Source organism: Acomys minous, assembly GCF_964271855.1.
Source record: "Acomys minous genome assembly, chromosome: 3".
In the NCBI taxonomy this organism is placed as follows: Eukaryota; Metazoa; Chordata; class Mammalia; order Rodentia; family Muridae; genus Acomys; species Acomys minous.
This window is the reverse complement of record NC_140485.1, coordinates 26642376-26761845: the sequence shown is the minus strand read 5'-3', so window position 1 is coordinate 26761845 and position 119470 is coordinate 26642376. Positions and strand designations below refer to the sequence as shown.

At 45.4% G+C, this 119470-nt stretch overlaps 3 protein-coding genes and 1 pseudogene across 8 annotated transcripts; 2 read left to right on the top strand and 2 right to left on the bottom strand.

Moving 5' to 3' along the window:
* Positions 1-8141: 8141 nt before the first annotated feature.
* On the top strand, positions 8142-32366 carry EIF3J (eukaryotic translation initiation factor 3 subunit J). Its single transcript, XM_084774331.1, has 8 exons — positions 8142-8325; positions 8409-8512; positions 21642-21696; positions 22071-22162; positions 25715-25829; positions 28497-28658; positions 30167-30240; positions 30687-32366. The coding sequence occupies exons 1-8, from the start codon at positions 8283-8285 to the stop codon at positions 30816-30818; spliced, it is 777 nt and encodes a 258-aa protein (XP_084630457.1). The 5' UTR covers positions 8142-8282; the 3' UTR covers positions 30819-32366.
* Positions 32260-101386, bottom strand: SPG11 (SPG11 vesicle trafficking associated, spatacsin). Of its 2 annotated transcripts, none has more exons than XM_084774271.1 (40): positions 100924-101386; positions 95746-95927; positions 93622-93846; positions 90833-91025; positions 86091-86228; positions 85158-85606; positions 81783-81928; positions 79112-79244; positions 77368-77523; positions 76608-76783; positions 74318-74494; positions 73471-73542; positions 72040-72167; positions 71472-71647; positions 70420-70630; positions 68030-68233; positions 66659-66765; positions 64833-64978; positions 63470-63631; positions 61628-61694; positions 59940-60105; positions 55312-55517; positions 54151-54259; positions 52042-52201; positions 50265-50534; positions 48658-48858; positions 47404-47511; positions 45874-46039; positions 44090-44304; positions 42608-43355; positions 38544-38683; positions 37478-37676; positions 37072-37209; positions 36769-36902; positions 36084-36191; positions 34462-34630; positions 34071-34159; positions 33755-33910; positions 33075-33226; positions 32260-32788 (listed from the first exon to the last, which is right to left on the bottom strand). In XM_084774271.1, the coding sequence occupies exons 1-40, from the start codon at positions 101169-101171 to the stop codon at positions 32608-32610; spliced, it is 7311 nt and encodes a 2436-aa protein (XP_084630397.1). In that variant the 5' UTR covers positions 101172-101386; the 3' UTR covers positions 32260-32607. The 2 variants fall into 2 exon arrangements, with proteins under 2 accessions (XP_084630397.1, XP_084630398.1); XM_084774272.1 differs by having other exon boundaries at positions 76608-76777.
* LOC311593182 (histone H3.3A-like) lies at positions 50650-51977 on the top strand (annotated as a pseudogene). The gene has a single exon. The product of its transcript is annotated as a histone H3.3A-like (transcript).
* Positions 101387-102996: 1610 nt separating the features above from the next.
* Positions 102997-113071, bottom strand: PATL2 (PAT1 homolog 2; the record flags this gene model as incomplete). 4 transcript variants are annotated; one of them, XM_084777889.1, is made up of 15 exons in its annotated part: positions 112935-113071; positions 111956-112170; positions 110528-110608; positions 109715-109809; positions 109145-109219; positions 108780-108921; positions 108314-108434; positions 108118-108215; positions 107817-107870; positions 107596-107729; positions 107277-107472; positions 106485-106625; positions 104733-104827; positions 103945-104094; positions 102997-103239 (listed from the first exon to the last, which is right to left on the bottom strand). In XM_084777889.1, exons 1-15 carry the CDS (start codon positions 112948-112950, stop codon positions 103221-103223), a joined length of 1632 nt encoding a protein of 543 aa, XP_084634015.1. In that variant the 5' UTR covers positions 112951-113071. The 4 variants fall into 4 exon arrangements, with proteins under 4 accessions (XP_084634015.1, XP_084634017.1, XP_084634016.1 ...); XM_084777891.1 differs by having other exon boundaries at positions 107313-107472; XM_084777890.1 differs by lacking the exon at positions 102997-103239 and having other exon boundaries at positions 103941-104094.
* Between the last annotated feature and the right edge of the window lie 6399 nt (positions 113072-119470).

Below are 119470 nucleotides of genomic sequence, written 5' to 3'. Positions count from 1 at the left end.
AAGACAAGCAATAAGAAAAGAATGGGTGAGTCACAATAGGGCACCCATAGTTGTTGAGAACTTGCTGATAGGAGTGTGCTTAGGTAGAAAATGGGTGAAGAAACTGAAGGGTCTGGAGATAAACCATGAACTCTATACCTAGCATATGTGAGATCCTGGGTTTAGACTTAAGCATTGCAAAGGACTGAAGTACTGACTATTGACAAGTGTGAAAAGAGTAGACTATACACAGAACATGGCATACAGGAAGCCCTCTCCAAAAAAAAAAAAAGAAAAGAAAAGAAAGAAAGCCAGCCTGCAGAGCTTTCGGTGGTAACAATATAAACATTTAACAATATTTGTTCAATGTTACCCATCTTAAAGACAGACTACTTTAAAAACGCTATTGGGACTACATAACAAGTTTGAGGGCACTCTGAAATTCTGTCCCAAAATACTACTACTGCTGTAGGTGTAGGTTATCAGTCTGATGTAGAAGATCATAGGTCTATCCCTAGTACCTAAAACAAAAGTCCTTTCTTTAGTGTTGTTCGGCAACTACTAAACCAAAGATTTCTGTCTGCAAAATTGACAACTGCCAGCCGGGCATGGTGGCGCGTTCCTGTAATCCCAGCACGCAGGGAGGCAGAAGCAGGCCAATCTTTGTATGTTCGAAGCCAGCCTGGTCTTCAAAGTGAGTCCAAGACAGCCAAGGCTACACAGAGAAACCCTGTCTTGAAAAGCCAAAAGTTGACAGCCTCCTTAAACTCAGTATCTAGTACTGGAGATTACCATTAGAAGAGCTACAGAGTGCTAGTCAAGTCCCTGCAAACAGTTTTCCAAGGAAAGGGTTGGTTTGGGGGAAAGGGTTCAAGCAAAGGAAGAATATGATTGTCCTGTGTGATTGTTGCCTGCCAGGGAGCGAAGAGGCCAGGTAGGCATTCGGTGACCCCACACAACATTTGGCCTTCCGATGCTTGAGGACGTAGAAGCAGGAGGTTCAGGACCATTCAGAGCTGCACAGCACTGGCTACAAGAGACCTTGAGAGTATTCCTCTCCTTCACTGCTGAAAACACTGGCTGCTAGTATCATAACGGACAGTGCAGACTGGTCACATTTGGGCAAAATATCACTTACTACCGGGATCTAGGGCACTCGTTGAAGAAAAGGCTGTTTACTACTCCGGTTAGACAGAAATAGAAAGTAATTCTAGGGCTTTCTGGCAAACCCCTTCCCCCCCCCCCAAAAAAAAAAAAACAGCTTGAGGCAGATGCTTGCTCCCTAACACCTTTTTGGTATTGGGGATTGAGCCTTGAGTATGCTAGGCAAGTGCTCTGCTAAGCTTCAGCCCCAACTCCAAGACTAATGTCTATGTCATCATCCTTGAGTGGATTTGGTTTGGGGTTAAAGTATACAAAGTTAAGTTAGAAATAAGACAATTTTCAAATAACTCAGTAATTTTTTAGTTGTATAAGAGACAGTCTGCTACTCAGGTCAGCTCCAAACTCCTGGTGATCCTCCTGTCTCAGCTTCCAAGTAGCTGGCACTACAGGCACGCACCGCTACAGCAAACAATAACAACTCTGGAGGGAATTTTTTAAAGTTTGAATATGGCCGGGTGATGGTGGTGCATGCCTTTAACCCCAGCAATCAGGAGGCAGAGGCAGAGGCAGGCAGATCCCTGTGAGTTCAAGGCCAGTGTGGTCTACAGTCTAGGATAGCTAAGGATACACAGAGAAACCCTGTCTCGAAAAAAGAGTTTGAATCAGAGCTGGAAGCAGTGGTGCACACCTGGAATCCCAGTACTTTGGGAGGCAGGTGGATCTCTGAGTTCAAGGCCAGCCTGGTCTACAAAGTGAGTCCAGGATGGACAGGGCTACACAGAGAAACCCTGTCTCGGAAAAAAATAAAAATAAAAGGCACAGTGGCACATGTCTTTAATCACAGCACTTGGGAGGCAGATAGGCGAATCGTAAGTTTGAGGTCAGCCTGGTCTACAAAGAGTTACAGTACAGCCAGAACTAGTAAAGAGAGAAACCCTGTCTCAAAAAAAAAAAAAAAAAAAATTAGGTCTGGCTGTACTTGGGATTAAAATCTGTTCTTCAACCCTTTCCTCTTCTGTGTAAGATTGAGTCTGGTGCTTAAGACACCTCACTTAAAAAGCAGCCAGGAACAGCCTGGATTCATTTCTGATAACCATTTATTCTGCTGTAGCTTTAGTAACATAACTCGAGCTGGGAATGTTGACACATACTTGTAGTCCTAGCACTAGGGGTGGGATGGGGGAGGGGTCCTGTGGTAAAAAGCTTACCTTAAAACTCAAGAACAGATTGGGCTATATAGCCATAGCAAGACCTTATCACAAAACAACGAAGAAAAAAGGCCAAATGATGGTTTGGTTTGGGTTGTTTGTTTTTGTTTTCAAGGTAGGTTTCTATGTCTAACCTTGGTTGTCCTGGACTTGCTTTTGAACTCTCAGAGCTCTGTCTGCCTCTGCCTCCCTGAGTGCTGGGATTAGAGGTGTGCACCACCATGCCTGGCTGAGAGCAGATATCTTAACCCCCACAAAGGAAAGATGAAGTGAGGTGGCTTGAGAAATTGTCATGCATGTTTGTGACCCCATCTTCAGCCACCAACTCTCAGGTTGTAGGAACTCAAGTTTCAAATTCTAATGTTTTGGGGAAGACAATCTGAATTTCAGTTACCTATCACTTTACAATAGTTCTACAGAGATGTTTAAAATAACTTGATTCTCACAGATTTGAAGACTGAGGAGGTCAGCCGGGCCATTCTTAGGATCTTCCATTAAGTGTGTTCAAATAGTAAGTATGGATGAAATAATAAGGATCAGTTAGGGATATACAAGATGGATTCTTCACACCCATGTGTGGCAACTCAGCTGAAGAGTCATGGTCTGGCTAAGTTTTTCTCCGTGTACTTAGCTTGAACTTCCAAAGCATGTTGGTCTCAGGGTATTGATAATTCTTATGTGAGTTGGATATGGGGATGCATGCCTGCAATCCAAATACTTTGGCAAAGGAAGGACAGGCCTTCACCTATATTTCCTGAGTTTGGGTCCAACCTGGTCTACAAGAGACCCAGTTTCCAAAAAACAAAAACAACAGACTTCTCCCCCCGCCCCACACCTCGAGACAGGGTTTCTCTGTAGCCCTGGCTATCCTGGACTCACTTCGTAGACCAGGCTGGTCTCGAACTCACAGCAATCTGCCTGCCTCTGCCTCCTGAGTGCTAGGATTAAAGGTGTGCGCCACCACGCCCAGCAACAACAGACTTAAAGGGCCAACCTAGTCTACAAGAGACCCAGTCTCCAAAAAATAACAACAGACTTTTTCAATAGCAGTTGGCATCTACAAGAGCACTCCAGGAAATAACAGGTAGTTTCCAAGTCACCTTTTGGCTTAGGATTGGGGATGTCCGTATGATGCAATAGTTCAAAAAGAAAGCATAAGGGTCCAGAGTCAGGTGAAGACCATGGCATACAGGCTTGAATACTGTTCCTTGGGAGTCAAGACTGGAAGGAGTTACTATACATTTCATGTTGTGTAGAGGAATTTAAATTCAGAACGTGGCTGCTCTGGCCAGAGATCGTATCCAAAGACCTTCTGTATGATCTAGCTGGAATACAGACATGGCTTTAATCCTAGGAGACAGGGGCAAGCAGATCTCTGGGTTCAAGGCCAGCTTGGTAGAGAGCAAGTTTCAGGTAAAGAAAAGCTTAGGTCCAGGCATGGTGGCACATGCCTTTAATCCCAGCACTCGGGAGACAGAGGCATGCAGGTCCCTGAGTTCTAGTCAGTACTGTTCAGTTGGTTCGGTTTGTGGAATTTAGAGGCAGTTTTGCCACGACAATTTTTTACAGAGATAGGTTGTAGAGAGAAAAGAAGCTAAGACACAGGTGAAGACAGAACGACCCAGAGAATGAGGAGCCAGAAGATTAGAACAGATTGTTAGAGTTATTTAGGTTGAGGCATAGCAGGGCAATTCAGTGAGAAACTGAGAGAAGCCAGATTGAATCAGTCAGCTTGGAGAGGAGTTTGAGGTATACAGCTGAGTTAAGCCAGCCAGCTAGAATTCCAAAAGAGCTGGAAAGGCTGAGCTTATTCAGCAGTAAGTCTCAGAGGCTGAAAACATCCTAGGCCTAGGTTAGCAGATGGAGGCAAAGACAATTAAATCAGGCAAATAAAAGATACTTTAAGACCCCCATGTCTCCTTCCCACCCAGGCTCTGGCTCTTGGCTGGACTGGAGGGAGGGAATCTTAGCTCGGACTAGTCGGTGTAATCCGCATTCAAGGTTGTTGGTGAGTGTGAGAGAAACAGCCCTCTTGGGAGACAGCTTCAGAGAAGCAGCTTGTTTAATTGGGGGAAAACAGAGGCTATTTAAACCTTTGGGGAGTGGGTGTAGGTTTTGGGTTGAGTGTACAGCATTGCCTGGGCCAAGGTGCTGGGAATGCCTTATTTGCATGAAGAGGAATTCCAGGTGCTGCTGGACATGACCTTATAAGGAGAGAGGAAGTTTAATTTGTAACCTGGCGGCCAGGCTACATGACCACCTCAAGGAAAGCACAGGTAAGGGTTAGGTTACATATGCCCAGACACGCAGGCCCAGGGCGGGGAGGGAGCAGTACTACTTCTGTTGGTCTCAAGAGGAGATTTCTGGGGTTTGGACATGCTCAGCCTCACTCTCTCACTCTTGCTCTGGGCCAGCTGCCCTGGTTGCACTGCTCAATGGCGCCACACTTTTTGAGCATTTACTATGTGCCAGACACTGGGAATATAGCAGCGAAGAACATGGAGAGCTACATGTGGCACACATGCCTGCAACATCATCTAATTGGGAAGCAGAGGAATTATGTATCTGTCCCTCATCAGCTGGTTTTGTTATTATTTTTTTCTTTTTAAAAGATTTATTAATTTATTATGTACACAGTGCTCTGCCTGCATGTACACCTGCTGGCCAGAGAGGGCATCAGATCATATTATAGATGGTTGTGAGCCACCATGTGGTTGCTGGGAATTGAACTCAAGGACCTCTGGAAAGAGTGGCCAGTCAGGGACTTCTGCAAACCTACCATTTGGCTTTAATGTGAAGGAGGAGAAGCCAGCCATGCGAACTGTGGAAAGAGCACTCCAGGAAGAAGTAGTGGGGAAAAAAAGGTAGCCTCAGCAATGGAGGGAGTAAGGGAGCGAGGCGGGAGGAGAACAGAGAGAAGGAGACAGAACGGGAATGAAAAGGGGAAGAGGGAGAAAAAGACGAGCAAGCGAGGAGATCGGCATGTCTGAACGAGGTAGGACCGCCTGTGCCAGGGTTTATTGACTGAAAAAAAAGTTGAGCTTTTGTTTTGGGACAGGGTCACATGTAACCCAAGGCTGGCTCCAAACTTACTATGTAGTTAAGGATGACTTCGACCTTCTGATCCTTCTGCCTCCATCTCCTGAATGCTGGGATTACAGGTATATGCCACCATGGCATTTATGTGGTTTGGGAATTGAACTCAAAGCCTTGTGCATGCTGGGCAAGCACTCTGCCAACTAAGCCATATCCCCAGGCAAAGAAGCTGAGGTCTTTTTCTAAAAAAATAAGTTATTGAAGACAGTTCGCCTGGCTAGGTGTGGTGACACACACTTTTAATCCCAGCACTCGGGAGGGGAGGCAGAGGCAGACAGATTGCTATGAGTTCAAGGTCAGCCTGGTCTACAAAGCGAGTCCAGGACAGCCAAGGCTATACAGAGAAACCCTGTCTCGAAAAACAAAAACAAAAGAAAACAAAGAGAGTTCACCTGGAAGGAAGCAATGCTATTTGGTATTTATTTATTCAGACAGTTTCTTGATATGTAGCTCACGCTGGCTTCAAACTTGGGATCTTTTGGCTTGTGCATCAAGAGTGCTAAGATACAGGGCCTGGATCACCACACCCTGTATAAATCACATTTTAAAGCAAACTGTTGTGTGGGGGATGGATTATGGAGAAAGAAATGAAGATGGGACACCAGTTGGGAAGTCTCAAAACAGATTCAGGTAGTAGTAATAATTTCTCAATTTTAGCAAGGAGATCAGAGCTCCAAAGCCTTGGTGACAAATGGAATTCAGGGGGTCAGAGAGGGCGAGCAATGAAGGGTAGCCCCCAGGTTTTGGCTCCGGCATCTCAGGGAGTGTCACCATCTTTCAATCTCCTAAGGCATAACCTTCTCCTTGGACCTTCAATGAAACAGATCAGTGGGATGGATATATCAAACGAGCACTTAAGGAATTTAGATCACTCAACTATCCAGACCTTCAGGGAAGGCAAGCAGGGCAGAGAGCCAAGGGGCATCTGATGCTGTGGTCTGGAGACCTACGTCTGCCTTCCTGAGGCTGCTTCCACTATGTACCACACTGCTTTGTTTTCCTCAGCTAAACGTTTCCTCAACCTCTAAACGTTAACCACATCTAACACATCTGCCGCAACTAGACTGCACTTTGACTGAAAACTAGCTAGCATGGGTACCACAGTCTAGTCAAGCTGATACTTAAAATTAACCATTCCAGTCACTAAGTCCTGCGGCCTTTGCTCTTTAAATAGTTTTCAGACTGGTTCCTTCTTCACTGTCACTGGCTTAATTTAGGCATGCATTCTTCTCACTGAATTAATTCATTCAAGTTGGGGTTTGCATAGCTCAGTGGTACTGTAAGGCTTGCATAGGCTCTTGGTTTTATCCCTAGCACAGGCAATTAATTAGACTTACGCATTAGGCATGTTGCCAAATGTTGCAGATAAAAATTGTTAATTTTTATGTGCCCTCAGGGACATGTATTCCAGCTTGTTGGTGCTGTCTCTCTTGCTTACTTTCAGTCCACCTTTACCCATTGATGCTGTCTTTATAGATTGTGGCTTCTCACTTTAAAAATGCTGTATGAGCCGGGTGTGGTGGCGCAAGCGTGTAATCCCAGTACTTGGGAGGCAGAGGCAGGCGGATCGCTGTGAGTTCGAGGCCAGCCTGGTCTACAAAGTGAGTCCAGGACAGCCAAGGCTAACACAGAGAGGCCTTGTCTCGAAAAACAAAACAAAACAAAAACAAAACAAAAAAAGCTGTATAACATTTCTTGAAAGATCACCTTATGAAATGTTTATTTGTGGACCAAACGTACACAATAAATGGAAACTATTAAGAGAATGGCTGATCATTATCTTTTAAGACTTTATTATTAGTATATTGGACTATTAATTTAAGCAATAATATATCTAAACCAGCTAGCTTCTTTTTGTTTGGTTGTTTTTGTTGTTGTTTTGTTGTTGTTGTTTTTTTTTTGAGACACGGTTTCTCTGTGTAGCCTTGCCTGTCCTGGACTCGCTTTGTAGACTAGGCTGGCCTCGAACTCACAGCGATCCGCCTGCCTTTGCCTCCTGAGTGCTGGGATTAAAGGCGTGCGCTACCACACCAGCTAGTCTCTTAAAGTCCCCAGTAGCAAGGGAAATTTTTTTTTTTTTTTTTTTGCTCCTTTTAGGTTATCATCAGTTTACCAGTTCTATTGCACTCGGTCAGGTGAGGACCATAAGCCTTCTGTCTAGCCGAAATGCACTGGAGCATGTCACTGGCTTCTAAAACTTCATCAGTGCCTACAGCAGGCAAGAAAATTGCAACCTCCACCGTCGTTAATGCTGCCTTTTAACTTGTAACCTCATAATGCTTTTTCTGTTGCAGCCATCGCACTGTGTCGAAATCTGTTTACATAACTATTTTGCTACCGGTTTGAGACAAACTAGAGCATACGCCTGACACAGATCACGGAATTCCGAAATGTTTTCGCCAAAGAATCACCGTGCCTGCCTCCGGGGGCTGACGGGAAGAGAAAACCTTGGGAATTTGGTGTCGACTTCGATTTAGGGGCCGGAATACTAGGAGGATGCAGTAGGGCCGCCCTGACCGCTCCCTCCTCCCCGCGTGTCTGCTCGCCCGCGGGCTCCCAGCCTACTGATGGTAGGCGACGCCCGCAGCCAAGCGAGCACCGCCCGACACACGCGTGCGCACTTCCTTCTCCTACCCGGGAGCCGCGTCTCCTCGCTTAGTGTCGCCCCGCCCCGCCCCGCCTCGCCCTGCCCCGCCCCGCCCCGCCGCGCGCGTCGCCCGAGGAGGGGTGGAGCCTGGGCTGGGCGCCTAGTCAGCCACAGTCCCAGCCTGCCCCGCGCGGGCCAACGAGAGCCACCCCAGTGACTCACCTCTGCCGCGCTAACTCTTCGCAGGTCTTCCCTTCACACACACGCTCGCCACCCACCCCCCCACCCTCTCCCCCCCTCAGTTCGAGATGGCGGCGGCGGCAGCGGCGGCGGGGGACTCAGATTCCTGGGGTGAGCAGAAGTTCCGGCCCGAGTGCGGGCTGTGGCGGCCCGGCGCCCACGCGTGTACTAACGCGACTCGCTCTCTTCCGTAGACGCGGACACGTTCTCTGTGGAGGACCCGGTGCGGAAGGTCGCGGGCGGCGGCACGGCCGGCGGCGACCGCTGGGAAGGCGAGGACGAGGACGAGGACGTGAAGGTAGGTGCGGGCCGGGGCTCCGGGCTACGCGGGCGGGCGGGTGGGCGGACTCGGGGCTCCCCGGGGCGCCGCCCGGGCCTGCGGGCCGTGGGTCCCGTGTGAGCGTCGCGCCAGCGGGGCGCTGGTCCCGTCGGCCGGCCGGCCATGTGGGCAGCAGGCGGCGGCTCGGCCGGGCGGCAGGACTCGGCCGAGGGCGGGGTTAGCCCGGGCTCCGGCCCCATCCTGAGGGTCCCCTCTCAGGCCTGGAGCCTAACTGGCGGCGAGAAGTGACAGCAGCAGTCGGGGTCGGCCCACGTGCTGCCTTCGCCGCCCGGAGCCTCTCGCCGGAACGGGGCCGAGCGCATTGGGAGCTCGGTTTCAGTGGTTGCCCCATATGGAAAGCCGTGAGCCCCCGCCTCTGCCTTTTCTAGCTGAGGTCTCCCAGGGGTCAGGAACTGGCGCTTGATCCCGAAGGCCGGTAGCTCGTTCCAGCGGTGAAATGTAGGAAAAGCTTGGTTTTCTAAGCTAGAACGGGAACAGTGGAACAACTTTTAGCTCTTCCCTTCCCCCACCCTGTGGTAAGAAGGATGAGCCGAGCGCTGAGATACTCAGCGGGTTGGTGGACAGAAACCTGGGACAAAACTGTGAACTGGGGGGAAAAATGCAGAGTTAACACTTCTTCATCTACACAGGGACAGGCCTAGAAAAATACCAAAGATTTGGTGCTTGTGGTAGACCAAGGGCCAATGGTTTTTTTGTTTTGTTTTGTTTTACTTTGTCTTGTAAATTCGAGTCCCTATTCACGGGCTCCCACGGGCTCATGTCACAGGCTAGATGCCATTATCTTCTCTGATCATTAGAAAAACAAACAAACAAAAAAACCACACAAAAGTCTCAGCTCCATAATTGTAAGACTTACTAGGGAAGTCTTCAAAGTCTTGTTATATTTGTGCAGACAAAGTTTTGTGTGAAATGGAAAACCTTTTTCTTTCCTTTGATAAATCTGGTACCCTGTAAATTTTTCTACTGGTGCTCAAATTTTTGAGCTAGGTAATCATTGTGAACTTAATAGTACTGTTTGGATTTTTCATCTCTTCTCTGAAGTTTGTTGAAGTGTATGTCCACCTTACCAGACAGCCTGATTTTGAGAAATGAAGTGAGCTTTGCATATATTGAAGCTAATAATGACAAAAAAATTGACTGGCTACTTACATGCTCTGTTTACCTATTCTGTATACTTGGGAATGGTTTGTTACCAACCTTTTGTTGCTACATCATAGCAGATTGTCAGTTTTGGTTTCTCCCTTGTCCTAGGTAGTGGAAGTGAAGACATTTTATAAAGTTAACATGGTTAAAAATAAGGAATGGGAGTCAGTTCAAAACAAAAATAAGAGGTTGAGGGGATTAGATAAACTGGGAACAAGTTCCAGAAAGTTGTTTCAAATTGTCTGTATAATAAATATCTCCCTGCGGTTATGGAATCTAAATGGGGTTGATCCTGATGTTCGTAATTCTTATCACCCGCAGCGTTCTCACTTTCCTAATGCTGTGACCTTTTAACTTGTATTTAACATGTCATGGTGTTGTGGTGACCTCCCCACCATAAAATTATTTTTGTTGCTACTTTATAACTGTAATTTTGCTGTTAAATCAAAATGTAAATATCTGATATGCCAGATATCTGATTGGTGACCCACATGAAAGGCTTTTTTGAGACCCACTAGTTGAGAACCACTGTAAGTCTAAGTGGTAGAGCTAATTCTTTGACACTTAGAAGTAAGGTACTATAAAGACCACGCTGTCCAGTCACTCTTCCAGTGCACACTTAATTTGTGTACATAATCATATCCCATCCCCCCCCCCCCCCAGACAGAGTTTCTCTGTGTAGCCTTAGCTGTTCTGGACTCACTTTGTAGACCAGGCTGGCCTCGAACTCACAGCGATCCGCCTGCCTCTGCCTCCCCAGTGCTGGGATTAAAGGGATGAGCCACCACACCAGGCGCCATAATCATTTCTTTTATATAATATTTGAGTTGATGTTTCAGATTGGAGCTGATTTTGTCCTTCATGTTGTAGTGTTGAAATATGGTTTATCTCTGTCTTCATGGAACAGTGTATAAAAATAGTTTTTGACTTCTGGGTTTTAGAATCAGATAGATAATGTTATTTTGGCATTTTCTAGATTTGTGGTCAAAAGCAAGTTACACTTTCTTAATATGTAAATGGTCATAAGGAGACCTGCATTACATAGTTAACTTTGTTGTTTTTGCTTGTTTTGCTTTGAGACAGTCTCCTTGTGTAGCTCTGATGGTGTAGAGCTCACTCTACAGACCAGGCCAGCCTTGAACCTCACAGGAATCTGCCTAGCTTTGCTTCATGAATGCTGAGATCCAACATCAGAGTTACTTTGTATTTTAAATGAGCATTAAGTAACACTACAATAAATATGAACTTTCAGTGATGTTTTCCTTTTCTCATCCTAATGGAAATATTTACGCTGGTAAAATCTAGTATCTGTGGTTTGTATTAAGCCACATTTTATCATTTCTTTTTTTTTTTTTTTTTTTTTTTTTTTTTTTTTACCCCCAAGATAGTTTCTCTTTGTAGATTTGGGTGTCCTGAACTCCCTTTGTAGACCAGGTTGGTCTTGAACTCACAGAGATCTGCCTACCTCAGCCTCGTAGGGTGGTGGGGTTACAGGTGTGTGTGTCATTACACCCTGCTTAAGTATTTTTATAGTCTATATATGAATTTTGTGTGATCATGGTTATTGAATGAATTTTTGCCTGTTCAGAGGTTTCCTAGACTTAAAATTTGTCACCTTGCAAAGCATAAGTTATACTACCAAACTTCTGAATTCTGATGCTTTAGTGTTTAATCTCTTCGTGGTAGTATGCAAGCAAGGCTTTAGTTTTCATGAAGTCAACTAATCATAGTTCTTAAACAATTCAATGTGAAATTTTTAAAATATACTTTTGTTTGGAGGGGTGGCAAGTGCCTGTAGTAGCACCACTGTGTGTGCTCTATAGAGTAAAATTCTACACCTGGCTTGTAGACCACTTGATATTCATGGAGGAAAAGGATAGACTTTTTCCCAGTAAAGAGGTGAGACTGCCAGTTGTGATGGTGCACGCCTTTAATCCCAGCACTTAGGGAGGCAGAGGCAGGCAGATCGCTGTGAGTTTGAGGCCAGCCTAGTCTACAAAGAGAGTCCAGGACAGCCAGGGCTATTATACAGAGAAACCCTGTCTCAAAAAACCAAAACAAAACAAAACAAAAAAAACCCCAACAAACGAAAACAGGTGAGAACTAGTGGCTACAGAGATGGCTCTGTGATAAGAGCAGTAGTCTCTTCCTGAAGGCCATGGTCAAATTCCTAGCACTTTCTATCACCACTACCTGTAGCTTTAGCTCCAAGACGTCCAGCATCTGGCATCTCTGTCTTTGTATAAGATAGGTAGATACTTTTTTAAAGTGAGACCAAAGGAGCATGCGTACATGTCTGGTGTATTTAATTTAAGTAGACCTTTTTTTTACTATCCTGACATGCAGAGGTAGTGGGAAGAATGTTTTACTTTGTGTATATGACTACAGTGATGACAACACAACTTTAAAAGCATTTTATTGGATTCCCTACATTCCAATTGAACAGGTTACAACTTAGGTTTATTCAACAGGTGCACAGATTTTTAGAGGAAACTTCTGGCTTCATTCAGCTGTCTCGGGGCTTTCCGCTCCCCAGACCCCCTTTTTTCTTCTTTATGTTTTGCTTTGTTCTTGTCTGTTTTTTGTGTTTAGTTGTTTTAGGCAGGGTTTCATGTGACCCCAGGCTTGTTTCTACCTTTGTGTGTAGCCAATTGAATTCTGTGACCTTGAATTCTAATCCCCCTGCTTTTATGAATTTGAGTACTGGGGTTTCGGGCATGTACAACTACTCCCATGTTGTGCCAACTTGGGGATAGAACCCAGGGTGAGCTGCCACCTGAGGTACATCTTCAGCCCTCAGCCATGTGTTTTTCTAGCTGCACTGTAGAATTTGTTGCACAAGAACTCAGAGAACTGGCCCAGGTGAAAACTAAGCAGTAAGCATTTACTTACTCATTTACTTTAAGGATCTATCCAAATTAATAGTGTAAATCTGGAAGTAAGGACATTTTCAAGTATTTTAGCACTTCTGAAGAACAGGATCTATATTTTATTTTATTCTTTTTGTTGTTGTTTTTGTTTCTCTGTGTAGCCCTGGATGTCCAGGACTCGCTTTGTAGACTAGACAGGCCTCGAACACACAGAGACCCATCTGCTTCTGCTTCCCCCAGTGCTGGGATTACAGGTGTGCACCACTGCCCCTGGCTCTTTTGATTATTTCTTATATCTTATTTTTGGGCCAGGACCTCCAGTTTGGATCCTCCTGCTTAAGCACTCCAAATACTTTGATTATACATGCTTGCCACTTCAAGATCTATGTTTTAGGAAAAAAAAGTGTGATTACAGTAAGTGACCTCCTTGCCAGAAAATAGGTATCTTTTTGTTTGTTTTCTTTGAAACAGTTTATCTTGTAGCCCAGGATAGTGTCAAATGAACTGTGTGTGTGTGTGTGGAGGGGGGAGTTGGGGGGTGGAACAAAGCCCCTGGGCTGGGTGGTGCACACCTTTAATCCCAGCACTGGGGAGAGGCAGGTGGATGGCTGTGAGGACAGCCTGCTCTACAAAGCGTGTCTAGGACAGCCAAGGTCACACAGAGAAACCCTGGTTCAAGAAATAGATAGATAGATAGATAGATAGATAGATAGATAGATAGATAGATGTACCTAGGGATGGCCTGGAACTATGATCTTTTGGCTTGGACTTCCCGAGTGCTGGGATTACTGGTATGCACTACTGTAGAGGAATGTTAATTCAGAGCATGGCTGTTTTGGCAAAAGATCACATCCAAAGGTGATCTAGGTCTATGTGATCCTGCTGGAATATAATCCAGGAGACAAAGGCAAACATCTGAGTTCAAGGCCAGCCTGGTATAGAGCAAGTTTCAGGTAAAGAAAAGCTTTGGTCCAGTCATGATGGCCTTTAATTCCAAACAATGAAGGTAAGGTTAGTTTGTAGAAGGAAACACCCATGTTTGAAAATGATGTTAAATTGAGTGGCTGAAAAAGTGAAGAATCAGAGATGATATGCCCAACTCTCATAAGAAGAAAGAGAAAAGGTAAACTACTTGAGGCAGTTTTACTCTTAAAAAGAAAGAGGTTTGAGGCCAAGTAGAGCAATTCTAGGCCAATAGAGAAGCCAGATTAAATAAGTCAGCCAGGTGAGTAAAAGTTACTTTTACATACTACATGCCTGGTTTATGTAGTCCCAGTAATCACACTCAAGATGTCTTGACACTACCAACTGAACTATATCCCCAGCCCTGTTTTGTTTAGGAGGTGGGAAGGGCAGTCTGTTTGTATATAGTAGGCTGGATTTGAACTCTCAAGCTTCTGCCTCAGCCTTTTTTAAGCCTCAGCTGGAATTACAAGTGCGTTAGCACTATGCTTGTCTAAAAATTTATATCTTGATGAGAGGTTTTTTTTTTTTTCCCTTGAGACAAGGTTTCTCTGTGTAGCCTTGGCTGTCCTAGACTTGCTTTGTAGATACACCTGCCATTGCCTCCCAAGTGCTGGGATTAAAGGCATGCGCCACCATGCCTGGCTGAGTATATTTTTTTTAACTTACTGAAAATTACAAACATAAGTAGCTTAATAAGCTCTTCATGGAACACCTTCCTCTGCTCTACTGAATGACAGAGTTATCATCCTTTTTTTTTTTAAATTGAGATAGTCTTATAACTCATGGCAATCCTCTTGCCTTAGCCTCCCAAGTGCTAGGATTATAGGAGTGATGGAGCCATCTGGCCTTCAACCAAATTACTGTGAAGAAAATCCCAATTATTTCAGTACTGTAATGATTTTTTGTGAAATAAGTTTTGACTTAGAAAGCTTTGTTTTTGTGTGTGGGCACACATGCCACATTTTATGTATAGCAATCAGAAGATCACTTTGGAATCTGTTATCTCAAGAAGTATGTTTCTTATCGAAAAGTATTAAACAGTATTTATTTATTGTGTTTGTTGTACTGGGCTATTGCAAATAAGTTACTTGTTTAGTTTTGGTATTGGGGTTTTAAAGATTAATTTTATATGTATGTTTTGTCTGCATGTGTGTATGTGCACTGTGTGTGGTGCTCACAGGGGGCATCAGATGCTATGGAGCTGGAGTTAGAGTTGTGAGCCAGGCCCTCTATGAGATCGACACGTGCTCTAAACCATTGAGCCGTTGCTCTAGCTCCAGCCTCAGCTTATTTATTTATCTATTTAGTCTGAGACAGGGTTTCTCTGTATAAGCCCTGGCTGTTCTAGAACTGGATTTGTTGACCAGACTCGCCTCTGCCTTTCCAGCACTGGGATTAAAGGTGTGTGGCACCACTCCTAGCCAGCTTTTTATCTTGATCTTGCTTAACAGGGAATTTAAAGTAATTTAAAGTAGAGTTGATTGGTAATCACTCTGAATTTGAGACAGGTAGACATTGAGATGGAACAAAACTGGATTAAATGGAGTAGAATTTACTGAAACAATTAACTTTGGTTTAAGAAAGATGGGGGGTGGGGTGAAGGGAGGGTGGGACTGGGAGGTGAAGAGGGATGGGGCTGTGGTCAGTAAAGTAAGTAAATAAAAATTTTATAAAGGTAGAACCTTTAGCTTTCTTTTAAAAACTGAATTTTTATAAGAAGGCTAACCCTGTCAGTTCTGAGGCCGTGTAAGAGCAGAAATTACATAATTTAGAGACTACTAAAAAGTTGGTTTTCCAGAAAGAAATTATGTTGTATCTTGTGGGATTGGGGATATAGCTCAGTTGGTAGAATCTTTGTTTAGGATACAGGAAGCTCTGGGTTCCATTTCCAGCATTACATAAATCAGGTGTGGTAGTGGTGCCCTCTTATAATCTCAGCACACAGGAGGATAAGTTCAGGGTAATCTACTCAGAGTTTGAGGCTTCTCTGCCTTATATTCAGAAAGGTTTTTTGCTGCATCTAAACCAATTTAGGGAAAAAAGAAGTATATGTTAGCTTCTGGGCTTTTGGTATGGGGCAAAGCAGCTTTAACTGCTCTTTTGAAGCTTTCCCATTTCATAATCTATAAATATGCCTTGCTGCAGTTGAAAAACATTTCCGCCTTCAGTATGTTCTCCATTGCATGTGGCACCTTACATTTTAGTATTATAAAAATGGCAGAACCAGCCAACTGCCAGGTACAATATTAGAAAAATTTTGTTTTGTTTTATTTTGTTTTGTTTCTGTGTAATGGCTCTGGCTGTCCTGGAGCTCACTCTATAGACCAGGCTGGCCTCAAATTCACATAGATCACCTGGCTCTGCCTCACAAGTGCTGGAATTAAAGGCATGTGCCACCACTGCCCAGCTCAATATTAGAAATTAAAAAAAATATTTAAAAGTTTTGTTTTGCTTTAGTACTTGGTTGTGTTTGGTTAGGAAATAGGTTTTGAACTTGAAAGCAGACACCTCAGAAATGAATCAAATGATGTTGGGTGTACATTTGTAGGACATGAGTATTATGTACATGACTAAATTATAAACAGTCTCTCTTCTAAAGAAGCTGGCCATTCTAGAAAGGCAACCTGAATGTTTTTGTTGCAGTCTCATAGTTCAGGCTGGCCTAGGATGACCACGAACTCCTGATCCTCCTGTCTCTGCTCTCCAAGTGGTGGAGTTACAGGCGTAAACTACAAGGATACCTGAATCACATTCCTCAAGGGTTTCACGTTTGTTTCAGTAATGGACATTGAATCCAGGACCTCATGCATGCTGTGCAAGTGCTGTATCAGTTGAGCGATATCCCCAGCTTCTGGGAAACGTATTTTTAAAAGGATATTAATAGGTTGTATCTTGAACCAAATACCACTTAGGTCTTTTTTGAAGTGATGTCTTGGAACACTTTTGACATTTTATCTGAAAAACTTGCCAGCATTTACAAAGTCCTCATGTTTATAGAACAATCTGCCCAGTCTTGCTATAGCAGTTGTGGTAGACATTCTATACTCTACATTTACTTTTCAGGAACTGCTAATTTCATAACTAAGGAGCCAAAATTTTAAAAATTTCTGTGGAAAGCTACCAAGCCCTTTTCAATAATGCCAGCTATTTGTGTGTGCGCTTCCCCCTCCCCCCTCCTGAGTGCTGGAAATAAAGGCGAGCACCACCACGCCCAGCTTTGCTCTCTTAAGAGAATTGATATGAGCTGGGTGTGGTGGCGCACGCCTTTAATCCCAGCACTCGGGAGGTGGATCGCTGTGAGTTCGAGGCTAGCCTGGTCTACAAAGTGAGTCCAGGACAGCTAAGGCTACACAGAGAGACCCTGTCTCGAAAAATCCAAAAAAAAAAAAAAAATTGATATGAAAGGTTTTTAGCAATTTCAGGGCAGGTTTTTTGTGCATATTTGAGGGTAATGGTAAAAGACTTGCCTTGCTTTTCATGGTCTTTGTGCATTGAGGCAGGTGTCAGGACTATGCCTAGAATTTATTTACAGGAACAGCCTCTTCTGTTCCTAATATCTATTCTGGCCTCTTGTGATAGCACATGCCATAGATCCCTGCATTCTGGAGGTGGAAGTAAGAGGATCGTGACTTCAAGGCCCGCCTAAGCTACACAGCAAGGCCCCACTGCAAAACAAAGCCCCGCCCCCCCTTCCAAGCCAGAATCTGTGATGAGACAGAATTTTTAGGTAGCCTCCTGTTTGCATGGATAGGAGCTGGGTTTGTCTTGTGCTGTGGGAAACCAGAGAGTGATAGGGACAGGACACAGAGATGATGTGGATGAACTACTAAGGGGGTGCTTCTCTGTGTTGGTGGATTCATCAAGGTGGTGTTTTTTATGATACCAAACAGAAGCTTGAAGATCAGTATCTTTAAGTTTCTAAGCAAAATAAAATCTACTGTAGGCAACTAATATCTGGACATATTTTACATATTAGCATGTACCTTAACTGTTTTTTTTTATGAGATTCCCAACATTTAGGGAGCTTGCTCTAGTACTAATTGAAAGAGCAGATCTTAGAGGAGGGACTGGTTTTTCGTTACTTTATATTCCATGACTCAGGGAAGTTATGTTCTGTGTCACTGGTTCATTCAGAGCAAGTCCCTGTAGTGTTTCTTACTGAGATAACATGTTGGCTATATCTGGGCCAGTTTTCTTTTTCTGTAAAATGAGATGCTGCTGCCTACTTTTAGGAGTGTTACGAGGATTAACCTTAATGTTCCAACATGGAAAAACTCCTAGCATAACTGTGAGTGCAAAGTAAATGCTCAATATGTGCTATTCCTGCTGTTATCTCAGTTTTAAATCTGCACTTCCTAGAAATACATGGCCCTCCTATCTGAAGCACCATCTAAGCAGCAGCATGTTAAAGACTCCGGAGTAAGTGATAGTTAACTCTTTTTAGCTCTTTGTACTACAGTTTTGATGTAAGAAATAAGGTACAATAATAAGGTAATACAAACATTTGATTTGTAATTTTTTGTTGTTGCTGTTTTGTTTGTTTTTCTTTTGCTTTTTATGTTTTGTTTTTTGTTTTTCGAGACAGGGTTTCTCTGTGTAACCCTGGCTGTCCTAGACTCGCTTCATAGGCCAGGCTGGCCTCGAACTCACAGTGATCTGCCTGCCTCTGCCTCCCAAGTGCTGGTATTAAAGGTGTGCACCACCACGCCCAGCTTGGTTTTTAATTTTTAACTGGTATCTTAGTTATTCAAATAATGACTAATAATGGTTTGTTTCCAGTCTGTTAAGACTATGTAAACCATGGGTTAAGATGAAGAGTATAAATGAAATATATTTACTTGGGGGCTGGAGAGTTAGCTGATTCAGTAAGAGCAATGGCTGCTCTTCCAGAGAACCCAGGTTACAGTCCCAGCACTCACATGGTAGCTTACAACTATAGCTCCAGTTCCAGGGGGTCTGAACTCTCTTCCGGCCTCTGAGCAACAGGCACACAAGTGGTACATAGAGATATATGAAGGCAGAACACCCAAACATAGAAAATAGAATGTTTTTTAAAATTACATATATTTTACACACACACACACACACACACACACACACACACACACACAGAGCTCAGCTTGTCTCGATACATTGCAGCCTTAATCAGGAACATAGATTTTTTTTTTTTTTTTTTTTTTTTTTTTTTTTTTTTTTTGAGACAGAGTTTCTCTGTGTAACCTTGGCTGTCCTGGACTTGCTTTGTGTAGACCTGGCTGGCCTTGAACTCACAACGATCCGCCTGCCTCCGCCTCCCACAGTGCTGTGACAGGCATGCATCACCAAGCCCGGTTTGAATGCTGGATGTACACACTTGTCTTAATTGATGTTTAGTGTACATGCCTGGATTGATTTAGATCTGTGGTCTGTAGTGCTATAAAGCTAGAAGCTTGTGTTTGTGTCATAGTTGTGGCATGCTAACCAGTCTTTGCCTCTTCTATTAGCGTTGAGGCTTCCTGCTTTGCACATTCCTTCTGGCTCATCTTTAAATGACGTGTCATACTGTACTTGGTGGTGGCTGAGACTGTGTTCTACCTGTAAAGCTCAGTTTAAATTGAGGGCTGTCTACATGCTTATTAAATTGGAATCTTCATAATTCTATAGTCTTTAGGAATTGTGTTTGATAATAGGTTTATATGATTGAGTTGGGCATAGAAAAAGTAGGGTGTAGGTCTACTTCAGAGAACCTTACCCAGCTTAAGGATCTGGAGCCTTAAAGGTCTAATTCTTGACTCATCTTTAATACTTTAAAGTATTATGTAATTTGATTAATAAACTGTGGTTGTGTTGTAAACAATACAGCTTGAAACAATGACCACTCTCAGTTTGACTAGAGTGGAATATTTGGTCTGTTTGATAGACTAAAAACTGTTAAACAGTGTGGTAGTATACACATGCCTGCAATCCCAGAATGCAGTAAGAGAAGGCAAGGAGATCATGAGTTCAATGCCGTTCTGGGCCACATAGGTAGATACTGTCCAGAACTAAAAATAAGACAGCAACTGATTTTAAGGCTTATACATTTTAGCTTGGTTATCTTTTGTTTTAATTGGTGAGCTTTTTATTGCATTAGATAAGTGGATATAGATGCTTATATGGAAAAACAAACATGCTAGGGAAATATTAAAAATCCTGAAAGGAGGAACAACCCCTAGCAGACATTAAACATACTATAAAGCTGCTGTAATGAAAGCAGCGTGGTACTAAGTGGGGTGTTAGTTACATCTATACCCGTTTACTCAGGAGATAGAGGGAGGAGGATCACTGCAAGTTTTAAGCTAGCCTAGTCTATATGGCAGGTTCCAGGAAGGCCAGGGCTATATAGTGAGACCCTGTCTCAAAACATACAAAAAGCCTCCTGATAAATGAAGAGGCACACTAATGGGTAGCATAAGTTAGGAAGTCAGAAATAGACCTTATGTTCAAATTTTTAGTATTTAATAACAGTAAGGCAGACTTTTTCATAACTGATGCTTGGTAGCTTACTAATTGATAAGATATGAAATTAGATATGTGGTTTTTTTACTCTAGATAAATTAGGGATGCAAATTTAAAAAATGAAACAATATACATTCTAGAAGAAAGCATGCAAACTCTTTGTTGTGAGATTTTCTGACAGTGCAAGCCCAGAGGTAGCAATAGCTGATGACTCATAGATTTTACTGTATTCAGGGGACAGTTTCATTAAGAGAAGAACAAGGCAAGGGTGCCTATTATCTCTGTTCCTGCTCACTAGTGTGCTGGAGATTGAGGTAGTACAATTAGAAGGATTAGTCACACTGGAGTGGGGCCCTGTGTATCTTTGATCCCATCACTTAGAGGCAGAAGCAGGTGGATCCGTGAGCTGAAGGTCAGCCTAGGGTGTATAGTGAAACCCTGCCTCAGAAGTTGTTCTCAGGCGATATGGTGCGGGTTGTACAGTATATTCCTTAGCCAGAACACTGGGGGCCAGAAATATTTCGTTTATGATTTTGTTCTTTCAGATTATGAGGTGTATATGTATGTGTGTAATGATATGTCTCAGAGTTGGGACCCAAGTAAGCATTAGATTCTTTTGTTTTAGATATACCTTATACATACAGCTGGAAGATAATTTTATACACTTTTTTGTTGTTTTGTCTTCAAGACAGTGTTTCTCTGTGTTATCTTGGCTGTCCTGGACTCGCTTTGTAGACCAGGCTGGCCTTTGAACTCATAGCAATTAGCCTGCCTCTGCCTCCCAAGTTCTGGGATTACAGGTGTGTGCCACCACTGCCCAGCTTTATACAGTGTTTTTAATGTTTTTTTTCTGTTTTAACCAATGATCTTTCAATGGGTCAGAATTGGAATTTTCAGTTATTTTTATTTTTTTGGTAGTACTGGGGGATTGAACCTAGGGTCTTGTACAGACTAGGTAGGCATTTTACCATTGAGCCATATTCCCTAGCCTTCTATTTTCTCACCTAATTTTGAAACAGGATTTCACTAAGTTGCCCAAACTGGCCTTAAACTCACTTTGTAGAGGTAGGCCTTGAACATCGGTCTGCCTCCCAAGTAGCTGAGATTACACTCGGCCTTGTGGCACTGGGACCAATTTTGAAACATTGTAGATTTTTTGATTAGAAAACTGTAAAGAATTGATGATATATCTAACAGAAGTGGTAAAATTACTGTTCAAAGACTGGGTGTGGTGGCATGTATTCCTACCACTCTGGAAGTGGAGGCAGAAAGATCAGGAGTTCAAGGCCAGCTAGGGCTATGCTGGACTTTAACTATTAATGTTCAAGACCTAGTAACATAAATATATATATTATAGAGCATGATTGGGGCAAGGGAAACCTACTTAGAAAAGCAACATGGGAGCTTACAGAATACTAGGAACAAACCCAAAGAGAAGCCTGTGAAACTTCTTACACTCCTGAAATACAAAAGTAGACTTGGAAAATGGGAAGATAAACCCTTAGCTATGGCCTTACTGCTATAAAGACTGATACCAAAAAAGAACAAGTTTTTCTATAAGATTAGGTTAACCATAGAGATCACATGAAAAAGAAACATACGAAATTACTAATGGAGGTTCTTGTCTTCAGGATAACTGGGATGATGATGATGATGAAAATAAAGAGGAAGCAGAAGTAAAACCAGGTGAGCCATTGGTACTCTTTCATTGTTTTAACCTAAATATATCTATTTTTTTTTCTTTTACTTGCTCTTCCTCTCAATCAGATTATATACTTGTTACCTTTCTTCTTGACTGCTGGATCTTGTAGGGAGAAAAAGAGGAGAGGAGATGGTATTATTTGATCTTATCTAAAGGAAGTATCAGGGAGATACTTGGATCTTTGGGGATCAGATTTGAAAGGAAAAGGAAGAGCATCAGCACTTGCTCATTTTCAGAATATCACCATATGACTGGAAAAGTAGGGAAGGTTTGGTCTCTTAATGTTCAAGCTTCATGACTGCCTTAGCCATAGACTAGAAAGTATTCAATATAATTGTAAATAAAATATTTCTTTCAGAAGTAAAAGTTTCAGAAAAGAAAAAAATAGCAGAAAAGATAAAAGAGAAAGAACGGCAGCAGAAGAAAAGGCAAGAAGAGATCAAGAAGAGGGTAAGTTCTGTCAGTTTTCCTAAAATGCATATAGAATTCATGTTTTGTAGTTGTATAGTGTCTGAACTGGCTTTAAATAGTGCCTAGCAACTTGAAGGACTCTAAAGACAAAATGGACATACCATAAAATAGGAGAATCCCAGAACAGATTGGTGACTTTTGCAAAAATAGAACTCAGAAGCCTTTTTTTTTTTTTAACTTTTAAAAAAATGTCTTTTTACATGAGTGCTCTATCTGCATGTACACATGCAGGCCAGAAGAGGGCATCAGATCCTAGTTTAGATGGTTGTGAGCCACCATGTGGTTTCTGGGAATTGAACTCAGGACCTCTGGACAAGCAAACAGTGCTCTTAATTGCTGAGCTGTCTCTCCACAGCCTCAGAAGTCTTATATATGAAAATACTTTAAGTTGTACATTCAGAACAGTTATATTATGCAGTGACCACCCTTAAGTTTTTTTGCTTGCACTTATTTTTTCTTTCAGTGCTGGCATTGAATTCAGGGCTTCTTGCATGCAAGTGATCCATCCACCACTGAGCTGTATCCCCAGCCCACCTGCTGCTGTTTCTAGTCAGTTACACACAGTGAATGTACTGAGCAAGACATCAGAAGTCTCTGTTCCTGTGTCTTGAGTGGTTTTATTCTTGATTTGCAGCAGGATCCAGAAATACTGCAGTATCAATTCTTATTTATTTATTTATTTTGTTTGTTTGTTTGCTTTTTTGAGACAAGATTTTCCTGAGTAGCCCTGGCTGTCTATACTAATTTTGTAGATCAGGCGGGCCTCAGACTCAGGGATCTGCCTGTCCCTACCCCCGAAGTGCTGGGTGTGTACTACCATACCCAGCTTTAATCTTTTGTAATAGGAAACATTTTCATAATTCAAACATAAAACAATTATTACAAAGCAATCCAAAGTCTTACTTATTCTTTCTATCTCAATGTAAACATTGTTCCTTATCTTTCCAAGGTTATCTTTATGTTTCTATATGTATTGTTTCCACATCTTTTTGAGACAGCTTTATAACCCAGGCAGGCCTTGAACTTGATTTCCCTGTTTCCACTTCTAAATAACTGAGATTACAGACCTACATCACTAACTGGCTTTCTTTTCTTGTATATTTTCCACTTGCTTTTATGTACTCTATGTAGAGATCTTTTCATATATAACATGGAAATACCTTTAGTAATTTAATTTGGCTGGGAGAGGTTCAAGACAGAGTTTTCCTGTGTAGCCTTGGCTGTCTTGAATTCACTTTGTAGACTAGGCTGGCCGTGAACTCAGAGATAGCCTGCCTCTGCCTCCCCGAGTGCTGGGATTACAGGCATGCGGCATGTACCCAGCTACTTTCTGTTTTTTAAAAAAATCTTCAAATATGAAAGTAGAGAAAATAACTAGTCATGGTGGTGCACTTCTATAATCCAAGTACTATTAGAAATCTGAATTAGAGGACTATAAAATTCAAGACTAGCCTGGACTGTGTTGTGGGGCCCAGTGTTGTAAAGGCAATTGTGGTGGTGCCCACGCCTGCAGTCCGGGTGCATGGGAAGCAGAAGGAGGAGGAGTGCTAACAGTTGTGTGCTAGCCTGGTTTTTGTAGCAAATTCTAGTCCAGCCAGGGTTACATAACTATTATAATTAATACACATTTTACCTTTAAACCCCTGAAAGGAGATTTTTTTCACGATTGCATAAATACAACTTGATATTCTAGAAATTTATATATATTTCTAGATTTCAAGCTTAATGTATGTGTGTGTAATACACACACACACACACACACACACACACACACACACACAGTTATTCCAAGAGGTCTTTTAGATTTGTTCTGTTGAAGCAGGGAGCATGCATGTATCACACTTGGTTGTTAATGTGCTTGCTCCTGTAGTATTTTTTTTCTCCCTTTCCCAGCTCCTTCTCCCTTGTTTATCCCTCCTACTGCCTCCTCCATGCCTGTTCTCTTCCCCTTGCTCTACTGACAGCATTAGAGACTTGCCTGCTAGTTGTCTTACAGAGAGCATAATACTTTACCTATGCCTGATTACTGTTTCATAACTTCAGTTAACTCTAAATTGCTGGTCATAAATAAAATTTTGCCTAGATTTAATTTTAAGCTTGGAATCTTGGCGTGTGCATCATATTGCCTCACATCAGGAGTCGTGTTCTGCCTGCACTGTGCTTACTGATGCAACAGGTAACTGAGATGTGATGAAGACAAGCCTGGTTCCATCATAAACTTACAATTTTCCTCACATTAGTTTTTTACTTACCTGCTACAGTATTATTGAGGATTATTTAATTATTAAGAGACTTTTCATTTATGCTGGCTCTTGATTACTTTTGATAATGGTTTGTATTGGAAAGGGAAACTTAAGTTTGTTTTATTGGTGTAAAAAGAGATGTAGCAGTAAGTCACTGCTTGAGTTAGAAATGGGTGTGCTGGGACTTGAACCTCAGTCCTGTGGAAGAACAGCTAGTGCTCTTAACCACTGAGCATCTCTTCAGCCCCCATCTCAGGTTTCTTAATTTTAGAATTGCTTGATGAAAGGGAGGGGGCTACACTCAGGATGTAAAGTGAATAAATAATAAACTTTTTTTAAAAAAGCATGTAGAAATATTTAAGATGCTGATACATGTTTCTGTATTGTCCTAGAAGGGTTGTTTAGTGTCTGTGGTAGTATATGACAATGGCATTTCATCTTGCTATAATCTCATCTACTCTTTAAAAAAAAAAAGATTTATTTGTGCTTTTAAAATTTTTGTTTTTGTTTGGTTTCCTGAGACAGAGTTACTCTGTGTATCCTTGACTATCTTGGACTCACTTTGTAGCCTAGGCTGGCCTTGAACTCATAGTGATTCACCTGCCTGTGCCTCCCAAGTGCTGGGATTAATGGGGTGTGCCAACACTATCCAGCTTTATTTGTTCTATCTGCATGTATGCCATTATAAATGCTTATAAGCCACTATGTGGTTGCTGGGAATTGAACTCAACCTCTGGAAGAACAGACAGTGCTCTTAACCTCTGAGCCATTTCTCCAGCCCCTCTCATCTACTCATTTTAAACAGTGGATGGGGAAATAAATAACCTTTACCTTCGTAGGTTCAAATCTCACCCCTGTTAGATGTTACTTCCTGTTACCATGGGCAAGTTGATTAACTTCTCTGTATCTATTTTATCTGTACCATTGAAATAAGAATATCTAAAGTGTTTATAAGTATGCTGAAATCCAGAAATCACTTTGTGCTTGTTTCTCCCCCCCCCCCCCCCCCCCGCCTTCTCGTTTTGTTTGTTTGAGACAGGGTTTCTGTGTATCCTTGACTATCCTAGACTTGCTTTGTAGACCAGGCTGGCCATGAACTCACACGATCCACCTGCCTCTGCCTCCTGAGTGCTGGGATTAAAGGCGTGCACTACTACCACGCCCAGCTTTGTGCTTGTTTCTTTATGTAAATGCTGACATAAAATTCATACGATATGAAAATATACTGCGTCCACCATAAGCCTGGCTTTTGTAAGTGAAATTTCTGTTTTTTGTTTTTGTTTTTTAGTTAGAAGAGCCTGAAGAACCTAAAGTGCTAACACCTGAAGAGCAATTAGCAGATAAACTTCGGCTAAAGAAATTACAGGAAGAGTCAGACCTTGAGTTAGCAAAAGAAACTTTTGGTAAGATAGTGGGTACATGTTGAGCTACTCTAGAAGAGAAATTCTGCCATCTGACTACTTGTGAAAGATCAAAAGCCATGTTTTAAAAAGACAAATAGATTCTAACTGAAATTAGAACGAGTTTTAAGCTCTTGTTTTTATATTTGAGAAGTTTTCAGATTTTTGAGTAATTGTTTAGAGTATCATACGATTATTAAATATAAGGAATTGTTGTAATAGATACTTATAATCCTAACACTTGGGATGCTAAGACAGGAGCCTCAGAAGTGGAGGCCAGCTAGGGCTATATATAGCAAGACTGTGCCTCCCAAAGATATCAGTAGACCATTAAAGTGTACTCTTGCCTAAAATTTATGAATGGATAGATTCTGCAGTCTGTAGCTGTGAAATAAAATGCCAAACTGTTTATGGGGTCACCCTGTTGCCACAAGTCTAGATACGTTGGTCCATTTAGAACATTTAGTTTTGGCTTTGCCTTCTGCTTAGGTTTGTTTCTTCTGTGATTTTTCTTAGCCTTTACAATACCCTCTGTGACAAAACATCAGACCAAAAACAAGCTGGGGAGGAAAGAGTTTATTTTTATCTTATAGCTTATATATTCCATTATCCAGGGCAGTCAGGGCAGGAAGCAAGCAAAAGCAATGGATGGAGGATTGCTGCTTGCTAGCTTGTCCTTGTGGCTTGTTCATTCTGCTTTCTTAAAGAACCCAGGGCCCAGGGGTGGCACTGCCCACAGTGAGCTGTGCTGTCCCACGTAAATCAGAAGTCAAGAACATGCCGACCTGATGGCATTTTCTCAGTTGAGGTTCCCTCTAGGTTGTGTCAAATTGACTTAGAACTAGCCAGTACATGTAAGAAAGGGTTTCTCTGTGTAGTAGGCTGTCCTGGACTGGGTCTTTAGACCAGGCTGGCTTCAAACTCACAGAGATCTGTCTGCCTGCTGGGATTAAAGGCCCTGCTTCAGGTTTTAACACTGAGAGAAAACTGCTGGTTATTTTTATAGGATACCTATTTTTTATCCTTTCCCATCTTTGTAAAAAGCTTTGTCTTGTTTTGACATTTATTGTGCTTGTGTACCCTAGGATGCCTCTGGAAGTCAGAGAACAACTTGTGCAGTCAGTTCTCTCCTGCCATCTGGGTTCAGGCACTTGAATTTAGGCAGTCACATTTGGTGGCAAGTATCTTTACCACCTAATCCTTTTAAATCTTTTTCTTGGGCAGATTTTTGAGAACATCCTTCTTTGGACAGCTAGTGAATTCTGTGGGCCCCTTTTTTGGTATGGCTTTTGTTTTTGAGATAGGGTTTCTCTGTGTAGCCCTGGTTGGTCTAGAATTCACTGTGTAGACCAGAACTCAGAAGCTTGTCTCTGCTTCCTGAATGCTGGGATTAAAGGTGTTTACTAGCATGCCTGGCTGTCTTTTGAGACAGGGTCTCTCTGTGTAGACCAGGCTGGCCTTGAATTCACAGCCATCTGCCTGCCTCTGCCTCCCGAGTGCTGGGATTAAAGGCGTGCGCCACCACGCCTGGCCTTTCTTTCTTTCTTGAGACAGGATTTCTCTGTGTAGCCTTGGCTGTTCTGGAATTCACAGATCTGCCTCTTTCTGCCTTCTTGGGTGCTGGGATTACTGGCATGGGCCACTGTGCCAGGCATGTTTTGTTTGGTTGGTTTTGGTTTTCTGAGACAAAGTTTCTCCTAGTAGTCTTGGCTGGCCTTAAACTCAGAGCTCTGCTTGTCTCTGATTCCCAAGTGCTGGGATTAAAGGTGAACGAGCCACCACTGCCTCTCAAGTATGTTTTTAAATGAATAAATAAATACTAAGGTCTTTTTTTTTTTTTAAACAAAGGAAATCTGTTAAATTGAAAAAGGAAACAAATCACAAAACAAATCTCAAGACAACAGAATTACGTGTTTTTAATTTTTAGTTCAGGGGATTGAACTTGGGGCTTCACACATTAGGCAAACACTACCTACCTGAGCTACATTCCCAGCCCATAGGTTTCATTAATTTATTGGTAGGTGGTTTTTGTTTTGTTTTGAATGTTTTTGGTTTTTTGAGGCAGATTTTGCTAGGCCTTGAACTTTATTTTGAATTTAGAAGTCTCCTTCTGAATTCTGTCTCAGAACTCTAATAGGCCCAGGTTTTAAAAAAGCCCAGTAGTAGCCGGGCCTGGTGGCGCACGCCTTTAATCCCAGCACTCGGGAGGCAGAGGCAGGTGGATCCCTGTGAGTTCGAGGCCAGCCAAGGCTACACAGAAAGACCCTGTCTTGAAGAAAAAAAAAAAGCCCAGTAGTTAAAAAGGAAGTTTCATAGGGCTGGAGTGGTGGCTCAATGTGTAATAAGTCTGATGACAGCATGAGTTTAGCCACATTGGTGGAAAGTGTGTGGAAGTTGTCCTTTGATTTCCACATGGAGGTCATAGTGTGTGTATGTGCGCACACCCACGCGCGCACACACTGATAATTCAACTTGGTTCATGAACTTAAACATTTTTGTTACTATGGGGAAGGGCACGTGTGGAGGTCAGAAGACTGATTTGTACAGTCAGTTCTTCTCATCTTTACATGGCTCTTGGTAAGCTTTTACCCACTCACCAATTTCACTAGCCCCTCATTGATAAACTTAAAATGTTTGTATCTTTCTAATGTTTCAGGCCTTCTCTTACAGGTGTTAATAATACAGTTTATGGAATAGATGCTATGAACCCATCTTCAAGAGATGACTTCACAGAGTTTGGAAAGTTACTAAAAGATAAAATTACACAATATGAAAAATCACTATATTATGCCAGTTTTTTGGAAGCCTTAGTTCGAGATGTCTGTATTTCATGTAAGTGATTCTGATTTCTACCCCTTTTAACTCCAGGATTTAGGAGGCAGAGGCAGGCGGAGCTCTGTGAGTTTGAGGCCATCCTGGTCTACAAAGCCTGGTACAAAGTACCAGGACAGCCAGGGCTACTCAGAGAAACCCTGTCTCAAAACTAAGTGGGGGAAAAAAAAGACTACATGAACATCATACTAGGGGAAAAGAGGTGTTGGGTTTTTTGTGTTTTTGTTTGTTTGTTTGTTTGTTTTTAAGTGTTTTAATGCTATGTAACAGACTTCAGAATGTTCTCCAATTTGAGTATTTGTGGTGAAGATGGCGGCAGGCTACTTCCATTGTTTTGTGGTAGCTTCCCGAAGAGACAAAGAGGCTACAAACACTGTTCTTTTGATCCAATTATCCCCTAAAGAGTGGACTCGGGGATCCTAGGGGCTTAGAGCTCAGTGTGACCCCAGGAGCTGTCCACTTTGCAAATGGAAGCCTGAGATGCAGTCCAGGTTGCCCAGCTGAACTGGTTAGGACTGGTTGAAGATGGAGAAAAAGATCATGTATTAGGTGTTGTATTTTCTTCGAGGAATGATCAATCTAAGCAGAGGATTCTCAATGTGATTAACCCACTGGTGGTTCTTCATTTCACATGTATTGTTTTTCTTTCCTTGGGGATTCCTCACCAAACCCTAATATTTTCTGTATATAAGAACTTTCGTTGTTTTAGTTTGTTTTTAATAAATAAAGGACATGTTGTCCACTAAGTTGTTATAGTTCCTGGGCTAGAACATACTTGGGCAGAGACTTGTCATATGTGTTTGATTATTGCATGTCCATGTAGCTGCTGCTGGATGAACATAGAGGCGGTGCTCCCGGAGGCCGTGCTCTTCTGCCCTCTGTGTAGACTGAGGGAAGATGTTAAGAAGCAGTTTGAGCAGAGTCTACAGTTACAGTTCTTTATAGTCTTGCATTCAGCATTGTGCTTCAGTGAGTTATTATGGAGCCTAGCCATAGACTGAACAGTGACCTGATTATGTATGAAGGAGAAATTCATAAAGTTACCTAAGTTTATTGTTTCTGTTTTTTGAGACAGGGTTTCTCTGTGTAGCCCTGGCTGTCCTCGAACTCACAGCGATCCGCCTGCCTCTGCCTCCCAAGTAGTGGGATTAAAGGCGTGTGCCACCATGCCTGGCCCCCAAATTGGTTTTGGGATTTTTGTGTGTTTTTAAAGATTTTGTTTATTTTATGTATGAGTTCTCCATGTACATATACACATGTATGCCAGAAGAGGGCATCAGATTCTAGTACAGATGGCTGTGAGCCACCATGTGGTTGCTAGGGACTGAACTCAGGACCTCTGGAAGAGCAGACAGTACTCTTATTCATTGAGCCATCTCTTTACCACCCAGGTTACCTAAGTTTAATACATACAAATGATTTTAATATGTTAGAAGAATATCTAATTTGATTTTATTTTTCAAAATGCTTAAAAATTGAAGTTAATGCTATGTTTCTCTCTTTTAAAGTGGAAATTGATGACTTGAAAAAGATTACCAACTCATTGACTGTGCTTTGCAGTGAAAAACAGAAGCAAGAAAAGGTAAGTGCAAGCTGTGCCTACAAATGACTTACATTAGAGTGGAGTTGTGGGCAGACTTCTCTCCACATAGTAAGAGCCTATTTAAATGTAAGCTAGAACAGCAGTGTGGTGCCTGTTGTCTCCATTCACAGATATCATTTGTGTGTTTTTTTCTGAGACAAGCATTGCTGTAGGTTAGGCCTTTATAGAGGCTCTGGCATCTTTTCTTTCTCTTTCATTTATTGGTTTTTGAGACAGAGTTTCTCTGTGTAACCTTGGCTCTCCTAGACTCAACTTTGTAGACCAGGCTGGCTTTGAACTCCTAGCAGTCCACCTGCCTCTTCCTCCCAATGCTGGGATTAAAGGCGTACGCCACTTGGGCATCTTTTCGAGGGCTTGCTATATGGCAGATGAAATGGCCCATAGCAGATAAAAGTTCATGAATTTAATTCTTTGTTCATTTTTAGCAAAGCAAAGCCAAAAAGAAGAAGAAAGGCGTGGTTCCTGGAGGGGGATTAAAGGCCACCATGAAAAACGATCTGGCAGATTATGGTGGATATGATGGAGGATATGTACAAGACTATGAAGACTTCATGTGACATTCTGTCTTCTCCTGGTGTCTTCTTTCTGTTGCCCACAATCCCTTCAACATGTAGCACAACCTTCTTTCCTTTCAGTTCTGCCAAATGCTACAATCAGACGTGCAGTATCTTTCGTGCTGGTTATTTAACCCCTTGACACTCAGGTGCTAATGTGCAAATGAGGGAACTTGGATCTTGTTGCCAAGGGGTTAAAATTGGGAACCTCAGTTGCTACTAAATCATAGTTGAAAACAAAACAAACCTAATAATGTTGTCATTGTTGCTATCTGATTCCATAGCAGCAGTCACTAAATTGGAAACAAAGGTTGCAACATGACAAAAAGATTGTGTAGTATTTACCAGCACCATCCAGTAATACAGCCTTAACCATACCTCCTTGAACTACTTCATAACTTGTCAAGAAAAGCAGTTTGCAGCAAGGGCATGTGTGATGCACCTAGTATTAAAATTGCTTTGTCTTAAAATTGAGGTGAGGATATTAAAACATGTTGTGAAGAAGACTGCTTATCTCAGAGTGAAGATACTGTGGCTGAAGAAGTACTAGTTTGATACTTAAGATTTTAATGACCAAAACCCTCCAACTTTGAAGCTGAAGAAGGTAACCCTCTCCATTATTGCAGTGCAAGTGGTGGACGCTCCAGTGCAGCGACTGCCTAGTTATTGACCAGCTGGTCTCTGATGATGGAGGACTTCAGGGGGGTGGAGCTCTGTTTCTATCTGCCTGATTCAAGCGTGAAAAACAAATCTTGTTCTTCTTAGCTACAATGGAAAAAACTTTCTAACAGGGTTTTGGCATTTCTTTTTCTTTATAAAACATGCTCAGCAAACTGCACCAGTTAACTACAGTTTGGTAAATTGTTATGTTAACAATTATGACATCTGCAATGTTTTATAAAGCAACTAATTTAATAAAATCACTATTGTGAGGACTTAAATTTTGTGTTACCTCCCAAGAGATAGTTGAGAGTATAGGCTGCCACTCTTGGGCAGTTGTTGTAGTTACAGCGGTGAAGCAAGAATGCTTGGGTCTTTAGTAGTTCAACTGTAGAGCAACGGAGGCTGCTTCCTTCCTCCCCTTGTTTATGTGGAAAATATTTTGTCGTTTAGATGCTGAGGCTCAATTAAGTACCTAGAACTATTTATTTGGAGTAGCGGAGCCTACTACTCAGGTTATTGCTGTGAGCAAAAGTGGATGATCATAAGTAATTTAACCAAATTTGTGATTAGGTTCCTCCCCCCCCCCCCCCAATTGTTTTTAATTTCTCTTCTGAAGGCACTAGGAACCTCAAAGCTCTGTAGACTACTTTCTAAGTGGAAAGCAGAACCATCTAAATGACTTGAATTAATAGAAGGCCGTGACTACACAGCAATAATTACAGTAAATACTGTTGAAGGCAGACAAGGGCTAAGATTTCCTTAGCAGTAATAATGACAGACACTGAATAAAGCCTATTTTATTATAGAAAGATCAGTTTCTAACTCATGAAAATGTATCACCTGTTCCTTAAACTGTGTAAATAAGATTAAATTGCTTTGAAACTGGAACCTGCAGGCACAGGTATTCTTTAATCACTACTGTTTTTAATGTAGAAGCCATTCTAAAAGAAGCTTTTGGTCTTAATACCAATTTCTCCTCCATTCCCTACAGCCACAATGACTGATGTGGTGTGGTTCGTCTCTGGGCTTTTCTCCTCAAATGAGGATAAAGATCTTCAGATATGTTACAATTGAACGTCCCTTAGAGCTGTAGAAGTACAAACACACAACCAGGCACCTTCCAGATCTTCTAACCTGCGAGCATATCTTTAAGACAGCATCCTGTTTGAGGGTCCTTCAGAAGCATATTTACAATTTCAAAAAACTTGTGTTCATATGCCAACTTGTAATACAGATAAATATCTTCACAGTATGAGAGTAACTTCTTCAGGTTTTCTGTGACCCTGTCGGTAGGCTGGTGTTGTTTATATCTACACAAAAATATGTAAAATACAGGTTAAACATATTAGCAGGGGATCAGCTCTGCCACCACTATCTGCAGAGGTTAGCGTGTTATAGCTTAGGAAATTGTCAAACTTAGTACTGGATCTTTATGAATTAATTTCATTAAAAGTAATTAGTTCTACTGCAAAAAGCACTTTTGCTAGGGTTTCTGGCTCATAATCAACTTTTTCCTTTTTTTAAAGGACAGCATTTCTGTATGTAGCCCCCTCTGTCCTAGGACTTGAGGCAATACAGTCAACTTTGAGTACTTACTTTTTGGAAATGTCCTCAAATATATTGGGTCTTAGTAACTTCTGTTGCTTAAATTCTTCCAAGTAATTAAAGTCTCCTTTAAGAATCACTTGTTGGTAGAGAACTTCAGCCCAGTCAGGAACAAAGTCATAGGCCTCTGCTACAATAGAAGCCTTAAGGATGGAAGAGAAGGGAGTGCCTTTAGAGCCCATGCTGTGGGAAGTTGAAGGCAGTTTAGGAAACATCACACAGTGAGTGGTGATCACAGTGTCAGAGGCTCTGTGTCAGGTTGTTTAGAGTCTGGCATCCAGTAACTTGTCTTCCTCATAGAGGGCAGTAGATGCTAGGACACCAGTCCCTTTTATTTAAGGGCTAGATCCAGTCTCTGGGCAGATTTGACTCACTGCTAACCCACACGCACCATTCCATGAACACAACTGGAAAGAACCATAACTGCCAAAAAAACATGATTCTCTCACCTTTGCTCAAATGACGTGCTAGAAATACACATGGAGGGTGTAGTAGAGCTCTTGGTTTGATCTGAATCACATGCACGTCCATTCCAGATTGCCTCCTTATGGTGCTATTATAGTTTGCCTTGGTTCTGTCCCAAGCCCTGAGACCTCAGTCACTCATCCTCTGGGTACCAAAAGTAAGGCCCTACAGGATGATGCTTGCAGCACTTGCTAGAGTGTTCTTACCTGGTAGAACCGCGGCAGGGCCATGATGCAGTCCATTAGCTTCTGGTGGCCTAAGTTGATAAGCATGGTGTTCTGGCCGCTGTTCAGAAAGTGAATCTGTAGTGTTATCAACTTGGTGAGTCGATTACAGTGCAGGGCCTGTCGCACACAGGAGTCCTGAGGGACAAGGGTGGAGAAAGCACAAGAAGGGAGAATTTATTGTTACTATCTCTTCTGTGCTCACATACTCTGACCTTTGCTTGACCTATTACACTCAAGCCCAAGTAATTCCTACTACTACTGAGGCTAGGGGCCAGGTTAAATTAACACTGGTTACCTTGGCATAACTCTCCGCTGCGTCCAGCATCAGAGTCAAGGCTTTAAGCAAGAGCTGTTTTAGTTGGGCTCCATCCTTGAGGTTTTCCTCTGTAGAGAAAAGGATACGTGCTATAAAGCTGAGTGGCTCATCAGGCCACTCAGTGATGGCAGGCTAGATGGGAGAAACACCCTAGTATATCTTACAGCAGGTGTGTTTCATGCAGGAAATGTATGCCCTTGTAGAACATAATACAAGGGTTTGATGGATGAGACCTTAGGAGTTCAATCCTAAGGTTCAAATGTTTCTATGAACTGCCATCTGCCACCTGGGCCGCTACCCAGAACTCTTACTCAAGACTGATGGGGTTAGCTTTAGCACCGCTGTGGAGGTGCTGCTATCCCTGACTCACCCCAGGGCTGAGACTCAATCAGCTTCAGTTGGGTGCAGGCTGCTGCCTCATGGTTCTCCCCTATCTCCCGGCACATGCTGAAGCACAGGGCAATCATATTGTGTTTCTCGCTGTCTCCGGGGCGGCAGCGTTTGATGTAGTCTAGTAGGGCTGTCTTCAGGGTACCGCTCTGCCCAGGAAAAAAAAGGTTAAGGACGCACGCAACCAGGGACCACAGGGGACTGAGTCTCTTGGCAAGGTAAATGAGTAAGAATGAAAATTACTACAAAATCTTAAGCAAACAGGTGTGTCCTCATCGATGGAGCATAAAGTTACTTGGTCAAGAAGGAAGCCTTGAGAGCACACCTGATGTACAATTCTGTTTGCTGGAACGCTGCCCAAAGATGGAAAGTGTGAAGGCAAATGTAGCCTGGATGCCCCCAATAAAGGCTAAGGACATCTTGTAGCTGTTAAACTGCCTTTTTCTTTTTTCCTCTCAGTTGGGGCAGTTGGGGATTTTAACCTAGGGCACTTAGCTTTGGGCTCTGCTGCACAGGATTACCTTATCTGGGGAAATAGCATCAGTAGATACTGTAAAAGGAGAACTTCAATTATCTCTTATTTTCAAAGCATATGTTTTTGCTAAAATGTGAATGTCTATATTTTGGGATACATGAGCAAAGAAAGGCATATATTAGCAGTGGCTGCCTCTAGATGGTGAACATTGAGGACTTCTGTATTTTCTAAGTGTTTTATGGAGTATGTATTCTGTAATCAGGAAAAAAGCTACTAAAATAACTTTAAATGCAAAGGTGCCTTAAAACAGCAGTTTAAAAATATGGGGAATCTTGAAGATGGCTTTGTGTCAGCTCTTGCTCCTTTGCTATCAGGACTGCCCTGAAAGGCCTAACAGTGGACAAAGCCAACCTCCCCCCCCCCCATAGTGCTTTGGAAACAAAGGCTATATGAGTGACATGCCTCATGTCATGCACATAATGGGGATAGAGAGGCTCCAGGGCCCAAGGAAGCCAGGCCTGTTTCCAAAGCTGCCTCCTGGCTATCATAAATAGTTCCTTCTCTGGTCCTGCCCTATGTATTTTGCTTCCTACCTTGGTATTTTTGTTATATATATTGGCTTTAAAGTGTTTTTTCATACAATATACTTTAATCTTATCCGCCCCCCACCCCACCCCGTTTCTCTATGTAGCCCTGGCCTGGAACTTGCTCTGTAGACCAGGCTGGCCTCGAACTCAGAAATCTTCTTGCCTCTGCCTCCCAAGTGCTGAGATTAAAGACTTGCGCCACTACACTCCCCCCGCCCCATTCCCCTGTCCCCCAGCTCAGAAGAGGCACTTTTTTTCTTCCTTTTCTTTTTTCTTTTTTTTTAGTTTTTTCCAGGACAGGGTTTCTCTGTGTTATCATGGCTATCCTGGAACTTGCTCTGTAGACCAGGCTGGCCTCAAACTCACAGCGATCTGCCAAATTCTGCTTCTCAAGTGTTAGGATCAAAGGTGTGTGCCATCATGCCTGGCTAGAAGAGGCACTTTTAAAGCAGTAGCTAGTAAAAGGCTGAGGTGAAAGAGGATCTCCTCCCGAGAGCAAGTGAGACTCACGTGTCCTGGAGCTCATTATTAAACACCTACCGGATCTAGCTTCTTCCTCATCAGAACTTCAAAATAGTGCTTTTGGTGCAGCAAGTCAAATATGTATGTCATCTCATTGTACCTTCCAATGCCGGTGAGGAGCCGCACCTGAGGGAAAGGTTACAGCTGCTGAACCCACTCGTCAAGCTCCATGGGGGGATAGACTAATGGCTAGGCTGCCATGTTTCAATCCCTCCCACTCACCCAGCTGGGACTTTTCTGGATAATTTGGAATGAGTCTTTAGGATGTCCCTGGCTGTCACCCCAGCTATATTCTTTAACAGAGAACCTACCAAGTGCTATGAGGCCTTTCTGAGTGGGTGTGTCCTCATCACTCCTCATTCTACTGAGTTACATTTTACTTACCTGCCTGGGTCAGCATTTGGGGAGCATAAGGGGCTTGAGTGCTTTGTTTACAGATTTTGCCTGAACCTTGTTTGGGGGAGAAGCAGCTCTTCCCCTAGAAAAGTTGACTCCCCTGGCAAGAGTCACAACAACCCTGGGACATGGCAGGGAACATCTTGTTTTCTGCTCTTCTGGGACACTGATTTGGCAAATCAACCAGGAACAGAGGGCTGGACTTCCTGCCTGGTTATCCAGAGACCCTGTCTGCTGTGAGCGGAGGGCCCTTGTCTGTCTCTTAAAGCTGCCTCAGGATGATGGTAGGTTTGAGGAGACTACTTACCACCAGTCCATATTCCTCGCTGGGAGCCAGGTGGTTATCTGTAAGCATCCGGGCGGCCTGCAGGACCCTGATGATGCCTTCCATGTGGCATGTAAAGGTGAAGCAGTGATGAGCCAGGATCAGCAGCTCTGTGGCTGGGTGGGAAGACATGAATAAGATGGACTTGTACTTACAGTTGCTTTTTCCCTGGCAGGAAAGTGAGGGGCCTGGCAGAATGCCCTGTCTAGAGAGAGTTTTTATCCTCTGATAAATAGCAAACACTGGAAGCAACAAAAAATTACCACAACAGTACAAAAGACTTACTGCAAGACAGCTCCCCGTGGGGGACAGAGGGAATCCTGTCCAACAACTTCATGCCCACCAATGTGCGGTCTTGACAGAGAGCAGTTAGCTGAAGAAATATCTGGCTTTCCTCTGCCGGGCTGAAAGGCTGCTTTTTTCCTGCACAGAAAGATGTGGAGATAGGCACTGAGTTTGCCATGAGAGAGCTAGCACAAGGACCAGGGGACAGCAGCAATCTTTATTTCAGACCAAGAACTACTCTATCCATGATCATAAAACAGCATTAACAAGATGAATGTAAAGGATTTCAACAAGAATCTGGAATCTTGAAAGGGGCACATGCAAGCTTGCGTATGACTGTAACATTCAAATCTTTCATACAGGAAACAGAACACTGAGAGGTTGGGAGGACTGGAGAGTAGGGCACCTGTTCCCTCTGATGGGGTCAGTAGCTCTCGCGTCACCTCTTCAGCCACTAGTTCAGCCACGGTGTCCGGCTCAAGGCCCTGGGTGCTAATGAAGACCTGGGCTTGTCTGCATCGGTCAGGCCGCTGAGAAGCCAAGATTGCTCGGAGCATAGCTTCACTGTCCCTGGCAGCAACATCTGCATAGGAACAGCCCAACTCCTAAGAGGATAACAGAAGTCATTTCAGAAGCAAAAAGTAAGAGAATGCACTCTGAAATGAGGCCAGGGCACTGCTTGACCTTAGCAATCCCAGAGCCTCGGAAACAACAAGCCGTGCCCTCTCCAGTCTTGTCATTTCACCCAGCCAGGTTGCTGAACACTGATCGTTTCTAGCATAGAAGGTCAAGGACTGGGATGAGATGCTTACTGTGGAGCAGGACAACAAAAAGCTGCACTGCTTGGCCTTGTTTGCCTCACATTCTTGAACCTTTTTTTTTTTTTTTAAAGATATTTGAGACAGGATTTCTATGTGTAACAGCCCTGGCTGTTTTTTTTTTTGTTGTTGTTCTTAGTTTTTGTTTATTTGTAGTAAAGGGCTGAAGGAGGAGACAGGGTCTCACCACACAGCTTCAGTGTCCCAAGTGCTGGGATTGGAGGCCTAAGCCAGCTACACCTGCTGCCTTCTGCCTTTGTATGCATCTCATGTTCTATGTAATGTTCGAGTCATAAAGCAAAATCTTAGGCGTGAACTCTAGAAGGAACTCATGTTCAAATCATTTTTATAGAGAAGTTAAATATTTTGCCCTACCTTTCTGGGCAAGACTCAACTGGCCTGGCATCTTTCCCCAGTCCCCAGATGGGCCAAATCTTGACAAGAGCCTTAGTGCAAGTCATAATTCCCAGTTTTCTTGTGGCTTTGGGGACCCAAGGCCCTGCTCATGCTAGGCAGGCACTTTCCCACTGACCTGTACCCTTACCCTTCACAATGACCATCTGAAGAGCCGCTACTGCAAATATCCAAAGTCTGTTCAGACTGCCCACTTCCCTGTCGGACGGTGTTCTGTGGGGACCCGCCTCTGGTGCGTACCTTGGCAAGTTCATACAGACAGAGGACCTGCCTGCAGCAGTTCTTCCCGTGGAGGCACTTGCTTGTGAGAGCCTGGAGATTCCTCGCCACTTCATCCGTGGGTGGCGCCATCACAAATGACTGACTCTCCAAACTTGAAGCTGAAAGCAAACCCAAACCTGAGGGAGCTCTAGGCTGGCCTCTCCCCTGCTCCCCATTACTTCATCACTCCAAAACGCTCCCTAAATTGAACTCCCATGATGCCTCTGGGTTTGAAGCCACTCCTGACAGAGCCCTGCTTTATACTTTGATTGGCACCTTTCAAGAAGCCTCTTTCAGTCACCTTTGTTCCCCCTTCACCCTGCTCTGCTCCTACAGCCGGCCTCCATTCTTGAAATCACTCCTCCACAAATCTCACTCTGGGTTTAAAAGGAAATCTTAGGGCCAGGCACACAGCTCAGTGCAGAGTGCTAGCCTAGGCCTCAGGCCTTTACAGTTCTACCCCAGCACTGTAAAAGTCCCAAGCAAAGCCTTAATCTGAAATAGGAGAAACATTTCTTTACTTGGCAAAATATTTCTATCAGGAAAAAATAAAAGTAGAATATGTAACACTTTTTGTTCTTTCCTTTGTGTCTCATCATCTCATTCTTAGCCCAGGCTGGCCTGGAACTCACTTTGTAGCCCAGGGAGTTTCCTGCTTCAGTTTCCTAAGAAGTAGTTGTGAGCTGCCACACCAGATCTACCTTGTGTAACACAGGTTTTTACTATGAATAAAGTGCCATTGAACTATGGTACATCCACTTAGGAGACTAATCTTTCCCCACTAGAGAGCCCACTGGTATGTGCTGACAGGAGAAACATAGATTAATGTGATGTGATCTAACTTTGTGCAATGTTTTGCATGTGCTTGCACTGGCATGCAGAAGATAACATAGAGCAACCGAGCAAGCACAGGACGCTCATTCTGGGAGCTCTGATAAGATGGCATCGAGCTTACTTTTCATGCTGCATGACTGTTCTTTGTCATCTGGTATACACTAAGCATCACAAGATGCAGTTCACTCAGGCAAGTGCTTGCCTAGCAAGCATGGAGCCCTGGGTTCCATCCCAGTGTCACAAAGCCAGGTGTGGCACAAGCCTGCAATCCCAGCACTCTGGAAGTGGACACAGGGAGATTCAGTAAGATGTTCAAGGCCACTGCCAGCCATATAGTGAATTCCAGGTCAGCCTAGGATGTAACAGAAAAACAGCTGAAGTCTAAAAACATACACTTTAAAAGCAAAGTAGGGTGTGGAAGAACACCTCTTGAACCCTAGCACTTAGGAGTACAAGCAGGAGGATCAGGAGTTCAAGGTCACCCTTGGCTACTTAAGCCAGTTGGAGGCCAGCAAGGGCTGTGTCTCAAAACATAAAGAACAAACAACCTCCACGTAATGATGGTAAACGAAGCATAGCTCAGACATCCTCCTTACTCCTGTGCATCTTCTACAGTGGCCCACAGCACTCTGCTCCTCCCACTCAGTTCCGGCTATAGAAAACCCAGACATGCGGTAGCTGCGTGAGGAACCTGAAGTAGAACCGCAAGCAAACTGAAGATGACCAGAACTGGCATTTCCATAGCTAGAAATCTCTAGAAACCTAGAACTGAGCACTGAGGTGGAGGAGAGATGGGTAGATACCCAAGTGTGTGCATATACTAGAGCACTCTAGCAGCACTTCAGCCAGCCTGAAGGAAGGAAATTATGCCCACTCTCCTCTACCCTGGCGTCCAGGCCACCTCTTGGCAGTGTTGGTAATGGCTGCAAAAGCAGCTGGGGTGAGTCGGGGTGGGAGGAGGTAAATCCATATTACTTTTTGGAGAGAGAACCTAGGTTCAATTCCCAGTACCCACATGGCAGTCCTGGTCCAGGGGTTCAACACCCTCTTCTGGCCAGTGAGGGCAATGGACACACATGGTACACACATACACATGTGACTGGTCTACATAGTGAGTTCCAGGCCAGGCGGGGCTACATAGAGAAACCCTGTGTCAACAAGGAGGCGAGGGGCTGAAAAAAATGGCTCAGCAGTTAAGAACACTGGTTGCTTTTCCAGGGGACCTCAGTTTGATTCCCAGAATTCACATGGTAACTCACAACTGTAACTCCGTTTTCATTGGATCTAATACCCATACACATTACTTTAAAAACAACAACAATAAAGCAGACCACAATAAAGGTTGAAAAGAAAACAATAGCCCAATTAATAAAAAAAGCAAGCAAGGAAAGGTTTCCTCTATTAATCTACCAAAATTATCCAAAAGCCAAAAGATAACTTTTACAGTTGTATAATTATAAAAGGAATTCATAATTTTAAATATTCTAAAATTAAGCCTATAGATTCAGATGGCTCTACTGGTAAATTCTACTAAACTATTTGAGGGAGTAACATTAAGTCAGCCATGGTGGTTCATGCCTCTAATACAAACACTTGAGAGGTGGAGGCGGGAGGTTCAGGGCTCAGCATCATCCCTAGGAACACAGGGAGTTAAAGGTCAGCCGAGGCTACACAGAGCTCGAAAGGGATTGGGGAGAGGTGGGGATGATGATATTCAGAAAATAAAAGGTATAAGTTCCAATTCATGAAACCAACATCATCTCAACTTTTGTTTTGTTTGTTTTTTGAGACAGGGTTTCTCTGTTACAAAGAGAACTTACTGCCATCTGCCTGCCTCTGCCTCCCGAGTGCTGGAGTTAACAGTGTGTGCCACCATGCCCGGCCTTATCTCAACTTTTTAAAAAGGAAAAACAGACAAAAACTATTTTTAAAAAGTAAATCACAGTTGGGTATTGTGGCACACGTCTCTCATCCCAGCACTCGGGAAGCAGAGGCAGGAGGATCTCCGAGTTTGAGGGAAGCCTGGTTTACAAAGTGAGTCCACGACAACCAGAGCTATGTAGAAGGGCCGTGTCTCAAACCAAACAAAAAATAAATTCAGAATGTTCCTCAAAAACATAAATACAAAGCCCTCAACAAAAGAGCTAGCCAATTATAGCTGTACTTATCAGAGATGATAATATATCAAGAAAAGTTAACTCTGGGAGTACAAGGCTCAATATTTTTTTAAAAAATCGATAAACATACCCAATCATATTAATAGTCTAAAGAAGAAAGAAACCACACGATCGGATCAACAGATGCCAAAAGGAACACAACATAAGACTGAGCAGTGACAAGAATCTATCACCAACTAAGAGCAGAAAAAGCTGCTTCAGTTACCAAAACAGAGGCCCAAACCCTATGTGACTATCAGACGCAGTAATAAAGGGCGCTTTCCTCCCGAGATCAGGGGCAACGCCGTTTTAGCCCAGCCAGCAGAACAAAGCAAAAGCAGAGAGATGGTGAGACAAAACTTTCCCTATTTATACATGACACGTCTATGTAGAACCCTCCAAGAAATTGGTAAGAAAACACATAGAAAAAGGAAGTTCAAGAAGGTCAAATGATACATTTAAAACAAGCCTATATATAACAATATATATATATTATTATAAACTTTTGAACAAAGATTTGATTTTTAATTCTGTGTGTGAGCATGCATGAGTGAGTTTAGATGGTGTTGGAGCTAGAGAAACACGTGGTTGTGAACCACCTAACTTGGATGCTGGGAACCAAATTCTGGTCCCTTGCAAGAGCGGTGTATGTATTTTATATCAATTTTTTTTTCCCTCTTCTTCTAGATCTGGCTGTCCTGGAACTTGCTACGTAGACCAAACTGGCCTTGAACTCACAGAGATCCACCTGCCTCTGCCTCCTGAGTGCGGAGATTAAAGGCGTGAGTTCACTCATATGGTTTCTTGTTTTGAGATAGTTTGATTATTGTAGCCCTTAGCTGGCCTCAAATTCATGGGTGACCCTGCTTCTGCCTCCCACTGCTGGCAAATGGAATTCCTCTCCCTAACTGCTAAGCTACTTAAATGACAGGTGTTACCTTATTGACTAGTTAATTACCTTAGTGCAACTATGACATCCCAAAAGGTCTCGTCTTTTTGGAGACAGCACCAACACCGCGGGGCAAAGGCGACAGTGTGGCTTCCTTTACTTACCGCTATGGACTTTGCCAAGAGGGACGCTAGGGCTTTCCAGGTCCTCGGGTAGCGCGGCACTTGGGAGGAGAGCTCGGATCTCCGAGTGCAGGTCTTCCACGCTGGCCTCTCCGGAGGCCAAGGCCCTGCAGTGCAACACGAGCGCGACGTCCTGACTGTAGAAGTGGAAATACCGGCACACTCTGCTGGCTTCATGCACGCAGCCACCATCTAGCAGGTGTCCAACCAAAACGTTCAGTGCCGCCTGCTTCTTCCGGTCCAGTCCGCTCTCGCGTGTCTCTTCGGATGGAAGACCATTAAGGTCTAAGTATTTGGATGTGTTCAGAGCGGCAAGCTTGGAGAAGGAAAACTCGCTGGCCAGGCTATCAAGAGGGACTTCAGCGGCAGCTGATGTCTGTTGAGGGAGGCGGGGCTTGGCTCCCTCTGCATCCCCTCCGAGGGTGTGCTGCGTGATGCGGCAGATCCAGATCTGCTTCTCCAGTTCCTCCAGCTCCTCCACCGGAACCGGCTCCTCTCGGGCAAGCCAGTGGCCCGCCAGGGTGAGCAGCAGGTGGCGCTCCTCAAGGGGGCCCTGTTCAGTGGGGGGCTCGCTGGCCGCAGGGGCCCGGCTGGAGAAGAAGGAAGAGGCTGCCCTGTTTGAAATGGAGTTCTTCTTAAACTTTTCATGGCATTTTTTCCAGAAGTCAATTCTCGCATGTTTCAGGGACCATTGCTGAGTGCGTGTTAGGGTCTGCATTTCCTGGATTAACTGCAATTGAACAAAGCCCCATCATCGCAGACGTTAATGCTCCCTGAGGGCATGCTAGCAAATCTAAGGCGCACAGACAAGCCTGGGCTGCAGGGGGCGCTGGATGCGATTATGTGGAAAGTTAGTACGAAAACAATTCTTAGAGAGCTGAGGACCAAGAGAAGGCCACCCTGCCTGTTCAGAGGCAGACAGCTGGAGCTTACTCCGAAGCAGTGCTTCTCAACTTTCCAACGTGATCCTCAGGTGGTGACCCCAACCATAAAAGTATTCTCATTGCGACTCCATAACTGTAATTTTGTTACTGTTATGAATTGTAATGTAAAGATCTGATAGACTCCCCAAAGGGTTGTGACCCACAGGTGAGAACGGCTCTATTACAGGCCACAATTACATCAAAAACGTGTATTCTCCAATATATGCAAGTACATTCACTCCTGAAGCCATGTGTGGAGCAGGCCGCATTGCCTACGGATTGCATCTCATTGGTCTCTACTGGGAGTTTGAGTAACTTTAAAGATATACCTGTTTGGGGCCTGGAGGGATGGCTCAGTGGTTAAGAGCACCGACTGCTCCTCCAGAGGTCCTGAGTTCAATTCCCAGCAACCACATGGTGGCTCACAACCATCTGTAATGTGATCTGATGCCCTCTTCTGGCCTGCAGGTATATGTGCAGGCAGAGCACTGTATACATAATAAAAAATAAATCTTTAAAAAGGAAAAAAAAAAAGATATACCTGTTCAATCACTAAGCTGTCCACGGGTAAGGCTGCCAGCTCTGCCACTCTTCTGGCCACAGCGAACTGCCCGTCTGCCTTTAGCTTCTCCAAAATAGATCTACACTCACGCTGAAAATTCTCAGTGCTGTAGCTGGAGAAAACTGCGGGGCTGATGGCGACAGCTGTGTCCTTCAGGACTTGGCTGAGGACACTTAGCTTCTGCACGTCTGGACCTGTGTGGGAGAGAGAGGGGCGCAGTCATGCAGTCACGCAGCGGTGCTGTGGAAGTGTGACACCAGTGGGAGAAAAGGAGAAGCTCGGTCTTTCGTTTTCATTTTTGCTGTTGTTGTTTGTTCTTTTTGAGGCAGGGGAACACAGAGTCCATGCTGGTCTTGAACTTACTATGTAGCCAAGGAAAACCCAGAACTCTGGATTCTTCTGTCTCTACCTCTCAAGTGCTAGATTGCAGGTGGTGCCATGTATCCTGTAAAACAATCTTCTGTTTTGACTGACTACCAAAGCTATAAGGCCAGTACCCTGCACACTCAAAATGTTAAATTATACACACATACATTCATACATATCCATATATACATGAATATATATGGCATTAAGTATTTTCAGTGTATATATGTATGTATGTGTATATGCAGGTATGAGTGTGTGTGTGTGTGTGTGTGTGTGTGTGTGTGTGTATTCCTTACAATGGCCTTAGTCAAAACCTGGCTAAACTGGCTCACCCTGCTCTAAGAACTGGTAAAGATTAGATTAGCAAATGAAGCACTGTACACGAGTGGCTTGTGTTAGGCTCTAACTGTGTATCCACACTGCCCTTCATCTCATGGTGATCTTCCTACCTCAGCCTCCTGAGTGATGGGACAGTAGCTGTAACCCACCACGCCCGGTCAAGCGGCTCAGACTGGTGCTCTTCAGTGTTGTAGCAAAGTGCTAACCTTAGAGGCTCAGGCTAGCTTGCTCGTACTCTCTCTGGGGTGTGTGTGTGTGTGTGTGTGTGTGTGTGTGTGTGTGTGTGTGTGTGTGTGTGTGTGTGTGTTTGTCTCTCATTTGTTCCTCTTTTGTTTTGTTTTACTTTTTGCTTTTCCAGACAGGGTTTCTCTGTGTAGCCCTGGCTGTCCTAGACTTGCTTTGTAGACCAGGCTGGCCTTGAACTCACAGCAATCCACCTGCCTCTGCCCCCCAAGTGCTGGGATAAAGGCGTGTGCCGCTATGCCCAGGCATTCTTGTTTCTTTCAGTCATAGAATGTGGAGCCTACAACACTTGGTTGCGAGCCCAGCATTGTGTCAGTGCTCTTCACCTGAGCATCTGTGAGTTTAAGTGTGACACTTAACAGTATAACGGGATGGCACTGTCGCCCAACAAAGACTTGAAAGACCCAAACAAGTACAAAGAGAGAGGCAACATCAGCTTGATATAGTCATCAACAGTCCTACTGAGTGCCAATGTCTGGAGGAATCCACCAAAAGAATAAACAAAAATTACCTTGAAATGTTCTTATTCCTGAAACAAGGTTGTGGCCATGAGGCTATGTTATAGTTCCCTGCCAGACAGGATGACAATGATGTGTCGATACAGAGGCTTATTGATGTGTGTGTGCGACCATGTGGCAGGTGCTTGTATGGACTGGCTGCACCCCAGGGGATGCTGCCGTTGCAGATGACCTCTTCACACTCAGGGTCGTCAGTGTGCTGCTATCTCTTAGCACAGTTTAACATTCTGACTGCCCTCCAGAAATAATTCCGAGCTAAGTTCTTGGCACAGCTTCGGGGCAACGCTGTCTTACCGTCGTCAGGGAAGAGATGCTCAGTCCCAGCGAACAGCTGGAGCAGCTTCCGCAGCTCATACTGGGTCTCACACTGCTGTGGCATGAGTTTCAGAAGGAAACACACCTGATCCTTCATCCACGTGGCAGGTATGACAGGAAGGACCCTTGTCGCCACTGTGTCAAGCTATGAGAAACAACAAAGGCTCAGAGAGAACGATTTGCAGGAATAAAAAAGCAGAACCAGGCTGGAGAGATGGCTCAGTGGCTAAGAGCACCACCTGCTCTTCCATAGGTCCTGAGTTCAATTCCCAGTAACCACATGGTGGCTCACAACCATCTATAATGTAATCTGATGCCCTCTTCTGCAGATAAAGCACTCATATGCAATAAATAAAATCTTAAAAAAAAAAAAAAGTAGAACTCCCAAATTTGGGAACAAGAAAGCCACAGTATTCTTAAGGCTTCTCTCTCTCCCTCCCTCCCTCCCTCCCTCCCTCCCTCCCTCCCTCCCTCCCTCCCCCCTCCCCCTCTCTCTCGTTTTGTTTTTTGAGACAGGGTTTCTCTGAGTAGCCTTGGCTGTCCTGATCTTGCTTTGTAGACCAGGCTGGCCTCAAACTTAACCAACATGTTTCACTGGGCAGCTTCCTAGAAGGAGGTCTGGGCCTCTATTTGAGCCCAGAAAAGTTCAAACTCACAGTATGAAGATATTTCAGAAAGACTTAGAAAGGGGCTGGAGAGATGGCTCAGAGGTTAAGAGCACCGACTGCTCTTCCAGAGGTCCTGAGTTCAATTCCCAGCAACCACATCTATAATGAGATCTGGTGCCCTCTTCTGGCGTGCAGGTGTACATGCAGCAGAGCACCTTATACATAATAAATAAATAAATAAATAAATAAATATTTCTTAAAAAAGAAAAAAGACTTTCTTACCTCCAATGAGGAAGAGAATTCCAAGTCCCAGGTCAGCCTGGGCTACAGAGCAACAAAATGTCTCAAAAACCCTCATCTGAGTAGATGTTTTCTTTCTTTTTAAAATATTAAAGATATTTTAGTTTATTTACTCTGTATGTGAGAGCTATGTGGTGCAGGTCAGGTGTGACATTAGGCAGCTGGCCTCTCCTTTCAAGGGACCTGCTAAGCCATCTCAGTAGCTCATAACAAAACAGCAAAATGTTTTCCTCTCACAGAAAATACAGAAGTGTCTTATGGCATCCTTTGCACTCTTCACTGTCAGAGCCACCAGACTGATAAACTGCGGCCACAGACAACCCCTCCCTTCTTCATGTCCACAGCCGGGACCATTCATCTTTGCCCCACTAAATATGGCCACCCCACCAGGACATGGCCTGCAGTAGCACATCATGTGACACTTCTGTGTGTGGCAACTACAAGTCACAACACCACATGCCTGGCTTCCCAGGCACTGTGAAATGACACAAGTGACTCGTCATCAAGCATGTGGCACAAGCACTGGTCTGCTATTATATAGCACAAAGGCCACGCCAACCAACTTCGGGTCGGAGAGCGGGGCGTTCCAGTTCCAGCCTACCGTTGCCAGGCTTTTCTGGAACTGCACGAGCTTGACTTTGGCTTTCTCATAATCCTTGAAGAACATACACAGTTCGTACATCTCCGTAATCAACACCAGTGGGGAGTCCTTTGAAACAGAGTTGGAATTGGAAAATCAGAACATCAAATGCTTATTGATCACAGCTTCAGAATCAGATTAGATTTCACGTTAAATCAACAAATTTATTTCTGGTTAGTCTAGACTATCCACTAGGTGGTGCTATTACCCGAACAAACATTCCTGGAAGCAAAAAGCACCAGTAACTAACTACCTACACTTTTACTAGTCTCTGTGGCTTCACCAGACTCTATTTTGGTGGGGTTGTTAGGCCAGAAAAGAGGAGTTTTGGATTAGGAACGAGGAATCTGAACTGTCAGTGCACCCACTGGCCAAAGCCCTGAGTCTGTGCGGTTTGAGTTATGTAAGCTTTAGTTATTAGTCTGTAAGACAAGGGAAAGGCCACTTCACAGCGTCCACACAATTATTCTTTTAAAGCACCAATGTGAGAACTTACTAAACCAACACTTATAAAGTACTCCATCTCAAAGGACCTTGGGCTTGATACCCAATACTAAACACATACATGTACGCACGCACATATGCACACATGCATGCACATACGCACGCACGCACGCACGCACACACACACGTATGCACACATGCACGCACACATGCCCGCAGTAGTTCTATAACCATTATCATTTTTCATTGACTTAAAAAAAAAAATCCAGGTCTGAGAACAAGAAAAAGCCAAGGAGGGCTGGAGAGATGACTCAGCAGTTAAGATCACTGACTGCTCTTCCAAAGGTCCAGAGTTCAATTCCCAGCAACCACATGGTGGCTCACAACCATCTACAATGAGATCTGGTGCTCTCTTCCGGCCTGCAGGCAGAGAACTATATATATAATAAATAAATATTTTAAAAAGAAAGAAAAAAGAAGAGAAAAAGCCAACGAGTGCTATGCTGACATGCTAAAGTTCTGTAAAAAGCTGAAATGTGATGCTGGGCGTGGTGGCGCACACCTTTAATCCCAGCACTCAGGAGGCAGAGGCAGGTGGATCTCTGTGAGTTCAAAGCCAGACTGGTCTACAAAGTGAGCCCAGGACAGCCAAGGCTACACAGAGAAACCCTGTCTCAAAAAACAAACAAACAAATAAAAAACAAAAAAGGTGAAGTATGTGTGTGTGTGTGTGTGTGTGTGTGTGTGTGTGTGTGTGTGTGTGTAAAATACCTTAATGAAAAGTCGGAAACCTCGGATGAGAGTGTGGCTCTTCCGCCTTGTCAGTACAGTTCTCCAGATGATGGACAGGTCCTCCAGGCCCCACGGATGATCCTCCACAGGGACCTGGATGTGTCTCATGGCTTCAGCTGCAACCTTGTCCTCCACAGAGGTGACAATCCAAACACAGAGACAGGGAACAGCACTGGCACCCTACCATTGGATAAGAACGTTTTAAAATGACAGACCTGGGCCTGGATCACATAGATAAATGGGCAGGGGCCACAGGTGGGCATCCCCTGCCTAGAAGAGTCACTGTGTCTTCACTCAAGTGGCTCAGCAAGCTTCCGAACACCACACTAACCAATGAACAAGCAAGACCGTAACTGTCCTGAAGCAAGGGGCAGTCAAAAGGCCATGGGGGGCGGGGGTGGGGTGGGGGGTGTGGGTGGACTATGCTCCACTTGCTAGCTGAAACTAAACACTGAAAATCTCCCTTACCCAAGAAGGTGCTAAGGGAGAGGCAAATGCTGGCCCAGCAGAGCACTCTCCTGAGTGTCGGCCTTTGGCTGGCTAACCGACCGCATGCCTATGGCAGGCTTCCCTGGTGTAGGGAGCAGGGACGACACTTAGTGGACAGACAGCCTGAGCTCCTGAAGCACAGACACTTTTAGTGGCCTTGGAAGCAAGTGCAGCAGCCTCACTACTGTCCCCAGCACCCGTTGCAGTCCCCTCCCTGCCTGCTGCTTGCCTGCCTTCCTTCCTCCCTGCCTGCCTTCCTTCCTTCCTGCCTGCCTTCCTCTCTTCCTTCCTGCCTTCCTTCCTCCCTCCCTCCCTGCCTTCCTCCCTTCCTTCCTCCCTTCCTTCCTCCCTGCCTGCCTTCCTTCCTCCCTTCCTTCCTTCCTTCCTCCCTCCCTGCCTTTCTTCCTTCCTCCATTCCTTCCTTCCCTCCCTCCCCCTTCCCCTCTTCCATTTTGATTCTGTGTGCATGAGCACAGGTGCGCTGCTGCTCACAGAAGCCTGACAAGGACAATGGGTTCCTCGGAGCCGGAGCAACAGGTGAGCACTTAACTCTGGTCTCTGCAAGAGCAACAAGCACTCTTGACTAGCCCCATTTAAAAAAATTATTTGTGTATGTGCATGTATGCCTTAGAGCATGTGTGTGTAGAGTTCAGAGGACAGCGCACGCCTGTTGGTTGTCTCCGTCCACCCTGTGAGTCCCAGGCAGCGAACTGAGGCTGTCAGCCTGGGGGCAAGCACCTTCATCTGTTGACCCACCTCTCTGGCCCGTTTTGTCCTTTTTTCTAGTTGTTGTTTTACTTTTTAAAAGACTTACTTGACTTACACTTACGTGTATGTGTGAGTGTGTGTGCGTGGGTATGTGCCACTGGAGGTTGAGTTACAACTCGGGTCCTCTGTGAGAACGGCATTGCTCATAACCACCGAGACGCCACCTCTCTAGTCATGTTTTGTTTTTCTGAGACCAAGTGCCACCTCATGGCCCAGGTCAGCCTCAAACTTTCCACTCTCCTAACTTAAGCACCCACCACGATGGGTGGCTCTTCTCTGCCTGTCCTATGGCTTCCTGCCTCCTTAGCTTAGGCTTCTGTGGCCCTCACCTGGAGACATGAGGCCAGGACACTGAGGATGGGAGCCCGCTGTTTCACTGCCTCAGCTAGGAGCCAGCACCAAGAGGCTGACTCTTTGGAGCACCGGTTGAGAATTTCAAAGAAATCACTCGTTTCTTCTCTGTTTCTCTGGCATTCCTGGGGGCATGGGAGGTCCTGATCGCCGTCCGCTCGGGAGGTGGATCCCAATAACAGTTTCTCAAAAGCCAGCTTCAAGTGGCTCTGAAGGACTGGACTGAAGTCCTGAAGAAGAGACTCCACCTAGAGAGAAGATTAAAACACACTTCATGTTCCTTTCAGTTAGAATGGGTGTGCTACAAAAAGGCTCAGGAAAAGCCAGGCGTGGTGGCGCACACCTTTAATCCCAGCACTTGGGAGGCAGAGGCAGGTGGGTCTCTGTGAGTTTGAGGCCAGCCTGGTCTACAGATGGAGTACCAGGGTCAGTCAGGACTACACAGAGACATCCTGTGTCCAGTCAAAGGAGAAGCGGTGGTAAGTAAGGAAGTGCCCTTACCATGGCTCGTACAAAGCAGACTGCCCACAAATCCACCGGTGGAAAAGCACCCAGGAAACTGGCTACAAAAGCCACTCGCAAGAGTGCGCCCTCTACTGGAGGGGTGAAGAATACTCATCGTTACACTCAGTGGCACTCAGTGAAATCAGACTCTGCTATCAGAAGTCCACCAAACTTCTCATTCGCAAGCTCCCCTTCCAGCGTCTGGTGCGAGAAATTGCTCAGGACTTCAAAACAGATCTGCGCTTCCAGAGATCAGCTATTGGTGCATTGGAGGAGGCAAGTGAGGCCTATCTGGTTGGCCTTTTTGACAATACCAACCTGTGTGCTATCCACGCCAAATGTGTAACAATTATGCCAAAAGATATCCAGCTAGCACGCCACATATGTGGAGAACGTGCGTAAGAGTCCACTATGAGGGGAAACATTTCATTCCCCCCCTCAAAAGTTTTTCCATTCTTCCTGTTATCAGTAGTTCTAAATGTTAGATATTTTTTCCATGGGGTCAAAAGGTACCTAAGTATACGATTGCGAGTGGAAAAATAGGGGACAGAAATCAGGTATTGGCAGTTTTACCATTTTTATTTGTGTGTGAAATTTTAATATAAATGCAAGCACTATGCATTTATTGCATTATGCAAACATTGCAATATGCAAACATTAATGCAAGCAAAATGTTTCAGTGAACACATTTCAACAGTTTGACTTTATAACAATTATAAATAAACCTGTTAAAATTTAAAAAAAAGAAAACAAAAGAAGGGCTAAGGATGATTCTTTTTTGTTTGTTTTGTGTTTTGACACAGGGTTTTTCTGTGTAGCCTTGGCTGTCCTAGACTCACTTTTGTAGACCAGGCTGGCCTCAAACTCACAGCGATCCACCTGCCTCTGCCTCTTGAGTGCTGGGATTAAAGGCGTGCGCCACCACACCCGGCTTTCAGGATGATTCTTTATGATGCTGAGCTGTGCCAGAGGTGATCATGTGATGTTTCTGACTTGTGATAAAATCCTTTTATCTGGCCCAGGGTGGCCTAGAACTTGCAATCCTGCCTCCTCGGTCTTCCTAGTACTGAGGTTATAGACCTGAGCCACCACAACTGGTTGCTTTTGAGGGAATTTGAACGGACGTCCATGTTCAACCTGGAATCCTAGAAAACTCCACACTGTTGCAATGATTACCCCTTGCCGGATGGCAGCCTAGAGACTCAGCAGCCGGCGAGCAGAGAGAATGCTGTTCTGGGAAATGTGGCTTACCTCTTGTGGGTGGTGGCTATGGAGCTGGCTGTGGACCAGGAACTGCAGCCAGTCATTTGCTTTGGCACATTCCCTAAGGTAGGACGTGCTCAGCCTCAGCTCATGCAGGGTGCAGAACTGTAGCACTAATGCCCACTGGCTGCTGGATTCGCTGGACAGCCTGTAATTAAGATTGAGGGTGGGGAGCAGAGGAAAAAAAATCATTAAAATATAGCTCTAAAGCCAGACAAGGTGCATGTAAGGCAGAGGTGGAAGACAGAATAGCTAGGAGTTACAGCCAGCCAGGGCGCCATCGTGAGACCCTGTCTCAAAAACTGGAAATAAATAAGTAAATAAAGTATAGCTCTTGGGGGGACAGAGAAAGATGGCTCAGTGGTTGACAGAGCTTACTGCTCCTGCAGGGTACCCTGGTTTGGTTCTCAGCTCCCACATTGTGTGGGTCATAACTGCATATAATTCTTTTCTTTCTTTCCTTTTTGTTTTTTCAAGGCAGGGTTTCTCTGGGTAGTCCTGGCTGTCCTAGAACTCAGAGATCTGCCTGCCCCGGCCTCCTGAGTGCTAAGATTAAAGGTTTGTGCCACCATCACCTAGACAATTGCCTGTAAGTCTAATTCTAGGGAGTTAACACCTCTGGCTGCCGTGGGCACCTGCACATTTATATACAAATAGACATACCCACACCTGTGATATAGATCTAGTTTGAAATGTGGAAATTAGTAAAAATTAAATAAATTAACCAGAAAATATTCTCTTTAAAAAAAAAAAAAGCAAGCTGGACCAGTGGTGGTGCACGCCTTTAATCCCAGAACTTGAGAGGCAGAGGCTGGTGGATCTCTGTGAGTTCGAGGCTAGTCTGGTCTTTAGAGAGAGTTCCAGGACAGTCAGGACTATGCAAAGAAAGCCTGTCTTGAAAACCAAAACAATAACATGCCCCTAAACAAAAAACAATAGACAAACCAACTTTCAAAGGGAGTGGGCAGTATTACCCAGCTGCGGAACACATGCTGAGCATGTATGAGGCTATGATCTCCATTGTGGTAAAAATAAAAATAATTTTAAAATACATAAAATATGTAAAAATAATAGATATGATTTTAACATATACCAAATATTTATTAGACTACTTAAAAAAAAAACAACTAGCAAGGTATGGTGCACACCTTTAATCCCAGCACTTGGGAGGTAGAGGCAGGTAGATCTTTGCGTTCAAGTCCAGTGGCCAGCCTGATCTACAAAGTGAGTTCCAGGGCAGCCAAGTCTACACAGAGAAACCCTTTCTTAAACAAAAAAACAAAACAAAAAACCCATCTCTCTTAGGCTGGAGAGATGGCTCAGTCGTTAAGAACACTTGCTGTTCTTGGAGAGGACCCGTGGCCAGCTCACAGCCTTTTGTACCTTTAGTTCCAAGGGATCTGGCCGCCGAGGATACTGCACTTATGCAGTTCACAGACAAAACACTCATACACATAAAATAAAATTAATCCTAAAAACTGACAAGGTAGGACAGACTTCCAGCTCATCTGTACAGAGGGATCCCACAGGTAAGATGCAACTTCCGTCTGCACTATGCTGACTGAGAGAGGGGTGAGAAAAGAGCCAGACACTGGAGGGGAGGTCAGGCCAGCATAGGATGGCACAGCCAGGCACTGGAGGGGAGGTCAGGCCAGCACAGGATGGCACAGCCAGGCATTGGAGGGGAGGCCAGGCCAGCACAGGATGACACAGCCAGGCACTGGAGGGGAGGTCAGGCCAGAACAGGATGGCACAGCCAGGCACTGGAGGGGAGGTCAGGCCAGAACAGGATGGCACAGCCAGGCACTGGAGGGGAGGCCAGGCCAGCACAGGATGGCACAGCCAGGCACTGGAGGGGAGGCCAGGCCAGCACAGGATGGCACAGCCAGGCACTGGAGGGGAGGCCAGGCCAGCACAGGATGGCAGAGCCAGGCACTGGAAGGCAGGTCAGGCCAGCACAGGATGGCACAGCCAGGCACTGGAGGGGAGGCCAGGCCAGCACAGGATGGCAGAGCCAGGCACTGGAGGGCAGGCCAGGCCAGCACAGGATGGCACAGCCAGGCACTGGAGAGGAGGCTGCGGTTGCAACTCACAAACCTGCTGAAACCCTGCTGCTCAATGCTGTTCCACACGCCTTCTTCCAAGAGAAGGAGCAACTCTTCTGCAGTTGCCTTGTCACCGTCAGCAAGCTTAGACAGCTTCTCGGCTGAAAGAAACACAGGCAGAAGGATCCACATTGGCACAGCGATTTAGCTCTGTAGCCCCAGCTACTCAGGATGCTGGGCAAGATGCACTGCTTGGCTCTGAACCCCAGGTCAGCCTGACCAAGACAAAACACAGTGGGACCCCATCTCTAAATAACCGAAAACCAACGAAAAGGCTCATAGATCAAACTCATCAAGAAGGAACATGTGTGCACCTGTGCGTGTATGCATGTGTGTGTCTTTCTGTCTGTGTAATGTATATATGTGGTGCATGTAGTGTACATGTGTGATGTGTGATGTCTGTATGGTGTGTATGTGCGTCTGGTATGTGGTGTGTGTGTGTGTGTGTGTGTGTGTGTGTGTGTGTACACTATGCATGGGACATGTGGTGTGTGTGTATAGTGTGTGTGTGGCATGTGGTGTGCATGTATGTGTTCAACAGAAAAAGTCAGGACGGGGAAAAAAAGAAAGAAAGAAAAAGTCAGGACGTGAGCATTTTCATTAGAGTAGTGGGACTCAGGGTCATTCAAACCCAATTAAAATGACCTCTAGAAAGTGAGATAAACAGCCAGGCATGGTGGTGCATGCCTATAATTCTAGCACTCTGGGTGGCAGAGGCAGGGGGATCGCTGTGAATTTGAGGCCAGCCTCGTCTACAAAGTGAGTCCAGGACAGCCAGGGATACATACAGAGAAACCCTGTCTCAGAAAAAAAAAAAAAAAAGGGCAGTGGTGGCGCACGCCTTTAATCCCAGCACTCGGGAGGCAGAGGCAGGTGGATTGCTGTGAGTTTGAGGCCAGCCTGGTCTACAAAGCAAGTCCAGGACAGCCAAGGCTACACAGAGACTGTCTCGAAAAAGAAAAGAAAACAAACAAAACAAAAAACCCAAACAAAAAAACCAAAACCAAGAACAGAACAAAACAAAAAGAGAAAGTGAGATAAGTAATATAAACTGCACAAGAAAAAGGAAAACTGCTGTTTCCACCTCAATCCTTTTTAACTGTGCCCACATTTCCTTTGGACAAAACAAGTGGCAGGTGCAAAGGCGCTGTACCTAGAGACTCTCTGAGGAAGCTGGGATTAACGTTTTCATTTCTACACTTGTAGCTCAAAATTACATTTGCTGTTTTCATGTCAACCCTGAGCTTGAGGCTGTCAAGGCCGAGCAACTCCAAGAAGCAAACGCAGGCGGCCCCGACGGAAGGGCTGTGGAAGGAGGTGAGCCCTAAGGTATAGGCCTCCTTGCCAACTTGCTGGATCCTGAAAAAGAAAGAACTCAAAATTATGTCAGACACAAGCACTGTTTCTCATGCTGGCTGGGGACAGGGCTCAGTGGGCAAAGATCTTGCTGCAAAGTGTGAGGACCCCAGAGGACTTGAGTTCACACCTCCTAACACATAAAAGCCAGGTGAGGGGGCGAGTAAGATGGCTCAGTGCCTAAAGATACCTGGTGCCAAGCCCAACAACTCAGGTCTGATCTCCCGGACTCACACATGGAGAGAAGCAACTCACAAGCGCTGTCCTCTAGGCTAGGGAGATGGCTCGGCAGTCAAGCGTGCTCCCGCTCTTACTGAAGACCTAAGTTTGGTTCCCAGCACCCACCCCAGGCAGCCCACAACCTCCAGCTCCAAGGGCCCCACACCTTCGTCTGGACTCCTGAATGCATATGCACAACCCTCCCCACCTGACACATATGCATAGAATTTCAAAAAGTTGCCCTCAGACTTCCATGGGTAAGTTGGTGTACACGCACACACACACACACACACACACACACACACACCATTACACGCAATACACTACATACAAAATATGTGCACCATAGCACACATACCACACAGGGACACAAACCATGTATACCACACACGCAGACACATACAAATACATCACACACAGACACCATACACACCACACACAGAAACTGCATACATCATACACACACAACACATCCACACAAACCATTTACACCATACAGCACACACATCCACACCCCTACACACACACACACACACACACACACACACACACACACACACACACACAGTTTTTAAGAACTGCTTCTCACCAGGACAAGGAAGGGCCCCGTGTGAATGGCAGACAGCTTTATGCTTGTCCTTGCGCAACTCCTTTCCCTTTCTGTTAATCCGAGTTCTGGGCAACCTTTTCTCTTGGGGCACCATAACCTTGTTTCCTTAGATTTACATTTTCTTTACATTTTTTAATTGGGAAAAATTGATAAGCATGAAATAGAGTGCACATTGGCAGTGGCAATGCCACAGTTGTGGGATTTTTTATTTTTCTTAATTAGACACTTTCTTTCTCCAGCAAGATATGGAGAGCCAACAATGTTAGTGGAACCAGTACAGTGCAGATTTAGGTAACACCAATAATTAACCAGCCCTTCCCATTCCATCTCTGCAAAAGGGAAGTGTGACCTGCTTATATTTCTGAGTTTCAGCAAGAGCTGTGTGAGATAGCTCACAGCACGGCAATCCCGCCCTCCTCTGTTTCTGCACCTACTGAAATGAGTTTCTTTCCTGATTCCTGGGGAAGTATTTCTGCAGCAGGTCTTACTTTTTCTCCACTGTGCATGGGTTACTAGTGAGAAAGATTATCAGCTTTGCAGTTGGTTCCCAACTGATCAAAGCATCTGTGTGATGTGGAAGGCAAAGGCTGCACAGGAGGAAACAGCAGCATCCTTATTCACTCCGGCCTAAACGCTCTAAGCCGAGCATTGCGGGTGACCCCACACAGTGCCAAGGTCCTTTTTGCCAATATGCCACTGAGGTCCGCATCCCAGATACATCAAGTTCTAACCACAGAAATTAGGATGAAGACGCCACGCAACAAGGCACAAGGATGTGCTGCTAACAGCTGCTGCCTTCCCTGGCTAACATGGAAGAAAAAAAAAATCCAGGAATCAGAAAAAACCTATGCCTGTCCTTGTAAAGGATCATGAGAAGACAATATCCCAGGACACCTGCCACGTGGTCACGGGAGATACTGCCCTGCTGGTCTGGAAGCGCTCCTAGACATGCAGTTGCCCTGGCAGGCTTCTGTCAGTCAACAACATGTTGCTCTAGAGCAGTGGCTGTCACCCTTCCTAGCGCTGCGACCCCTTTAATACAGATCCTCATGCCCCTAGCCATAAAATTATTTCATTGCTACTTCATAACTGTAAGTTCGCTACTGCTCTGAACTGTAATGTAAATATTTTTGGAGGCAGAGGTTTGCCAAAGGGGCTGCAGGCCAGAGGTGGAGAACCACTGCCCTAACGGCAGACAAAACAGCCTGGTCCTGACGGGCCAGCACCACCCGTTAGGCCGCCATCTGTGACTTAATGGATGTAGCAGTGTTACTGATTTGTGCCAGGTGTGGCCAAAATCAATCCCTGACTCTTCTAATAAAGGTGGCTGGTTTCCAAAGCGGTTTCCACAGAACAGCTGAGGTGCAGTTAGAATACAGGCCTGAGCCAGCTGGTAGGTCTGCCTGGTGGATGGCTGTGCTGTCTGGAGGCACAAATCAGCCTTGTATCAGGTAGTCTCAGCCGGCACACCGCTAGCTGCAGTGTCCTCCACGCCCTCCTTATCAGAGCACTGCCAGGACCGCTCATGGCATTGTAACCTCTCCGGGAGACATCTGTGCCTACGTTATCAAAGCCTGACACTGCAAACAGGCAAATACAGCATGATTGTGGTACCAGGAGCCCCAGTGAGCTTAGTCAGTCAGTCAGGTGGGGGTGGGGGCCATGTATGTGTGAGTATGGCGGTCAGGGGACCATTTGTAGCGGTCAGCTTGCTTCCACCATACAGACCCTAGGGATCAAACTCAGGTTGTGAGGCTTGGTAGCAAGGGTCACCTGCTGAGCTGTGCGGCTGGCCAAATTTACATTCTCTTAATTCCATATTCATATTCATATTCCAAAGCACTGTCGCTTCCACCTCCATCCAGGAGACTTTCAAAAGCACTGAACTTGTGCTATGAGACATGTCTGGGTGTGAACAAGCCACCCAGAAAACCAATACTACCTTAAAAAAAGATTCATTTTTGGTTTTTTTTGTTTTTGTTTTTTGTTTTTCATTTTTGTTTTATATGTATGAGTGTTTGTCTTAATGTATGTATGTGCCCCATGTGTGCTCAGGGCCCAGGGAGGCCAGAAAAGGGCGTGAGATCCCCTGACCTGGAGCCACAGCTATGAGCTGTGGGTGCTTGGAATTGAACCCAGGTCCTCTGCAAGAGTGGCCAGTGCAGCCGGGCGTGGTGGCGCACGCCTTTAATCCCAGCACTCGGGAGGGCAGAGGCAGGCGGATCGCTGTGAGTTCGAGGCCAGCCTGGTCTACAAAGCGAGTCCAGGACAGCCAAGGCTACATAGAGAAACCTGGTCTCGAAAAAAACCAAAAAAAAAAAAAAAAAAAAAAAAAAGAGTGGCCAGTGCTCTCAACTGCTGAGCCATTTCTCCAGCTCCAAGGCTGACATCTGAAAGCATGTTTTAGAGGATTCAGGTGTGCATTTTATATGTGGAGAAATTTTCTAGCAAGATATACAGGACACGGCAACCCTTTAGTGTGGCGAGTCGGAGGCTGGACTTCTGTCTCTAGCTTCCGCCTCTCTGGACTACTGAGCCGTGGAACTGCACTACAAAACGAAGTTTAAAATGCATCACAGTGCTACTTATAAAACAAAGACCCATTTAGCTGTCGGCCACATCAAACAGTTCTCCCAGCTCTGTATGAAGTGGAGTATAAAAGGCAGCTCATGAGTACGAACTGCATCATCTATGAAATCCCTCTGCTGCAGCTGGTGGTGCCTGAGCAACTGTCACATGACTTTAAAACCTGTCTCTTTTGAGAGTTGTTGTTTTACTTTTTCCATTAGCAAATACTGCACGCAATAAAGCCAAAAACTTGAGATGAATAAAGAAAAAGTGGAAGCAACAAAATCACCATCTAAATACAATCAGCTGTCCCCACCCACCTTAGTGACCTGGGACTGCCCGGGTCCAGACCTCAATTTCAGATCTGCATAGTGCTCAGCCCTCATCAGGGAAGTTCTTCCGGCAGGAGATGGTGGTTATCACAGAGACCCACAGTGATCAACTTGAAGAGAATTAGATACTTCAGGGTGCTCAGTCCCTAACTGGGACATCTATGTCACGTCCCTCCTATGTGGATGACTTTCCAGGTGCGGCAAGGCAGGAGGCGCACACACGCATTCACACAGACGGTGACAGTGTGCATAAGACCAGCACCAGCTCAGCCACACAGTCCCAGCCTGGAGGAGGGGTGGGCATAAAGTCCCGCCACCAGCTGAGGGGCCTCTGACACTGCTGTGGGGAGAGGGAGGGTCAGGGAGCAGTGACACCCAGGGTACCGACCATACTCCTAGGCGGGCCTCAGGCTCAGCGGGAGTCAGCCAACCAAAGTGGGCTTAAGGTGAGAGAGGGGAACAAACACTCAGAATATGATGCTGCAGGAAGGTCGGGGGGATCTGGGAGGGATTGGCATAAGGGGTGACTATGATCTAAAGGCATCATATGAAACTCTCAAAGAATATATTTAAAACAAAACAAAGGCAAACAACTAAACACTGTTAATGATGGATTGGTTCCCATGACTTTTTATAATGCATTAGTAAAACATAATATGTGTTTTTAAGAGCAGAAACTAAGCTCTTAGCACTTACAGTTGCTTGGGAGTCTTACTCTTGAGTAACTCCTGGACCAGGAAAGTACCAAAGGCAAATGATGGGCGTCCATGATGTAAATAGTATGCATAATTCAGACATTCCATTACCGCGTATTTATTCACCAGGTCAGGGCTGGAAAAGTGTGGGAGCTGACTGGCTGTGTCTGGGAAAAAGCAAAGCATTATCACCCCTGGACTTGGGAACTGTGCATGTAATACTTAGCTCTTCCATAGCAAAACTGCCTGCTCTAATCACTTTGTATGTTGTACAAGGCATATATAAAACGTACAAATTATGTACCAGGTGTGGTGGCGCACCCCTTTAATCTAAGCACTTGGGATGCAGAGGCAGGCAGATCTCTGTGAGTTTGAGGCCAGCCTGGTCTACAAAGCGAGTCCAGGACGGCCAAGGCTACACAGAGAAACCCTGTCTCAAAAAACAAAAACAAAAGCAAACAAAAATAGTTTTTCAATTTATAAAACAGATACACTAGCAAATTCTTTTTATTATTATTATTATTATTTGAATTTTATTGCTAGAGGATTTGTCTCAGTGCTAGAGGGCTTGGTCAAAAAATTCATTTTTAGGTACTCAATACATTTGACATACATTTACTACATGTCCAACATTTTTGAGGTATTCCCATAAGCATAGATAGCATGCATTTTACATTACAAGCATGGAGACAGAGGCATCACATGAGATACTGACCACTGACCTGAAACTCAGAAAGCTGAGTGCACAAAACTGGGAAACTTTCTTTCCTTTTTAAAGATTTTGTTCATTTTATGTATAAGTGCTCTCTCTGTATGTATGCCTGCACACCAGAAGAGGGCATCAGATTCCTGATAAATGGTTGTGAGCCACCAGTGGTTTCTGGGAACTGAACTCAGGACCTTGCTTATAGCACTCTTAGCAGCTGAGCCAACTCTCCAGCCCTGGGAGTTTTCTAATGTCCTACAGAGGACGCATGTGGACCTGGTATCTAATAACCGAGAGCTTTAGAATACCTTGTCTTCGGGCTGAGGCTGCAGCTTGGTTGGGACAGTATTTGCCTCACATGCTAAAGCCCTTGATTAGACCCCAGAACCACGGGAGTCAGGTGTGGTGGAAAACTCATGTAATCCCAGCCTCACAGAGGGTCAGAAGCAGGAGCATCAGACATCCACGACCAATCTGTACTACTCAGAAAGCTCAAGAACAGCCTGGGCTTATGAGACACCCTCCTCAAAAACACATCAACCAACCAATCAAGACCACCCTGTCTTCTTTCTTACAGTGACACAGGACAGGGACACTATTACTAACCTTATTTTAAAGGAAACTGAAAAAAGGTTACAGCATATGCTCAAGGTCAAACAGACATTACAAGGTCGAGCCATAATCTACTGACTGTCAACACCAACACTCAAAACTCAGGATGTTATGTTGCACAGCGGGGTTCTGAGAAGGAAGAGCTGCAGACACGTATCTGATCCCTAGCATGAGAGGTCCTAGAAACTCAACAAACTGACTTTCGAATTAGATGTTCTCAATTTGTTTCCAGCAAAGTGTCTTCTATTCAGAAGTACTTTACAATAGAAAGCACTGGGAAAGGGCCTGACCCTGTATAGAAAATCTTCTCCGCTCAGTATGACCTAAATGCTTCCATAGCAAATCGGCACCGCCCCCTCCCCATGACTTACCTCCTATTGCTAGAGTGTTGGCAGACTGCCAGCCAAACAATCTGCTAGGATCAAAGGGTGGCAAGGACTGAAAAAAAAAAAAAAAAGAGATGTTAATCAGACTCAAAAGCTTATTGCCCCTAAAACAAATGACAGACAGACCTCCAGGGGTGACTCACTTCTTAGACCTTTGGTAATGTTTGCCAGCACACTGCAAGGCCTGGACTTTGATCCCCAGAGCCAAATAAATTAAATGTTATTGCTCTGGGGTTGGAGAGATGGCTTAGAGGTTAAGAGCACTGACTGTTCTTCCAAAGGTCCTGAGTTCAATTCCCAGCAACCACATGGTGGCTCACAACCATCTATAATGAGATCTGGCGCCCTCTTCTGGCCTGCAGGAGTACATATAGGCACAATACTGTATAAATAATAAATAAATAAATCTTTACAAAATATGCTATTGCTCTGAACATAAATTCTTTGAGCATGGCTCCCCCTTCAAAACAAACAAACAAACAAACCGGAAGAGATGATGAGAAGGAGCCTAAGGACCACTACTCAAGGCTGAGCTCGGACCTCTGCATACAATGGCACACATGTGCACCTGCACACACATGGGAATCTGCACAAATACAAAAATGTGCACACACAGAGCTACCTGGGTGCCAGGTATATTGGCATGTGCCTGTAGTGCCAGCATTCAGGAGGCTGAGGCAGGAGGATCACTTGAGCTCAGGATTTAAGAGGCCAGTCTGGAACACAGCAAGACGTTGCTTTAAAACAAACAAACAAACAGCCAGGTATGGTGCACACTAGTCATCCTGGCACAGGGGCAGAAGGAAAGAGAGGGTTAGGAGTTCAGGGCCACCCTAGACTACATAGTGAGTTTGAGGGCTACATAAGACTTTAGCTGAAAACAAAAACCAAACAACTCCAACAAAAACAAAACAAAATTATGTAAGTCAAGTTGAAAAGACTTGAAATGGCTTATGTCTGAAGTTGATTCAAATGCTATAGAAGTAAGGAACCTTGGATTGAGCCAACTCTGGGCAAAGTGCTGTGGCACTGAAGCATCTGGCTTCTCCCAGTGCTGCTCTGCATGACAGAGACCCAGGCTCCAGAACACTAAGCCAGCACGCGGCTGTCTTCTTCAGGAATTCTTCTTTTAAGACGTTGTGTGTATGAGTGTTGTGCTTGCATGTGTGTCTGGGCACCACTTATGTGTCTAGTACCTGTAGAGTCCAGAAGGGGGCAGCAGATCCCCCTGGAACTGGAGTTGCAGACAGTCGTGAGCTGCCGTGTGGGTGCTGCAGCCAGTGCCCTTACCCACTGAGCTGCTCCCCAGCCTCGTTCTCTGGGAAATTCCTTATAGAAAACAGACCTGGAGAGAGCACTGGTGGCACGACAGACTTCCCCTTTAGCACAGGCTGCTAATTTCACTGCACCCCAGAAACAAGCGGCTCTCGCTCCTCCTCTGTGGACCACACTTTCAAGCAGCACTGGTCCATCCCAAGAATTGTTGTTAGAGTAGGGCGGATTTTATATTTCTAAAGAGCAACAGAACTTCTGTTGGACTGAAGACACTATGTACATATACATAATGAAGAAAGCCTGCAGAACTGAGATATGGGCAAAAGATGCTTCTGACCCAGACCCTGAGTAGGCTTCAGAGGGTCTGAAAACCCCTTTGAAACAGAAGCAAACCCACAGGTTTCCATGTCATCCTCCTGGGCGTAGGCTCGGAGCTCCCTCCTTTGCTACAATTCCTTATGTGAGCGTCTGTCTACTTTACAGGCAACATCTTTCTGTTTTCCAGGCACAGCCCTGGCGGAGGCACACAAGACCCAGCTCCTAATGCTGTACCTGAATGAGGTGGTAGAGCGTAACGTCAGAGGGCAGGACACTAGGAGCAGTGCACTGTGGGAAGAGGGCAGCTTTGAGCTTTGGGTAGGGTGCTAAGGCCATCTTCAGCAGCTGGGGGTCCACCTTCTTCAAACAGTTCTCAGTCTCTTCATTCTGAACGACCTGGGTGAGAAGACAGCACAGTGGTGGGGATGTCTAGCTACAACACATTTGAGATTAAAAACTAGTCACTACAGAACATGACACTAAAGCAGCTGCCTGCCCTGGACTGGATGGCTGCCTGTCTCTCTCTACTGGGTCAAGCCTCAGTTTCCTGCAGGGTTAGGAAGAGGAGCTAGATTGGTTGTTTTCAAGTCCTGTGTTGTTTGAAAAAGCCATCACTACCAAAATGCTTATAATATTTATATGTAACATTCATTAATATCTCAAAAGATCTTTTTTTAAAAATCTATTCCAGCTAGTCATGGTGGTACATGTGTAAAATCCCAACACTTGAGAGGCTGAGGCAGGACAATCACTAAGAATTCAAGACCAGTCTGGACTACATGGGGAGTTTGTGGACCAGCCTGGACTATAACAGTGAACCTGCCTCAAAAGCCACTCAAAATAGCCAGGTGTAGTAGTACACCCCTTTAAGCCCAGCGCTCGGGAGGCGGAGGCAGGTAGATCTCTGAGTTCGAGGCCAGCCTGATCTTCATATTGAGTTCCAGGACAGCCAGGGGCTGCATAGCGAGACCCTGTCTCAAAAAACAAATTAAAAACAAACAAATACTATCAAAACAGATGGCTCCCAGGTCCTTTCTTCTGGCCTGTAGTGCTCTAGGACTAGTTTCTGACAGGCAATTAAAAGCAGGAGTAAGTAGCTTAGTCATGTGAGGGCGACACAGCAGTCTCAGGGGTAGTTACTCCAGGAAGAGAGAGCGAGCAGTATTCCTTCCCTCTCACCAGTCACACTGTGTCTTCAAAAAGCAGACAGGAACATCTATACGTGGGCCCTCCATGGAGTGTGGAGGGAAGCTAAAAATCATGCTTTACAATAATGTTCTAAGAAGGTAAATAGTGAAGACGCATCACAAGCCACAGATCTAAAATACATGTACTCACAGAAGTGACAGGCCCTGACTCTATCCTGGAGTTATAGAGAACATATCAAAGGGACGGATGGAGTCTGTATTTGTACTTTACTCCATTTTGGCTCAGCACACAGAATTGTGAGAGTCATCTGCTTCCTGCTCACAGGTCTCACAGGGCACTTGAAAGTGGTCAGACTTTAGCGCAGACTGAGGTTTAGACCAGTCACACTATCTGTGCCTAGTTTAAAATCAATCCTATTGGCCACAACAAGCTCACACATCGCCCGTACCTGGCTGACACCCCCAGGAGCGTACATGGTAGTGGCGAGGGCCAGGAGGGTGTGCCCTTCCAGCAGCACGCTGCTCACGCTGGCCTGGTTGGTGGGGATGAGAATCTGAGCATTTGCAAGGCTAGCCTGGAAGATCAGTCTGGGATCTGGAAATAAAAGGGATAATCACTAAATTAAGAGACTTATACTTCTGAGGAAGAAAATTTTAACTAAAATTTTAGGCTTTCCTAAATTTAAAAGCAGCAAAAAGACATGGGGGGGGTCAGGGGGAGAGGCAAACTCATCTTCATAAAATGAAGATTTCAACAAAGAAAAGGTAAAGGAAAGAAATAGAAATTCTAAGCCCATAAACCCAAAGCAGGAGACTTAGACGCCTTGGGTCAACTGATATCAGCAGTGATTTAAAAACAAAAACAAAACAGTGTCACTGCTCTTTGGTCATTGTGAATAGGACCCCAGGCAAAGGTACAGCCTCACTGAACAACAATATGGCTTGACAGTAAAACCCTTCAACAGCCTTTGACTCAATACATTTACATGCAAAAACCTGCAACAATTTCATGTTAAGACATATTCAAGACTATTACTTATAATAGGAAAAATATGCAAAGACAAGCTTGTCAAAAAATGAGAGACTAGTAAGTTAAGTGGGGGCCTAGTTACTAAGTGGGATCTTGTGCCAGCATTAAAATGATCACTGCCCCTACTAAGGATGACAGGAAAGTCTTATTATACAAAGGCAGCTGGAAAACGCAGATGCTGCCTGTATCCTCCACAAAGCAGGAGCTAATAATCCCTGCTGGAGAGCAACAGGAGAGCAGTCGTAGGCAGAAAGCAGAAAGAAGCTGGAAGGACACATGGCAGTGTCACCGAGAGCCACTGTGGGCAGTCACCCAGAGCCCAGGCTGGCTCTATGACAGCGTTACCTTATTAAGAGTCACGTGGCTTCCTTCTTTGTTTGTTTTGAGACAGGGTCTCACTATATAGCCCTAGCTGGCCTGGAACCCGCAGAGATCTGTTTACCACTGCCTCTCGTGGGTAAGGATTAAAAGTGTACACCACCACCCATTACCCCAGCAAAACTGGGCACTATATAAAAGGCATGTTGTCATTATTGCCTCATATATACAGTTGCTTGCCTTGTATCTTTCCCCGGAATTTGGGAAACACTAGCTAGAATGCTTGGCGGGGGGGGGGGGGGGGGGGGGGCGCTTTCTTGCCTGGTTATAACCCAAGCGGTTGTTTCAGCAGCTCCCTTCCGAGCACATAACAGACTTTCTTTTCCTTCCATTTGAAGCTCCAAACTGAAAACTGTGTGAGTTTTCATACAGTTCATACCTAAGGTGGAAGGGGAGTACGGACCCCACAAAATTGTCTTCTGACCCCCACATATGTGCCTGGGGCGTATGTACTTAGCACTAGGAAAGGAAGGGAGGGAGGGAGGGAGGGAGGGAGGGAGGGAGTGAAGGAAGGAAAAAAAGGAAGAGGGAGAAAAAGAAGGATGGAGAAGAGGAGACAGAGAAAGGGAGTGGGGGGAGGAGAAGAGAAGGAGGGAAGATTCCCAGCAGGTGGCTGAGAGCGGGGAATGCAGGGAAGGAGGTTTAACTGCAGAAGCTCTCAGTGCCAATCCTGACTCTTCTTGGCAGGCAAGGGGCTAACACACTTTTTTCGGTTTCTATTTCAGCAGTAAAGTGTGAGCCTGGTGTTCTGTCAGATGCTTGACTACAGCCTAAGGATTTACTTTTAGAGTTCCCAAGTTGAATAGCAGCCAACAGATTGGCTGTTTACCTAGAGAAAGTTTGTGTAGTTAACACTGAACATAATACCTGTTAAGTTACTGGAAACTTGCCGACACTGAACCAAAAATTCAAGCCAAGGGTGAGCTTCATGTAGTTCTTTCTTTCCCAAAAAAGGACAATTTCCAGGACTAAGTCTACATTTAAAAACAAACAAACAAACAAACAAACACCTTTGGGATTAGCACAAGGGCCATGACTATTCTGAGCACATTTGCTCACGTGATAGCTAGCATTAGAAGAGCAATCTTATAGTAGTCTAAGGCAGCATATGTATTCCAGGCTAGCCTGGGCTACACAGTCAAAGCCTGTCTCGAAAAACCTGAACATCAGCTGCATCTGTTCCTCAGTAGTAGAACACTCGCCTGGCATGACAAGGCCTTGGTCAGATTCCAGCAATGCCAAAAAAAGAACATCAACTCTAGCACCTGTAATCTCAGTGCTCAGGAGGCTGAGGCAGGAGAATGGCTGTAAACTCTAGTGCATCCTGAGCTACAGAGTAAGACAAACACCTGCCATTCCCCACCGTGAGTGTAGACATACATACATACATATACACGCATGCACGCACACACACGCACGCACATGCATGTACAGCAACACGCACACACAAGAGATGGGGCATGCATAATGATAATAATAGATACAAATATGTAAATATGTAATTCATGGGGCCATGCAGTCATGAGGACCAGAGTTCAGACTTCCAGAAACCCTTGTAGATGCAGCCTTCCCCAAAGCAAGCTAGCTAACAAGACCAGCTATGTATATTTACCTATATAAACCTAAGTTTTAAATTAATCCATTTTACAGGGCCTATGGAATTAAAGTGGTTCGTTTTGTTTTATTTTTTAGAATTCTCTTAAAAGAATCAAGAATTCCAAGTGAGGGGGCTGAAGAGATGGCTCAGAGGTTAAGGGCACTGTTTGCTCCTCCAGAGGTCCTGAGTTCAATTCCCAGCAACCACATGGTGGCTCACAACTGTCTGTAATGTGATCTGATGCCTTTTTCTGACATGCAGGCAAAACACTGTATACATAATAATAAATAAATCTTATTAAAAAAAGAAAAAGAATTCCAAGTGAATGCTACAATCTCTCTTTCAGGCTTTTTAAAACAAACATGCTTTTTTTTCTTTTTCTTTTTTTTCATGCAGTGCTGGTGAATGAACGCATGGCCTTACACATGACAGACAAAGGCTCTGCCACTGACAGGCACCCTTAGGCACATCATTTCATGCTCATCTCCAGCCATTTGAAAGAAACGGAGCGCTTCGTGCAGGCAGGCAGATGGCCACACCTGTAGCCCCAGCACCTAGGCAGCAGCACAGGAGGCTCGAGACTTCAAGCTTATCCTAAGCCCCTGTGTTGGCCTCCACTCCGCCCAGGTCCCAGCTCTCACTTGTGATAGTCGAGGTAGACGTAGAGCAGATGCTGCAGGCCATGCTCCAAGCAGTAGAGGATGAAGCGGGAATCAAAGTCCCACCCTTCCGAGGAGCTGTAGCTTTGCACGGGCAGGGTGTCTTGCATTACACCCCCAATCCGGCTCAGTCTCAGTAGAAAGAGTTCGAAGTCTTCCAGTTCAGATGCAAGAAAAACCCCACTTCTGTGGGGTGGGATTGAGACGAGAAGTTAAAAGTGCGAGGTTCAAATCAGACATGCTTCCACAAACTCTGCTGAGAACCTACAGCAGTTAACACAGCTGCTAAACAAGGCTGGAAATGTGAGGGGAGGGGGACTGCTGCTGACGTGCACTCAGGTGACCACTGCCCATTGGCAAGATGGCCTAGTGGGTACACGGAGGAAGAGGATGCAGGGCATCCTTATAAGACTTAATAATAGGCTGTGGCCAGACAGTGGGGTAGGAGGGCTCCACCAATCAGAGGCCTAGGGGAGGGGAATAGGCAGAAGAGGGAGGGAGGGTGGGAACGGGAAATAAAATTGAGGGAATAGCAATCGGGATGTAATATGAATAAATTCTAATTTTAAAAAAGGAAATCTGTACATAGGATTTTGTTTGTTTGTTTGTTTGTTTTGTTTTGTTTTTCGAGATTGGGTTTCTCTGTGTAGCCCTGACTGTCCTGGACTCACTTTGTAGACCAGGCTAGCCTTGAACTCACAGAGATCCGCCTGCCTCTGCCTCTGCCTCCCAAGTGCTAGGATTACAGACATGCACCACTGGGCTGGGCAAATACTACTTTTTAAAAATTTACTACTGAACACATGGTTAACTGCCATACAAAAAGAACAAGGAATACACAGTCAGTTAAAAAGAAACAGTGTGGGCTGGAGAGATGGCTCAGAGGTTAAGAGCACCACCTGCTCTTCCAAAGGTCCTGAGTTCAATTCCTAGCAACCACATGGTGGCTCACAACCATCTGTCATGTGATATGATGCCCTCTTCTGGCCTGTGGGTGTACATGCAGGCAGAGCACTGTACACATAATAATAATGCATCTTAAAAAAACAAAACAAAAAACCAGTATATAAGGGCCAGAGAGATGCTTGGTGGTTAAAGCCTAGGCTGCTTTTCTGGAGGACTTGGGTTCAGTACCTAACACCACATCACAGCCATCTGTCACTCCAGTTCGAGGATCTGACGCCCCCTTCTGGCCTCCATGAGGACCAGAAGCACATGTGGAATACAGGCAGACACGAGGAGAATACTCATGCACTTCCTCTTTGGTGAAATATCTAGAAATTGGTTCCAGTGTCCCCTTTCTGCAGACCTAAGCTCTCCTCTTGTCCCTGCTGTGTTCCTGGACACTCATCTGTCCAGTCAGGAGAGAAGAGTTGGAGGAGACAGGGACAGCCTGGCTCTGCACTAGGAGACTGCACCACCTCTGCGGGGCGTTAAGGCAAACATTTTGATCATAGGAATTCTACAAGAGCATTAATGCAATGAGAAGAACAGATGTTCGAGGACCCCGTCCCGTGAGAGAGAGGCTTGCTCTTCACTTCCTGGATCTGACTCTATGTGCACGCTGTGAGGCCAGCGGAGCCTAAGTACATCCCCAGCAAGTACGACTGGAAGGTGGAAGAAACACACGATGTGCACACCTAACTTTCCTCACTGGAAGACAGACTAGATCAAGCCACATAAAACCTGTTGTTTTTAAAGCATCTGCCCTTAATGTCATGGGTGGTGAACAGAGAGAGGTTAAGAGCTCTGGCTGCCCTTCCAGAGATCCTGAGTTCAGTTCCCAGCAACCACACACTGGCTCACAACCATCTATAATGAGATCTGGTGCCCTCTTCTGGTGTGCAGGCATACATCCAGGCAGAATACTGTATACATGATAAATAAATAAATAAATTTTATTTTTTAAAAAAAGTGGAGACAGAGGACACTAAATCTTGCCTCCTGCCACTTGCTCCATTTGCTCCACTGACAACTCTACATCAGAGGACACTATGTAGCAAGCTCCAGGCCAATCTGGGCTAACGTCACAAGACCGTGTCTCACAATAAACAAAACCACAGAAGGCACAGAAAGTCGCAGGGAGAACCTCCATCTGGAATTTGAGAATCTGTTCACCACCCATGACATTAAGGACAGATGATTTAAAAACAACAACTTAGAACAATACCCACTAAATGTTCTGTTAGGAAGCCACACTGCACTGAATTTGTGGCAATTTAGAGGGGAAAAAAAATCGCATGTGTGCAATCACACGCCTTGAGCAGAGCACAGGGCCCGCAGGCACCACATAAGCGCTCTTCCCTTCACCGTTGTTTTTATTTTCCTTCCTTTTATTCTCCCCGCTTGCTTTAACCCTTCAGTTACTGCACCTGGCCAGCTTGTCTAAAATCTCATTCCTCATGTAACTGTTGCAGCAAGTGTTCTGATCAATGACATCAACACTCAGAGGGGGCCACTTCCTGTGCTGAGGTGACACACTTTCCTGGGTCTGAAATTCTTCCAGCCACAAGCTAATGCTTGACCAGTCATGGCGAGCCGTGAGGTATCTCCACAGGGCTTCTGGGGAACGCGCTTTGTATTCTGCATGAAGAACAAAGCACCTTTTAAAACAGGGTGAATTATGCCTACTGACTTGTAACTCAACTCAGAATGGTTACTGACTACTTGCGTTCATGTCATGTGTGATTTATTCAAGCTCTCTACTTCTTTATAGTCTTATTATTTTGATTTGTTCACTTAATAATCAAAACTACAGACGGGAACAGTGAAGGCAGGTGTTTCTTACTATGAATGAAGTGGGCGCTGGGAGTTGTGTCAACTCTCATCTCTGTAAAGTAAGAGATGTAGGCCATACCAGCAAACATGAATTTGATGCTATGGCTTAGCACTGCTCGCCCTGTTAGTTCTGCTCCAGAGCCTGGTGTGATACTAATCCCCAATTCTCACGAGAAGCTCAGAAACTGTTTGGAGAAGCAGACTGTCACTGTGAAGGCAGAATGACAGCCTTTAGCTCTGGCAATACCCATTCACTGAACCTCAAGACTTTTTTTTAGCCCCACACCATAAATCCATCACAAAACTTTATAAACAAGAAGTCTTTTCTTTTGTTTTGTTTTTTGAGACAGGGTTTCTCTGTGTAGCCTTGGCTGTCCTGGACTCGCTTTGTAGACCAGGCTGGCCTCAAACTCACAGCAATCCACCTGTCTCTGCCTCCTAAGTGCTGGGATTATAGGCATGCGCTACCACCGCGTGCACCACCACTGCCCACAAGCAAGAGGTCTTAATGCAATGACTGAATTCTACAGAAAGTGAACCTCCCCCGAAAGGAATCCTAAGGTAGAGACTCCCCAAATATGAAAACATCTCTGCCTAATTCAACCCCCACTTGATATGTTCAGATTTCTTGTCCTCTTATACTTGCCTTCTGGACTTAGCCTGGGGAGAAGGATACGTTCCTGTGTCTGCTGGTCCCACCAGTGCGCCCAATTCAGTGCAATTCTATGGTCCTGTTTGTTAAACTCATCTTTTGGATCATGTTTGAGGAATGTGTCCAAGACAGACTTGTGCTTCAAACAGTCTTGTTCCTTTATCCAATACCTAAAATTTAAAGGGAAAAGCCATTCCTTTTTATCTGCTGAGAGTAGATTATGACTCTGATGACAAGTGTTAAAGTGACAGTAAATTTCTAATGCCCTTCTTTTTTTTTTTTAAGTTTTTTTTTTTTTTTTGAGACAGGGTTTCACTGTGTAGTCTTGGCTGTCCTGGGCTCACTTTGTAGACCAGGCTGGCCTCGAACTCACAGCAGCCTGCCTCTGCTTCCTGAGTGCTGGGATTAAAGGCATGCACCACCACTGCCCAGCCTCTAATGCCCTTCCTTAAGACACACATTTTATCTTGCTGGGGACTAAATCCTTAGTTCTGTAATTACTACAAGTGGAATGTGACCCATGATCTTCTTCCATCATCACCTAAGGGACTCATGGCCCTACCTGGGGAAGGACTGTGTCTGCACATTTTCCGGGAAGTGTCCTGAATAAAGATTTTCAACTTGATGAACAAAGTCTACAGTTCTTCTTTCTTTTTCAGAAAAACATTCTTTTTCTTTTAAAATTTCAACCTTGAATAAGAAGCAATTAGAGCAATGACCACACAAAAATCAAGAACATTCGCAAAACAAAAGGCACAAGATTAAATGCCATTTAATAACTGTATTCTGGGTTGGAGAATGTAGCTCACTGGTAGCAGGCCTCAAGCCATGGGTCTGATCTGCAGCACCACAAAGGAAGATGGAGAGAGGAGAGGGTGGGGAGAAGGGAAAAGGGAGGGAGGGGAGGAGGGAGGAATTGTATCCTGTACTAACATTTTTTATTCCACTGTTTATTTTGTGTGTGCACCATGTGTGAGTGTGTGTGTGAGTCAGAGGACGCCTTGATGGAGTTGGCTCTCTCCGTCCACCATGAGGGTCCCAGGGATAGAAGTCAAGCTGTCGGGCTTGGCAGCTGGAGCCTTTATCTGCTGAGCACCTTTCCAACCTTGTAATCAGCACTTTTTACATTAATATACATTCACATAATTCTTCCATTACAATAATGTCAAATACCAAAATAGTCACAATCATTAAAAAAGATTGTACGAGGCATGGTGGTGCAGGGAAGCCTAGCTCTTGGGAGGTAGAGGCAGATGGATCTCTAGGAGTTCGAGGCCAGCCTGGTCTACATAGTGAGTTCCAGGACAGCCAGGGCTCTGTTACACAGAGAAACCTTGTTTCAAAAAAACAAAAACATAAGCCAGGTGGTGATGGTGCATGCCTTTAATCCCAGCACTCAGGAAGCAGAGGCAGGTGGATTGCTGTGAGTTCAAGACCAGCCTGGTCTACAAAGTGAGTCCAGGACAGCCAAGGCTACACAGAGAAACCCTGTCTTGAAAAACCAAAAAGATAAAAATAAACCAAAATATAAATAAACAAATATTAAGTTTATTTATATATTCCCTAAATATTAAACTTATTCATTTTAAAGTTAAAAAATTCATCAAAGTGGTCTAATAAAAGTGTAACCACCACTGAGTATAGTGGTACATGCCTTTAATCCCAGCAGTTGGGAGGCAGAGGCAGGCAGATCTCTGTGAGTTCCAGGCCAGGCTGGTCTACAAAGCAAGTCCAGGAGACCCAAGGCTACACAGGAAAACCCTGTCTTGAAAACCCCCAAAAACCCCAAAAACCAAACAAACAAACAAAAAAACCCAAAACCAACAAAACAAAAACAAAACAAAAAAGGGTGGGGCGGGAGGAGCAGCCAGGCATGCCTGTAACTTTAGCATCCAGAATGCTGAGGTGGTACCAGGATCAGGAGCCGAGAGGCCAGAATCCAAGATCCTGTCTCAAATGAAAACAGAAGCTACACAGTTTCACCTTTACTTACCAAAAAGTCCCGCAGACTTTTATCAGTTGTAAAAAAGCATATCTTGAGCAACTCATCTTGCACATTGAAGCCCTAAAAAGAAATTTTAAAAACTTACATGTGTGCTGAACCACTTGAACATAAATATGTTGGACACAGAATGCTGGACTGTGACATGCATCCTGCTAAAAGGCATGCCCATTTCTACTCTGGGAATGTTTGCTTTCTACATCAATTGGATGTACTGATTGCTTGTCCTCAAAGCCATTAACGGTTTTTCTAGAGCGAAGGCAACACAGGACACTTTAAGGTAATGTCAGGCAACTGGAGGACCAAAACTACAACAAATTACTATGGTAGTTTACTTGAAACCAACGGTTGACAGAAACAACAAACTCCTCTGCACTTTCCCAGGACGAGGACCCGGAGGCGGAGTCTAGGACTTCCCTTCTCCACTGAGCCCCTACGCCAGGGCATAACCCAGCGAAGATCAGATGGAGAGGTAAGGGTCCCATGAAAGGCACAGAGCGTCCACCAGCAAACCTCAGGCCTGTGCATGGCACGTGTACAGTCTTCTATGAAAAGCACTGGCTCGGGTGGCGGGCTGCATGTGTGTAGTCCAAGCACTTGAGGGGCTGAGGCATGGGGACAATGAGTTCAAGGCCAGTCAGGCCTACACAGCAAGACCGTGTCTAAAAACAAAACTAAGAGATGCCAGCTGTGGCGGTTCATGCCGGTAACCCCAACACTCAGAAGCCGAGGCAGGAGGATCACAAATGAGTCTAAGGCCAGCCAGGGTTGCAGAGTGAATTCTCGGTCGTCTTGGCCTCCAGAGAGGCTCAGAGACAAGTAGGTCATTACCACTCACCATGTTCCTCAAGAGTGTGGAGGCCTCCTTTACGTTGTTCTTTTTCAAACTGTCAAACGCCAGATCCAGGCCTATCCTAACCAGCTCCTCCAGCCGCTGAGCAGAATGACCGGTAGCCCTGAAGAAAGCCTGCGCCTCTGGGATTCTGTTATTTAAAATGGCGTCGGCAATAACCTCCTAGGAAAAAGAAGAAAAATGTAAGTTTAAGCTCCTTTTAGATTTCTTATTACGATTATCAATACAGAATGTATACATACATTAGATACCTACTGAGGGGTCTTTGATTGAAAAATCTACTTCCAGGCAAGGTGTGGGGAATAGGAGCTACCTGCAGCCCAGAACCTCACAACCATGAAAACAATGGCTCAGTGGTTAAGAGCGCTGCCTGCTCTTCCAGAGGTCCTGAGTTCAATTCCCAGCAACCACATGGTGGCTCACAACCATCTATAATGAGATCTGGTGCCCTGATCTGGAGTGCAGGCATACACGCAGGCAGAACATTGTATACATAATAAATAAATCTTTAAAACAACAACAACAACTGTGAAAACACAACGAAAGCAGTTACAGTGCTCACCGCTGAGGGCTGAGGTATCAGCACAGGAGGCACAGAAATGAGAAGAGCGACCACAGTGGGGGTGGGAGGCTCAGGACATGTGACTGAGCAGAGATGACTGATCAGAAGACAGGGATTCCCAAAAGAGGAAACGTGGAATATAGACACAAAGTGAAAAGTACTATGGCAAGCCTTCAGAGACTCCAGGTGACTCAAAATAATAGGGGAGAGCAACGGATGAGACTTGAAAGCAAAGCTGATTCCGTCAAGAGCCTGTGCAGTGTGAGGTGCACAGCCCTCAAGCTTACGTGGAACCACTAGAAGACTTTAACAGCAAGAGGCCATGTTTCTTATCAGACGCTTTAGGAAGCAGCAGGGAATAGACTGAAAGGTCAAAGACACAGCTGAAGGTCAAGATTACGAGGTGTGGAAAGGTCACTGCAAAAGAGACCTAAAGTGAAGATCTGAACCCAGAGGGAACAGAACAGAGGCATTCTTTCTTGTACACCTGCACGCCAGAAGAGGGCACCAGACCTCACTACAGATGGTTGTGAGCCACCATGTGGTTGCTGGGAATTGAACTCAGGACCTTTGGAAGAGCAGACAGCGCTCTTAACCTCTGAGCCATCTCTCCAGCCCCAATGGAGGCATTCTTAATGGAGGTGTGTGCACATGCACACAAGGGTTCTGGAGATAGTCCATAGCTTATGTCACAGAGAACTGTAATCCCCGTCAACACACACACACACACACACACACACACACACGCTCACAGAGGCTGGGGTCAGGGAGGAAGAGGGAGAGAAAGAGAGAGTTAAAAATCAGTGATCTTGAGAAAGAAGAACTGAGGACTGCCGACAGTGCTCTCTAAAGGGAGGAACACAGGCAGAGAGGCCTGTAAAGTGGGCAGACAGAAAGCAGCCAAAAGTTAGCAAGAAAAGCAAGCCTCTGGGTAGAGAAAGGCCGTGACGCAGTGCTCCCCGGCCCCTCTGCCCTACAACAGCAGTACTGAGGACATGGCCAAGTCTCTGCGTTGTCCCTTTCACTCTGCATCAAGAAACTGGCTTTGCCTCCCCAACACACTCTCTATAAAGGGAGGGACTCTCCCCGTCCCCAAGTCAGACAGACGGCAACACATTTCTAGCTAATTACTACTTTGAAAAGAGAAGCAAACAGATGGACAGATGAAAGATTTAAATGGTGAATGTGTCTGTTAGAATTTACAATAAGTAGGACTCAAATCCAGCACACCTCCTGGTAATGATGCCATAGAAGACCCTCACGGTCTAAGTGCCCTGGAGAGGATGGTGCCCTAGGCCTACAAGGGAGGCTGGGCTCGGAGGGTCCTAAGCTTGTGCCCTAGGCCTACAAGGGAGGCTGGGGCCGGAGGGTCCTAAGCTTGTGCCCACTCTGGCTTACAAAACAAGCTCAAGGAAGCCTGGGATGGCGAGACCCTATCTCCAAAATAAATAAAACAAAAACAACTTCCAGGCCACGCCAGTGGGGCAGGATTGCCAGGAAACGGGCTCAGGGCTGGTCCTGTGGCAGATGTGGCGTTCTGAGGGTACCTAGAGGCACAGGATTAGCAGGAGCTAGACACAGGGATTTGAAACCACGTGTCAGTACCTGGCCAGACCCCACAGCACAGCATGCGCATTCTGAATTCTGTTTCTTCTGGTATTTTCTTAGGCTATCTGAACCTGAAAATCAGAGATGATGAACACTCATATTTACCTCAAAGCTGAGTTGCTCCCAAATTTCACCCTCCATTACTGTGAGGACATCTTCATTTACAGCATATTCATCCGTGGCTTCTGCTGGCTTCCAAGGAAACTTTATCATAAAAGTCCGAAGTTCATTGATGTAGCTGGTCAAAATGTCCACTCCTTTCTGTAGATGCTCATCTAGCTCTTTACAAACCATCAGTGTGCCAGTGTGCCAGTGTGCATGCGTGTGTGTGTGTGTGTGTGTGTGTGTGTGTGTGTGTGTGAGAGAGAGAGAGAGAGAGAGAGAGAGAGAGAGAGAGAGAGAGAGAGAGAGAAAGTGTGTACATGAGTGTGCATAGACATATATGTGTGTGTGAGAGAGAAAGTGTGTATGAGTGAACATAGGCAGGGGTGTGTGTGTGTGTGTGTGTGTGTGTGTGTGTGTGTGTGTGTGTGTGTGTGTAAACAGGCATGGGGAAAAAAGGAGGGAGAACACAACACAACTTGTTGAAAGGAACTCTGGAAACTGTCAACTAAGCCTGAGGCTTTATTTCCATTGCTACACGTAGCTGCCTTTACAGAGGCTTCTTTATTTACTCTTCCTGCCATTATCTTTCTGTCTGTGCTTAGTGTCAGACCCCTCTCCCTCACTTGGCTTTCTTCACAGCAGTGTGTCCAGGGAGCCCAGCCTCCCTGTTTTGTTCTGCCCATGCGCCCGGTGCCCGCCCTGGCTGCTGTCCTCACCTTCAGTACCATGCGCCCGTGCCCGCCCTGGCTGCTGTCCTCACCTTCAGTGTAAAGGAAAAGCTCCTTTATTTGCTTGTTGAGGAAGGACAGGGTGAGGTGAAGCAGCTGCTCTGCAAAGTGTTTGCTCTGGGTCTCAGAGTCACTCTCTCTAATTGCTGAGCAAAGTAAATCCAGGGCTGGTGTCATCTCTTCCACCTCTGAGAACAAATGAGGAAATGAGCAAAGAAACACTACACCATCCCCCACATCAGCACATCCAAAATGTCAGCTGCAGGACTCTTACACACACAGGTCCAGTGTCTTACCTTCACAAGCTCGCACCTTTAGGAAGGCTCACTGCTCGCAAACCTCAGTGCCTGCAGGCACTAATAAATATTTACCAGTATTACTATCAGGACTTTGCCCACCTGGTGCTTTATGAACTCATTTTATTTCCTTTCAATAACTCACTAAGTGTTAACTCTCTTTCCAGAGACTGAGGAGACTGAGGTTCAGAGAGAGCAAATCACTTCTCCAAGCTAATTTTGGAAGTAAATGAAATGGCAGAGCCAAAAACTTGAGCCCGTGTGATTCCAGAGCCACTCCAACATGCATGTGGGGACAGGCGTGTACCATGCCCTGACTCCCTTCTCTGCATTTGAGGGCCCTGCTTACCTCAACATCCACTCAGCTTTGCAGTTGCGTGCGTGTGAGAATGTGAGACCTGTAGCTGGGGACAGTGGGTGAAGCTACTATCAAGACAGAGGGGGTTAGGAGTGCAGCTCAGGGGCACAGCCCTGCCTAGAGTACGCCAAGGCCTAGGCTTCATCCTCAGTGGGAAAAAAGAAAGAAGGAAAGAAAGAAAAAGAGTGGGTAAGGGATAGAGGAAGGGGGGAAGAAAGAGGGGGTTCTGTTCTCTTTCTTTTTCTTTTTGGAGACTGGGTCTCACTATGTAGCCTTGCCTGACTGGCCTTGAACTCACTATGTAGATCAGGCTGTCCTTGAACCCACAGCAATCTGCCTGCTTCTGCCTCCCAAGTACTGAAATTAAAGCCCTGTATCTGATTTTGTTTATTTTGAGACAGGGTCTTTTTATACAATCCCAGCCTCCTTCAAACTTAGCAGGTGGCATAGACTAACTTTGCACTTGCAGCCCTCCCTCCCTCCCTCCCTCCCTTCCTCCCTCCTTCCCTCCCTCCCTCCTTTTAGAAATGCTGGAATTACAGGCATGCAACACCAGGCCTGGTTGAGAGGCTGCCTCACTTTGTTTTCTTTTATTATTTTCTTTTATTTTATGTGTCTGAGTGTTTAGCCTGCCTGTATGTCTGTGCACCATGTGTGTGCCTAGTGCCAATGGAACCCTGAAGAGGAGGGCATCCGCTCTCCTGGACCTGGAGTTACAGATAGCTGTGAGCCACTGTGTGGGTGCTGAGAAAGGAACCCAGGGCCTCTGGAAGAACACTGAGTGCTCCTCTTTACCACTGTGTTGTGACCAGCAAAAAACCAGTAGAAAACAGTAAGAGGGCTGGAGAGATGGTCAGCGCTTAAGAGCACTGGCTGCTCTTTCACAGGACGGGGTCCAGTTCCCAACACCCACATCAGGTGGCTTATAAACAGGTGTAACTAGTACCACCGGGTTCCTCAGGTGTCCCCAGGCACCTGTACAAACACAGGCACACATGTGCAAGCAGGCACACACATCCAAGCAGGCACTTACGCACAAGCAGACACACATATATACACATAAATTATAGAAGCAATAATAATGAGAAAATGTCTAAAATGCTAAGTCCGTACATTACTTACGTCTTAAATATGAATGGGATGAAAAGTGGTGCAGCTGATCAGGAGCAGGAGATTTTGAAGACGGAGTGAGAAGATTTTCCTTGCTCTTCAAGAAGAAATCTACTGTGTCCAGCTGACGGTTTTCTATGCCAGCCTAAACTCGGAGAGGAAAGAAGCCAGATAAGATTTTCCCTGTATGGGTTTGGAAGAAGCAACTCATTTTTTTCTTTTTCTTTTTTCTTTTTTTTTGTTTTTTGTTTTTCTGAGTTTTTTTTTCTTTGTTTGTTTATTTGTTTGGTTTTTTGATTTTTTGAGACAGGGTTTCTCTGTGTAGCCCTGGCTGTCCTAGACTCACTTTGTAGACCCAGCTAGCCTTGACCTCACAGAGATCTGCCTGCCTCTGCCTCCTGAGTGCTGGGATTACAGGCGTGCATCACCACAACAAAACAACTCATTGTTAATGATCCTTATGTGACTCCAATTCAGAGCTACTGCACCAGCGACACCTCGGGTGCTGCAGGCCCTTTCTGGACAGGGGCTACGAGCTGGTCCTATCCACCACAAATTGGCAACTTGCTCAACAGTCTTGTGTCCAAAGATTTTGGCAATCTTTACCCCCAAACCCCAACCAATGTTTCAGCTGACTGTTTATTGTAAAAAATAATCAGAGGAGGAAATAAGTTGTATTTTCAGGATAAAAATGTTTGAGTTAGATAGTTTGAACATTCTTGGATCCTCTTACTCTGAGCTAATTAAACAGTACTATGAGCAAATGTGGAACTGAGGCGGCCCTTTGCTTAACAACGGAAGAGTTTTAACTCAGGCTTGTAGATTCAAAAGAGAGGGGACAGTGGATGTGGCAACACATGGGAAACCAGCACTGGGGAGGGTCAGGCGGGAGGACCTGAGTTCCAGGACAGCTTGGACAACGAAGGAGACCTTGCCTCAACAAAGATAACCACAGAAGACGGAAGCTGTGTGTCTGTGGGATTCATCTTAACCACTCGTGTTTTTCCCCTCATTTTCTCAGTTTGTTTGCTCTGATTTAAGCAACTTTGCCTCTAAAAGTTTAAGATCTTCAGAAGCAACTTTGGTACATAGTTTACTTGTGCTCAGTAGAGGGATGTGAGATTTTTACACGTACATGCAACACAGATGTCATAGAATGGGTGTGGTGTGAAAAAGAAGGTTGGAAAAGGGGCTAGAGATGGCTCAGGAGTTGAGACTGCACCCGCATGGCTCCTCACAACTGCCTGTAACAACAGCTCCAGGAGTATGATGCCCTTCTTTGGCCTCAAAGGACACCCGCACTTACATACACAGACCCCTACACACACACACACACATACACACACACATGCACACACACACGCACACACACGTGTGTACGCATGCACACACATACACACCTATACTCACACATACATACATACATACACACACACAAATTAAAAGTAATAAAGTCTTTAAAAAGTTGGAGGGAAAGGCCTAATGTGTTGGTGTGCTTAAATACAGATATATTCATAAATATTCTTTCATCAACATTTTTGGTTTTTTGAGGCAGGGTTTCTCTGTGTAGTCACGGCTGTTCTAGACTCACTTGTAGACTAGGCTGGCCTCCCTTACAGTGATCCACCTACCTCTGCCTCCCGAGTGCTGGGAACATTTTTAAAAATTACAGAAAAAAATAGGAAATTTTACTGCAGTTTGTAGCTGCACTGACCTTAAATTCAGAGATACTTGTGAAAAAGATTCTAAAATAAACTGAGTTATTAAATACATCATATATATATGATACACACACACATACATACACACACACACACACACACACACACACAACCACTTGCACTCAGAATTCGGGAGGTAGAAGCAGGAAGAGCAGGAGTCCTCGGTCAGTCTTAGCTGCACAGCAAGTCTGAGACTGGCTGGGATATTCTTACCTCAAAACAAACAACAAAGCCTCTCAGAAATGCCCTGACTTGTACTCTAGTTCTTTTCTTTATTAGTATACTGTGGGCACTGGGTTGGCCACTCTGTGTCTATTCTTAATCTGAGAGAAAGACAGACAAACAGACAGACAGAGACAGAGAGAGGGAATAAAAATTACTCAGTTGTGGATAGTTCATGTGATTGTTTTATAAAAGAATGTGTGTGAACTGTAAAACGATATATAAATTCAAGTTATATCTTCTAAATCTGGATAAGAGTAAAGAAATAAAAGGTCATAAACATCATGTCTACTCTGTTCTCCACAGCTTGATTCTTGTCATACTAGCTTATTATTAGTTTATTGTTGTCTCCATTTCTATCACATTACCTTTCTTAAATAGCATTTGTTATGATCTCATATCTTTTTTCAAAAAATTTATTTATTATGCATACAGTGTTTTGTCTGTATGTAGGTCTGCATGTACTCCTGCACTCCAGAAGAGGGCACCAGATCCCATACAGACGGTTGTGAGCCTCCATGTGGTTGCTGGGTATTGAACTCAGGACGTTTGGAAGAGCAGTCAGCGCTCTTAACCACTGAGCCCTTGATCGCCTATCTTCAGAGCCAGTAAGAGTATTAAGAGTTAAGGAAATAGATAGATGAGAGGTGAAGATGGCTAGAATACATGGATTCTTTCAGTCACTCATTAACACAGGGCACATGATAGCCAGTGACGTGGGACAAGCGTCATGCTGTTACCTCTAGAGCATGTATAGGGATGGAGCAGCGGCCCCAGCCATTGAGGTGGCAAAGGGAGTCCACAGTGCTGGCACTTCCGTGGATCATGAGTCTGTTCAGAAATTCCTCTTGAGTTAAACCAAACAAAATCAGAGAGAGACCATTTTCTACGGGAAAATAAAAGTCAGCATTAATAAATCAGTTGTGACATAGAGGTTAGAATTGTGACTTAGAAACTGATTTCTAGCCAGGCAGTGGTGGTGCACGCCTTTAATCCCAACACTTGGAGGCAGACGATGGTGGATATCTGTGAGTTCATGAGAGTGAATGCCAGGACAGCCACAGCTGCTACACAGAGAAACCCTGTCTCAAAAAAAAAAAAAAAAAAAAAAAAAAAAAGAAACTGATTTCTAATTAACCAATATTTCAATACCATAGCTAAACTACATATGTTGGGCTGGGTATGGTTGTGCATTTCTTTTACTTCAGCACTTGGGAGGTAGAGGCAGGTGAATCTCTGCAAAATCTGGGATAGTTTGGTCTACAAAGTGAGTTCCAGGCCAGTCAGGGCTATGTAATATAGTGAGACCATATCTCAATGAAAAAAAAAAAATCTCAGGCCGGGTGTGGTGGCGCACGCCTTTAATCCCAGCACTCAGGAGGCAGAGGCAGGTGGATTGCTGTGAGTTCCAGGCCAGCCTGGTCTACAAAGTGAGTCCAGGACAGGCAAGGCTACACAGAGAAACCCTATCTTGAAAAAAAAAAAAAAAGGAAAGAAAGAAAAAGGAAAAAGAAAAAAAATCTATGTGTGTATATATGTGTATATGTGTGTATATATGTGTTACTCTGTGTATTAATTACTTTTATTACTGTGATAAAACACTATGACCAAACTTGGAGAGAAAAGGGCTTATTTTACATTAAAATTTGCCATCGTTCATTTCATAAAAGGAAGTCAGGGCAGGAACCCGGAGCAGAGGCCATGGAGAAGTGCAGTTTACTGGCTTGCTCCCCAGGGCTTATTCAGCCTGCCTTTTTTTTTTTTTTTTTTTAATGTGTGTGACATTTTTCCGGTATGCACACTACGTGCGAGTCTGTTGGGATTCCCTGGCACTGGAATTACAGACGGCTATGAGGCACCACATGGGTGCTGAGACTCAAACCTGAATCTTAAACTCCTGAGCTATCAGCCCACCCCTCAGCCTGCGTTTTATACAACTCAGGACCACCTTCTCAGGGGGGTACCACCCACAATGGGCTGGGCCCTCCAGATCAATCATTAATTGAGAAAATGACTCCAGCCAGACTGCTTGTAGGCAAGTCTGTAGCGCATTTCCTCAGGTGAGGGTCCTCTTCCCAGATAACTTTAGCTTGTGTCAAGCTGACAAGAAAAGCCAACCAGGACAGAGCCTGAACTAGTATCATGTTAATTAACTGATTATTTTTCAATGTTTTATTGTATTTATTTATTATTGTGTGAGTATACATTTGTGTGTGGGCACATGTGTGTCAAGGTGCATATATTTGGAAGTCCGAGGACAATTTGCGGGGATCAGTTCTCTGCTTCCACCATGTGGGTTCCCAGGATAAGACTCAAATTATCAGGGCTAGTGGCAAATGCTTTTACCCAACAGGCTAGCTCGCATGCCCAAGACTTTTATATTTAAAACACCGATCACACGCCTAATTTTTATAAGAACAATGCTTTAGGGCTTGTAGAGGAATGTTAATTCAATCATGGCTGTTCTGGCAAGAGATCACATCCAAAGATCTTCCATTATATACGATCCAGCTGGAATATAAACACGCCTTTAATCCAGGAGACAGATGCAAACAGATCTCCATTCAAGGCCAGCCTGGTGTAGAGCACGCATGTTTGAAAGTGATGTCTGTCTCAGTGAGTGGCAGAGAAGTGTGACACAATAGGATATGTCCAACTTTCAAGAGGGGAGAGGGGAAAGGGAAGGTACTTAAAAGGCAGTTTTACTGGGACAGTAATGGAGAGACAGGTTGCAGAGAAAGAATCAGAGCATGAGAAGCCAGAAAATTAGAGCAGATTGCTGAGTTAGTTTGAGGCCAAGCAGAGCAATTCAGAGGCTGAGAGAGAAGCCAGATTAAGTAAGTCAGCTGGGAGAGGAGTCTGAGCCAGAACAGCTGAGTTGAACCAGCCAGGCCAGAGCTCAGAAAGAACAAGTAAGGGTGAGTTTATTAAGCAGTCAGTCTCAGAGGCTGAAAACCTTCTAGGCCTGGGATACATTGTACAGAGGCTAGAAGCTTCCAAGACTAGGATGAGACCTGATAGGCTGTGGTCAGGGCCCCACCAGTCAGAGGTCTTGGGGGTGGGGGGAAGAGGGCAGAAGAGGGCGGGAGGGTGGGAACAGGAAGATACAAGGGAAGGGATAACAATCAGGATGTAATATGAATAAATTATAATAAATGGAAAATTAGAAAAAAAGAAAAAAAGAACCCAAAACAGATATACAACAGCCTCCCAGAGAGAACCAACTGTCTGTAATTCCAGATCTAGGGGATCTGACCCCCGTTTCTGGCCTCTGCTGGATCTGGAATTATAGAGTTTGTTCTCTGGGGTTGTCTCTGGTGTCTTAATAGGCTCATGTGTGTGGGTGTTTTGTCTGCATGCGTGAGACAATGTTACAAAGAGTAACAGCAACTTTCCTTTCCTAGTAAGAACCACTTCGCAGTAAGACCAGGCACATGCTGGCACCAAGGCAGCAGAAGTGACCTACATTAAGAAGTCATCTTTAATCCCAGCACTCGGGAGGCAGAGGCAGGGGGATCACTGTGAGTTTGAGACCAGCCTGGTCTACAAAGCAAGTCCAGGATAGCCAAGGCTACACAGTGAAACCCTGTCTCGAAAAACCAAGAACAGAAGAAGGAGGAGGAGGAGGAAGAGGAGGAGGAAGAGGAGGAGGAGGAGGAGGAGGGGGAGGAGGAGGAGGAGGAGGAGGAGGAGGAGTCGGAGTCGTCGTCACAGCCAGGCATGGTGGCACACACCTTTAATCCCAGCACTCAGGAGGCAGAAGCAGACAGATCACTGTGAGTTCAAGGCCAGTCTGGTCTACAAAGCGAATCCAGGAGAGTCAAGGCTACACAGAGAAACCCTGTCTTCAAAGAAAAAAAAAGTCACACCTTGGGCTGGCAAGAAGGCTCAGTGGGTAAAAAGACCACCAAGCCTGAAGATTCTGAGTTCAATGGCCAAGGTCCACATGGTGGAAGGCGAGACCTAACTCTCCCAAGTTGTGCATGCCTCCCACATGAGTACACACACACGACGCACAGACACACTCGAGTACGGGTGAGAAACGCGTAAGTATAATTTTAAAAAAGCAACCACACAGCTCAGCAGTGTATTCCAATTGAATACAGCACGCTCACCTGTCAAAACGAGGCACAGCTGCTGCTCTCCGCCGCTGTCGACAGGCGTACACTTCTGGCTGAGAGAACAACACTGCGCGCTCTGGGTCTCCAGGTCCCAGAGGATGACGGTGCAGCTGGTCCCTCCTACTGCCCAAGTAAACAGGGCAGTGAATCCCGTCACAGACAGGCACCTGAGCTCTGAGGGCTGCTCTCGTTCACTCGGGTGCACGGTCTCGCACAACCTCCTTGGGTCGCTGATCTTGATGTATTCCTTCTGCGGGAAAGCACACTGGCCACGCGTGACATCCCCTGGGATGAAAACGTGGTTTCGCCCAATAGGAGTATGGTTACCAGATTCTGGGGACTCCGCATGCAAAACGCCCTGGAACCACGGGGCAGGACAAGAAACCTCTGGTTTCGAGCTTCTCATTGTTTCATTCAGTGATGACAGCTGGGCCCTCCAAGACCTGGAAGACAGGGCAGCACTTAGCACCCGCTACAGCACAAGGCAGGGGAAGACACGCTTCTGGAGGTATCTGTCCAAGAACGCAAGGCAGGCGGGGCATTCTGAACCCAAAGCAACCTGTTCTACACAGGACGCAGCAAGCTGGCTACAACTACATAGCAAGACCGTGCCTCTACATAAACAAATAAACAAACAGCATCTGTCATGTAGAGACTTTTCATGAAAATATAATGTCAGGAGAAAGGACAAAAGCCAAAAACAAAAAGGAAATACAATAAATCCTTTTTCTGTTTTGCTGTTGTTTTTGTTTTTTGAGACAGGGTTTCTCTTTGTAGCTGTGGCTGCCTTGGACTCACTTTGTAGGCCAGGCTGTCACAGAGATCCGCCTGCCTCTGCCCCTGCCCTCCCTCCCCCGGGGTGCTGGGATCACAGGTGTGTGCCACTGAGCCCGGCTTACACTAACCCTAAAAGTTAAGTGTTTATACCTATCAACTTGAAAGGACGCCTTGGTCAGTCTCATGTTGTACACAGAGTTAGCAAGGTCATCTTCGTCTATTCCCATAGGCCCTTCAAGAGGAAGGTCTTCCAGGGGTCCTTCACACAGTAGGTGTCCTGGGTGTTGCCTACATTGAAAAAGAATGATAGCTATATCAAAAAATGATAAACAACCCCAAATTTGTGTCACAAGTACTTCTGGGTTTGTATGTGTATATGTATGTATATGTGTGCCTTTTATTTTGTGTCTGAATCTTTTTGTCCTGTTGAGTTTATTTTTTTAGTTTGTTTTGATTTCTTTCTTTCTTTCTTTTTTGAGAGACAGAGAGAACATGCAGTTGAGTAGGAAGGGAGGTCGGGAGGATCTGAAAGGAGTTGAAAAGGGGAAGAAATATGATCAAAATATATCGTATAAATTTTTAAATAAAAACTGGACATGGGCCCAGCAGTGGTGGTGTGCACCTTTAATTCCAGCACTCGGAAGGCAGAGGCAGGCGGATCTCTGTGAGTTCTAGGCCAGCCTGGTTTACAGAGAGAGTTCTAAGATAGCCAGGGCTGTACGTAGAAAAACCCTGTCTCGAAAAACCAAACCAACCAACCAAACAAACAAACAAAACAAAACAAAAAACTGTGCACCAGCTACAGAGAACAGCGGCATAGATATTAAATTGTCAAGACTGTCGTCTCTCTAACCTCCTTGTAGAATAGCGATAAAGTCAGCATCAAGATTTTGACTCTATAGAGTGGGGTAGGGTGGTGCACACCTGTAATTCCAGGACTCAGGGAGGCAGAGGCAGGCAGAGCTCTGTGAGTTCGAGGCCAGCCTGGTCTACAAAGTTGAGTCCAGAACAGCCAAGGCTATACAGAGAAACACGGTCTCAAATAAATAAATAATAAAAATAAAAGAAAGGAAGGAAGGAAGGAAGGAAGAAAGAACTTGACTCTATGGGCTGGAGATGGTTAGTGGTTAAGAGCACCAACTCTTCCAAGAGACTTGGGTTCATTTCCCAGCTGCCACATGGCAACTTGTAACTGTCTGTTAACACCCATCTCTGCAAGCACTGCACACACATGATGAATGGGCATACATGCAGGCAGAACACCCTAACATACAAAACAATAAAATAATAAAAAGTTTTTATAATGAAAGGAATCTTGGGCTGGAGAGATGGCTCAGAGGTTAAGAGCACTGACTGTTCTTACAGAGGTCCTGAGTTCAATTCCCAGCCACCAAATGATGGCTCACAACCATCTATGAGATCTGATGCCCTCTTTTGTCCTTCAGGTATACATGCAGGCAGAGCACTGTATACATAATAAACAAGTCTTTTTAAAAAGGGGGGGCGGGCGGGGGAATCTGACTGTATGGAGCCGCTCATCTCCCGACGTGGGAAGAGCATCAGTATCCAGCAAGCCGCAGGCGCCGTGCTGATTTACAACTCTTAAGCCTTCCCGTAACCTTACAGAAGTTAGCATAATCCACTTTACAGAGGCAGACAGACACTAAGGCTCAGGAGAAACGCTGGATCAAGCCAATTCAACCATAAAGCTTGTGGTTTACAGGTTCTTTTTTCTTTTTTTCTTTTGTTTTTACAGTTATTTACTTATTGGGGGAAGGGAGGGTTCAGGCATCCCCCCCCATGCATGTGGAAGTCACATCTCGCCAGAAGCTAAGGTTTTTAATAACTCATTATGCCGCAACAAAGCAGGATTTAGGCCAGGATCGGTGATTGAGCACAAACCACAAAGCAAAGTACACGTGTTAGCTAAGATGGGACAGTTGTGTGGAAAGAGGGTTTCTGCATCTGAGGAACAAAGAGGGCTGTGGCAGCCGGAGTGCAGCAAATGACAAGCGTGGTGGCGTGAGGTGAGGCTGGCAAAGCTGGCAGGAGACAGGGGACTCAGAGCCTGCAGGCTGGTAAGGAAGGTTAGCTTTCCTCTTGAGGAGAGAAGCGCAGCTGAAGAAGGTTGAAGCGGAGCTACACCACGGCCACAGACAGAACACAGTAAGGAGGGGGAGGCACTCGTGTCCTTATGGACTTTGGGGGTGTTGGACTTGCCGCCGTGCTGATGTTTGTCAAGAAGATGAAACATCTCACCCTCAGATGCGAGGATGTGGCTGGGCCAGCGATGACAAGACACGGTAGCAGTGCTGCTTTAAGTACTCTGGAGAGGATGGGTTTAGGGGTGAGGACAGGCAGTTTGTTAAAGCAGTTCAGTAAGCAGACAGTGGCGTGGCTTGGGGGTAAGAGAGTGGAGAAAAGAGCAGAGCCCGGGGAGGCCCTCGGGAGTAGCACGGCTGCCACTTGCAGACCTAGCACAGAAAAGAGGGGGTAAATGCAGAGAAGGAAGAAAAATAGGGAAAGGTCCCTGGGGGGAAGGGGACCAGAAGCTAACGGAGAGTGCAGTGGACATTTGATGGCTCCTGTTTCTTTTAGAACGTAGGAGGCAAGGTCCTTCAGGAAGAGCAATGGTGGCGCACGCCTTTAATCCCAGCACTCAGGAGGCAGAGGCAGGCGGATCGCTGTGAATTCAAGGCCAGTCTGGTCTACAAAAAGTGAGTCCAGGACAGCCAAGGCTACACAGAGAAACCCTGTCTGAACCAAAACAAAAAACAAACAAACAAAAAAAAACAGAAACAAAAAGCAAGAAAAAAACAACCCCACGTTTCTGTAAAGGTGGGTATGGAAGCGCAGAAAAACTTTGTCTCTAAACACTACAGAAAGGGGGCTGGCACAGAGTGTTCCTGCAGTTTTCTCACAAAGGTAGAATTGCTTGGTTGCAGATGCTGAGGAGGCAGGGCTGAGATCTCACCCCAGGTTGATATTCTGGCAGGCCAAGTGCTACCATGGAGCAGGAGAAAGGTTTAGAGTGCATGCAAGGAGCTGAGTAAAACAACGGGCCGCAAAATCCCTGCTTGAGAAGTGGGAAGTGAAGTCAGGTGAAGAGAGACACGCAGAAGGTCAACGGGTTGGAAATCCCAGTGATGTCAGAGGGCAGCTAACTGAGTGAGCCAGCTAAAACTCTGAGAAGTTGCATTGGTCCATGTAGAGTAGCGATCTGCAGGACGAGTGATTCCCAGTGCTGGCTGAGCCCAGAGCTTGACTGTGAGATTGGACAGCTGGGGTAAAGTGGAAGGAAAAGTCACTCACATGATCGAAAGGACAAGACTCAGCAACTGGGGAGGCTGAGCCGGAAAGATCACCCAAGCACAGCTCCGGGGCCACACTGAACAACACAGCAAGGTCCCATCCCAAAAGGGAGAGAAAGACTGAAAAAACAAACTACCAGATGAGTTCTCAAAGAACATTTACAAACTTTATCGGGGAAAAAAAGGAGAGGATAATGTAAAACTATACAGTTAAGCACTAAACTCCACTCAGGGGCAGCAGTGTCATAAAAAATTGGAAGAGAAGAAAAGCCGTGAAGTAAGTAAGACAAGAGCAGTCTGAATAAATTAAGGCCCCTGCTCAAAGATTTAAATACAAGGCCAGGCATGGCGACTGCTCTTGCCATCCCAGCACTCAGGAGGCTGAAGCTATGAGTTTGAGAGCAGCCTGTATTAAACAAACTATCAAAACAGCTGATCAGATCACAACATCCCCCCTAATTGAAGTTCCACTAATGACTACTTGTTCTTAGAACAAAGTCAAAACTTCAATACACAAATAGCCATCTAAAACGAACTGGGGCTTGGAGTCTATCTCAGTGGTAGAGAGCTTGCTTGCTGAACCACTCTGGGTTTGACCCCTGGCACCAAAGAGAAAACATGACAGCTGTACAGATGCCTGGCAAGTATCTAAAAATATCCCTTCTTTATGAACTAAATAATAAGCAATAAAACTCATAGAAAGTGTTCTCAACTACTCAGGGATGTATCTTACTCATATCAAGGTGAAGTCAAAAGACTAAATGGTTTTGAATGGCCAATATATTTTTAGCTTAAAAATGTAGGAAGCCTATTTCTAGATCATCAAGTTACAGAAGATTATAAAATCAGCAGCAGCAGGCAATCCATCAGCATGGCTGAGGTCCTTAGCCACAGGTTTAGTTCCTCAGAGGGAAACACCATGGAAATCCCCAGGTGGAAAAGCCAGCTGATGTCTCAAAACACTACATACTCCTGTAAGAGGAACATGAGCCTCAGTGCAGCCAGAATCCCAAGCCACAAAAACAGCAAATCCAACAACAGGTAAATGCCAGTCTCTTCTAGTCTTAATTGGGACAAGAAGTGAGGGAGTGATATATAAAAAGTAAGGCTTTTTAAGTTGGACAATTCTGATTACTGATACAACATAACCTCTACATAATTCCACTTAGGTCAAAACCAAACCTTTGACAAACCAAGCCTGAATAAAATACAAAGGCAGCCAGCAGTCAGGTATGCACAGCAGCAATCTTACTATAGGTACCATAATGAGATCTAACTGCATAGAAAAGGAGGCTTAAAACCAAACAAAACAGGGCTGGAGACATGGCCCAGAGGTTAAGAGCACTGTCTGTTCTTCCAAAGGTCTTGAGTTCAATTCCCAGCAACCACATGGTGGTGTCTCATAACCATCTATAGTGAGATCTGGTGCCCCCTTCTGGAATGTAAGCATACACGCAGGCAGAACACTGTATACATAATAAATAAGTTTAATAAAACAAACACAAAAACAACTGATGAGTATATTTTAAGGCTTCTATGGATCTATTTACCTCAAGTGGGAAATTTTAGTCATGTGCCTACCTGAAATACAAATTTAGGTTAAGAGCAACTGCAGTATTAGATGAGCTGACAAGCACCAAAACATCTAAGTCCTGGGACACTTTCAATGATGTAAAGGAAGAAATGGCGGCTGGCTCCTGCTGCTCAGGATCTTCTTGAAGAAGAGCCAAGTCCACTCGAGCTACATGCATGCCGTTCACAGTGTCAAAAATATCTGAGTTAGAGTTAAAGAAGTGTCCGTTCTATAAACATACAGGTCCTTTAAAGCACAGGACTGTCTTGACTGCTACAACCTGTAGGGATAGCAGGAGGGCTGGAAACCGAGGCACTCTCTCTCCAATGAAGTAAACCAGATGACTCAGAAGCCCGCAGCACCACAAGATGACGCACAGCTCTTCCTCTCTACTGCACACCCACACTGTTCCAGACTCCGAGACACTACTATTTCCCAGGGTAAACCCAATTTAACATTGCACATTAGCCAATACCCAAATACTATCTCAACATGTAACCAGCACTAAAAGCTGAAATGTCTAGTTTTCTCGTAAGCCACCAAAATCTAAGTTACACTTAGATTACAACTAAATTTGAATATTAAATGTTTTTTCCTTCCTTCCTTTCTTTGTCTGTCTGTCCTTTTTTCTTTTTCTTTTTTTTTCTTTTTTTTAAACAGAGCTTCTCTGTGTATTCTTGGCTGTCATGAAACTCCATCTGTAAACCAGGCTGGCCTTGAACTCACAGAGATCTATCCACCTGTCTCTGCCTCTTGAGTGCTGATAAAAAGCGTGCACCACCACCGTTGTGCTTAAATACTAAATTTTCATCAGAACCATCTGACGTATACTTAGACCCCACGGAGTGACAGCTGAAACACCAAGAGAAAGTGGGCAGGAGATAAAACTAAGTTAGTAAACTGCTCATCTAGCTCGATGAAGCCCTGAGTTTGATTCCCCACCACCATATAATCTGAACATAATGGCTCAAGCCTGCTTTCTCAAGACTTGGGAGGCAGAGGCAGAGTCAGAGTCAAGTGTTCAAGGCCATCCTTGGCTAAATATAGAGTATGAGTCCTGTCTTGCCTTTTTTTGTTGTTTTTTAAGTCTGAAAATTTAAGTTTTTCTAAATATACTTAAACTCTCTAATAGCTGAATCAACTATCAGCTTTTAAAACTAAATAAAATTAAGTATCCTTATGACTAGACAATTCCAATTGTTCTGCAGCCTCACATACCTGATGTCTACTGGAGTAGACAGCAAAGCTTTATAATTTGGCAACACAAATTAAATCAATTTAATATTTTATGACATTTTTTTGTGGGAAAAAAAACCCAATATATTTAAAATAGAAAAATCATCTGTTTACGGGACCTGAGTCAGAAGGACTGAGTCTGAGGTTAGTGTGGGCCAGGCTGAGTTCTTAGTTATAGGACTGTTTCAAAAACCCAAAATAGAGGGATATGTTAGTGCGTGCCTTTAATCTCAATACTGGAGAGGCAGATGCAGGGGGATCTCTGTGAGTTAAGAGGCAGTTTGGTCTATATACTGAGTTTCAGAATAGTAAGGGCTACATAGTAAGACCTTGCCTCAAGAATAAATACATTAAAAAAAAAAAGAATAAATACATAAGCCAAGCATGTGGTGTACGCCTTTGATCCCAGCACTCAGGGAGGTAGAGCCAGGCAGATTGCTATGAGTTCGAGGCCAGCCTGGTCTACAAAATGAGTCCAGGACAGCCAAGGCTACACAGAGAAACCCTGTCTCGAAAAACCAAAAGAAAAAAAAAAGGATAGAAAATATATAAATAAACAAATAACAAGGGATTGTAGCTCAGTGGTAGACTAGCACACACGAGGTCTCTGACCCTAACCCCAAAACCATAAGGAAAGGAAGAGTACCCCTTTGTTTCATAAATAAGTCTCAAAAACCACTTAAGAGGTCACTTCTTAAATCTTCAAGATAATTTTACTGCCAGATGCAGGGTACAGTATTTTCAAAAACTGTTAATACTTATGCAAAACATTCATTGAAATGATTGAATTATCTGGGTGAGGTAACACATACTGGTAATCCCAGTATTTGGATATTTGAGTCCTCAAAACAAAAACAAAAAAAGAAGAAAAAAACTAATGGACTCACCACTGGACAAAATAAGGGAGTTATATTCATGTGGAAATGACATGTATCAGATCATAAGCAATCATGCATGTTACAGGCACTTAAGAAGTATAGTTTGGTAGGGAGTGGTGGTGCAAGCCTTTAATCCCAGAACTCGGGAGGCAGAGGCAAGTGGATCTCTGTGAGTTCAAGGCCAGCCTAGTCTACAAAAACTGAGTCCAGGACAGCCAGGGCTACACAGAGAAACCCTGTCTTGAGAAAAAAGAAGTATGGTTTCAGTAAATAGATAAAGGATACAAATATGGGCAAGATTATTATGAGAATAAGAATATTTGTATACATTGAAAAATATAAAGCAGCCAGGTGTGATGGTGGCGCACGCCTTTAATCCCAGCACTCAGGAGGCAGAGGCAGGTGGATCTCTGTGAGTTCGAGGCCAGCCTGGTCTACAAAGTGAGTCCAGGACAGCCAATGCTACACAGCGAAACCCTGTCTCGAAAAAACAAAACAAAACAAAGAAAAATATAAAGCAATATATGTGAGCATTTTATGAGAGTATTTTTCCCCTGAAAATTCTCACTAAAATCTAACTACTCTCCCTTTGCTCCAGTTCCCAATTAAAAATGCAAATGGCTCATCTTTGTAGGTAGTGTTTTCCACGACACATTAATCAATATGTTTACAGTTAAGGATACAGATCCAGCCAAGCATACTCAGAACAAACAGAAACTTCCTGCAGAGCTGTACATCAATAACACTGTCCGCCGTCTGTGCAGGCAAGGGCAGCGTGAGGCAGTCCAGCACTCTCAGCCCAGACTCTCTACCCGGAAATACAGTGCGTAGGAGGAGACGTCCATTGATGAGCAGTAATGACGTGTTGTTGTGAAATGACAGAATTCTCAAGGACTTGAAGGAAATGCCTGCAAACAAAAGGATGGTATCTTACAGTTGGTAAATGCGATCTTATAAACACAGAAGAAAACAGATAAAACAAGAAAGGAAACTGCATTTATCCAACTTAAGGCAGCTACTGCTCATTTCTGTGCAGATATGGGGGGGTGGGGGGGAGGGGGAGGGGGAGGAGGGAGGAGGGAGGAGGAAAGGGGAAGGAGGAGGAGGAGGAGGAGGAGGAGGAGGAGGAGGAGGAGGAGGAGGAGGAGGAGGAGGAGGATGGCTGACAATGTCCCGGGGTTCTTTTTGCTTAAGGCTGAAGTCTCAAAGCGCATCAAAGGTAGTTTCCAAAAAGCCAAGTTACCCATGAGAATCACACAAGAACAATCAGACATTTTTTTTTTCCTTAATAAAAAGAAGGATTCTTCACAGTCCAGGGTGGGAAGGATGCTACTGTATCACAATTAAAGACCCAGGCACTTGGACTTCTGTTCCCTCCTACAGCTTATTAGGCCGACAGTCAACAGCTACCAATCTAGGTCTGCACTGCCCAATAAAACACATGACTCATCAATCCATGGATCAGATGTGATTCACTGTGACTAGCATCCAAAGAAGCAGGTGAAGCTAATTTAATATATGTTAGTTCATTATGTAATCCATACAATTATTGTTGTTGTTGTTGTTATTATTATTATTTTGGTTTTTAGAGACAAGAGTTTCTCTGTGTTAGCTTTGGCTGTCCTGGACTCACTTTGTAGACCAGGCTGGCCTCAACTCACAGTGATCCGCCTGCCTCTGCCTCCCTGCTGGGATTAAAGTTGTGTGCCACCACGCCCAGCTTTTTTTTTTTAATGAGCTATTTTACTTTCCTTACAGTAAAACTTTAAAACCTGGTATGTAAAACCAGTCTGGTGGTGCAGGACTATAGTCACAGCTATTCAAGAGGCGGAGGCAGGAGAATTTTAAGTCCAGGGCCAGCCTAGGTAACTTGGTGGCAAAAAAGACCTGGAGACTTAGGTTAAGTGGAGACTTGGCTCAGTGACTGGGTGACAGCTAGCATGTTGGAGGCCATAGGTGCATTCCCCAGTATCCCTCTAAAAAAGAAAAAAAGATTTTTTTTTTGAGGAGCAGTCTTACTGTATATCCTAGGCTAGCATCAAACTGAGAGCCTGGGCTTCTGCCTTGCAGGTGCTACAATTACAGGTGTTCGTTATCACTTCAGTTCACCGTGACCTTTAAAGTAGCTTTTAGGCTTCGGATGCAACTCAGAAACCAAGCGCTTGCCAAGCACTTGTAAAATTCTAGATTTGGGGCCAGGTGTGGTGGCGCACGCTGCCAGCCTGGTCTACAGAGCGATTCCAGGACAGCCAGGGCTACACACAGAGAAACCCTGTCTCAAAAAACTAAAAAACAAACAAACAAACAAACAAAAAAAAAAAACCCCAAACCAAACCCTCTGGATTTGATTCCAAGCATAAATTAAAAGTACAATTTTAAGCTGACGTGGTGGTGCACGCCTGTAATCCCAGCACTTGCAAAGCAGAGGGCAGACAGATTACTGTGAGTTCGAGACCAGCCTGGTCTGCAAAGTGAGTCCAGGACAGCCAAGACTGCACAGAGAAATCCTATCTCAAACCACTCCCCCACCCCCACCAAAAAGTACAACTTTACTCACATTAACCACATTTCAAGTGCTCAACAGTGGCTAGTGGCTACCGTACTGAGCAGTGTAGACCGCCCTCTCAGATTTCACCTCTATCAGAACTTCTCATAAAAGACCATCATTAGCTGGGCATGGTGGCGCACTCCTGAAATCCCAGCACTTGTGATGCAGGAGGATCACATGTTTGAGGGCAGCCTATGCTATACAGTTAGGCTGTCTTGGAAAAGGAAACAAAAGGCACAAACGTAAACGTGACACTTACTGATGTCTTGATCTTCAGTGAGCTTTCGCAGTGTCCCCCCACAGCAGCTGTGCAATAAGGCTGCGTCACATCTCCCGTCTTTCAAGTCAAACTCATACAGGCGCAGCTCATCGTCTTCTCTGGCAGCGAGCAGTCTGGGCTTGTCTGTTGATGTGCTGCTGTGAGACTCCTCCCATACGAAGCTGAGAAAAGAACTTATTATATTTCTGTACCCACAATCCCACTGACCACGATAGCAGGCTAAAAGGGCAGAACGGGACGGCTTAGCTTACCGGCAACACCAACCCTACAAGCCAATCTAAGGGCATGAAGAGTATTTCAGGACTCTTTTCTCTTCCCCTCTCCTCACTTCCCCCTCTGTCCCTCTACATCATCTAAGAGTGGGGTTATGAAGTGGCTGTTTGTTTGTTTGTTGAGACAGGGTTTCTCTGTGTAGCCTTGGCTGTCCTGGACTCGCTTTGTAGACCAGGTTGGCCTCGAACTCACAGAGATCTACCTGTCTCTGCTTCTGCTTCCGGAGTGCTGGAATTAAAGGCGTGTGCCACCATACGGAAGTTTATTACTTAAATTGGACTGAAGAGATGGCTCAGCGGTTAAGAGTACTGGTTATCCTTCCAAAACACCTGAGTTCAATTCTTAGCGCCCACATGGCAGCTCACAATTGTCTGTAATTCCAGTTCCAAGGGATCTGACACCCTCTCACAGACAGGCATACATGCAAGCAGAATGCCAATGTACATAAAATAAAGGATAAAGAAATTATTAAATAAAAATTTATTACTTATAAAGTAAATATATTACTTATTATAATCAGTAAAATGGGCTTATAAAGCTGGCGATGGCTCAGTGGTTAAGAGCACTTGCTCACAACTCTCAGTAACTGCTGTTCCAGGGGATCGGACACCCTCCTCTGGTCTTGGCAGGCCATCAGGCACATGTGCACATACATACATAAAGTCAAGTATACACAGGAAATAAATGACTGCTTTAAATGGGCTTTGACTGAGTTGAATTATTTCAGATTTTAAAAACTGATTATGTACAACTGCACTTTGAGTACTCCAGAATTCTGTGGTATAGAACAGCTGCGCCCAACAGAACTTGAGACCACAGGAATGCTCCATTTCAGACAGCCACCGATCAGTAGGCATACATGGCTAGGAAGTGCTTCACCTGTGGGTACTGAAGCACAGAGGTAAAGAAAAGTTCCTTTTAACAGCCACATGTGACTAATGACCACCATACTAGACAGCACAGTCACCAATACTGGCTAGTGATGACGGAGAGAGACTAATTGTATTAAAATTCACCTTAAAATAAATGTGGCAGGCGTGGTGGCAAACACCTCTAATCCCAGCACTGGGAAGGCAAAGACAAGCAAATCTCTGTGAGTTTAAGGCCAGCCTGGTCTACAAATCAATTTCCAAGACAGTCAGAGCTGTTACACAGAGAAACCCTGTCTTGAAAAACCAATAAACAAATAAACAATCGTAAGGGCTGGACAGGTGGCTCAGGGGCCACAGAGCCAGTGCCACAAGCCTGGGAATGGTGGTTTGGATATTCAGAACCCACATAAAAGGCAGTCGGGCATGGTGGCCTGGCCGTCTGTAATGCTAGCACTCAGGAGGAAGAGACAAGACATCTTGGGGGACAAGCTAGCTATCTTGACCAGTTGGACACTGAGATTCTGACTCCAGAAATTAAGAGGAAGTGATGGCCCAGCAGGGAAAGGCACTTGCATGTAAGCTTGGCAACCTGAGTTGGGTCCCTGGAGTCCATGTGAAAGTGATCGCACAGAACCAACCCGCTTGCTGACCTCACAATTTGTGCTGCGCCATGTGTTCCTGAGCACACACACACACACCCAAACACTTCTAATAAGAAGACTTAAAAATCATTTTGGCGAGAAATCTAGGAAGATAACCCAATATCTACATTAGGCCTCTACATGCACACATGCACATGCGTGTGAAAATAAAGTGGAAAGGCCCAGGCCAGGCACAGCAGCACATACCCATTGTCTTAGCTACTTAGAAGACTGAGGGAGGGGAGATCTCTTGAGGCCAGGAATTGGACAGCTTAAGTGGCACAGCAAGACTCTATCACTGACACTCATGAGCCAGGTCTAGTGGCTCAACAGGAACCACATTCTTCAGCGGCTGAGGCAGGAACATTGAGTTTGGGACCAGCCTGGGCTACAAAGAAAGACCCTATCTCACAATCAGTCAATAGAGCCCAACACTGAAAACACTGTAGCTGAAAGAGATGAGGCCAGGAGGTGGTGGCGCACACCTTTAATCCCAGCACTCGGAGGCAGAGGCAGGCAGATCGATGTGAGTTCGAGGCCAGCCTGGTCTACAAAGTGAGTCCAGGATGGTCAAGGCTACACAGAGAAACTGTCTTGAAAAAAACAAAACAAAAACAAAAACAAAAAAGAAAGAAAGAAAAAGAAAGAGATAAGGCTAACACTCTGATAGAGTTTCAACTTCTTTTAAAAACTCTGTTTTCCTATATTAAATGGGGTGACTATTAGGTCCTTTTTAGAAAGACAGACAATTTGCATTTCTGCCCTTTATATAATAGGAATTTTTTTTTTCACCACTGAGAATTTGGAAAATAGCCTAAACATCAAATATAGAAAGGGGTAAACAAAGTAAAATACTTAAAGAGAGAATACGGTGCTATCTGATTAAAATCATTAGCACGTGAACAATATTACCCCATAGAATTTGATGAAAAAGCCAGGCGTGGTGGCACACGCCTTTAATCCCAGCACTTGGGAGGCAGAGGCAGGTGGATCACTGTGAGTTCAAGGCCAGCATGGTCTACAAAGTGAGTCCAGGTCCAGGACAGTCAAGGCTACACAGAGAGACCCTGTCTTGAAAAACCGAAAAACCAAAAAACCAAAAAAGAAGAAGAGGAGGAGGAGGAGGAGGAGGAGGAGGAGGAGGAGGAAGAAGAAGAAGAAGAAGAAGAAGAAGAAAAAGAAGAAGAAGAAGGATTTATGATATACCATAAGCCAAACAATATAAAGCAGATCTATATGCCAAACGTGCTGGTGCAGCAGTGTTTATTTGTAATCCCACTACTTGAAAGACCTGAAGAGGAGAATCAAGAGTTGGAAGCCGGCCTGGTTTACGCAGGAGCGCCAGTCTCAAACAACAAAAAGGAGAGGTGGCCCAAAGGGGAAAGAGTAGTGGCTGCTTTTCGTGAGGACCCGTGTTCAAATCCCAGCACCCACACTGAGCAGTTCGCAACTGCCTGTGACTCCAGAAGTTCTAACACACTCTTCAAGCCTCCATAAGCACCTACACACACGTGGCATTCATAGACACACACGTACATGCACATAAAAATAAATCTTTAAAAGACGAAAAATTAAAACCTATATACCTTGAGAAAAGCAGAAAGCAAACCATAACTTCTAAGACACTGTCCTTTTTTTTTTTTTTCCCTATACCACATTTTAACTGAATAAAAATTCAGTTCGATTAGACATTTTAGAGGGGCTGGAGAGAGAGCTCAGAGGGGAAGCCCAGGGTCTGACCCCAGCACCCACAGAAAAAGGTGAGCACGTGGCTCCACAGAGAGGTGGAGACAGGAGACCTGCTGGCCAGACAAGAGTGTAGCCAGCTCAGCCCACCCATAAGCTCCAGGTTCAGTGAGAGGCCCGGTCTCAAAAAAAAAAAAAAAGCAGAGATTGCTATTAGTCAAGACACCCTGTGTTGATCCCAGCCTCCACATGTGCACGCACAGGCACTCCCACCCACACCAAGCATGTGAACAGAAGAATAAAGAGGGAAAGCTGGGCATGGTGGTACATGCCTGTAATTCCAGCACTGGAGAGGTGGAGGAAGGAGTTCACAGCCATCCTTGGTTCAAGCCCAGCCTGAGCTCCATGAGACCTTATCTCAAGGGGGAAATAAGAGATGGGTCCGGCCGGGTGTGGTGGCGCACACCTTTAATCCCAGCACTTGGGAGGCAGAGGCAGGAGGATCACTGTGAGTTCGAGGCCAGCCTGGTCTACAAAGTCTACGACAGCCAAGGCTACACAGAGAAACCCTGTCTTGAAAAACCAAAAAGAAAAAAAAAAAAAAGAAAGAAAGAAGGAAAATGTAAAGAGTACATTATAATAATTGTCACTCTACCATCTCAGTCCACGGGCGCCACATGTCAGGCGTGGAGATACAAGCCTGAAATCTCAGCATTAGAAAGGGTCAATAAGGAGGTCGGAGAGATGGCTCAGAGGTGAAGAGCGCTGGCTGTTCTTTCAGAGGTCCTGAGTTCAGTTTGGCTCACAACCATCTATAAGGAGAGCTGGTGCCCTCGTCTAGCATGTATGTGTTACACGCAGGCAGACCACTGTCTAATAATAAATAAGTCTTTTTAAAGAAAGAGCTAATAAGGCAGGATTGTGAACTGCAGGCCAGCCAGGCTGTATCTTGAGACTGTGATTCAATATGGAAAAAAGTGACCCCAGAGCACGTGCATATGTGTAAACAAGAGGGGTGGGGGCGCAATTATTTCGGTGACAAAAATGGGTATTTGGGCTGGGCGGTGGTGGCGCACACCTTTAGTCCCAGCACGCGGGAGGCAGTGGCAGGTGGATAGTTGTGAGTTCAAGGCCAGCCTGGTCTACAAAGCGAGTCCAGGACAGCCAAGGCTATACAGAGAAGCCCTGTCTCGAAAAACCAAACCAAACCAAACCAAACAAACAAAAATGGGTATTTGGAATGATTTTAAAAATAAGCCTCATCTGGCGTCTTCAAACAGTCAGCATGGTAGAGCAGGCTGAGGCAGGCCTATCTCTATAGGTTCGAGGCCAGCTTAGTCTATTGAGTTGTAGGACAGCCAGGGCCACATAGTGAGAAGGAGCAGCAGCAGGAGACAGAACACAGGCTTAATACTCCTTTCTGTGACAATCTGGATTCAGACCTGTGCTGAGGGGGCTATCAAGGGGTGGGACATTTCTGCACACCCAGAAAGGGAGGGAGGGAGATGCAACAACGTGAGCTTCTCACCTAGGGATAGGAAAGGTTCCTAGAGGAATGGGGCTCCATCCTCAGTTGTCAGTGCCCTCCCACCACCCTAGATCGAGAGGAGCGCCCAGGATTCCCCTCCGGAGCGGCTCAAGTTTCAAACTCCTCCCTCACTCTGCAGCTGTCCCGCAGCACTTACTGCCTAAAGGGGCCGTGGAGGCAGCAGCTGCTTCCACCCCTACTGCCCGGCGCCAGGGAGAGCACTCGGAGATTGCCCGCAGCGGTCAGGCTCCCCAGGGCCTCCTGCTCGCGGTGCAGCTGCGCCCGCGATCCCAGCTGCGCCGTCTCCTCGGCAGGGATCTGCACCAGCAGCATAGGTAGAACCCGCTCCATGGCCCCGGCACAGCCGGAGGAGGTAGCACTTCCGGGCCCCGGCATGGCAGCCATCTTGGCCCGGGCGTTCCTTCCGGAGGCGTCACAGACTTGCGCAGTGCCTCGGACCTTGTGACTGTCTTCTGAACTGGGAGGCGGTCCTACGCCCGTTATGGTTTTAGCTTGGGTTGGGGGCGGGTCTAAACTGAATCTGCAAAACCACGCCCACCCTCGGTAAACTCAATTCAATTAACGCTAAATATTTTCTGCTGATTCTACTGTACTTGCTACCAAAGTCTTACCCCGTTGGAACACGGTGGCCGGCCCCTCTCCACTTTTTGTGCTACTGTTTGGCTGCAGGCCCTCCGGTAGTGCGGTTTTCTTGATAACAAGGACTCTTTGGTTTTGTGTTTGTTTGTTTGTTTTTTCGAGACAGGGTTTGTCTGTGTACTCTTGGCTGTCTTGGACTCACTTTGTAGACCAGGCTGGCCTCGAACTCTCAGTGATCTCCTGCCTCTGCCCCACTGAGTGCTGGGATTAAAGGCGTGTGCCACCACCGCCCAGCGATAGAACTCTTAACAGTCTAGAGTGAAGCCAGCGTGGTGGCACATACCTCTAATCCCAGCACTCTCGGGAGGCAGAGGCAGGTGGAGCTCTGTAATTTCGAGGCCAGCCTGGTCTGCAAAGCGAGCCTAGGACATCCAAGGCTACACAGAGAAACCCTATCTCGAAAAAACAAAAACACAGTCTACAACTATTAAGGAGCCCTTTCCCCTAAAAAACAAAACAAAAACCGGGCCTCAAAACAGACACCCCACCCAGTCCTGTCGGCTTCCAAGAAATCTACCCCCACGTAATTTTGGAAAGCTATCAGATGTCTGGGATCCCAGCGTTAGGAAAACCTGGCAATCTGATCTACCTCCCACTAGGAAGTTTTGACGAATAGTTTACTCAGAAAGCATTCCCTAGGCTGGCTGTTCCTTCTCCTAACTACAAACCGGTTTGTAGACCTTGCGTGGTGGGTTTTTCTGTACTCTTGGCTATCCAGCTGCAGGGTTTGGCGGTGCCAACCTTTCAGACCAATAGCCCTTCTTCTGAGGTCAAATATAACCTATTCTCTGTGGTCCTCCACCGAGGACTCTTACAGTCATGAAGATAAGCATGAATATTGAAGTCAAACGATATTCTTTGTAACAGACGGAGGAGTACAGAGCGGGATGGTGAAGGAGGTCACCTTTTAGTTTCTTCTCGGGTTAGTACACACAATCCGATATAGGGGAGAAAGGGGAGAGAGCTGAGAGGTGTGGAAAAGGAGTTTGGGCAAATCGAACAGTACCTTGTCAAGTTGTTTATTGGACTCCCGAGCCCCTTCACCGGCTTGCCAGTTACTAGGACCCCTTCCACAATCTGACCGTGTTGACTTCACTGCAGCCTCTGTTAGCATGCCTTGCTGGCTCAGTCCAGAGCCTCTCTCTACTCCAGTCCCTCTCAGCTCACCTCATGTCTCCCCACAGTATTTATAAGGAATCGATAGTGTGTGCCCATTCCTGCCCAACCTCTGTGGAAGCCTGGAGATCTCAGAAGCCTGGGCCCCACTGTGATCTTCCTGCCTGAAACGCAGCCTGGCTCATAAAAGGTACTCTAGTGTTCCCTGATGAACTCAGGACTTCATTTGACAAAAGGCAACCAAGTATTTCCTTTGCCAAGGAAGATACTTATATGCAAAACCCCCAGCCTTAGCTGGACTGTTTGGCTTACATAAAGTCTGGCAACACTGAAGCAAGGTCCCAGATTAGCGGTTTATTAAATACAAGGCCTTGTTCCTTATAAGGAAGGATATTCTTGACATAGTCGGAAAAAAAAAAAAAGGCCTTCATTGTAATTCCAAACTTACAAAAAGTTTCAACATATCATTTGATATTTCTTTAATTATGCCTAAAGTCGTCATGCCTTGATTTTAGGCAAATTGCTTAGATTTTAGGAAAGGATATGACAAAGCTTGTGGCAGGGTCCTCCAATATAACAAAATATAGGAAATATCTTCAACTGCATCGCTGTAAACAGGTGACGTAGCTCCATGTCTGATAGTTCAGTTTCTCACATGTCAGTTCCAGAATTAATAAGTCAGTAGGTGCAGGCAAGCCTACAAAGAACAAGAGTCTGCTGAAAACACGATTCCACCTTACAAATATGTATGGCTTAATTCCTGCCTGGCTCCTTCTAGTAGCTGGTAACATCTGAGGACAGAGATGAGCTCTGTTATATCTCTTATATTCTGGAGTAGTCTCTCAATTCTTTTTTAAATAAATTAGCTATTCAATGTTTCAAATTACAGCTCTGAAAATAGCATCTACAAATGACCAAACATTGGGAATAAATGCAAAGGTTTGGCTAAACAGGCCACAGGACCCTAATGACTCCTGACTGGGTTACTTGGTAAATACTTGAGTATCTAGAGTGACTTTAATTTTTTTCATTTACACACACACAAACACACACTCCATAGCAAACATTTGGAGGTCACAGGACAACTTTTAGGAGTCACTTGTCTCATTCCATCATGTGAGTCCACCTGCTGAGCCATCTCACTGGCTTTTTTTTTTTAAGAGAATCTCATCTCTCACTATGTAGCCCTAGCTGGCTTGGAACTTGCTAATATAGACCAGGCTGGCCTGGAACTCACCTCCGACCCAAGTGCTAAGATCAAAGGCATGCATTACCATGCTTGGCCCCTAGACTTTTGTCTAAAGCACATAAAAATTTTCATGACCACAGTTTACAGGAAATTTAACACACAGACCTGGACTGGCCTTGACAAGGGGTGTGACTTTATTTCTTAAGCACTTACTCCATTCTGGCTTCCAGCTGCTGAACTAATCGTTTGTCCATGTGATGGCAGAACAGGGGAAGCAGGTTCCTGGGGAAGGCTAGAGGTTCTGCCAGGGATGCCGGGGGCAGCTGAACTATCTCCCAGGCAATCAGGATCACCAAGTCTGTCCTGAGGCACAGAAAGGAATGCAGGAAACGGATATCATTCTTCCATCACAGCAGCCATTGATCCCATCCCATATAGCAATTGAGAGGCCACATCTGCACTTGGGAGATACCCGAGAAGGCCTATCCATCCTCCTTCCTATGGATCTTAACTCTCAGGAGTTAATAGTAGGAAGTGAAATGGCTCAAAGCTACATTGCAATAGACAGGTCTGTTCCACTCTAAATGTATCTTCTTTTTTTTGTTTGTTTTTTGTTTTTATTTTTGTTTTTGTTTTTTGAGACAGGGTTTCTCTGTGTAGCTTTGACTATCCTAGACTCACTTTGCAGACCAGGCTGGCCTCGAACCCACAGTGATCCACCTGCCTCTGCCTCCCGAGTGCTGGGATTAAAGGCGTGCACCACCAATGCCCAGCTCTAAATGTATCTTCTTTAATTACTATGACCCTGTCTCCTTGGGAAACCAACATTCTAGGACACCATGTAGGGCTGGGAGAAGATACAGTTCTGCTATTTCTTCTTTCTTGCCCAGCTTCCCTCCCTGGTACTTGAATGTGTTATTAAGGAACTCTTTCGTTGGGCTCACTCTACACACCCAGGGGTATTGGAGTAGTGTATTAACAAAAGGCCTCTGTGATCTTACCAAGCTGCACAGTCGGCGCTGGGTTGGAGGGAAGACTCCAGGGCCACCAGCTGCTCTCCGTGACTCAGCAGGGCATAAAGCAGAGATATCCCAAACTACGAGTGATAGAAGTTCAAGACAAGACATGTTCACCGAGGCGTTCATGCTTCTCTAGCTTTGCCATCTTCCTCCAACTAAAGGACAGGCTTGTGTGTCCAGATGGAGACCAACACCACGGGAGCCATCAGATTTTACAGCTGAACCCAAAGGAGTCGCTGCTCTGAACTCCCCACAAGTGTTTTGAGAGCTGACGGAATGAAGGCACCGGTCAGCACCTGGACTCTGGTGCAGGTAGTCTGTGGGCCATACGTTCAGAGGGACCACTTTAAGCAGAGAGGTACAGATGAGAATACACAAGAGAAGGCCCTAGAGCTTGACAGTCTGCTCTTGTGGGCTGGGTGGAGTTCAATGGTACGGGAAGTGCTCGGTGTACAAAAGCCCTTGTTTGGATGCTCAGCACAGAGACAAAGACTGCAAAGACTGCCGTTTTCCCCTTAAAAGAACCTAATATTATAAATGCATGGGGTGTCTCCATTTGTTGTTGTTTGGTTGGTTGGTTGGTTGGTTTGGTTTTTTGAGATAGGGTTTCTCTGTGTAGCCTTGGCTGTCCTGGACTCACTTTGTAGACCAGGCTGCCCTTGAACTCACAGAGATCCACCTGCTTCTGCCTCCCAAGTGCTGGGATTAGAGGTGTGTGCCATCATGCCTGGCCTTCTCTCTCTCTCTCTCTCTCTGGTAAACAATAAAAAGTTTGGAGACTTCTGACGTGGAAGCTCACACCACCACCAGCAGCCACAGAGAGAGTCCATCAGATGTGTCATTTCCCCCCCAATACAGGTCTCAGGTAGTTCAGACTAGTCTTGAACTCACCATAAAGACAAAGGCCACCTTGAAACTGTGATCCCTGTTTCTACTTTCCCATCCAAGTTCCTACCACCACACTCAATCTGGACGGAGTTCAAACCCAGGACTTTATGCGTGTCCTATCTGCACTCTTCCAGCTGAGCTGTACCCACCAGCCAAGACGTGTACTTCTTTTTTCTAAATGCCAGGACGTGAGAAGCCCTGGGTTTTTATGTCATTCCCTCCATGGCGCTCACCACAAGCCTCACCACAGGTTCAAAAGCAACACTGCCTGACGGTGTGGAAAGAAAAGGGGGAGAGAGACAGGGAAAGGAAGGGAAGCGAAAGAGGAAGTGGGGGCAAAGCAGAGCCACCCGCACCCCACTACCACAACAAGGCCCTGGTTATTTAATAAGCTCTCTGCTCAGGGGAGGTTTTTGGTTTTTTGAGAGAAGTTTGGAATGGCTTAACACTTGCTACACAGCTTAAGCTGATCTTGAACACATGAGCCCTCTGCCTCAGCTTGCAAGCACTGGGAGCACATCATGACCCGTTCTCACGAGACCTAGAGGAGTGCTGCTGCGGATGAGACTTGTGTAGAAACGAGACCGTTCTCTGACTGCTCCTTTCTAGGGGTGCCCTTTAGAAGTTGTCTACGGGAGGCCTGTTCCGGTGGCCACGCGCCAACAGAAAGATTAGCAGTTCAAGGTTATCCTTGGTTACAGGGAGATTTCTAGGTCAGCCTAAACAACGTGAGACCCTGTCTCAAGAAAATCAAAACAAACACAGAGCCATCTGTGGAAAGAAAGGTGTTTCCCCCACCCCCCCACCCCCCCACCCATCCCCCACCCCACCCCCACCCCCTATTACCTGATTCTGAAGCACCACGGAGACTGGCCGCTCTGAGGCTTCAGGTGAAAGCAACATTAAACCTTGCAGTCCCTGGAGGAGTTGGCGGAAAGTCAAATGACCGATATATTTTTGCAGAGGTTTGAACAACATGTGGAGAGCCTGCAAGAAGATCAAGAAGTGTCTCTCCCAACTCTACTTCTAAGTCCATCTCCTCATACTTTGTCTGCAGTCCCTTCCCTGGCTGACCAGCTTTAGGCATTTTCCTAGTCAGGTTCCTTGTGAGGCCTAATCCTGCTCAGAACTCTCTATTCCTAACAAGAGTCCTACAGTACTGACCTCTTATTTTACAATGGCTTTCTTTTTCTTTCTTTTATTTTTTTATTTTTATATTATTATTATTATTACTTATTTATTTATTTAGGTTTTTTTCAAGACAGGGTTTCTCTGGTGTTATTTTAGCTGTCCTAGACTCACTTTGTAGACCAGGCTGGCCTTGAACTCACAGAGATCCGCCTGCCTCTGCCTCCCGAGTGCTGGGATTAAAGGCGTGCGCCACCACGCCTGGCTTACAGTGGCTTTCTATAGGAAGTAGATAGGAGACTCACCTCTTACCAGGGGACCCTTATCTCTTCTCAAGCTCATAGCAGACTCAGACCTGTACAGCCATCCGTCTGTTTACTTTTGCTCATCATACCTGAGGATGACCTGCTGTCCTAGGGTTGGTTGTTTCTTCTGTCACGTCCCTATTTAGGGGTGGGCAACATCTCTAGGAAGGGAGGGAGTGGAGGGGCCAAAAGATCCTAAACCCACCAAGACAGTTCTGTTTTCTACTTGTCGCCACAGCACCTGGTCAGCCATGTCCCTCCAGATCAGGAGGGGCAGATGGTAGATGACATACAGGAGAAGGCTAACGGCTTGGTCACGGCGCAAGAAGGGGATCAGCCGGGCCACCAACATCTTCCCTTTCCTCACAGACAGCACCTGCAGAAGGTTATCTGCTGTCTCCCTACAGGAGAGAGAGGACCGTATTGTGACTGTTGGGCCAGGAAAGAAGGCTTCGTGGCAGTAGCAAGGCCAATACCCGCTGACTTTCCTCTTCTGAGGTAAAGTGAGACTCCCTCATACTCACCCCAGGCTGCTCTGCTCCTGGGTCCTTAAGGCCTGGAAGAGTTTCTCAACCTGGTTGCTCTGTTCCCACGAGAGGCAGTGCTGTGGAAACCCATCCTTCCGGCCCTCTTCTATCTTTAGTAACTGAAGGAACATCTGGGAATTCGGCAGTGTGGGGGAAGGGATTAATTGAGGTGTCCCTAAAAACCTGGCCAAGAACACCTCCCAGTGAGTTTATCTCACCTTTTCAATCTGGGACAACACTCGAAGCCTCTGGCTGCTTGCCGCTCCTGTATCCTAGGCACAAGAGTCCCTGGCCATCAGCCACACCATCAGTGCAGCTGGAAAAGGCTGGATACAAAGTCTGACCATACAGCTCCATCACTCTTACATCGCAGTTTAAACCCAAAGGAGAATGTGTTCTAGACAAGGCGGGTGGGGTGGAGGAAGAGGGCATGGGGTAGGGGGAGAGGGTGTGGGGTAGGGGGAGGGGAGGCAGAGAGGGTGACAGGAAAAAAAATTTGGGATGATCACACTCTCCTACCTGCTCTTGAGTCCCGTGAGATACAGCATCAATAGCTCGGCGAGGGCTAAGACATGTTGATACAGCTACCTGGCCCAGGGAACCCTGGATTCGGACCACTGCAGAAAGAGAGCCAGGATGCAAGCGATCCTCCCTAGGGACACCTACCCGCCCAGGTATCCAGCCGCATCATCCGCGTCCAGCAGCCTGGCCATACCTGACTCATAAACTCCTGCCTTTTGGATATAAGGCGTGACCAGCTTGTGGGACTCAACCCTGTTCCTCTGTCCAAGCAGCTCTTTGTCTGCCTGCCTCTTCTCTAGCTTCCGATAGTACTCCTGAGAGTCCGGGGAACAGGAGAAGTGTGTGGAGAGCTTATAAAGGCATTTCTAAGGCTCACAAAAGTGGACAGAGGCAGACACACCCACATTCCCCAGGGTAGTAAGGAAACCTCTCAAGGGATAGAGACAAACCTGGGTATTTAGAAAACAGTGAATAACCCCAGTTGACCAAAGTGTAGGAGAAGGAGCTTGGGACACTAACTTTAGAAAGATGGTGACTGTGCCAAGCACCTAACAGATGCGGCCTCTATGGGTTGGTCATAGAGAAGGTCAGAGAAGGGCCAGGAGTCCTAACTCAATCTGGCCAAGGTCAAAAGCCAGGCCTCGGGGCCCTGAGCTCACCTGGTAGTAATAGTCATCCAGGCGGGGGTTCTCGCTCTGCAGCTGAACCATCTGCACTTTGATCACCCAGTCCTTCTCTTTTCGGGTCATGAGGTTGGCGTAGGGGTCCGGCTTCAGAGACCAAGACTTCCGGGCTAGGAGACTTCAAACCAGCAGAGACATCCCTTTAGGCCAGCCCCGCCATAGTTAGTGACTTCCCAAGGAGAGGTGAAAAGGCAGTGGGGTGTCCTTGGAAGGACTGGAAAGGGCGCAGTGTTGGGCAACAGTGATGGTGGCTTGGGGGGGAAGAAGGCTGTCACAAGGAAGTATCCAGGATACATACAGGCTGGTCCCCTCCCGCCCTCCTTCTCTCATCTAGACTTTACCTCGATTCTTCTCTCCGCTGCTGCAGTAGGATCTGTAGGTGCTGAGGGTGGAGCTGGGTCAGATGACTGGGAAGGCTTAAAAGGAAACCAGCTGAGTAGAAACCTTCTGCTCTGCACCCCAACGCCTCCCATCCCTTTAGCTCCGGTAAGCTCCAGGGAACAGCAAAGGCAGCCCTATGCATCTACGAGCCTCCCCCAAATCAAAAAGCAGGAAAAAGTCACACTCCTCATTTCTCCATCCTGAGATAGGACTCTCTGTAACCGGTCTGCAGACCATCTGGGCACACCAGGCAAGCTTTTGGCTTGGTTGTGCGCAGCTCTGAGGTCTAGGCTCAGTTCTGTCAGGATAGCGGACCTCACTTCTTTAAGTTTCTTGGGGCTCTGTTTCTTCTTCCTCTGCGAGAAGGCAGAGACTGGACTATGCTTCTGGGAGTTTTATTAGTGAACCTCTCTTAAGTGTTTTTTCTGTGGCAGTTGGTAAAAGGCAATAGAGGTGGTCCTTGGTCACCATGTCTTGTGAACTGTAGGAGGAACTCAGCTTGCCCTGACAAAGCCACCTGTCACTGGTACCTGAGTTTAGGGGGCCATTGGGTCAGTGGGCTGTAGAAGAGAAAAGGATCTGGCGAAGGCTGTTGAGGTCCAAAGTGACACGCTGGAGACACAGGCTGAAAAGGAATTGGCAATAGGTAGTTCAAGAGACAAGGGGGACACTCCAGCCAGCGAGGAGAGAATGCTGCCTAGCTCAGGCCATTTCCTGTCTCTGGGTTCCTCACCAGCCTTTTGCCCCTCAAAAATTTCAGCCAACATTTTGCTTTGTTGGGGAGCCCTGGAGGCAGCTGTGGAGACTGTGCAGTCCCTGGCTGCACGGAGGTGGGGAGGACGTGCTTTTGAACATGCCTCCTGCGTTTGTGTTCTGTCTTCAGCCATTGAGGGCAGGCCCCTCTGCTTTTTTCCCTCCTCGATCAAGCCCTCAGCAGAGCTTAATTACCTCACAGCTCTCCCTACAGGATTTCCTGGTCCCCAGTTTTCACACAATTATGTAATTCGTGGATGGCAGGTGTCTTTCCTGCCCTACGTCCAGTGCTGATCATCCTCTAAGGTATTTGATAATGGTGGACAGGGGTCTAGCTTGCCCCATTTAGTATGAGTGGCAGTTCCAGGAGCACTTACTAAGGCTGTCCTGCACCACCTGGCATTTGCCAAACTCTTCCACATGATGTGGCCACCCTCCCCACAGCAGTGCCTCACTGGGGGCCCTCTGTCTCTAGGCCAAGAAGGGCAAACAACCTTACGGAGGAAGCAAGGGACACAGTACTTCCAGGAAAGGACTACTCTGCATCACTCAGTCACCTCTTCACAGGATGGAGACAAGAGCAGACTCACCGGCCACAGAAGATGCAGGGAGGCTTGTGACATCCCCAAAGCACTAGAGGCCCTGACTCCAGCGGAACTGTGCCGCTTTCTCTGGAACAGAAAAGGGGGTGGGTGGGGGGAGCCAGATTCATGTGGACCCACTACTCTGTCTTCTCCTTTTGTTTCCATGGGAACAAGGCTGGGGCAGCAAAGCCAATCATTTCAACAACCACGACAGTGAAATCCTGGCCTTCCTCCTTCATCCTCAAGGCCAAACAGGCCAGGATCCTTCTTCCTCCTGAGATGACGACTGACATTTTAGGAGTAGGTTGCAGGAGGCCTGAGTCACCTCACTTACTACTGGGGAAGTCCTTATCTTTCTCCACTGGTCATGTGAATTTAAGGGTGAAATCCTAGGAATGGCCTGCCAAGACACAAGAGCTAAGACAAAGGTGACTCACCAATAGTAAGGTCACTCACTAGCTATGGGAGACACAGAGCCCTGTTGGAGCGTTGTGTCCACACATTATGTGTAACTACACTTGGTATGCTTGTATACAGCGTGCATATGGAGGATATCCTCTGGTGTTGGTCCACAGGATTCTCTCCCCCTTTTCCTCATCAGCCTGGAACTTTGCCTGGCTGGGCGAGCTGGCTTTAAGTTTCTAAGGACCTCTTGTCCCTACCTCCCATCTCAAAGTGGCTGACATTACAGGCACAAGCTGCTGGATCCAGGCTTTTGCCAATGTTCTGGGCATCTGAACTCAGGTCCTCACATTTTCAAGGCAAGAGCTTGATGCCAACTGAGCATCTTCCCAGCCTTGTAGAATTTTGTTGTTTGTTTGTTTGTTTGGCTTTGGGGTGTGTGTGTCTGTCCTATCTTGTCCTGTCCAGGCTGGTCTATCCTGTCCTGTCCATCTGTCCTGTCCTGTCTATCCGGTCTGTCCATCTGTCTATGCTGTATCTGTCTGTTCATCTGGTTTTGCTGTCTGTCTCTCTGCCCTGCCCTGTCTTGCCATCAGTCCTGTCTGTCTGTCTGTCTGTCTGGTCTCCTCTAGGTCTTTCTGATCTTGTCTGGTCTGCTCTATTGTGTGTCTGACTTGTCCTGTTTGTCTGTCCATCTTGTCTGTCTGTGAATGGGTCTCTTTATGTAATCCAGAAGGATCCAGTCACGACGATCCTTCTGTTCCTACCTCAGGAGTCTCAGTGCTAGGATTGCAGGTGTGCACCACCGCACCTTGCTTAGGACATGGTTTTAGGTAAAGGACAGCTGCAGAAACTTAACCTGGGAGACAGAAAGAAGGGGGAGGGGAAGGAAAAAGCCCTAACTCAGCATCATACCTGGAATAAAGCCTATTAATTCACAATGGGTCTTAACAAAGAAGTCTCGGTGGTCAGAGAAGTATTGGGTGACAGTCTGTGACCGTCTAAGTTTGGGACCACTTTCTCTATCCCTACCTGCCGTGGTATGTGGGCATTTTGGATGGCACTCAGTATGGCTGGATCCCCAAGGTCATTCCCTTCCTCCCCGACTTCCGGGGCCCAGTCTGAACACACGTCTTCCTCTTCATACTCCTCCCCTTCCCCTTCCTGCAGGCGGAAGGCAGACACTAAGGCTTCTTCGGGAGCCACAGGAACCGAGAACTTGCCTGGTCTCTGGTGTAAGTGCAGACCTGGAGAAGAGACGGAGACACTGGTGTGAGAACTCTCACCTAGACAGGCCGACACTCAACAGAAACTGCTCGGAAGCCATTCTCAGAACCATTTTTAAGTATCGCCTCGGTGCTGTTCCCAGCCTTGCTGCCCCCAGGACATTCCCAGTGACCAACAGCACCTGGCAGCTAGCAAACCCCTTCCACTTTGCACATATTGTTTCAATGGCCTGAATGGAGACCACAGGCTTCTCTCTCCACCTGCTCCTCCTTAAAACCAGCATTTCTGTTGCCTCTTAAATGGACTAGTCTCAGGTGTCCCAACTCAGAGTTAGCTTCACCTTGCATGCTAGATACTTCACCCGTGCATCTACTGAACGCTCAGAGAAGTCAGGAGCATTGCTGAGAGTTTCCCCACAGGGGCAAGGAAAATAAAAGCCCAGAAAAATCTTCCTCAGTGACAAGTGGAAGAACTTTCACAGTCAGTCAGCCTGGTCTGTCTGTCTGTCTCTTTTTTTTTTTTTTTCTCTCTCTCTCTCTCTCTGGCTTTTTTGAGACAGGGTTTCTCTGTGTAGCTTTGGCTGTCCTGGACTCACTTTGTAGACCAGGCTGGCCTTCAACTCGTAGAGATCTGCCTGTCTCTGCCTCCATCTCCGCCTTTGCCTCCTGAGTGCTGGGCTAACAGGAGTGCACCACCACACCGACTCAAGCCTGGCTTCTTAACCTCTTGCCTGTGTTACCTCTGGACATCGCCATATGTAGACACCCCAGTCTATTTGCAATACCTTCAAGGCATTTCATCTCGGCAACCTAGTTGGCTTCCTTCTCAGTTGTGTCCTCCACTGATAGAGAAGCAAGGGAAACCTGGAGCAGAGAAGAGACCCAGAGACATTCTCTTCCTCAGTCAGGAAGGATGGATGACCTAAAACATCTCTGGTCTCCTTCCAGCACACCCGGGTGGATAATTATTGAGCCCGCCTTCAGGAAGTGAGATCAGCATAATCTCCCATCCCCATCCCATCAGCTCAGCTGACAGAAGCGAGGCATCTGGCTAAGCAAGGAAGAACACAACCCGGCCACCACTTTCTGTTCACGGTGACACCCTGCTGCCAATACCCACTACCTACTGCTGCTGTCCCTCTGACATGGTAGCCTGGGCCAGGGCCTGCTTGCTTCTCGTAGCTTTTGAAGGCTCAGCACTGCCTCTGCTCACCTGTTAAAGGGCCAGCATGCTTCACTGCTGAGGTGGTGGTGAAGTATGAGAATTGTAATAAAGAAACCCCTTCTGTCAGGTGTGGTAGCACAGGCCAGGGAGCCCAGCACTTGAGAGATGGAGACCAGAGGTTCAGGAGTTCAAGGTCAGCCTCAGCTACCTAGGAAACTTGAGGCCTGCCTGGACTTTACAAGACTGTCTCCAACAAGAACAAAGAAAGGAGAAAACTCTTAATTAAGTATAGCGGCCCACACCTGTAATCCCAGTGCTTGGGAGGCTGGGACAGGAGGAATGACTTAGGTTTAAGGCCAGCCTGGGCTACATAGTGAATTCCAAGTTGGTTTGTTCTCCAGAATTTGGGCTTGTCTCAAAGATCAAAAAAATAAAAGCAAACCAAAGGAAATCCCTCTTGACTGGGGAAGAGAAATAAACAGTATATTTAACCATTCAGGCCTAAGGGCTGACATTTGGCAGCAAATGATTAAGAAACGGTCTCCTTTAAGAAAGGGTTAGGAATTTTGTGAAGAATGCTGCTTCCATTGGATGTCTAGGTTTTTACTCCACTCTAATTAGAGAGGAATGTTCTGGATGCACCCTGGGGAGGTTGCCTCTGGGAAAGGCACCTGATGATGCTTGAACCCCACCGGGTTGCATCGGCCAGCTTACTTACCCAGCTGTCACTGATGCTCTGTAAATTCAGAAGCCGGACCTGAAGGGTGGGAACACCTCTGCTACTTTAACAGAAAGGGCTGGGACTGTAGGTAAAGCCACTCCCACTGCCCTCCACTAGTCTGTCTTTCCAAGGCCATTAAAACTATCCTAGCAGGTAACATGTCCTACTCACTGTGACTTACACGCAAAAGAAATTGCAGAGAAAGTGGTTTGAATTAGAATGTGGCTTCACACGCTTTATTAAATCGTCTCACTTTTTTTTTTTTTAATGTTTTTGTTTTTTTGAGACAAGGTTTCTCTGTGTGGCCTTGGCTGTCCTGGACTCACTTTGTAGACCGGGCTGGTCTCGAACTCACAGTGATCGCCTGCCTCTGCCTCCCACGTGCTGGGATTAAAGGCGTGTGCCACCACCGCCTGGCAATTGTCTCACTCTAATATAGTCATTCAAACGGAACAAACAAGCACAGCTTGAGCTTTTCCTCATGCAGGACGTCTCAAACACAGTCCTCCCTGGATCCGTGCATGTCCCTTTTGTGAGTTCATTGGCCCTTAACAGTGTGTTTTTCTGTTTTGTAGCTACCACACTGTTGTGATATTATTATTATTATTATTATTATTATTATTATTATTATTATTATACTATATTGTATATTATACTATTTGTTATTACACGTGTGTGGTCTAGAGATCAGACTATGGCTTTATACGTGCTAGCCAAGTGCTTTGCTCCCTGAGCTACATTCCCAGCACTTGGGAGGCTGAGGCAGTAAGACTGTGTCTCCAGTCTGAGGCAAGTGAGTTCTTGTCTCAAAGCAGGCAAATGGAGGAGGAGTAGAAGGGAAGAGAAACTAACTATACCGAAAGATTCTGACAGGACCACAACCTGGCACAGAGAGGCCTGACAACCGTCTACCTAACAATGAGCCAGCTAGCTGTGTGACTGATCCCTGTACGTGAGGGTTATTTTTACATGGCATATGTAGTGATGTGTACGTTGCCTTCCCCTCATCTCAGCCTCCTTAAGTACTCACTTCATTTCCGCTGGCCTGAAATTCCTATTGCAAAGTTACTGCCGGATAATTCATGGTCTTTGGAGAACCTGTTACTTAAGTTGCAGTGGCCACTTTGGTGTAGGTGCAGGGGATGTGAACTTGGGTCCTCCTCCTGCAGCAGCCAGCATGTCACCAACAGGGCCAGCTCCCCACCTCCCACCCCACTTATATTTAATTCTAACAGCTAAATATAATCAGAATACAGGATAGAGCTCACGATGCCTGCTCCCACAGAAGTGAGGGAGCAGACAGGGAGCTGAGTCTTGTGTTGCACTCTGCAGAGTCAGCAGTTTGAGAAGACTGCAGAGGTGGTTTGACTGATAGTCAGTGTTGGACATCTGACTACTTGGTCTCCATAGGGTTGTGATGAGGGCCATGCAGGAGGGACAGCAAAACAGCTTTAGAACTCAGGAAATGCAGCCCAATGGGGTGGGGGGCAGTGGGATGGGGTGGGGAGTTTCCAGCCTCTCACTGGCAGTGTCATTGGCACTTACAACAGTGCTTGATCCTTTTCAAGCATCGCTGCTGGAGCAGATTAATGATTTATCCACAACCCTCAGAAGGACTTAGAGACATACATTGTTAGTAATGTCCACCACCCTTAGAAAGAATTTGGAGATGTAGCTTGTTAGTAAAGTTAGGTTAAGATGTTTTTGCTAGTAGCTTTCATGTAGAAAATCTTAGGGAACAATTTGAAGTTCAGAAAGGCACATTCTTTTTTTTTTTTTTAGACAAAGTTTATCTGTGTAATAGCTCTGGCTGTTCTGGACTCAGGCTGGCCTCGAACTAACAGAGATCTGCCTGCCTTTGCCTCCCAATGCTGGCATTAAAGGTGTGCGTGCACCACCACACACAGCTGAAAGGCACACTCTTAATAGTTGAGCAAGGGAATTTTTTGAGGTCAGGGAATAAGAATGAAGGTAGCCTGACTAGCAACGGCTGATGCACCTCTCTCGCTAAAGCTGGACTGGTGTTCAAAGTGATGATTAATTTCTTGTACCCATTTTGCCTCAGCTTCCTGAGGCAATAATAAATAATTATTAATAAATAATTAAATAAATAATAGAAAGTTATTAAGCATATGTGCATCCTGAGGACTTAAGGTAGAAATGACTGGTTTTTTTTTTAATATAAAAGTTTAGATTTGTGCTTCTTTTTACAAGTTTTATAAGATTACTTTTTAAAGATAAATAATAAAATAACTGATTCTTTCTTTGTAACTGCAAATTGCAGCCTGCCAACAAGAGACACTGGCGGGAAAATTACTCTGTTTGCTTACACTGTTAATCTATAACAAGTTGCTTAGTTATGAACGTGGTTGGGTTTTTGGGAATAATTTGTTTTATATCCATAATATGTGAAACATTGATCATCTGAGGGTAGTAGAGAGCATGGTTTTCTGTGTATATTCACTGTAGTTGTTCACTCTAAGAAAAATGGAATGCAACCACATTGTGATTTTTAAATAGTTAAAAGATTTTGCTGGGATACATAAGCTGTGGGATAAAAAATATACTTGTTGGACCTTTGCTTCATCCACAAAAAATGTGTGTGTGTGTGTGTGTCTGTGTGTGTGTGTGTGTGTGTGTGTGTGTGTCTGTATGAAGTTGTTAGAGCTTGTTGAAGCTTGTTTCATCCACTGTTTGTGTGTGTGATTCTTTTTGTTTTTTGTTTTTGTTTTTTTGAGACAGGGTTTCTCTGTGTAGCCTTGGCTATCTTGGACTCTCTTGATTCCCCCCTCACCGCCTCCCTCCCCATTTTTTTTTTCAGCCATGGAGGGTTTCTTGCCAACCCTAAAAAGTTTTTCCGCCGGCTCCAAGGAGTACTTCACCAGCCCCAGAGGATCAAATTTTGTTTCTTAGAGACAAGTCTGCTGAGTGATCAATTGCGGACTCTATGCCTCACCTCAGTTTACCCTGGATGTCAGAGCTGGTCTTTGGCAGGGTTTTGTTCCCTCACGGGAAGGGATGCAGAACCTGTTGTCTACACAGGAGGCAGGAGTGGAGAAGAGATTACTAGCCTGGTGACCTTTGCACTATCTGTGTGCCTGGAGATTTTCCAGCACTGGATCCCTCCCAAACCCTGATCATAAATTTGTTTTTCTCAGAGTGTATCTTTATGTATTTTACCGAGAGGTTTGATGAAGTCAGTCTGATCTGTATTTAGCTTACTTTGCTCCTCTAGGAGATTTATATATGCTACGTTGAGCATGCAGGATTGAGTTAATTATCATCAGAATTGTTTTCACTAGAGTGTGCTGAGCTTAAATAAGCCTAAAATAAACAATTCAGGGTCAGACTCCCAAAGTTCGAACCAACACCTGCTACTGAGTCCTGTTGAACTAAACCACCTTCTTGCCTTCTGCAGTTTGTCTAAGATGCCCACAAGGTGTGTCACTGAGGACAGGCTTTGAGCTTTCAAAAGCTTTGTGCCGTACCCAGTGGATCTCTGCCTCTTGCTTACAGTCTGAGGCGTGAGCTTTCGGGCCTGCCTCCATTCCTTTACTCTGCCATCCATGGTCTCTAACCCTCTAAAACCACAAGCCCAGATAAATGTTTTCTAAGTTGCTTCGGTCATGGCGCTTTATCAGCAATATAAAGGTGTCGCTTCCATCCCATCTGCAGCCAGCAGAGTACAGAGTGAGAAGGTGAACGTGGGTCAGGCGGTGGCTGGCGGGACCAGAGGCTATTGATCATCTTAGAGCTGTATTTTGCCCTCATCAGGTGGCCAGCTACACCTCTTGTGCCTTTCCCTCATTCTGTTGATGTTTGGGGCTCAGGCACTATTTGAAATGTAAGCCTATAGTTATCTTTTTGGCTGGTAGTGTTATACCCAAATTATGAGAGACTCCTGAACAGACCACCCAAGAGCTGAGTCCAAATGCAATGACAAGGAAGTCTTTATTGCAGGCTCCAGCCTGGGCCACACCTCCTATGCACTGACACAGCAGATGCAGGGAAGTGGCCCTGAGTCTCAATTGAGAGGGTTTTCTTTTTTTAAAATAGGTTTTAGAAAAAGAAATGGGTTTTATAATATATGACGGGACAGAAAAATTGCAAGCAGGGAATTACAAGCCTTTGCGTTTCACGGTTGGGTAACAGTTGTAAGGGGCAAGTTGACCTATAGAAAAGATTGGTTGAAGCAGTCATGCCAGACCTCAAATGGCTAAGAATGTATCTGGCGGATGACGTTAGGAACTTGGGCCTGGCTTCCCCTAATTGGCTGTTGTTATGTGCCAGACCATCCACCGGTCAGGTTGACCAGCAGAGAGTATATTTGGACTCTGGGTGCTTTCTCAAGGTGAGCTGATTGTGTTGTTAGGGGAATTTTTCTGTTTAGACTACTTTGTGGTTTTTCCTGGAATCTGGGTTCAGCCCTTAGCCAGGTTTAACACAAAATGGAGTTTCTTTTTCAAAATGGAGTTTGTCTGGTCCTCACAGTACCAACCTTGTACTCCTCCAGGAACATTTGGACCAGGGAGTAGTTAACCCAGAACAAACTGTTACCAATGTATAGATGTTAAGCTAGCAATAACATGTATGTACAGATATCCTTTTATAATATGGAGCACAATGGGCTCCTTATAATACAGAAAATGAAAGTGCCCATATCAATCCTTCCTGTTCCTTAGTCACTCATATCTATAAGCTCTGTATTCTTAGAAAGGTGGCATCCTGACACCACGAATTCAGTTGATCAGCTATCATTCAGCATCTGACTGGCAGCCTTGGTTGGTCCAGGTGCTGTTTGCTTCCAGCAAGAACAGACAGACCTTGAGATCAAAAGTCCTAAGGTCCAGAGTCTCGCTCAGGAGTGGCTCAGAGCACTCACGATGAGGCAGGAGGCCTAGGCTCTAGACCGGGTTCCCAGTTTTACTGGGAGAGGTGTTACAGTTTAGCTCTTTTAGAATGAAATTTCTGGTTATCAGACGGCAGTGAGACTCAGGAGCTCCGTAAAAAACCATTATGATACCAAAGTGTTTCAGCCCTTTGTGTAGCTGCTGTGCTAAGTATGGCAGAGGAAGCAGGTGGCTGTTTAAAACTGGCTAGGAGGCAGGTCTGGTGAGATGCAGGCCCTGGCAGGTGCTTCATTGGCAGTCAGCACCAAGCTGGCAGTGATTCCACCATCGCTGCCTGACCACCAGGTGTCCAGCAAGTTATTCCCCAGAGTAAATGGAGTCTCGGATGATCAGAGCCAGCCAGGCAACCTTTATTTAAACCCTGGGGCAGTGGGGGAGGGTTTGTGGGTGAATGTGTTTGATTTGCTTGGGCTAGAGGTGAGCGGATAATCTGTGCAGTGGTACAATATCTCATTTACGTGCAGTATATTGGGTCCTATCACAAGAAGGAAAACACAGTACTTAATTATCCTATGGGTGGGGGAA

Coding starts and splice junctions, on each gene's coding strand:
- EIF3J (XM_084774331.1), top strand. CDS start 8,283: ATGGCGGCGGCGGCAGCGGCGGCGGGGGACTCAGATTCCTGGG. Junction 25,830..28,496: donor GTTAGCAAAAGAAACTTTTG/GTAAGATAGTGG, acceptor CTTCTCTTACAG/GTGTTAATAATACAGTTTAT. Junction 30,241..30,686: donor AAAAACAGAAGCAAGAAAAG/GTAAGTGCAAGC, acceptor GTTCATTTTTAG/CAAAGCAAAGCCAAAAAGAA.
- SPG11 (XM_084774271.1), bottom strand. CDS start 101,171: ATGGCTGCCATGCCGGGGCCCGGAAGTGCTACCTCCTCCGGCTGTGCC. Junction 46,040..47,403: donor TCCAGAAAAGCCTGGCAACG/GTAGGCTGGAAC, acceptor TGTTTCTCATAG/CTTGACACAGTGGCGACAAG. Junction 32,789..33,074: donor TTTGAGGACATTTCCAAAAA/GTAAGTACTCAA, acceptor ATTTTTGTGTAG/ATATAAACAACACCAGCCTA.